The sequence below is a fragment of the Malus domestica genome, chromosome 14 (assembly GCF_042453785.1).
Source record: "Malus domestica chromosome 14, GDT2T_hap1".
Classification (NCBI taxonomy): Eukaryota; Viridiplantae; Streptophyta; class Magnoliopsida; order Rosales; family Rosaceae; genus Malus; species Malus domestica.
The window spans coordinates 4,871,507-4,991,426 of NC_091674.1; the positions used below are offsets into that span (position 1 = coordinate 4,871,507).

General features: G+C 38.3%; 14 protein-coding genes and 1 non-coding gene across 19 annotated transcripts in view; 10 read left to right on the forward strand and 5 right to left on the reverse strand.

Annotated features, from left to right (window-relative positions):
• LOC103414809 (uncharacterized) overlaps nt 1–5,686 on the forward strand; it is an 8,481-nt gene extending 2,795 nt beyond the window's left edge. The window contains exons 2-3 of the mRNA XM_029092934.2: nt 5,049–5,167; nt 5,432–5,686. Of these exons, the coding sequence (XP_028948767.1) occupies nt 5,049–5,167; nt 5,432–5,525 (213 nt within the window). The 3' untranslated portion in view covers nt 5,526–5,686. The remainder of the gene's footprint in view (nt 1–5,048; nt 5,168–5,431) is intronic.
• Nucleotides 5,687–15,585: 9,899 nt separating this feature from the next.
• Nucleotides 15,586–15,984, forward strand: LOC139191114 (secreted RxLR effector protein 161-like). Its single transcript, XM_070811664.1, has one exon. The coding sequence runs from the start codon at nt 15,586–15,588 to the stop codon at nt 15,982–15,984; it is 399 nt and encodes a 132-aa protein (XP_070667765.1).
• A 562-nt stretch (nt 15,985–16,546) lies between these two features.
• Nucleotides 16,547–18,509, reverse strand: LOC103453751 (uncharacterized). Its single transcript, XM_070811665.1, has 5 exons — nt 18,363–18,509; nt 17,692–17,792; nt 17,417–17,571; nt 17,080–17,221; nt 16,547–16,997 (listed from the first exon to the last, which is right to left on the reverse strand). The coding sequence occupies exons 1-5, from the start codon at nt 18,507–18,509 to the stop codon at nt 16,793–16,795; spliced, it is 750 nt and encodes a 249-aa protein (XP_070667766.1). The 3' UTR covers nt 16,547–16,792.
• Nucleotides 18,510–22,797: 4,288 nt separating this feature from the next.
• On the forward strand, nt 22,798–24,454 carry LOC103453752 (small ribosomal subunit protein eS28-like). The gene is made up of 2 exons (XM_008393320.4): nt 22,798–23,001; nt 23,999–24,454. The coding sequence occupies exon 2, from the start codon at nt 24,000–24,002 to the stop codon at nt 24,195–24,197; it is 198 nt and encodes a 65-aa protein (XP_008391542.1). The 5' UTR covers nt 22,798–23,001; nt 23,999; the 3' UTR covers nt 24,198–24,454.
• A 14,664-nt stretch (nt 24,455–39,118) lies between these two features.
• Nucleotides 39,119–41,920, reverse strand: LOC103453802 (rhomboid-like protein 15). Of its 2 annotated transcripts, none has more exons than XM_070812232.1 (10): nt 41,797–41,920; nt 41,110–41,201; nt 40,943–41,016; nt 40,718–40,812; nt 40,527–40,596; nt 40,148–40,326; nt 39,860–39,908; nt 39,715–39,771; nt 39,415–39,486; nt 39,119–39,328 (listed from the first exon to the last, which is right to left on the reverse strand). In XM_070812232.1, the coding sequence occupies exons 2-10, from the start codon at nt 41,162–41,164 to the stop codon at nt 39,323–39,325; spliced, it is 657 nt and encodes a 218-aa protein (XP_070668333.1). In that variant the 5' UTR covers nt 41,165–41,201; nt 41,797–41,920; the 3' UTR covers nt 39,119–39,322. The 2 variants fall into 2 exon arrangements, with proteins under 2 accessions (XP_070668333.1, XP_017192204.1); XM_017336715.3 differs by having other exon boundaries at nt 39,715–39,777.
• Nucleotides 41,921–43,715: 1,795 nt separating this feature from the next.
• Nucleotides 43,716–47,342, forward strand: LOC103453753 (BTB/POZ domain-containing protein At3g05675-like). 2 transcript variants are annotated; one of them, XM_008393322.4, is made up of 4 exons: nt 43,718–44,057; nt 45,529–45,586; nt 45,704–45,937; nt 46,028–47,342. In XM_008393322.4, the coding sequence occupies exons 2-4, from the start codon at nt 45,575–45,577 to the stop codon at nt 47,009–47,011; spliced, it is 1,230 nt and encodes a 409-aa protein (XP_008391544.1). In that variant the 5' UTR covers nt 43,718–44,057; nt 45,529–45,574; the 3' UTR covers nt 47,012–47,342. The 2 variants fall into 2 exon arrangements, with proteins under 2 accessions (XP_008391543.1, XP_008391544.1); XM_008393321.4 differs by having other exon boundaries at nt 43,716–44,057; nt 45,704–47,342.
• Nucleotides 47,343–47,768: 426 nt separating this feature from the next.
• Nucleotides 47,769–50,165, reverse strand: LOC103453754 (uncharacterized). Its single transcript, XM_008393323.4, has 5 exons — nt 49,656–50,165; nt 49,278–49,436; nt 48,749–48,830; nt 48,386–48,568; nt 47,769–48,090 (listed from the first exon to the last, which is right to left on the reverse strand). The coding sequence occupies exons 1-4, from the start codon at nt 49,992–49,994 to the stop codon at nt 48,417–48,419; spliced, it is 732 nt and encodes a 243-aa protein (XP_008391545.1). The 5' UTR covers nt 49,995–50,165; the 3' UTR covers nt 47,769–48,090; nt 48,386–48,416.
• A 10,604-nt stretch (nt 50,166–60,769) lies between these two features.
• On the forward strand, nt 60,770–62,247 carry LOC103453755 (small ribosomal subunit protein eS28-like). Its single transcript, XM_008393324.4, has 2 exons — nt 60,770–60,910; nt 61,846–62,247. The coding sequence occupies exon 2, from the start codon at nt 61,847–61,849 to the stop codon at nt 62,042–62,044; it is 198 nt and encodes a 65-aa protein (XP_008391546.1). The 5' UTR covers nt 60,770–60,910; nt 61,846; the 3' UTR covers nt 62,045–62,247.
• A 954-nt stretch (nt 62,248–63,201) lies between these two features.
• On the forward strand, nt 63,202–64,962 carry LOC103453756 (small ribosomal subunit protein uS7). The gene is made up of 5 exons (XM_008393325.4): nt 63,202–63,364; nt 63,754–63,854; nt 64,001–64,272; nt 64,397–64,600; nt 64,751–64,962. Exons 2-5 carry the CDS (start codon nt 63,759–63,761, stop codon nt 64,803–64,805), a joined length of 627 nt encoding a protein of 208 aa, XP_008391547.1. The 5' UTR covers nt 63,202–63,364; nt 63,754–63,758; the 3' UTR covers nt 64,806–64,962.
• Nucleotides 64,963–66,154: 1,192 nt separating this feature from the next.
• Nucleotides 66,155–68,932, forward strand: LOC103453757 (small ribosomal subunit protein uS7). The gene is made up of 5 exons (XM_008393326.4): nt 66,155–66,420; nt 66,872–66,971; nt 67,779–68,050; nt 68,301–68,504; nt 68,632–68,932. Exons 2-5 carry the CDS (start codon nt 66,876–66,878, stop codon nt 68,684–68,686), a joined length of 627 nt encoding a protein of 208 aa, XP_008391548.1. The 5' UTR covers nt 66,155–66,420; nt 66,872–66,875; the 3' UTR covers nt 68,687–68,932.
• A 1,167-nt stretch (nt 68,933–70,099) lies between these two features.
• On the forward strand, nt 70,100–70,172 carry TRNAA-UGC (transfer RNA alanine (anticodon UGC)). Its single transcript has one exon. It is a non-coding gene; the product is annotated as a tRNA-Ala (tRNA).
• Nucleotides 70,173–70,216: 44 nt separating this feature from the next.
• Nucleotides 70,217–75,215, forward strand: LOC103453758 (homogentisate solanesyltransferase, chloroplastic). The gene is made up of 10 exons (XM_008393327.4): nt 70,217–70,502; nt 71,155–71,276; nt 71,384–71,530; nt 71,937–72,162; nt 72,929–73,002; nt 73,693–73,785; nt 74,167–74,284; nt 74,441–74,503; nt 74,648–74,680; nt 74,862–75,215. Exons 1-10 carry the CDS (start codon nt 70,284–70,286, stop codon nt 74,934–74,936), a joined length of 1,170 nt encoding a protein of 389 aa, XP_008391549.1. The 5' UTR covers nt 70,217–70,283; the 3' UTR covers nt 74,937–75,215.
• Nucleotides 75,216–79,814: 4,599 nt separating this feature from the next.
• LOC103453760 (IQ domain-containing protein IQM6) lies at nt 79,815–83,979 on the forward strand. The gene is made up of 9 exons (XM_070812234.1): nt 79,815–80,280; nt 81,008–81,525; nt 81,662–81,776; nt 81,859–81,924; nt 82,004–82,092; nt 82,185–82,272; nt 82,393–82,629; nt 82,722–82,823; nt 82,964–83,979. Exons 2-9 carry the CDS (start codon nt 81,089–81,091, stop codon nt 83,672–83,674), a joined length of 1,845 nt encoding a protein of 614 aa, XP_070668335.1. The 5' UTR covers nt 79,815–80,280; nt 81,008–81,088; the 3' UTR covers nt 83,675–83,979.
• A 460-nt stretch (nt 83,980–84,439) lies between these two features.
• LOC103414810 (ubiquitin-NEDD8-like protein RUB2) lies at nt 84,440–87,086 on the reverse strand. Its single transcript, XM_029092068.2, has 3 exons — nt 86,784–87,086; nt 85,524–85,783; nt 84,440–84,709 (listed from the first exon to the last, which is right to left on the reverse strand). Exons 1-3 carry the CDS (start codon nt 86,874–86,876, stop codon nt 84,598–84,600), a joined length of 465 nt encoding a protein of 154 aa, XP_028947901.1. The 5' UTR covers nt 86,877–87,086; the 3' UTR covers nt 84,440–84,597.
• Nucleotides 87,087–95,727: 8,641 nt separating this feature from the next.
• LOC103453761 (putative disease resistance RPP13-like protein 1) lies at nt 95,728–103,101 on the reverse strand. Of its 3 annotated transcripts, none has more exons than XM_029092066.2 (3): nt 101,426–103,101; nt 97,912–98,058; nt 95,728–96,202 (listed from the first exon to the last, which is right to left on the reverse strand). In XM_029092066.2, the coding sequence occupies exons 1-3, from the start codon at nt 102,887–102,889 to the stop codon at nt 96,182–96,184; spliced, it is 1,632 nt and encodes a 543-aa protein (XP_028947899.1). In that variant the 5' UTR covers nt 102,890–103,101; the 3' UTR covers nt 95,728–96,181. The 3 variants fall into 3 exon arrangements, with proteins under 3 accessions (XP_028947899.1, XP_028947897.1, XP_028947898.1); XM_029092064.2 differs by having other exon boundaries at nt 96,447–98,058; nt 101,426–103,088; XM_029092065.2 differs by having other exon boundaries at nt 97,850–98,058; nt 101,426–103,057.
• Nucleotides 103,102–119,920: the final 16,819 nt, after the last annotated feature.

Below are 119,920 nucleotides of genomic sequence, written 5' to 3' on the forward strand. Positions count from 1 at the left end.
GCATCAGAGGTTGATCATTTGGAGCTTCATTACGCGGTACAGCCCCAGAAGACGAAGGCAATAAATGCCTTTGGAACAAACCCACAAATCTATGATGATCAAGTAAAACCTGACCATCAGTTTCCTTCATCTGGTCAAGCTTCCTCTTCATGTTTGTAGCATAGTCATGTGCGAGCCGGTGCAACTGTTTATTCTCATGCTTGAGCCCTCTAATCTCCTGTTTGAGACTCATCACTTCAGCCGCCAATGATTCAACTTGGCGGGTTCGAGCAAATAGGCGTTGGGCCATATTAGACACAGAACCTGCACACTGAACACTGAGAGCCAGCGAATCCTTAACAGCTAACTCATCAGACCGTTTGGAAAGTAGTCTGTTATCTTTGGGAGTGAGAAGGTTCCTGGCCACCACCGCAGCGGTCATATCATTCTTCATCACGGAATCCCCAACGGTAAGAGGACCAGTTGAGGAGACGAAGGATGGGCGCCATATGTTGTCTGGAGAAGGCGGGGCTGCCTCTTCAACAAGGTTCAAGTCAAAACGACGGTCGGAGGGGCCAGACATTTTCAAAGGTGTTGAAGAGAGAAGAGGTCGGACAAATCAAGATCTTAGAAGTGCAAGAATGAAGCTTCTACTGGTGGAGATTCAAGTGTGCTTTGGAACTTAATGCCAGCCTCTATAAAAATCTGCACTCGACGGAGCTTCAGAAATCAAAGAGGCGCCTGCTCAGAAATCGAAGAGGCGTTTGCTTTCTCAAAAGTTGGGCTGCTTAGAGATCACGAGGGTTGATCTCAGAAATCGAAGAGCCGTTTGCTTTCTCAAAAGTTGGGCTGCTCAAAGACCACGAAGGCTGATCTCAGAAATCGAAGAGGCGCTCACTTTCTCAAAAGCTGGGCTCCCTAGAGACCACGAGGGCCGATCTCAGAAATCGAAGAGGCACCTACTTTTCCAGCCTTGTCAGCACCTGTCACACGCACACTCAGCTTTGCGGAAATTATGGGCATTCTGTCAAAGACTTCTGGGGAAGTAGAAAACACATGAATCTTACTGTTCAATCACCCACTTCCCACACGCAACAATAGCTCATGGGTACCACAGATAACTTTGCCAAAGTTCTCTGCCAAAGTTGAGCACGTGAAGCTTGCAGCTCCCACTACATCGCTCTGACCAAGAAGGGTAAAAGAATAGCAAAGAAACAGCACTAACAAAGTTTAGACCCATAAATTTTGAAGGTCTAGCTACCATATTATTACCCACAAGGGTAAAGGAACAGTACCACTGCTGGATAATTGGAAAGTCCATGTATGTCAACCTCTGTGCTTCGTGGCAAGGTAGACTAGCAAACATGCCCAACCTTTACTCACATTCGAGAAAACACTCCCAATAAGATTGCTTGCTCCAAAATCGAAGAGGCACCGTCCTCCGAATCTAAAGAGCCAGACTCCCAACATGACTACTTTCTTAAAAATCGAAGAGAGGGTAAAGGAACAGTACCATTGCTGGATAATTGGAAAGTCCCTGTGTGTCAACCTCTGTGCTTCGTGGCAAGGTAGACTAGCAAACATGCCCAACCTTTACTCACATTCGAGAAAACACTCCCAACAAGATTGCTTGCTCCAAAATCGAAGAGGCACCGCCCTCCGAATCTCGAGAGCTACTCTCCCAACATGATTACTTTCTCAAAAATCGAAGAGACACTGCTCCTCGAATCTCGAGAGCCAGACCTCCAGCATGATTGCTTTCTCAAAAATCGGTGAGGCACCGTTCTCCGAATCAATCGAAGAGGCGCTCGCTTTCTCAAAAGCTGGGCTGCTCAGATACCACGAGGGCCGATCTCAGAAATCGAAGAGGCATCTACTTTTCTAGCCTTGTCAGCACCTGTCACACGCACACTCAGCTTTGCAGAAATTATGGGCATTCTGTCGAAGACTTCTGGTGAAGTAGAAAGCACATGAATCTTACTGTTCAATCACCCACTTCCCACACGCAACAATAACTCATGGGTACCACAGATCACTTTGCCAAAGTTCTCTGCCAAAGTTGAGCACGTGAAGCTTGCAGCTCCCACTACATCGCTCTGACCAAGAAAGGTAAAAGAATAGCAAAGAAACATCACTAACAAAGTTTAGACACATAAATTTTGAAGGTCTAGCTACCATATTATTACCCACAAGGGTAAAGGAACAGTACCACTGCTGGATAATTGGAAAGTCCCTGTGTGTCAACCTCTGTGCTTCGTGGCAAGGTAGACTAGCAAACATGCCCAACCTTTACTCACATTCGAGAAAACAGTCCCAACAAGATTGCTTGCTCCAAAATCGAAGAGGCACCGTCCTCCGAATCTCGAGAGCCAGACTCCCAACATGACTACTTTCTCAAAATCGAAGAGAGGGTAAAGGAACAGTACCATTGCTGGATAATTGGAAAGTCCCTGTGTGTCAACCTTTGTGCTTCGTGGCAAGGTAGACTAGCAAACATGTCTAACCTTTACTCACATTCGAGACAACACTCCCAACAAGATTGCTTGCTCCAAAATCGAAGAGGCACCGCCTTCCGAATCTCGAGAGCCAGACTCCCAACATGATTACTTCCTCAAAAATCGAAGAGACACTGCTCTCCGAATCTCGAGAGTCAGACCCCCAGCATGATTGCTTTCTCAAAAATCGAAGAGGCATCGTTCTCCGAATCTCGAGAGCCAGATACCACAGACCACTTTTTCAAAGTGCTCTGACAGAGTTAAAACATGTGAAACTGGCAGCTCCCACTACCGTGCTATGACCAAGCAGGGTAAAGGAATAGCATTACTACTTGTTGTTAGGGAGACTCCTATATATGTCGACCTCCATCCCAACGGACAGGCAGACCTGCAAAAATGCTCAACCCTTCATCATATCTGAGAGGGCACTCCCAACAAAGCCTTTCGAAATATTCAGCTTTCTTTCCCCCCGATAATACCTCTGCAAACAAGCTATACTAGAGCAAGAATATCTCATATCATCAGGGTTAAAAGCAAGAGTATCCCATATCATGCTTTTTCCCTGTTTTTTCTTTTGGCCTTGTTTTTACCTGCAAGACAAGGAGAAAGAGAGCAATATGTCAGCACTTGGAATCAAGCTTCCAGCCAGGAACTGACTGCCTGGAACCCCTTACCTGATTACTTACCTGGCATTGCTCTCGAGTACTCATCTTCATCATCTTATGTTTCCAGGGAAGATTCCGCATCTGCTTGAGGAACAGATAGGGCAAGTGCGAAGGATACAAGGAAGCATGTGGAGACAAGCGTAACAGCACACGTGCCGATACATCCATTACTCTGTCAAAAGCAAAAGTATCCCATATCAGCAGGGTGGAACGTACTCTAGATTTGATGGACTTGTTTTGACCCTCAAATTCTTCAGTCGGCCTTATACTCTGGAGGAAACCAGAAAACCCTCCAGCTCAGTTCAAGAATAAGCCTGTGGAAAGTTACTTCTTCAAAAGCAAAAGTATCTCATATCATCTCTTCTCATTTTTCTTCTCTTTATCCTTCATGCTGCTGCAAGATGGGGAGAAGGTGAACAATCAGTCGGAGCTCTGATTGCTTACCTTGTCTGTCACCTCTTTCAGCAGACCCCCTAGCTCGGCGACTTGGGGGACTCCTACTACATGGTTTGTATCGCGCTTGACCAAGCCTGAAACTACAAGTAAGCTTCAAGTGAAATTGATACATTACCTTGTGCATCTCCACCAGTTAAAGATACCACCCCTGGATGGAGGAAGAGTACTTCCAGAGAAGATGCCACATCTACCTATGAGACAGATAAGGCAAGTCAAGACGACACCACACTCCGATACTTAGAAGTTTCGTGATTACGAGATCATTCTCCCACAATATTTCCTAATGTCATTTGTACTAAATCATTCACTCGTACTCACTAAAGGAGAGCTTGAACCTATGTACTTGTGTAAACCCTTCACAATTAATGAGAACTCTTCTATTCCGTGGACGTAGCCAATCTGGGTGAACCACGTACATCTTGTGTTTGCTTTCCTATCTCTATCCATTTATATACTTATCCACACTAATGACCGGAGCAATCTAGCGAAGATCACAAAAAGCGACCGTTTTCGTTACCTAGGATCTATCTTGCAAGAGAACGGAGAATTAGATGGAGATCTCAACCATAGAATACGAGCTGGATGGAAAGAGTGCATCCGGCGTGTTGTGTGACCGTCGTAGGCCACTGAAGCTCAAGGAAAAATTTTATAGGACGGCAATAAGGCCAGCGATGTTGTATGGCAGAGAATGTTGGGTGGTGAAGCATCAACACGTACACAAAATGGGTGTAGCGGAGATGAGGATGCTTCGTGGGATGTGTGGGCACACGAGAAAGGATAAGATTGGGAATGAGGATATCCGAGGTAAAGTAGGAGTAGCCGAAATTGTAGGAAAGATGAGAGAAAATCGGCTCTGGTGATTTGGACATGTGCAAAGAAGGCCGACTGACGCTCCGGTTCGAAGATGTGACTACGGGACAGAGGTTCAGGGCCGAAGGGGTAGAGGAAGACCTAGGAAAACTTTGGAAGAGACTCTAAGAAAAGACTTAGAGTACTTGGATCTAACGGAGGGCATGACACAAAACCGAGCGCAATGGCGTTCTAGGATTCATATAGCCGACCCCACTTAGTGGGAAAAGGCTTTGTTGTTGTTGTTGTTGTTGTAAATGTGCAACTGTTTAGTGGCTATTGTAAGATGTGATCTGAAAATCAACAAGTTACTAGGATCACAGATAAAATCAAAATAATTACAATAAACCAATCAAACAATTAAAGGGAAAATCAACAAGCCTCTAGGTTAATTGCAAGGGACAAGACTCCATAATCCTTATTATGTTAGGACTATCGGATCACTTTGGTTGCTAACAACTTGATAGACAAGTGGCTTACAACAAAATGATCCATTACAACATTCATTGTCATTCACAATCTTACAGCTATTGCATATCTTTCTGATGCATTTGTGGTATTAGATTTAGTTAATAAACGGGTATCGTAATTATATGTCGTGCAGATCAAAGCAGAAACTCTAATTCTAGGTGGGGATCCCAAGGACATGATTTGCCAGGCCGCAGAGCAGATGCATGTAGATCTTCTTGTCGTAGGTAGTCGTGGCCTTGGCATGGTCAAAAGGTGAGCACACATAATTTCATTAACAATCACCAGAAAACGGTACAAATCAATTTGGGAAATAATTTCCGCAGCATCATCGTTATCTCCTTCCCCACATCTTTGTTTGTTCTTGCCATTGGGTTGAATAGTAAAAGAAGAATCAAATAACCAAAGAGAAAAGGTGTGCAGAATGAGAAAAAGGCGTATGGAAATCATTTTCCGTCAATCTTGGATTATCATTAGAGCTATTTATGTGACTTGTATAATTTATTTTGGTGGGTGCAGGGCGTTCTTAGGAAGTGTGAGTGACTATTGTGCACATCATGCAACATGCCCAGTTATGATCGTGAAACCACCAAAGGAGTCTGCAGGAAAATAACCCTTTTAACTATTGTTCAGCTGCTTTGATTTCTATGTAAGATTGCGGAGAATAAGAACAAGTGACGAAAAATCAAATAAGAACAAGTGAGGAAAGGGTGTATTTTGTACTCCTTTTATCACGATAAAAAGAAATAAAATTTGCTATCGAGTTTAAGGTGAATCTCTTAGAGCAACTCGTAAATTTGTTAATGAGCGAAACAATTGAGCGGCTCATTCAAATATTGGTGGACTCGCCTGACACGCCCCAACTTCATTCCCAACTATCTAGGTAGGCACGTGTTGGTCAACATTCGAAGGTCATAGGCACGGGTCGACATTCGAAGGTCATAGGCACGGGTCGACATTCGAAGGTGAAGGTGACGAAGTTATTAAAAATATACATATCGATAAAATATGTGATTAGAAAAAGATATACAAATGTAGAATCGTGTTTAGAGCATACAATTAATTAAGAATAATATGAAAGAATTATTATGGAAAGGTAGGAACCGAGGAATGGGACATACAAAGAGGAGGCTCGAAGATGCCTAAGCGGGGGTGTCTTGACGTCAGGATCGTGTGCTTCGATTCTAACTCCTGAGAGGGCATAAAATCAAAAGAGTGAGTGGACCAAGTTAATAATAATAATATGAATAATAGGAAACCATTTTTATTTTTAAACATACTAATCCCCTGTTTTGAAAACACATACATATATATACACACACTACGAAGTAAGTTTTTCGAAAACTCTAATATGCCATAAAAACATTCGTAAAACAAGTACGAGTAAAACCATGCTCAATAAGGATGCTATCGCCGTCCAAAGGCAAAATCGTAAGTCTCCTCAATATTGTACTTTCTAGGGGTATCATAGTCGCCCGAAGGCAGTACCTATCCATCACCCGAAGGTGAAGCTGTACGACACTGGGTTACGCTAGTGAAGAAACCTTGGTTCATCATCCAAAAATGAAGTTATACGACTCTAGGTTACGCCGAAGTATAGGATATATAACATCACACACTGACACTAGCCCTAGGCTAGTGAAGCTAGGGGTATATCATCAACATCATCAACTCATCATTCACCCGAAAGTAATGCCTATCCATCACCTGAAGGTGAAGCTGTACGACACTAGGTTACGCCAGTGAAGAAACTATGGTCCATCACCCGAAGGTGAAGCTGTATGACTTCGGGTTATGCCGGAGAATAGGTATATACATGAATATCCTCAACTGGGTCTTATGGCCATAGACGTCTACATACCCATGTTGTGTGGATGTGTTGTACGATAACCCGCTAGATACGTACCGAAAACATACCTCAAAATCTCATCTCGTAAATCCATATTCATAAATTCGTAATATAAATCATATTCGGAACCATAGAATTTCATATATGAAAATCTATTAACTCATAACCTTTCGTAAGATGTAAACTCAATAAATCATAAATATCTCGTAACCCATAAACGTAGAAATCAGGAAAATATAATATAAAACATATTCGATGCATGAAATATGAATTGCATGCAAACCTATCATTTTATAAAACCATGCAAGTTTAGAAAGGGTCCACTCACAGATATTCCATTGCCCGAGAGCCGCTCGAACTCTCAAGGATGGACTCATTTTCCACCAATCCACCTAACCACAATTAGGGACCATTTAGTATAACTATACTTAAATGGTAGAATTTGGGAAAACGGACTGGGAATTCGGATTCAACGCGTCGAAAAACCTAAGGAGGAAACCCAATGTGCCGCTACACGAGCCACCACGAGGCGACCGCCCAAAAGCCCACGCACCTCCTCACGTGGCGAACAGCAGCCTCGACTAGGCTGAAAATTCAACAACTTCAAAAATTCCCAAATTTTACAAGAATGGAGATCTCAATGAGAGGAACAACTTTCATACCTAGGCCAAAGTCCAATTCGAAGTGGCCTGAAAATGCCTTGATCCGCCAGAAACCCTAAAAATGAGTGCTCTCCAATTCGTCATCAAATCGAACTTCAACCTCCCCAATCAAGAGAAGTCTTTTGGTGGTGGTCATTGATGGTGAAGCTTGTCGGAGAGGCGAATCGCCGCCGTGAACCCTTTGAGCCTACCAACTCGGTTCCTCACGAAACTGGGGCTATACCTAGTCAAGTTTGGGTCGAAATTGAAGAGGGAAGATCAGTGAGTCTAGTGGTGGTGATAGATGGCTTCAACTCACTAGAAATCAGATGAAAAAAAAAGACAGAAAATGGGTCAAAACTGGGTCATGTGTGGGTCCAGGTTGGGTAGCTCACCCTCTTTCATTTCCCACCCTTAGTTTTCCAGTTTTATTGTGAACCGTTGGATCATAGTCCAAATAAGCAGCTGAGATGTAATCTTAGAGTTAGTGATTTGTCTTGAAACTTGTAGCTATCTTGTAGGGTAGATTACATGAATGGTTGGATTTGGTTTGTAATAGAAAGAGAGAATCTCTCTCTCTCTCTAACGATATTATTCTCTCACACATGCTTGGTGTGATGAGAGAGTGAATGAATACAAGCTTTTCATTGAAGAACATTCTCTCTGCAACTTCTGTGATTTTTCGAAAACCTTCATCACCATTTTTCATTACGCTTTCATAAAACAGAGATCATAGTCTCTGAGTGACACACCCCTACCTGGGAAGATCGAAGCATACTGGCCATCACCGTGAGGTGACGTAACCATAAGGGTAAGTGATGTAAAAAGTGAATAAATTTAAAAATAATTATACTAAATAGTGAAAGAGTGCGCAATCGTGGGAAAACCCACTACAATTATTCAGAGCATAATAGACAGTGAGACTACAGAAGAGTAATCAAAGTAACTAAGTACACTTATTACATAACAGTGATAAGTTCGTATGTCTAAACAAAAGAGAATGTTAGAATTGTCGAGGTTCCTCGAGTGCCACGAAGAGTACAGCTATCTAGGTCCTGGAGGGGTGAAAAACAAAGTTGAGTGGGTCAGCAAAACAATGCTTATACGAAATTCTTAATTTTCAAATATACTAAACCCTCGCTGTAAAACAAGTATAGTTTCCTTAAAACATACTATGTAAGTATGTAAACGATAAAACATAACCAGAAAATATGCCAAGTCATGATGTATCAAATGCCACAATAATATAATCATGTGATAATCAAGTATAGCTAAGTGCTCATCCATCTAAGCTGACACACAAGTTCGAACAGATAATTTCTGACACGAACAAGATTTGGTGTAATCAATATGCTCTAGTACTATGATCACGTGAAGACTGGTGTAAAAACATGTCACATACAAGTCAGATTGCCTAATGCAATCTACCCGACAGGATTGACACCTAACCTGGATCCAAGACGATCGAATAGTGCGATATGAACATACACGTGGCCCTGGGGCGAGTACTAACACTGGGATGCAGCAAGATGAGCTTGTGCAAATATGTATGAATGCCATGATAGTAACATCTCAACCATATAGCAGCATTTATCACAATTTTATTGCAGTTGTCAATGATTTGGCAATATATACGCAAAGTGATGCATTTATGAAATTTTGGAAACTATGAATACGTATAGATATAAAAATAAACTGCCCACTCACAAGTATGTCCCCAGCCTAGCTTGGCCTCGAACCTCCTCGGGATACGTTTCCCCTATATGTGAAATAACTAAAATAGAATTAATTAAAGCACATATACGGAAACCTAAATAAAACCCCCATAGTTTGCTCACATGCCCCCACACGCAGGCAAAGGCATGGCCAGATGCGCCCCCATGCGCAGGCCAATGTCGTCAGTTGACGCCGTCAGGAATATTCCACAAAATATTCCGTTAAAAGCTAACAGAAGCTAACGCGTTACCTAACACCGTCAGGAATATTCCGTCAACTCTAACGTAATATTCCGTCTCCTTTTCTGGTTGCCCTCACCATCGCCGCCGTCTACAACTCGACTTTGCCGAATTTCTGGAAAATTTTCAAACTTACTATTGTCATTCATTTCTCAACCATTTTTGACATACTTTATATGGATTTGAAGCTCGTGAAGAGTAGAATCGCGTTATACCTGTTTGGAGTCCAAAAAGTGGACGGATGTCGCCGGAAAAAGCCTCAAAAGTTCTGGCCAAAAGTGAACTCTTCGAAACTTGATCTTTTCACTTCCAAACTTCTTCCAAATTGTTGTAAGAGCCTCGAGGAGTTGTGTAGAAGCTACCCCAAGCTTCAAAACTCCCTAACTCGTTCGAAAACACGTCGAACTCAGTTTCCCCGAGTTCGGACCTCACGAGTTCGACGTTGAAAACTCGTCCATTTCAGGTTTCAAGAACATGGTTGTGTTCGTAAAGATAAGAGAAGTACAATGGTATGGTTTTTGGGTTCGCTTCGTGAGCTTAGCAGCTCATTTGAGGGTTTTGTAAAGAAGATAGCATATGGGAGAGAGAGAGAGAAAAAAAAAAGAAAAAAAAAGTTCCTTTTTCTGATTGGGTGACAGAAATGAGGGAATGGATGGGATTGGTGAGAGTGTGAAATAATGGAGGAGGGTGCACGGGATGGGCTAAGAAAAAGCTAGGGATAGGGTTTAGATTTTTGCACAAAAAAGAGTAGCGAAATCTATCCAGAATAGTGTTTTCACACTGATAAAATTTACGTACACTCGTAACAACTGTACAATTTAAATGCGATACGAGAAATGAAATGAAAGCAATAAGAATACGTCCACGTTACTTGCCAATAAGGGCATAACCGTCAATACACATACTCAAGAAAAATTAGATAGGAAAATTAAGGACGGATCGTCACACTGAGAATCTAACATGGCCTCATAGCCAGGTTTGATCACTTAATACTGGGCGTTTAAATATGTGAAGAAAACAGTCTGAAACTCGAAGAAATTTCTTGTGTGATTTGTGTCTAACATGGCAAGATCTGGAGGTGGTGAACTAATAGCGCTGATCTTCAACGGCGAGAATTATGAATTCTAGAGTATAAGGATAAAGACTATCTTCAAATCTCATTGGTTATGGGAGTTTGTTGAAAAAGGGTTAAAGTGCACAGATTCGAAGGGAGATGATGAATCTGATGAAAAAAAGAAGGAGAATAAAGTATCTAGCGATGCTATGATGGTGACTTTCACGAAAAAGCTTATAAAGGATGTCAAAGCTTTGGGGCTGATTCAGGGAGCTGTTTCTGATGAGATATTTCCTTGGATCTCTCATGAAGAAACTTCAAAATGAGCATGAGATGTCTTAATGCAAGAATTCCATGGTGATAAACAGGTTTAAAGTGTTAAATTACAAGGTCTTTGTAGAGAATTTGAATATACACTACTACAAAAATGGCTTATTGTGTCGGTGGTTGGTGTCGGTTTTATATAATACACTGGTGGATAACACATTTCTGACACCCTCTTTACATGGTGTTGGAATTACTGTCGGGTATAACCAACATAAGCTGTCTATGTCACTTATAACTGACATAAACTGTTAATGTCACTTATAACCAACACAGCTTTTAATCTTTTTAAATGGTGGTGTAGTATAAAAAGAAAACTGTGTCGCTTTCAACCGACATAAAGTTAGTGTCGGTTGTAGCCGACACTAATAATTATTTTTAAATATTTTAAAACCCGATGTCGGTTGTAGCTGACATGTTGGTTCATCGTCATAAAAAAAATCAAAACCATTCCCTTATTTGAAACCAATTCAATTGGCCACCCCAAAAGCACTTGGATCGCCTACATAGCAAACCCCACTAGATTGTAACAACCCGTTTTTTTAATTTAGATGTGGGACCCACCATTGTGTGGTGTTTGTAAACCGACCCATTGTTTTTCTTCCCACTCCCGTGATCTCTCTCTAGATCACTCTCTCTCTAACTCTCTTCTTAACAATACTCTATAATTTTCTCTCTAGTAACCGAGAGCATCATCATCACAATTCACTACTCTCGAACCCAACAAAATTAGAACCCCAAACCACGAATTTATCACCAAAGTAACCTGGGAATCTGCTCGAGAGCCTTGCATGCATGATCCATGGTCTGGAACATATCAAACTTGAGCTTCTGTGCTCTATGGGCTCTCTAGTGTGTTTATTGAGAAATCTTATGAACTTACTGTCAATCAAGCTAGCGCTTAACTCCTTCTAATCTGAGATAGAGTTTCCTCCCTCTGCATGTTGGATTTGAGGTTAGAATTTGAGGTGTAAACCTCTGTAACTTTTATGTTTTTTTTCGAGGTCTTTGATGTGTGTGTCTTCAGCAGCCCCGATGAAATCCGAGAGGAACCCCAATCATCAATCTCCAACCCTAGGTAAGGTGTTAAATGTTAACCTCTGCAACCTCTTCAGTTCTGGTGAAAGATTCTGGCAAGGTCTCCTCAAACTCGAGCTAGTTTCAGCTTAAAATTGTCTATTATGGTGTTCTTGGTAAGCTTATAAGCTTTTAGTAGAGAAAATTACTAAAAATGAGAGAGATTTGAAGGATTAAGCTTATACATGTAATGGTGTTATTAGTCCCAAAAACCAGCAAGGAAATCCAACGAAGTCATGTCGCATCGAAATGAATAACACCACTCAACAAACCACTCCAAACCAAAATTCAAATCCGAGCACATCTCAATTCCCAACAATTCGTTTTCCCTCCTAAATGAATCGTTTTCATTCCCCAAAAACTAAGACAAATTTTATTTTTTTATTATTATTAATAGTCTGTGGTATCGCTTATGGGCGACAATATATCGGTTATTTTATTTATCAAATTGTTAGGTGGTGTTGGTTAAGACCGACACCAGTCTGCACCATCCAACACTCTTTGTCAGTACTTAGTGTCACATGTAACCAACATGAGCCTCGATGTCACTTTTAACCGACGCTACTATCCTTTTCTATTTTATATTGATTTCCTTCTTCGTGGCAGATTAAGAGGACTAACCGACATCAAAAGCCTTTTCGTGACGCTAGCATTGGTGCTGGTTCCATTATCTGACATTACATGAGTTTATGTCAAATTTTTACCAAATATGCAACAGAAATTATGTTTTCTTGTCGATTTTTGAACCGCCAATTATAGGTCATTTTGCAATAGTGTTACCAGAATGAGAGATGATGAGTCCTTGTCTGTTTATCTTACAAAACTGTTTGATCTGGTTAATCAAATGAGAAGTTATGGAGAGGAATTGTCTAGGGAGAGAATTATGCAGAAAATATTAATTAGTTTGCCCTTTGAATATGATCCTATATGCTATGTGATTAAGCATTCAAAGGATATAGATGTGATTGAGGTTTAAGAAGTTGTTGCTTCATTGAAGAGTTTTGCACACATGTTGAAGAGGCATAGTGAGAACAAAACTGAAAAAGCCTTTGCTAGTCTCAGTGTGAACCCTCAAACATACCAATTCTTCTGGAAATCAAAACAATCGATACAAGAAAAATTGGAAACCAAAATTCAAAAAGTGGGATCAAAAGCCTACTTATCGAACTGGGAAGCAATTTGCAACTGCAAAAGGTGGTATAAATCCTTGTAGGCATTGTGATAAGTACCATTATGGTGAATCTTTTCTTAAAGGCAAACCTAAATGTCACAGTTGTGGGAAAATTGGTCACATTGCAAGGGACTGCAATAACAAGAAAAATGTTCAGCAGCTAAATTATGCAACTCAGGTTCTCTCCACACCAACTATGTTTTATGCCAATAATGCAATTGATATGAAGTCCATTGAAGATGTGTGGTATGTGGATAGTGGTTGTAGTAACCATATGACTGTCAGAGAAGATGTGCTAGTTGACATTGACTGAAGCATAACTGCAAAGGTGGAAATAGGTACAGGATAACTAGTTGATGTTGTTGGAAAAGGGACTTTGGTGGTTAACACTAAAATGGGAATAAGATACATCATAGAAGTGATGCTAGTCTCTAATTTAAAGGAGAATCTATTTAGTGTAGGGCAGATGATGGAGCATGGATATTTTCTGATTTTTTTAGACAACAAGGCTGAGATTTATGATGACTGCACACTCTCTCCAATCTGGTTGCCAAAGTACCAATGAAAGGAAACAAAAGTTTTCCTTTGAAACTTCAAACAGACTTACATATTGCTTTAAGGGCAAATGTGAGTAAGTCAACATTGATTTGGCATAGGAGAATGGGACACTTGAATGTAAATAGTTTGAAGTTGCTTCAGGAGCAAGAAATGGTGCTTAGACTACCAGAGATCAAGAACACCAAAGAAGTGTGTGAGGGCTGCATTCTTAGGAAACATTGCAGAGATTCTTTTCCAAGAGAGACAACAACTAGGGCTATTATTCCACTAGATTTGGTACACACTGATGTTTGTGGACCAATGCAAACTGTTACAAAAGCTGGAAATAAGTAATTCCTCACTTTCATATATGATTGTACTTGGATGTGTTGGGTTTATTTTCTAATATACAAATCTGAAGTGTTCAATGTATGTAAGAAGTTAGAGTTACTGTTGAATATCAAAGTGGCTATAAGTTGAAGAAACTAAGAAGTGATAGAGGATGAGAGTATACATCCATGGAGTTCAACAGGTTTTGTGAAAAAATGGGAATGGAGAGACAACTCACAATGGCATGCTCACCACACAAGAATGGTGTAGCTGAAAGAAAAAACAGGATCATTGTAGAGATGGCTAAGTGCATGATGTTTGAAAAGAATATACCACTGGAGTTTTAGGCTGAAGCATTTAACACCGCAGTGTATGTTTTAAACAGATGTCCAACTAAAGCCTTGGACAAGAAAACCCCTTTTAAAGCCTATAGTGGAAGAAAGCCAGGGATTAAGCACTTAAAGGTGTTTGGTTCTCTGTGCTATGCACATGTTCCAGAACAACAGAGGCAGAAGCTTGACTTGTTTAGCACAAGATGTGTGTTTTTGAGAAATGGAAGTTGTGAGAAAGGCTACATATTGTATAACATTGAATCTGGAAAAGTGATCATCTCCAGAAATGTAGTGTTCAATGAAGAAGCGTGTTGGGATTGGAGTGCACAAGAAGAAATAAGTATTTCAGTTCCACTTACTGAAATGTCCACTAAGGGAGAAATGAAGATTTGTGAATCAAGCTTAGTTCATGCTGAGATATCATTGATGGATGGTGAAACACTAAGGAGTACTAAAGAATCACAAGTTGAAGCAGGTGCTACAAAACAAAGTGGAGGTCTAGGTTCACAAGACCTTGATCATACTTCACTTAAGTACAAAAGTATTGCAGAAATGTATGAGAAGTGCAACTTGTGCATTATTAAACCTAAAACTTTGAAGAAGCATCCAAGGATGAAGCATGGCAGAAAGCAATGGAAAATGAAATTACAATGATAGAGAAGAACAATACTTGGAAGTTGGTTAGTAGACCATCTGATAAACCAGTGATTGGTATCAAATGGGTTTACAAAACCAAGTTGAACCTTAATGGCTCAGTACAGAAGAACAAAGCAAGGTTGGTTGCAAAGGGCTATTCTCAGAAGCCAGGGGTAAATTTCAATGAAACTTTTGCCCCAATTGCTAAGCTAGATACAATTAGAACATTGGTTGTACTTGCTACACATATAGGGTGGAAACTGTTTCAATTGGATGTGAAGTCAGCATTTTTAAATGGAGTATTGCATGAAGAAGTGTATGTTGATCAACCTCCTGGTTTTGTGATTAAAAACAAGGAAGATAAGGTTTACCGACTCAAGAAGGCATTAATCTCTTCATCTACACAGGCAAGAATTTATGATGGAGTTCAAAACGGAGATGATGAGACAGTATGAAATGACTGATCTTGGGTTGCTGCATCACTTTCTGGGATTAGGTATGTTACAATCTAATTTTTGCATTTCTTGCATCAAAAGAAATATGTAAAGACACTACTGGATAAATTTGGCTTCAAAGATTGCAAATTAGCTACAACTCTTCTTGCTGTGAATGAAAAATTGTCTAAGATTGATGGAAGTGAACCAGCTGATGAGAGTTTATAAAGACAGATTGTTGGGAGTCTTTTATATTTGACTGCTACAAGGCCGAATATCATGTTTGCAGCAAGTCTGTTAGCTAGATTCATGCATAACCCCACCAGAAAACACATGGAAACTACCACAAGAGTACTTAGGTACATTCAAGGCACACTTGACTATGGGATAGCCCATGAGAAAGGGAAAGAAGCAATGCTAAGTGGCTACTATGATATTGATTGGTCAGGGAGTGAAGATGATACGAAGAGCATATCTGGATATGCATTTAATCTTGGCTCAGGTGTATTTTCTTGGGCATCAATCAAGCAGAGTAGTGTTGCGCTCTCCACAGCCGAAGCGGAGTATGTTAGTGCAGCAAAAGCCACTGCACAAGCAATCTGGCTGAGATTTGTACTCTCAGTTTTTGGTGAGGAACATGTTGAATCTACACCAATTCTATGTGACAATACTTCAGCTATAGCCATAACCAAGATTCTTGTGCATCATCACAAGACATGGCATATAAATTGAAGATTTCACTTCATTCGAGATGCATTGCAAGATAGAGAAATTGATATGTTGTATTGCAAGACTGAGGAACAAATTGCAAATATTTTTACCAAGGCATTGGCTAGAGATCGATTTGAATATCTAAGGAAGGCGCTTGGAGTAATCTCAGCACAACACTTAGAAGGGAGTGTTGAAATATAAGTGTTTGTGCAAGAGATATATTTGTTTTAGCCTTAGTTTTCCAATTTTATTGTGAGTCGTTGGATCACAGTCCAAATGAGTAGCTGAGATGTAATCTTAGAGTTAGTGATTTGTGTTGACACTTGTAGCTATCTTATAGGGTAGATTACATGAATGGTTGGATTTGGTTTGTAATAGAAAGAGAGAATCTCTCTCTCTCTCACACACGCTTGGTGTGATGAGAGAGTGAATCAATGCAAGCTTTTCGTTGAAGAACATTACCTCTGCAACTTCTATGATTTTTCCTCTCTCTCTCCCTCTCTCTCTCTCATGCTTGGTGTGATGAGAGAGTGAATCAATGCAAGCTTTTCGTTGAAGAACATTCTCTCAGCAACTTCTATGATTTTTCCAGAAAACCTTCATCACCATTTTTCATTAACAGAGATCATAGTCTCTGAGAATCTAACATGAGTATGCCCAAAACTATAAGCAGAGTCCCACTTATTTTGCCCAAAACTATAATTCGATTTTCTTTAAAACTATAAGACAAAAGTGGGAGAAAAGTGATAAAAAATAGAGTCCCATAGTGAAGGGATGCTTGCATGTAGTTTCGGCAGAACGCCCAAACAGGCAACCTCAAGAAATTTCTCTACCCTCCCCTTCCTTTTCGAAATATCTCTGAGTATATACTCTGTTCCATATGTCTAATCTTTAGCTGTATCGTTTTACACTTGAATACGAAACATATAACCTTTTGATAGAGTTTGAAACCACCGCCAATGAGCTGCCTCGAGATAAAATTTATAAGGGATGGCGGGACAAAATCCATCTTTATATCCATACTTGCTATTGTCCTACAATAATAAACATTGTTCAAGGCTTTAATTACAAACCACAAAACAAAGTCAACAGATATTACATTCAAGTAGCCATAGCGTACCGTAACTTCTTTCGTTGGTAACCTTCTGCAAAGCAAAGCCACCCACCAAATCTATCATTACAGCATCCTTTGCTCCAGCAGTAGCCTCATTGGTGGGACAATGAGTACCATCAATGCTTTCCTTTCCAAGTCGGAGATCTGAGACGACATTTGTGATAAATCAGTTTATTCAGGTTTCCATTTTGGAATTGCAGGAGTATTGGGAATATGAATAAAGGTCGTACCCAGTGCACAAGGGTCCCGCTTTACGCAGGGTATGGGAGAGGTGAATGTCGGCTAGCCTTACCCCCATTTATGGAGAGGCTGCTCCCAAGTCTCGAACCCGAGACCTACCGCTCATGGGCGAAGGCACAACAATTGAAGCCAAAAGACTATTTCGGTTACCTACCGATTTCAAGAGCACAACAATCAGATCATCTTGGAAGTACTCAAACATAAAATAGTGTAGAGCAGCCTCCCTAGGTGAAAGTGGCCATGGAATTTTCATCCTTTCTTCCAAAAATATAACAAAAGTCAGCATTTCATATGGAAATATTCTCGAAAGTGAAAGAAATCAAATAAGAAATTTTTAACACATGATATAGTTTTATGTTTTGTCTTAGACAAACCTCACTAAAGATATCTGTTCACCAATCCGGACCTTCTGCAAACATTTGGTAGAGAGGACTTTGAAAGTTGAAACTGTAGACAGAGGGCCACCTGGAGGAAGTTAAAATAAACCCATTTATTGTCCAAGCTGAGTTAAATCCCTTCAGTACATAGTCATTTAGCTCCTTAACGACACCCTTGATGCGAACTTGCAGCCCACTTCTCTCAGATAGAAGCACTATAAATTATTGATGAAAGACGTGTAGGACAAAACAGAAAAGAACTTTTTCGATATATACTCCATCAAGAAGACCATATCTCATTACAAAATATATGCATAAATCAAGGGCGCATGCAGTAACTGAAATGACTTTACCATTTCTTGTAAATGTCTGATTTCCATTTTCTCCAATATTACTTATAAAGAAGAAAAAAGGTTCGTTACCAACAACATAAAATATCAGGGTAAAGATGTTGTACTCTAAGAAACGTTATGTTGTATGAACTCAATTACTTTTTTAGATCGTGATCGATAGTTGCAACAGTGAATTAGGTCAATTGATCGCTCTTTACACTATTAAAAAAATCTTTCCGCCCTAGTGCTGCATATTGTGTGATAAGGTACTCATAATCCTGTGTCTTTTCTCTAGCATTGCCAATGCCTTTTTCACATTTGGTGCTTTCGTATAACCATTTGCTGCATTGACATAACTATCCCAATCCCATAATCCCACTCTGCCATAACCTTGTCAATTCCCTCAAGATCAGAAGCAGCTGCACATGCATTGAGCTGGATACCGTAGGTGTATTTGTCACGACCAATGCCCCTCTCTTCCATTTCACTCGTTAAAACATTGAATCTGTTAGTGTTTCCATCTGATAATACAAATTGAGCAAAATGTTGTAGGACAACGGTGTCCTAGCAAACCCCAAATCCCTCATCTTCTGCATAACGTCCTCGGCCTTTTCCACATTGATATCTGAGAACAAATAAACAAAAGCACTCTTTCAGAAGCAGGGTTGTTACTTGTTAGAAATCCAAGTACCAAGAAGATGAAAAAGATGAAAGCTGCACTACTTGGGCTGCTCTTATTTTGAATCTAATCATGGCTCTCAGAATGAACAGTATAAACAAATATGAGCTCCTTCTAAGAGCGATCCGCCTCCATTTTTGGAACGAGATAGGACAATACCCTCATTTGAGCCATCTAGCGTGACCATGTATTGACAATATAACGACCTATAGAGTAGGGCCAAAAAGGGAAAAAATACTGAACTTTAAATGGTCACTACATGGTTCAATACATGGCCTTGAAATGGTCGATAAAAGGGTACAATTCTATCCCTCTCCAATAGCGGGATCCCCGATCCCCTCTTATGGGATTCTCATATATGTTCTATAGACGAAATCAGCCCTATAGGTCTGTATGCATTCAAACTCTGATTAGGAACACAATAAGCTACCTTATTATCACATTTTTAATAAATTGACAATTCAGTTTAACCGAATTTAATATTTGATTAATTAAGTAAAAATGTGACAGCCCGTTCCGGACGTATATATTATTTATTCTCGAGAGCGTGGGAATTTCTATTATACCCTTGTTATTATTGAGTTGTGTGTGTGTGTATTAACTAAGGTTTTAGACCAATGGGTTCTATCCTTTGCATTCCAACTCACTGCAAACTGGACCACACACACATACCCTCCTCTTATCCCGTTGATTCTCTCTCCTCCCTCTCGCATTTCCTTCCATGTCCATACAATTGTACGAACAAACCTTGAACCCTACATTGAACGCACGGATCAAGCTCATGGTTAGCATCATCATCTTCATCATATCGTCACGCACTCATCTATACCATTTTTAGAACGCGAAGACCTCATTTTCCCGAGAACCCTGTTTTGGGTCACTGTTCATGCACTCGTGTTATCGAAGTTTTTAAGAGATTTTAAGCTACTAGTGAGCTTTAGGACATCTTTACGAAGCTTGGAGAAGAAAAACAAAGCGAATTGGACGTCAGGAAGTCGAGTTTGGCGAGTTTCAAGTTTGGCCGGATTATCGAGGTTCCTCCTGTGAAATCCCGTGGATTTCAAGGCTTGAAAGTGGTAAGGTTTTGTTCCTCTCGTCCTAAGCTTCATTTTGGTACAAATTTCATGAAATTTGGTTGAGAAATGAGCGGGAAATGACGATTTAAAATTTTCCAGTTTTCCGGCGATGACGTCGGTCACCGGAGTTCGAAGGTTGAAGACGACGGAATATTCCATCAAACTTGACGGAATATTCTAACGGCGTCAGGTTAGTTTTAACAGAATATGATGCTTTTTTACGGAATATTCCATAACACCGTTAAAGATTCTGTTAGGTGTGCCAGGCACGTGGCCGCGTGTGGGGGCACGTCTGGGCGTGCCCTTGCAGGCACGTGGCTACGCGTGGGGCATCGAAAATTTTTTCTAAAAATATGGGGGTGTTCCTAAGGTTGAGTAGGTCATTGTGGTATATTCAAATACCCCATTTGAGCATTGTATGAGAAGTTATTTCCTAGTTTTGTGTATGTGCTTTAAATATCGTTTATTCAGTTATTTCGCATATAGGTGAGACCTATTCTGAGGACGAGCGCCATCAATCGAGGCTCAGGGGCTACGACCCTTCGACATACCAGTGAGTGAGCTTTTGGTTTTCCATATATACCTATATAATTGAGACTTTTCCCAGAAAATGAATTTGAATTATTATACGTTTTGAAATGTTATGCAAAGTATCTACCTATTTTATTTATGCATTAGTAGTTGCATATATTTATGATTGGTGCTGTGGACGCACAGATAAGTGCATAAATTAAAGATATGAGATTGCTTCGGTTATGCGAGATATGGTGTGATTATGATGTGATGTATTGAGAGCTCATAAACCTGCAACCCGGTGTTAGTGCTCCCGCCCAGAGTTAAGGCACAGTCCTTCACATGATGTTCACCTCCCGCACCATATGCTCACATTGTATCCAAGTTAGGTGCACAAGCTTGTCGTATAGACCACTTTAGGTGGTTCCGACTTGTACGTGACCCGCCGTCATTCGCACAGCCTTCACGTGATCGTAGCACTAGAGCATATTTATTTTACACCTAGTCTTGTCCAAGGTCTAAAATATCGATGATATCGGAAATATCGGTAATTCAAAAATACGGAAATTTCGATAGAAATATAGGGATATTATCGATATCGATAAAAATTGAATAAAAACCATGGAAATTGTAAGAAAAACTTGGAAATTTTTATTGAAACTTTGCAGGATGTTTATTTAGTCAATTATCTATTAGTTTATCACAAAAAAATTGGAAAAAAATGCATTGCATGATGGATTTAACTGATTTAAGTTGATTATATAACAAGCTGGCAAACATTGTGAGTGTAGAAAATATGTAGTAATTAATGAAAAAAGTTTAAACACACCATTATCATTTATATATAATGAATTAGTACAATATTTTACACTTTATAGATTGCATAGTAAGATATATGAGTGACTTAGTACCACATAGAGTTCCTATCAAGGTCTAAAATATCAATGATATCGGAAATATCGGTAGTCCAAAAACACGGAAATTTCGATGGAAATATTAGGATAATATCGATATTTTAGACCTTGGTCTTGTCGTACAGACCACTTTAGGTGGTTCCGACTCGTGTGCAGGATTTGATTTGATATGATTGAGATTGGTTATGAGCTATATACTCAGCCATGTAGATTCAGTTAGAGGGATTTAACTGACGCGATATTTGTCATTGATATATTTTGCCTAGAATACTTATAATTGCATTGAGATACTTTAGCATGGTATACTGCTATGGATTTTCATCTTGAGTATGATTTCCAATATAGCTTATTATTTGTTTTTCTGGGAAATTATACAGGTTTTACTGCGAGGGATTAGAACTTTTGAGAAATGAAATTATTTTGAAAAGCTTTGTTTTTGCCCACTCACACTTTCTGTTTTACGCCCCTCCAGGTTTTAAGTAGAAGTGCTTTGGTGGATCACAAGGGATCTGAAGGGGGCTCTGACAGAACATCACCATGTAGGATCACCATCGGGAGTTGTATTATTAGTACTTGTCCTGCTTGACTGCATTTAGACTATTTATGATTTGGTTGTGTATTTCACTATTAATCTCGTTCTAGCACCTTATCTTAGCTAGTACTGCTAGTAATTTGGTTTTCATTCCTTCGTATTTCCTTTATATCTTTATTATTTCCGCACTGTGTATATGGTTACGTCACTCCCACGTGACGGCCAGCACGTCCTGACTAGGTCGGGGTGTGTCAAAAAATATGAATGATAACCCTAATTTATTGACCTCCTACTTCCTTTAATCCGTGGAGGTCAAATTTAGATTGCTGCTCAATTATTTTAGTGTAATTTTGACCTCTCGCAATTAACAAGAACACAACCCTAATTTATTAGACCATAACGCTATATTTTGGGGCCAAAACAGGGCAAAGACACTGAACTATAAACAGTCACAATATGATCAATACATGGCCATGAAACGGCCAATACGAGGTGACTTTCCTATTCCTCTCCAAGGACCCTTTTACGAATACACACACACACACACACAAGGACGGAGCTAGAAATATTTTTGACTGGGGGCGTCCTAAAACAACAAAGTAAAATAATGGGTGTTAAATTGTTGAGGGTCAAGTACAATGAAAAATCTCTAAATTAAAAAGTTAAATTTTAAATTGTAATGCCACAAACGAATGGATGAAGTAAATTCATATAAAATACTTTGCAGAGTAAAATTTTTATATCAAGTTATGATACTTCATCGGTTGAATCCAATCTATTTATGAAACCCCCAGTTCAATTGGGTTTGATTTAGGTTAGAAAACGTGGAATATTAGGAACCAAAATCAAAAATTTAATTGTTGTTTTAATTGTCATGACAATTTTTTTCATCGTCCAAAAATCTGAGTAGAGGCGGATGCCCCCTCTGGGCCCTAGTAGCTCCGCCCTTGCGCGCACACACACAAGAGAAACTCTTTATGCATTCAAATGCTGATAGGAAAACAACTAAGCTACTATAAGAACGACGTCGTGTGGACCCCGTGAACTTTGAAGAATCGGTGGATGTGAAATAAATACAATAAGAAGGGCAAAACAGTAAACCTAACCCAAACCCTAGTCGACTAAACTATATTTCCTCTCTTCCCACTCATTTTGTCCTACGCCGTTCCTACGTCTCCTGCGATTCAGCACACTCCTCTGCGACGCCATTTAATCGTCTTCTTCAAGCTCTCGCAGTCTCTTCTGAATCTCCAACCTCCAGGTCAGTGCTCGTATCTTATCTCTCTCGCTCCATCTGCTATCTTGTTTTATATTTTTTTCTGAATTCTTCATTTACTTTATTATTTTAATCAGTACTAGGTTTGAGTTTTTGGTTCACAATTTTTGGTTTAGGCTGATTAATATCTTTTTTTCCTTCTTTTCATGATTTCTGCTAATTTTATTTGTCTAATTTTTGTTTATTTGTAGAAAAATATGGTTAGATTTGGTTCGATTTATATATATTTTTATCATCGCAATATTTGAGGCAATGTTAAATAGTGATCTTTTTTTCTGTAATCTGATTGACTGGTTTTAATATTACCGGAGGAAGTTCGATCATCAGAAAGTTTACTTTGCAGCTCGGTTCTTAATGGGATCTACCAAATACCACTAGTTTTGGGTACCCATTTGATTTTTATTGCTCCTTTTTCTGGTGGTTCTTGAATTTTAACTTGTGTTTTTTACGCTAATTGTAACGCTTTGTATAAATGTTAATAACTTAATATATATTCCTTTTCGATGTTCCATCATCGGAATGTTACTTTGCAGCTGGTTCTTAGTTGCAGCTCTTACCAAATGCCATGAATTTGTTATCCCTATTGAGTTTTCTTGCTGTGTTTTGTGATGGTTCTTGAGTCTTAACATGTGGTTGACTTATTATCGTAAATTCATAATGCTTTTTAAAGCGGTCCTTTAGCTTCTGTTTCTTGGCAGTTGTACTATTGGGTTTCGCTTTCCTTTTTTCCTCTTTGGCAGTTGTACTAGTTGATTTGTTCTGTTTCTTGCTTTACAAACTAAGATAAATTGTTGGTCTCCCTAATCAAGAGGCATAATTTTGCATTGTTGCTTTCCTTTAGCTTCTGTCTTTTTGCATGTGTTTTGTATTCAAATGGTTCTTGTACAATTCAGCTATCTCGGGTTACTAGATTGTAGGGTTTGAAGTAAATTGACGATTTGTGTTTTCTGAATATTTCTTGTCTATTTTGTCTTCTGTGAAGAATGGAAAACACGATCAAGCATGCTATTGTGATCAAGGTTATGGGACGGACTGGATCTCGTGGGCAGGTGACTCAAGTGAGAGTCAAGTTTCTGGATGACCAGAACCGTTTCATCATGAGGAATGTCAAGGGACCAGTCAGAGAGGGGGATATCCTTACCTTGCTCGAGTCAGAGAGGGAGGCAAGAAGGTTGCGGTAATCATCGGAGATGGTCTTGTTTGTCGATGCTCCTATGTCTGAGTTTAGGTTCGTTGCAAGCAACAGTTATTTTGTGTCAGTGAATGGCTGTTGGGTTGCCGGTTCTGGGAATTACTAGCATTATAAACATTATTTTTGTGATGAGATTTTGTTATGGAATGTTTCTAAACTAAATTGTCTGAAAAAGTCCTAGGTTTTGTTTGAACAAGTGACAATTTTCCTTCTTGCTATGTCAAATGTTTGCTTTCCTTCTTACCATTTACCAGGATTGTTGCTTAATTGTTAAGTCATTATGTTGTCTTAAAATCAGTACAAGATGTTGACGTGGTTTAATCGTAACCGTTTAAATTGAAGGGAGTGAAGGGATGAGAGATTAGGAGGAAAGAGAATTTAACATTTTTAATAATTTTCAATTTCTCCGTCCATACTTGGAGCCTAAATTTTGTAATAGAAAGCAATTCAAGCAACAAAGGAGTCAAAATTTTGTTAAAATTCATGTTTGTCATAAAAAATTCTTGGAAGTATGGCAGTTATCAGTTACCCCATAAAATTCTGGAGTTTTTGCACTATTCTTACGGCTTATTTGTATTCATATTCATTCGTAGACGGGAAGTTTTAGGTTTGAATCTGTACAGATGGAAGTTTTGATACCAATTTATTAGGTTTTCTCAATGTATGGCTTAGTGCAAATCCTTCAACTTTTTTTGGATATAATAGTGGTATATGGGAAACATAATGATTAAAGGCAATGGTTATCCAATCGAACATAAAAAGGGCCTTCTAGAAGTGGAGAGAATAAATTAGTATTGAATTTGCCACTCAGTATTATGGTCAGATCGTATTCTTTTTCATCTGTAAGTGAGAGGTATTAGGTTCGAATCTTGTGGATGTTAAATTCGATACATGTGAATGCAAATTTCCACATTCTTTTTCTTAGACGAAAATGTACCTGCAAAACAATTAACACCTAAGGTTGTTTATACCATATTCAGGACCTCATATTTAGACCTCATATAAATACTCGGGGGACTTAAATGTAATTATGTAATAAAAGAATGGGTAAATATGTAATTAGGGGAGGAGCCCTTATTCTATAAAAGGGCCTCCTCACCCTCACAAACCCTAAGCCTCCTCACACCCCCTAAGCTCTAAGCTCTCTCTCTCCCTCTTCAACAGAGAAATATAATACAATCAGTGTGGAAATAGCCCAAATCTTGAGGTGAACCACGATACATCTTGTGTTATTTACATTTCATGCAGATTCACTGCCGGATTTACTTTGTTCCAAGATCTCCGGTTTTGTGCATCAACATTTAGCGCCGTTTGTGTAAATCGACATGAAAAACTATGTCGGTTCTCTTTCATTTTTTCATAAAATCTCACCACCGTGAGTCTGCAGAAACCAATAGCTCAAGACTTTTCCAGAAAACCCAACTTTTCAATCTTTTCAATTAACGTCCCTTCATTTTAGCGGATCAGCTCTTTATTATATCTCAGTATTTTCCAATTTAATCCCACAACTCAAAAACTTAGTCTGTTTCTTTCAGCTATCTCTCTCTTTATGCACTTTCTGTTGGCCAAATTCACGGAAGGGGCTGCTGCTTCAGAGTTTTCACTCCTCCATCACAATTTTCCCCAGAAGAGCCATTGGTGAAAGCTTGAATTTCCCAAGACTTATTGTTCTTGATCTGAAAGCAGCAATCATTATTGAGATGCTCCCTTGAGAATGCGATATCTTTGTCCCCAAATGGGTCGCCGGAGCTCCAAGAGTTGAGACGATGGTGTGCGTTTTGGGCACGGAGGTATCCGTCACTAGAAGTTATCGGCGTTCCAGTGAAGCTCGGCGCCGTTGCCGGAGCATCAAGGAGCCATCTGGCGCCACTGACCAAGTGAAAGCAGGTCAAAGCAAAGTCGCCAGTCGTACGGCCCAAACTCCATAGCTGTTAAGCGCATGTGAGACAAAGGGAAGAAGAGAGATCGCTACGTATATAAACCACCTCCAACAACATCCAAGTGATTGTGTTTCGTCGTGTACCTTCGAGTCCCCACCCATCCAATCAGAGTATTTAACCAAGAGCTCAAGACGTCAGCGAGGGGACGGTGAGGGGGGAGATGGAGGGGTTCGGGGAGGTGAGGTGGGTGCAGATGAATAGGGCGTGCGACGGGATCGTGACCGTCCACTTCTACGATCTCAGGCATGCAGAGAAGGCGTTGGATAAACCGTTTAACATAGTGGGTGAAGGGATAGTTGGACGAGCTGCATTTACGGGGAACCATCAATGGATTTTATCAGGCAATTACAGAAAAGATACCCATCCACCAGAGCCGGGTAATTGTTTTTTTTTTTTCAGCCGGGAAAATGTCTTGGTCCTCATCGATTCTGTCGCTGCTGTCCTCACCAAATCAGGAGGGGTAATCTGCTGTGGACGACCTCATCTCCCAAGTTCCTTGGGCATAAACACATCAGAACTTCCTCTTCACATTGTCGTTGAAATGCCAGCTTTATCACCGACAATGAGTCAGGAAAACATTTTTAAGTGGAGAAAGAAAGAAGGAGATAAGATAGAAGTGGGGGATATAATATGTGATATAATATGTGAGATAGAGACAGACAAAGCAACCATTGAATATGAATTTCTTAAAAAGGGGTGCATGCAAGCATATGTGGGTTGATGACCTCCAAAGAAAGTGGTCGCGGGGCTGATAAGTGATGACCTCCAAAGATGCTCTTTACAAATAGACAGCAGCGTAGAGACAGAGACAGAGAGATATGCGGTGGAAAAGAGAAAACAGAAACAAAAGCAAAAGAGAAAGCAAAAACAAAGAATAAACACCTCACCAGAATGATGTGATTTACCTTTTTGACAAATGTATGATGTAATTTATTTTTTTTATCTCTCGGAGACATCTGTATAAACCCCATCAGAGGGTAATAATAGTAAAAAAAAAACGGCAAAGCCCAAAATAAATGGGCTGGAATGTTGTGTGGAGGGCAAAGGCCTATAAACCCAAAATAGCTCCAACCAAGCGATCAAAAGTACGCTCAGTACTCAATAATTATTCGGCAACCTGCCACTATTATCACCAACCAGGTGACCAAAAGTACGCGCCCAGTACTCCACAATTTTTTGGCAACCCGCCACTATTATCACCAACCAGGTGATGAGATGTACAACCCGTACTCTAATTTGGCAACTAGTCATTCATGCCACCAACCAGGTGATGAAATGTACAACTCGTACTCTCCTTCATGCCACCAATCAGGTGATTAAAAATACGCCTAATACTCCAAATTATACATGAGCACTACTCATGTCATTCATACATAAACATTCATGAGCATCACTCATGACAATCATACATAAACATTCATGACCATCATTCATGTCCACATTCATGAGCATCACTCATGTTAACATTCATGAGCATCACTCATGACAACATCCATGAGCATCACTCATATCAATCAACATAAACATTCATGAGCATTACTCATGTCAAACAGCTTCAAAAGCTTCATTTACAGAGCTCTAGCTTCAAAAGCTTCATTTACAAAAGCTCCAACTTCGAAAGCTTCATTTACAGAGCTCTAACTTCAAAGCTTCACTTGCAAAGCTTCACCTACAAAGCTTCAATGCAGGGTATACAAATACCGCCTCCGAACAACCGCCACTTCGGCCCATACATGGATTCAATTTGAAGTCTCCAACCAACAGACTCTATTGACCGAAGACTTGGGGGACTACATTATGTACCATATATTGGGCCTCAACTGGGCCTCATGAAAAATACTTGGGGGACGTAGCCCATTACTTATGTATTGAGGAGCGAGCCCTTATTCTATAAAACGGACTCCCTCACTTTCATTAAAGAGCACTCATTATTCATGTATTGAGGAGCAAACCCTTATTTTATAAAAGGGACTCCTTCACCATCATTAAAGAGCAACACCGCTAACTGAGCAACCGCCTCATCGCGAGCATCACTCCTAACCCATCACTTATGTATTGAGGAGCGAGCCATTATTCTATAAAAGAGACTCCCTCACCACCATTAGAGAGCATCGCCGCCTACTAAGCAACCGCATCGCCGCGAGCATTAACTCTAGCCCATCATTCATGTATTGAGGAGCGAGCCCTTATTCTATAAAAAGGACTCCCTCACCACCATTAGAGAGCATCGCCACCTACTGAGCAACCGCCTCGCCGCAAGCATCAACTCTAGCCCATTATTTATGAATTGAGGAACGAGCCGTTATTCTATAAAAGGGACTCCCTCACCATCATTAGAGAGCATTAACTCTAGCCCATTATTCATGTATTGAGGAGCGAGCCCTTATTCTATAAAAGGGACTCTCTCACCTTCAAACGCCGCAAGCCAAGCCAACCAAGGCAACATAAGCCACGAGCCGAGCAGCCTCACACCGTGTGCTACTTCTAGTTAAGCGTCATTTCAGATTGAGCACTGCCTCATATCGAGCATCAGTTCAAGATAGCATCTAGTTACTTCGGCCCACACATGGACTAAATTTCAAGTCTCCAGCCAAAAAGACTCTCTTGACTGACGACTTGGGGGACTACTATTTATACCATATTTAGGGCCTCGTATTTAGACCTCGTATAAATACTCGGGGAAATTAAATGTAATTATGTAATAAAGGAAGGGGCAAATATGTAATTAGGGGAGGAGCCCTTATTCTATAAAAGGGTCTCCTCACCCTTACAAACCCTAAGCCTCCTCACACCCCCTAAGCTCTAAGCTCTCTCTATCCCTCTTCAACAGAGAAATATAATACAATCAGTGTGGACGTAGCCCAAACCTTGGGGTGAACCATGATACATCTTGTGTTATTTACATTTCATGCAGATTCACGGCCGGATTTACGTTGTTCCAAGACCTCCGGTTTTGTGCATCAACAAAGGTCAAGGCCAAGAGCCTCACGCGTTCACGATGAATGGGGGGCTTTGGCCGAAGAACCTCCGATGCCAAAGTTAGAATTTGAGAGAGAAAGTGTTCAAAGAATTTTAGGAGAATAATGGACTTTCAATGACGAACATGAAATAAGTACTTCTTTGGGGGGAGTTAAGTAACTCAGAAGAGTGTAGAAACTACTTCTTTAACCGTCAAATTAGGAAGGAATAAGTGGTTGTAACATTGAAAAAGATTAAGCATAGAAAAGCAATGGGCCCAGATGATATATCGATCGAAGTGTGGAAAATCTTAGGAGAGACAGGTATATTATGGCTCACAGACCTTTTCAATAGGATTTTGAAAACGAAGAAGATGCGAAATGAGTGGTGAAAGAGCACTTAGGTGCCTATCTACAAGAATAAGGGCAACATACAAAATTGTATGAACTATAGGGGTATCAAGTTAATGAGTCATACAATGAAGCTCTGGGAGAGAGTAATTGAGCATAGACTAAGGCAAGAGACACGGGTCTCGAACAACCAATTCGGGTTCATGCCAGGGCGCTCAACCATGGAGGCAATCTATCTCTTATGAAGATCGATGGAAAGATATAAAGATATGAAAAATGATTTGCACATGGTCTTTATAGATTTGGAAAAAGCGTATGATAGGGTTCCAAGAGACATTCTTTGGAGGATTTTAGAGAAGAAAGAAGTATGAGTAGCATATATCCAAACTATAAATGATATGTATGATGGAACAAGGACTGCCATAAGAACTCATGAATGACAAATTGAAAGCTTCCCCATAATTGTAGGGTTACATCAAGGCTCATCTTTAAGTCCTTACCTTTTTGCATTGGTAATGGATGAGTTAATAGGACATATTCAAGATAATATTCCTTGGTGTATGCTTTTCGCAGACGATGTAGTGTTAATAGATAAAACTCAGGAATGAGTAAATGCGAAGCTTAACCTTTGGAGAGAAGTGTTGGAATCTAAAAGTCTTCACCTAAGTCGGTCAAAGACAAAGTATATGGAGTGCAAGTTCAGTGCAAACGAAGGCTCAAATGAGTTAGGAGTGAGGGTTGGAGATCAGGAAATACCAAAGAGCGATCGTTTTCGCTACGTATGATCTATCTTGCATAAGAACGGAGAGTTGGATGGAGACCTCAACCATAAAATACAAGCTGGATGGATGAAGTGGAAGAGTGCATCCAGTGTGTTGTGTAACCATCATATGCCACTAAAGCTTAAGGCAAAATTTTATAGGATGACAATAAAGCTAGCAATGCTTTATGGCACGAAATGTTAGACGGTGAAGTATGAACACGTACATAAAATGGGTGTAGTGAAGATGAGAATGCTTCGTTGGATATGTGGGCACACAAGAAAGGATAAGATTAGGAATGAGGATATTTGAGATAAAGTAGAAGTAGCCGAAATTGAAGGAAAGATGAGAGAAAATCATTTACGGTGGTTTGGACATGTGAAACAAGGGCCTACTGACTCTCCGGTTAGAAGATGCGATTACAGGACAGAAGTTCAGGGCCGAAGGAGTAGAGGAAGACCTAGAAAACTTTGGAAAAGACTGTAAGAAAGATTTAGAGTACTTTGATCTAACGGAAGACGTGACTCAGAACCGAGCTCAATGGCGTTCTATAATTCATATAGCCAACCCCACTTAGCGGAAAAAAGCTTTGTCGTTGTTGTTGTTGTTATATAATTTGTGGGTGTGGCTTCAATGCTACATATCATTTATTGTTTGGAGTATTTTAACTGTTAGATTTGATTACAAATCTGTTTAGATTTTCAATTTTCAATTTTTGTTATTTATCTCCATATCAATCAATGCTAAGTAGTAGTGAAGAAATTTTATTGATTTGTTTATCAAATACCATACATATGGACTAGGGAATCTGTGAGTTGTTTGCGAAGAGTCAACAGTGTATATGTCGGTGCCTTTCAAAGAGAGAAATGTATGTCTTCGATAATAACTAGAGATAGGAGAGTATGGATTAGAGGAGTATTACAACAAGACACCTTTCATCTCTTTTTTAAAACGCGAATTTATTTCTTGACTTTAAATTTTGAGTCTTTTTTCTAATTTTGATAAACCATATCTATTCCATATCTTCTTTCTTTTTTCCAACTTATCATTTTTTTTCTTTGAACAAAAGATATTATTTACACTAAAAGGGAGGGGTAGATTTAATCTCACAATGGTTGGCAATAATATGGTCCAAATTCGTCTTTGGAGATAATCGAACCTAAAACCTTTAACTTACAAGTGAAAAAAAATATCACTAGATCGTAGTACTAATTGGCGTCACCCGCATGTTTTCAATCTCAATCATCATTATTTCCTGTATTATTCAATGTTCTTACAATAGTGAAGGAAAATCCAAATTAGTAGGTAAAATATTATGGGCCAAGTTGATAGGCCTCATCCATGAGCAACCAGTTAATGGACCTCAATCATAAGCAACTTGAAAAAGGTTATTATTGTAATATAGTCATCAAGTAAAAGTCCTAATTCGTTTTTCTTGTAAGTTGCTCTCCGAATCTACCCTAACCCTGCCTTGTCTTTGCACGTCTTGCTCATGGTTTCGTCGCCACGACCTAGACTTGCAGAGCCCTTTCGAGAAATTGTGGTATACCCATTCTACCCGCAGTTTCCCTCTCTAATTGTTTTCTTAATGTTTTTGCTTTAAGGTTCATCTTCTTCTCTTTAGCTTCTTGTTTTGTTGTAGCAAGTAGCAACACAAAGAAAGCTACGAAATCCTGATAAATTTGGCCTTTTTAGTTGATATTTGATTGAATTTGCATGTGTGTGGATCATGATATTTCTCACTTATTTTATTTTTGGAAAATACCATTAATTTATGATGCCCTGGCCATTTTTCTCTGATGATGGCCGATAAAAAACTATGGAAAGGATAATTTTTAAGACCTGGGAACCTTTTTGTAGCAGAGAAAAAAAATTAGTTACCTTGGTAGCCTTGGTACAACGGAAAAGTTGCTCCTTTATGATCAAAATGTCACAAATTTGATTTGTGAAAATAGTCTCTTTGCAAAGTAAGGGTAAAACTGTGTACACTAGACGTTCCCTCACCCTCATAAAGCGGGGAGCCTTTGTTTGGTAGTTGTAGTTGGATTTTTGTAGATAGATTTGGCCTTTTTTTTTTTGGATAAATTTTTTTGTTGAATTTGTAGCATTTTTAAGATGCTTCTATGCAATTTTCATGCATCATAATATTTTTCAATGATTTTATTTTTTTGGGGGTTTAATGTTTGTTTTATGTAATTTTCATGCATCATGATATTGTTCTATGATTTATATGGTTTTTAGTATAATGGTGCATGAAAATTAAACATAGAACAAACATTCAACACCAGAAAAATAAAATCATTGAAAAATATCATGATGCATGAAAATTGCATAGAAGCAACTTAAAATGCTACAACACACAAATTCAACACAAAAAAATTGGGAGTTTTAACGAAAAGCCCGCGGTATTGTTCACTTTAACGAAAACCCACATTTTTAGACTAAAAAATCAATCATATTACTATTCACTTTACTATTTATTTTGTCCTTATCGTTAAAACTCAAAGTTAAAAAAAAAAGCAACCCCAAGACAACAAGGCTCCTCGCTTTGCAAGGGTAGGAATGTCTAGTGTACACAACTTTATCCTTTCCATAACTTTTTATTGACCATATTCAGATAAAAGTGGGCAGGGCATCATAAATTAACAGTATTTTACAAAAATAAAATCATTGAGAAGTATCATGATCCATTAAAATTTCACAACATATGCAAATTCAATAAAATATAAACTAAAAAGGCCAAATTTATCAGGATTCCATAGTTTTCTTTGTGTTGCTACTTGCTACAACAAACCAAGAAGCTAAAGAGAGGAAGGTGAACCTTAAAGCAAAAACACTGATAAAACAATTAGAGAGGGAGACTGGGGATAGAATGGGGGTATACCTCAATTTCTCGAAAGGGCTCTGCAATTCTTGGCCGCGGCAACGAAACGGTGAGAGAGACGCGCAGAGACAAGGCAAAGTTAGGGTAGACTCGGAGAGCAACTTATATGATGAACGAATTTGAGCTTTTACTTGATGACTATATTACGATAGTACCCTTTTTCGGGTTGTTTATGATTGAGGTCCATTAACTGGTTGCTCATGGATGAGGCCTATTAACTTGGCCCATAATATTTTACTTACTAATTTGGGTTTTCCTTCGCTATTATAAGAACATTGAATAATACAGGAAACAATGATGATTGAGATTGAAAACATGCGGGTGACGCCAATTAGTACTACGGTTTAATGGTATTTTTCTTCACTTGTAAGTTAGAAGTTTTAGGTTTGATTCTCACCAAATGCGAATTTGAACCATATTATAATTATTGTTTACCTATTGTGAGACCAAAGCTACTCTCTCATTTTTAGTGTAAATAATATCTTTTGTTGAAAGAAAAAAAAAACGATAAGTTGGAAAAAAAATAGGGAATAGATAAAATTAGAAAAAGACTCAAAATTTAAAGTCAAGAAATAAATTCGCGTTTTAGAAAAGAGATGAAAAGTCTCTTGTTGTATTACTTCTCTATTCCTATCTCTTGTTATTATTGAAGACATACATTTCTCTCTTTGAAAAGACTAACAGATTGTTTGTTTTCAATTTTCATTTTCTAGACAGCTTGATAACTTAGGGCTTATTTGGCAAGTGCTTTTAAACTACTGAAAGCGTTTTTAGAAAAAATATTTTTAGGTTCCAAAAACATTTTTTCTAAGGATTGGTTTCAAAACATTTTTTCTAAAGCGTTTTCAATCTAAGATTTGTTATTTTTCTATTCCAATGCTCAAGTAAACCTTAGTTCCCATTGTTGAAGCATATGTTGCAAAACATTTGTTTGATATCATTTTAACAGATGTTAGACACGACACGAATTCCTTTTAACTTGCATGCATTAAACTTGCACATAATTCCCAATGTACATGTGCCTCGGTATTATTTTTCCACGAAACACGATAAAACAGGAGACATGAAATGAGTGAAAAAGAAAAAGACTAACATGAAACATGGTATATAGGTTGCGAACGGCCAAAATGACAGCGTATATATATCTACATCTTCATGTAAGTTTTCTTATTAAATGAGGTGATCATTTTCGCACTCCAACTTTCCACAACAGCACTCCTCTCGTTTTTGAAGCGATTTAACATAAAATTATATGAGTCTTGCTAAGGAGACTAAATTTGTAAATTAAATGACATGAAATTTGATAATTGGATTATTACTTAAACGTTGATAAACGTGTTCATTTTCTATTGGTGACACATCATTTAGTTCGCAAATTTAACCTATGTAGCATTACTCAAAATCATATATTAGTTCTAACAAAAATGAAAAGTCACATTTGTCATTCAGCAACATGAAATTCAATTTGATTTAACCATCTAATCATTACACAATTGTAATTAAATAAAGTGTTTAAAAACAATATTCTACTAACTAAAAGCATCCCTAAATCGATCATCAATAGAGTGACAAAACATTTATCTCTCCTATGTGTAAAAGCGATCTCTAAATCGATCATCATTACCTTGATAAATATCAATCTCTTGCGCACACTGCGATTGAACTCACTTAGGTGTGTATGCGGCATTCCAACTCACTCCACCCTTTGGTTTGACAATGTTTCTACTATATCTTTGGCCTCCAATCCAGTTTTCCATGCTTGCACAAAGCACGTGGAAATTGATTACCACTACATTCGTGAACTTATTCTTGCCAAACTGCTCAAAGTGCAATATATCAATACTCAGCAACAAGTTGCTGATATACATACCAAGTCTCTCTCCAAAGCTCGGTTTCAATATCTACAATCCAAGCTTTCACTCGGCCCTCTTCCATTCAGCTTGAGGGGGTGTAAAGAGATACACAATAGTTAATTGTAATATTGTTACAAGTTTGTTACAACTGTTCATGTAACTAATACTAGTTTAATGAGTTAACTAGATTTAATTAGTTACTAAGCTATTTTCCAAGTTGTATATAAACCTGATTGTAATTCCTTATTCATTAAGAAATGAAATACTATTAGTTGAATATCAGAGTGCGCAACGAACAAAACTAACAAGAATAATAAGAATATTATTAAACAAACTGAGAATGCCGAAACGGCTACAAAACCCTAAGAGACTACATTGTGAATGACTTGATTTCTAATGAATAACAAAACACTCTATTTATAATAAACTAACCCTAAACCCTAATGCTAACGGGCTAAGCCCAGAAAACCAAACATTAAAGTAAACCTAAATACTAATATTTTCCAACACCCCCCGTCAAACTCATGGCGGTATACAACATGAGTTTGCAAACAAGCAGATGTGGATGCAAGCTCCATTAGGCGGACAAGACAAGACAAAGCGAACAAGCGAGCAAACAAACGAACGAACAAACGAGCAAACAAACGAACGAACAAACGAGTAAGCAATTTCCATACTACCAACTCCAATCCTCGCGGGCATCTTCTTCAAACGTTGAAGAAGCGGGTGGATGCAATTCAACAAATTCCAGTGCTAATGCCAATGCCGATTCTGATGCCGAACAAACAAACAAAAAATTCAACCAAATATACCATATTTCTTTCTTTCTTCTCTTTTCTTCTGGGCGAAACCGATTGCAGCAAACAAGGCTTGCAAAACCAATTGCAGCAAGCTTCAAAACTTCTAGTGCAAAGTCAACTTGCAGAAGGGGACTTCATTGGGTTGTGACAGATCCGACTGGTAGGAGTCGGTGCGGGTACCGTGAACAGGTGGTAGCAGCGGAGATGGTGGTGCGGGTTATCTGGACATATTGCAGTGCGGTGGTGGTGACAAGAACGGCTTCGACTACGGATGAGCGGAAGACGACGGACGAAACTAATACCCAGTAAACTGACAAACAAAACTGATACAAACAAATTGACACTAATCAAGAACAGATTAAATCCCAAAGGATCAAACCTGCTCTGATACCAAGTTGAATATCAGAGTGCGCAACGAACAAAACTAACAAGAATAATAAGAATATTATTAAACAAACTGAGAATGCCGAAACGGCTACAAAACCCTAAGAGACTACATTGTGAATGACTTGATTTCTAATGAATAACAAAACACTCTATTTATAATAAACTAACCCTAAACCCTAATGCTAACGGGCTAAGCCCAGAAAACCAAACATTAAAGTAAACCTAAATACTAATATTTTCCAACACTATTTACATGTGTTGTTAGCCTCGTACATTTTAATCATCTGGAAATGTGCAACTGTTTAGTGGCTATTGCATCTTTCTGATGCATAGGTGGTATTAGATTTAGTTAATTAATTAACGGGTATCGTAATTATGTGTCGTGCCGATCAAAGCAGAAACTCTAATTCTAGGTGGGGATCCCAAGGACATGACTTGCGAGGCCGCAGAGCAGATGCATGTAGATCTTCTTGTCGTAGGTAGTCGTGGCCTTGGCGCACACATAATTGGGAACTTTAATGTAAAGTTCTTGGTATTGTTTATTTTAACGAAAAATTACATTTTTATACTAAAAAGTTAATATTGGAACTATTCACCTTACCCTTTATTTTGTCCTTATCGTTAAAACTCAAAGTTTTCAAATCATTTTTATTAATTTTCCTCACATAATTTCATTAACAATCACCTGAAAACGGTACAAATCAATTTGGAAAATAATTTCCGCAGCATCATCGTTGTCTCCCTCCCCACACCTTTGTTCTTGCCATTGGGTTGAATAGTAAAAGAAGAATCAAATAACCAAAGAGAATAGGTGTGCAGAATGAGAAAAAAGATGTTTGGAAATCATTTTCCATCAGTCTTGGATTATCATCAGAGCTATTTATGTGACTTGTATAGTTTCTTTTGGTGGGTGCAGGGCGTTCTTAGGAAGTGTGAGTGACTATTGTGCGCATTATTAACCATAAGAATGTCAGGTGGCATAATCTCTGCTATGACATGTGTAATGATTCTATAGTCTTGATTGTTTTAGTTAGTTACAAGTATCCTTGATGGCCAAGTATCCTAGTCACTATAGATAGTGAGCTAAGTCATTTTCCAATGTAATGAAACTGCTATTGCTGTAATAACAAAGTCTTCTTTCTCTCTTCTTGACTTTTCGCATTTCTTCTATCTTTTCATTTCTATGTGTTAAGACACATCATGCAACATGCCCAGTTGTGATCGTGAAACCACCAAAGGAGTCTGCAGGAAAATAACCCTTTTAACTATTGTTCAGCTGCTTTGATTTCTATGTAAGATTGCAGAGAATAAGAACAAGTGAGGAAAAATCAAATAAGAACAAGTGAGGAAATGGTGTATTTTGTACTCCCTTTTATCACGATAAAAAGAAATACAATGCGAGGTTTATGTATGTTGAAGACAATTAAAAACTATATTGAAGATAATTTATAGAAAGAAAAAAAATATATATATATATCGATAACATAGGTGAATGATATTTTATTTTGAGATTTTAGAAGAAAGAAAATTTGTATCTTGCTATCGAGTTTAAGGTGAATCTCTTAGAGCAACTCTTAAATTTGTTAATGAGCGAAACAATTGAGTGGCTCACTCAAATATTGGCGAACTCGCCCTGTCCAGTAGAGATCAAGTTTTAAAAGATGTTAGGCGCTAGTCGGGCGGCGAGCTGAGGCCTAACGCCTAGGCGGACTAGGTGGATTTAAGTAAATCTATTATATTTCATGTAAATAAGTGTCTGTTTGTACTTAAAATATTATAATTTCATCATAAACTACAAAATAGAATAACATATATATTATGAAGGATTGGAACATAATGAAAACATAGGGAACAAGCCTATAATGTGTGTTCATTTAAGTATTCAACAAGTCTCTTACAATTAAATGAAAAAAAATAAAATTCAAAATGAAAGTTATCTATTTTCTATCTAAGTAAGTTGCAACCTAGGCGGATGCCTAGGCATTCTAGGCGGGAGCCTTAGCAGGTTTAGGCGCCCTTTCTTAATTTTCAAAGGCATTAATTGATGCGGTGACCAGCCGCCTAGTACCTAGCCGGGGCCTAGACAGCGCTAGGCAAGGATTTTTAAAACAATGGCAGACACTCCCATTTTAGTAGCTATCGAGGTGCCAATCATTGGTGAAGGGGACTTCTACGTGAAGAGAGTCATGCTCAGATATTGGGTGGAATCTCTCGTATGATATGTCCGGTGGTATGAGGAAGCCTGTTGTGATTTTACTTTACTTTTGGAACAACTATTAGATAGGAAGCCTGTTGTGATTTCGCTTTACCTTTGGAACAACTATTAGATCCACATGTGATTTGTCTACGTCCTGGTTGGAAAGGCCTTTTAAGTAAGTCTCACAATGATAACGCGGTTATTTTCAACAAGGGGATTCTCCAATGGGAATGGAGGAACTCACAATTCACAAAAATCGAACCTAAGAAATAAAAATTCATTTGTGAAAAAATATCACCCCGTAAGTGGAAATCATTCCTTTACCATTAAAGTGGATAATAAAATATGTTCAAACTTGTTAATTTTTCGTCATTGATTTCTTTCAATTCAATGATTCAACTATCTAACCAATTCAACTATTCAATGATCCGACTGCTGTTAACCTTTGACCATTGAATCTTCTATTAATCTTTGACCATTGAATCTTCTTTTAACTTATAGCCACGAAATTCTCATTTCTCTCTGTTAGTTTGATTTGATCAGCTTTCAGGGGAACATTACAAGCAGAATGATTTATTATTGCAATCCAGTGAGTTAAGAACCTAATGCATCACCTAGAGGAGTGCTAAGGACAGTCGCCTAAAAATTGCTAAAGGGCTGTCGCCAGCCGATTGACTGTTGGACGTGGATCATTGTGGAGCGCAGAAGAACGCGCACATCAACAGCTAACAGTAACAGTCCACGCACGGCTGAAGCATGCAGAAGGAAGAAACTACAGCATTGTAAACCATTTCAATGCTTTCATTTTAACAGATGTTATGTCAGTGCTGTAGTCATATACCATATTCACAATCTTTTCTCCCCGAATCAAATATTCACGGTACGGGTCTAAAACAATATACAGTAGGCAGACATGGAAATTTACATAAACGTGATCCTTTGTCTTTGGGAAGTCAATGAGTTAGCTTGCTTGCTTGCTTGCATTTAGCCCTGCAATAAACCCCAATCCCCATAATTAAAGCACGAAATCTCAACTCTCAACACCCGTGGGAAACGAACAAGTTCGAAAGACAGACCTGTTGGCTCAGAATTTCCGCTGCCACGTTAAGATCCCCATCTGCAGCTGCTAGGGCAACTTCTACCTGTGTCTGTAGCCCATTACCAAGACGTTTTTAGAAGATGTTCATAACAGAAAGCATGAACTATAATGCTAACCATCAACTAAACTCGTTAATGATGCGCGGTAACGTATGTCATAGCAAACTTCCGCGTCCTCTAACTTTACCAATATGAATCAAGGTAGCTAATAAAATGCATACTATGGGATAGTTAACTCATTTGATTAAGGAGAAATACAGCACGGTTTAACATTTTACCCTCTCAAAACCCATTGATACAAGCTTTTTGATTTCTTCTTCAGAAGCAACATAATCCTGCATCTGAAAGACAAGTTAAAGACTTATCCAGAAGGACCGGAAGAACCGTCAGGGAAAACCCAAATGATTATTTAAAGAGACAAACCTGGTGGTGTACAGGAATTTCTGCTGCTGCACTATTTAGTGTTGCCCGCCTGAAAATAAGAGGAACCGAGGTAGTACCATTTCCAGCCAAATGCATACTGCTTAGGATTTGCTTTAGATTTACGTCGTTTACTAGAACTTTGAGAACATTCTTACTAGTGAAGCAAACTATTTATAAAAAAGAAAACAAGGCAGTAGATGTAAACATCTAGGGAATGCATAATGCAATGCTAGTGAAAGATGCCCAAAACTCGTTAAGCTATAAGTATGCATTAAGTTTTTTTAGTACCTTCCATCAGATAACTGCTGTCCTGTACCAATAACTGCCACATCTGATGGACGTTCTGAGTTGCTATTGTCCAAGAGTCTAGCCTGTAAATTTGATTCTGAATCCACATCAGAAACAGTACTTCGACCAGATGCAAGTGTTCTTCCCCTCCCAGGAAACCTGTGACCGTCTTGTGCTGACTGCATTATTGCAATAGGAAGTCATCAAATTTAGTCACTGAATTTATACCAAACAAAGTGCATACTTCAAAGTTTGAATTAAGGGCACAACACTCTTAACATACAAGTGACATTTTGATGTTAGAACATGGATCCTAAAGGGGGTCGGTAAGTAAAGGGTTTCCAACATTTACATCCTCAAAAGGTGAAAGACACAATACCTGTACAGATGTTTCCCTACGTGGGATCCACGGAGACAAGTTTCTCCAGATACTTCCAGCAGAGAATCCACTGGTAAATAAAATATATCATTTTACAACTCTTATAACACTGATAACTGTAGTCTTTCAAGAAATCGAATTACCAAAATTCATCAGTCAAGGAAAAGTAAAGGGAACAGAAATATACTTACCTACATGGTGTACCTTGGGTTGAATATGTAGGGATGAAGGCTGAAGGATTCCCACCAGTGCACACAATAAATTTAGGCCGCCTTACACAACTTGACTGGAAGCATAAAGTTTTAAAGAGAATAAGATTAGGAATGCATGCAAATTATAAACGCATAAGTTGAATTAGATAAGACGAACAATAGTTGATTTCCAAATTGATGAATCATCAAAAGCAGTTTACTTACAAACAATGAGGAGGCCTCAATTTTAGAATAGAAGGATGTTCCCGGAATGAGGAAATTTAATAAGCTGTAAGTATCTGTATTGCAAAGCCAACACAAAACATTATCACCGACTTCCTTGTGTGACACAACAAAATAGAAAACGGGAGATTAGAATGAGAGAAACATACAAGCAAAGCCTGACAAAATGCCACATAGGTGTCCCAGTAAAGAAACATTTGGCATAACAACTTGGAACACTACCAGCAAGATCCATGCATACCTGAAACAGATTTAAATGTCAAATAATTAAGAAAATATATGGCAATGTAAAAGAATAAGATTAAACACGACATAAGCATTTTACTGCCATTACCATTTAGCAGGCACATTAAAGAGTCCAAACACACAAATAGTTAGCAGGCACATAAGCATTTGACGACCATGAGATGAAATCAGTTTGCACTTTGCATACAAAAAAAATAAGGCATATTACTTTTTCTACTAACAGAGCAAATCCCCCCACAAATAGTTTATACAGACAATTTAACTTAAACAAGATTAAGCTTTTGTGTGGAGAAACAAAAATATAAATAAAAATGAGTAGAAATTCTCCATTAGAGTTCAAAATGGGCAAGGCAGGCGACCGAAAGATCTGTGACATAGCCTGACATTAGAGGCTCTAAATTACGGATTGTTAAGGTAGGCTCAATATTTAGGTTTCCAATGATTGTAGTTAAGAAAGGCTCAATATTTAGGTTTACAATGATCGTGATATAACGAAATACTGTTTTGAAGAGACTACGGGAAAGAGGGTGGCGAAATTCCACTTCTTTCTAATAACTACAGATTTCCACACTGACAATGAAAAAATTTACCTTGGAATTTGGATACAACATCAGAGGGCGAAGCAAAGCTCGATTTTGGGTTGGCGAAGGAGATGAGTCGAGACGAGAGAGACACAGAGTGAGACTGTGAGAGTGAGGTGACTCAGGTGAGGTTGAGTGAGTTAGGTAATGTATGAACTGTTGTGATTAAGTTTCAACCAAATCCAACGGTCCACGTAATTCTTAAACATAATTTAATATTACATATATATAAAGTATGTTTCGGTTCGGTTTAAGATTACAGAACAAAGGCATATGGATCCCGGATCACATACTGAACTTTTCGGTTTCAGGTACAAAATGATTCAAAATTCTTGGTTCGGGACGTTTTCAATTCGGTTTTGCAAAGTTTTCGGTTTGATTCGGTTCTGCAAATTTCTTTTCAAAAAAACAAAAAAAAAAACACAAAACGTGTAGGTATATGCTAGTAATAATAAAGACAAGCCAATATGCTAGTAATAGTTAAGGGTGTGCTCGGTTTCATTCGGTTCAGTATTTTGTCAAAATCGAAACCGAACCAAAACTTCGTTTCAGTTCGATTTTTTTTAGTTCAATTTTTCTAGGTTTGGTTTTGTTCGATTCGATTTTGATTTTTTTATTTATTTATAAAACTCAATTTTTTTTTAATATGGAATTTAATATAGAGGCTTACATTGGTAGACTAATAATAAGAAAATTGGAAAAGTGGGAAGATTGTTATACATATACAATTATATATTCTATCAACAACCTTAATTGTAAAGAAAAATGATCACTGTATCCATTCCAAAAGTAAAAAAATAGAGAAGCTTTTTCAAGTTCCAAAGACTTCCAAAAAATTTCTCTATAACCAATTGAATATCCTCCCTAATTGAACCAAGTATGTTCCTTGCAAAAGCCTAGGGTTAGTTTCAAACTTGTCAACAAAATTTCACAAAAGAAACATCATGGCCATAAATTCATAGTGTAAAGGGATTCGGTTTGGTTCAGTTCGATTCAATTTTTGAACCTCTAAAATTGAAACCGAACCAATAAAGTTCGGTTTGGTTCAGTTTTTCCTTCTTCGATTCGGTTTTTTTTTTTTCAATTTTTAGGTTTTGGTTAGGTGTTCGGTCTGATTTTTTTTTTTTTTAACCCACCCCTAATAAGACCATCTCCAACATTTGGCCTAAAACCTAAAATTTTTAACCCAGAAAATTTAGGTTTTAACCTAGAAACAGTTTTTCTGTTCTAACCCTTTTGGCCTAAAAATTTAGCCCTAGATTAACAAATGAATTTAGGCTAATTTTTTTTTAAATTAACTTTAAAAATATATATATAGACTATCCTAAATTAATTTTATGAACATTTTAACCTAAAAATATTTAAATTCCGATAAACATTGAAAAATCACTAAACCGACACATGAAACTCATGAAACACTATAGAAAAATATGAAACACATGATATAGATGTATAAACACAAGACACATGAGCAAACACATGGTTTTGGAAGATGGTAGAAAGAAAAATTGGAAGAATTATAGGAGAAAAGTGAGTTTTATATGGATGTTTGAACAAATATATAGGTATTTATAGAGTTTTTTGGGGGAATTTTGAGTTAAATAATTTTTTATAATTATTTTAACCGTTGAATTTAAATCTAAGCCGTTAGAAAAAAAAAATTTTACCGTTAGATTTGATCATATTCGATCGCAGTTATTGGATTCAATAAATTTATAAATGTAAAACAAAAATATTAACTAAATTAAATGTGAACCGTTGGATAACCAACAACCCATTTGAATGTGAACCGTTGATCAACCAAAAGAGCCGTTTGGCTCAATTTTATTGGCAAACAAGTGGAAGAGACACCCATGTGAATGGGGCTCCACCACTAATATTGGCCTAAATCTAGCTTTTTTTTAGGTTTTAGATCCAAATTAAAACTTGGATTTGAATGAATTGGGGAAATAAAAGGGAAATTACAGGTTTTAGGCATTGGTTTGGAGTTGGCCTAATATTAAAGACAAGCCAATGAGTATTACATTTTAATAAATTGTTTTCATTATTGAAATCTAAAAAAATACGAGTTTCGCAGCCGAAAAATAAATTAAAAATACTTAAAATATTTATAAAAAAAAAAAAAAAAAAAAAAAAACCAAGTTGATTACAGGCTCTCTGTCTCTCTCCCCTTTGCCCTGCGCCGTTCCGTTGTGTTCAGCGATTCAGCACACCCTTCCCGGCGCCAGTTTCCTGTCCTCTTAACTCTCCTCCGCAACTCTAACATCCAGGTCAGTATTCACTTCTCTCACCCATATCTGCACTTCCTGTGGCCGATACCTTATCATTCTCACTGCATCTGCTACTTACTATCAAACTCATTTTTTTGTAAATTTCACTTCTTAATTATTCCTTATGTTGTTCCTTTAATCAGAATTAGGCTTAAATTTTAGTTAGGTTTGTGAATTGAAATAACAATTCCTAATCACAAGCTTTGGTATAAAGGCCATTAATTTAGTATTTTATATTTTTTTCTCCCTTTATTTTTCTTGCTATATTTTTTATCTCATTTTTGTAAATTTATGTTGTTGAAACATACGGGTTTAGTCCCAATACTTACATTAATTTCCACGCACGTATTTTTACCTCTCACACGCCCAGTTCAGTTGTCGCCTGTATGAATTGAAGAAGATTAATGGACAAAAATTAATGAGAAATAAAAAATGTATGTGAATAGCGCTACCCTAATTTATGTAATACAGCAATCACAACAACAACCAAGCCTTATCCCACTAAGTAAGATCGGTAATATGAATCCTAGAACGCCATTGCGCTCATTTTTGTGCCATGTCTACCCTATTGTATGTAATATTGGGAAGAAAAAAAATTAAGGTACTGTCAAATAAAGATCAAATTTGTAATCTAATTTGTAGTTATATATCAATATATTTCATCCTCAAAAGTAAGTTATGTATGCATTAGTTTCTGTAAAAATGTGTTCCCGGTTCCTGTTACGACCTCGTTTGCTGAGTTATGTTTACCTTAGTTTTCATCTTCTTGTTCTTCTGTTCTTCTTTTTAAATTTGATGACGTATTAGTTTATGTTCGATTTTGATAGAATGTTGGTTGTTGGAAAGTGAAAACAAGGAAGCTAATTATGCTTGAAGTAGAATTTGCCTCGCAAAGATACTTTAAATGTTTTCTTTCTGTTTCTGTTTGTTTAATTACTTGACGTGTTTTCGGATCAGTTGGAGTTCTAGATTATGTTTGGGAGAGTTTGATCTGCAGATCTTACTTTGATACGATACGAGCACATAGATTGTAAGAAGTATCTACATCAACTAGTTGAGAATTGGACTTAAGTTGGTTAGTTAGAAGTACATGGATTGTTCGCTCGATGAACCATCGGTTGGATTTTGTCTTGCTTTCCTGTGAACTGGTATATAGTTGAAATGTAACAAGAACTCGTGCAATCAACTGTTTTATTGCACCTGGCAATAATGAAATGGTTTGGTTATTCGGGGAAGTGTCCCAGAATATCACAATTCAACTCTTTTGGGTCGCATAATGTTTCTCATTTGGTGTGATTTCATTTCTTTTATGACCCAATTTGCAATAATCAGCTCAATATGTTGATAATTGTTACTATTTCAAGCCAAACTAAAAAGGAAAACGATCAAAGTAATTTTGTAAAATATCGAGTTTGTATGGAAATTAATGATGGAATTCGCTAACATTGTTGCTAATCATGTTTATGTACAGATCGCGACATGTGTTCAAGGTATATTCGTTAGTGCTTAATGCTTCAATGGAGTATCTTGTAAGTTTCCCAACAATGTCAACTCTAAATGTTCTTGTGATTGTTATCCTTATTTCTGTTTTCGTATGGTTAGTATGTTATTTTTTTTCTATTCGTTTAACGTTCTTTTTCTTTCAGGGTTCTGAAACAAGTACTCCTAGTCAGATTGGGGACCGATCAACCAGTGATGTTGTTGTGAGGATACGCACAGAGGATGGGCGGGATGATCGGCTATATTGTCATTCCCAGATCCTCATAGAAAAGAGCAAGTATTTCGCTGATCGCCTCTCTGAAAATTGGCCGACATGTCAGATTCTTGACTCACGCAACTGCGTTGACGTATACTGCCAAGAGTCAGAATTTGACCACCATGTCAGTGTTCTCCGCCTTTTTTACATCATAGTAGATGGCTTAGTTGATGACTTGTGGCATGGTGTAAAAAACGCCATTGGAATTCTCCAGGTGGCTGTCAAGCTTGGATGCCCACAAATCATAACTGCTTGTGTGAACTACTTGGAAGCAGTTCCCTGGGAAGAGTCCGAGGAGGAGGAGATTTTAAAGATCATACCACGCTTGGGATCACAAGTGGAGCCAATTCTTGCCCGTCTTCTTCCAGTCAATCACTCATCAATCATGGCGATATTTTTGTCAACCATCCGATTTGCCACATCGTCCCCTCTTCCAATCATGAATGATCTCAAGTCTTCTGCCCAGGAGCAGCTTGAGTACATGCTAACTGAAGACGATGATGCCCCTCTCCTAACAGCCGATGATGAGATTAAATCCGAGGTGAAAGAATGTGTGAAGAGACTATATGGAAGATTTAATAATCTATTAGAAGCTTTGTTAAGTGAAGTAGAATTATCTTCTGATGGAGGGAAGATGCAATCATTTCAAAGGCTTTTATCAGATCTGTCGTGGGCGTGCCAGATTTTAACTAAGTTGGAAATTATGAGGGAACTTGTCTGCAATTGGATGGATGCATCGGATAAAATAGTTAAGGCTGTAAAGCAAGCAAGGCCGACAACTGAACTGATTGAGACAAAGCTTAGGGTTGTTGAGGTTGCAGCAAAGATTCTAGAGGCAATAGGTTACGGCACTGTCATTTTGCCAACTGCAAAACGGCTTCATATGGTAAAGGTATGGCTTCCTTTTGTGAGGGTTGCGAAACCAGTGATTGATTCCGCCACAACTACCGGTGATGATGCTCCTACGCTGAAGATGGATAGTGAGCTGTGGCAATCGTTGGAATCGACATTTGTTTCCATAATTCTTGCACTTCCATCTGTTGAACAGGCAGAGATATTGACCGAATGGTTGGAGAACGAACATATTCAATATCCTGACCTGACTGAGGCATTTGAGGTATGGTGTTACAGATCCAAGGTTTCCAAAAGAAGACTATCGTTTATATCGGTGAACCATGACAAAATCGATACACATTAAGTCGTTAACCTCTTCTCTTGACCCTTTTCAACCGTTTTAGTAGCTACTGGTTTCTCGGACACCCTTTCTTAACCAATGTGTTTTGCAAAAACTTGGGGAGAAGGGGTTAATGATCGCGGAAGTAGATGGAATATTTGAACTAGTAGCTCTGTTGTGAACTTGTTCTGTATAGACTGAATCTCGCTAGGTTGTCATGTCATTTAATTTCGGGTCTCGTAACTCCGGCTCATATGTAAAAAATTGTAATTGTTGGGGTTCTTCATGAAACAAGGCTACCCAACTCAAATCTCCTAGTTAATTTTGTAAGTATGAATACCGTATTTGAAGAGTATCAGTGAGAGTTGCTTCCATTTTGCGTACAGAAATATATTCACAAGAATTCGTTATGCTCTGGTGGGTGCTCTTTAGGTTGGGCTGACTCATCTAGAAAAATAGAGGGCAATTGGCAGGAACGATCACTTTGTGACATTTTGTTGCAGAAACGGTAGCGGTCAGTTGTTATGTTGTCATTAGATCATTGTTCGTAATTATTATGTCATTGTTGAATTAGTAATATATGATCAATATGTTATCGTTAATAAAAGATGATCATTTATGTAACAAATCTTAAAAAGTGCTAATTACTCAAAAAACGAAGAAAAAGAAAATTTGAGTAAACTTTGAGACTGACTCCAATATGGCAGTGCTTTTAGAACGACAGCTAATATTGGATTACAAAAGCACTTTTCGGTATTTACCAAAGACAAAGGTGCTTCAATTCATGAGCAAGGTGGAGTTTTATAAAATTTTAACGCACTGGAATTTTATCCTCAAAGATACAAGAAGCAAGAAATCCTCCAGAAATGTATGTGCACAATGCTGCAATCAAAACTAGCAAATAAAAGTTCGGCTGAAAAGTTGGGTGGGGGCGTTGAAGAAAACATGAAGAGATAAAAACACAGCCTGGAGGAGTAGCAAAAAAAATACTGCTCTGCTTTAGCTTGTCTTGAATTTTGATGCAATATGAGAGCTTCCGCCAACATCTTTCTAGTATCCGTCTATGCCTTGCAGGCAGTAAAGTTTGATGCCGAGTTGTGAATCTGCACCCATCGAAACACGGTCACGTTTCAGATTTGGTTAATGTGACCTAACTACACATTAATAGAATTGCCTCTCCCCAATGATCGTAAAAAGCACAATAGTGTTCAGATTTCACAACAAACTCAATCAGAATTAAGCATGCATATCTTAACTGCGTTCTTAGCATATGCTAATTTAAAGCGGGAGCCTTGTGCACTGGGTACGACCTTTTTTTATAATACAGCAAATGTAGACTTCCCATTACATATTATTGTGAAGGAAGAAAGAAATTTTCACCGGCCAACCGTCACTTACCAGTTTATGGTCACAAGAGAATACAGAGCTCCTACTTCTCTACCTCCCACCCTTCTAATCTCGTCTCAGGATCATAGTTTGTGAACAGCCGAAACTCGTTTCCTAGTTTGCTAGAGTGTTGAGGCCTAAAACCACACGGATGCAATCCCATGAGTTCAGCTGCTCTCTCTTTCTGCACAGCTCCTGCAAGTAAGTCATCATATAACAATTTAGTTGGATGCACTCAGCTGAAATGTGCAAGAAACAACATTGTTTAATTTAAAATGTATTATTCTTGTCTTCTAGAAGTAATTACCGTTTAGCCTGTGTAGGAATGACAATACTCTTATTGCGTTTTACAAAATTATACATGCTAATGTTTACCTGTGAGGAGAAGCAAGTGAGATTTTTCTGATCGTGCTAGAAATGAAATTGTTTGAGCAACTTTCTCCAAACACTCCTGACTCTGAAAACACCAGTTATACTACATAAGCAATATGTTCACAACCATCAAAACATCCAAAATACCACAAGTTCACAGCTACATTTGTCTGAAGAACCGTATTCCCCAATCTAACTAGTCTGAATCCAACGAAAAAGAGGAAGTGGATGAAACTACATGCCCCACCTATGCAACTGGACTCAGCGTCTGTACAACAGATGTAGAAAAGCAATGCGGTAACTAAACGCGGTACATACAATCATCAAAATGTATTTCGACTTCTTACGGAGTGTGTGAAGATTCATATTCTTTTGTACATAACACACACAGCATATCCCATAGTGAGAACGCACATATGGCCAAACATGAATCGGTGATACAAATTGAACTCGCTGAACCGAAGCAACAAAAGATTAACTAACACTATCGGAACAAAAGACATAAAAGAATCATAATTTCGCAATTGCTCACCAGGTAAGGAGGATCAGCAACCACAATGTCAAAAGCATTCTTCAGCTCCAATGGCAAATCTTCAGGCCGGTTGTAATCGTAGAACGAGAAATCACTGCCGTACTGCTCAAACCGCTTGTCATACTCGAGCAGTTGTACAGACACATCGGAATCAGCATTCTGAAAATCCAAAAATCAGTGAAAAAAATAAAGAAACCAAAATCATTAGCACTACGGTCTAGTCACAAGTGTTCAACTCTCGTGAATGGCGAGTTCAATATGAAATTACTGCAGGCCCATTGTGTGGCTTAACTCAAATCCGCTCTTTCCCAATACAGTCGTATCAAACAAAAGATTTAAAATTTGATAAAAACCCAGATATTGAAAAGATGAAAGGACCTTGAGATAGGCGTAGAGTGAGGGGCAAGCCACGCAGGCGACCCGAGCGGAGGCGGTGGCGGAGTTGCAGAGAGTGAGGACCTCTTGGGCTAGGGTTTGGGCGGTGCGGGGGTCGTACCAGAACTGACTCAGTCTCCAGTCTTCGGAGATCAGAGCCGGACCGGTCGAATCGGTTGCTTGGCTCTCGGCGGCGGTGTCGGGTGATGACTGGCTTTGCTCGGCTAGGAACTCCTTCAGAGCTTCTAGGGCTTGAAGGCTTAGGGTCGGTGCGTCGTCGTCGTCGTTTGAGGCGACGCTCCGGTGGTTGGGGAGGGTTTGGGCGGAGAGGTTTTGTTCCATTTTTTGCGGTGTTTTGGACAGAAGCTTGGTTGTTGTGATGACACTAGTGCGTCGGCTGCGGGCGGGTATTTATACCCGTTTATTCAGTTTTCAGGTTTTAGTTGTTTGTATTTGTTTTCGGTTATTATTATTTTTATTTTATTTTGGATGAAGTACGAAGGAAAACGTACAATCAAATAGGATAGGATGCTAATAATGAGCCTTGTTAAAAACCTTGTCGGAGATTTCAACTCGACCAAAGGAAAAAGAGTATTTCGCACCTCTAAATTAAATAGTAATACTATCTTAATAAAAAAATAAGCCCAATCTCGCAAGCCGATGTGCAATCTTGTTCGTCTCCCGTCGACCAAATGTGACCTTCCAATTCAGAATAGACTTCAACAATTGACTAGCATCATTCAAAAAATATTCCCAAAGGTACCATTGCATGGAGTTGCCGCATCCTTTTGAAGAGCATTGATAACCATCATTGCGTCCCCATACACTGCCAAATGAGTTACTCCCAGGTCGTGAGCAAAAAGTATTGTTGCCCGAGCATCCATGATCTCAACCAGCATTGCCGAGCAGACCCCTCGAATTTTCATTGATGTACCTGCCACAAAAGCACCATTCTCATCTCGATCACCACGCCAATACCCCCTAGCTCACCTAATTCATCCCACGCACAACCAAATTTGCATTTAAGCCAACCCACATCAGGTTTCTCCCATTTTTTGAGGGATTGACGGTATGCTGCATTTCTTGAAACCGTGCCACTTCCTAAATTCCTACAACCAAGCTTGGGATTTGCCGTTGATATCCACCTGATTCAAAGCTAAGTCAAAGCTTTGACGGGCAAGTAATCCCGCCACCTCAACCAGCCACATACGAAAACCACCACATGGATATGCCTTTCCATCCTCAAACATAATGGGCTAGAGAACCAGATAGACGCTGATCTTGGGCATTCCAACAACGTATGTTCAACACCTTCCGGGTCTCCATCGCAGGAAAGACAATTTTCAGTAGTGATGATCTTCCTTCTCTTCAAATTTGCTCTAGTTGGTAGGGTGTTTAGACAGCACCGCCTGTAAAACTTTAAAGACTCGATTTGGGCCAACCACAGTGGGTAGTTGCTCCTATCAAGCTTGATGTGGACCATGGTAGTCATGGAGGAAAAGGGATGGGTGGGAGTGTTTGAAGTGACGGTAGTGGAGGGTTGAGAGGAAGTACCATTGTTGTCAGCTATTGGAAGCGAGGAAAAAAAGAAGATCTTTTGTCGTTAGACAGTAAGGCTCTGATACCATGTAAAACTTTAAAGACTCAGTTTCTTTCACTTCAATTGCATACCCAGTTAATGATGGGATGCATGTATTTATATTGACTTGAGGATTACATAAAGGGTTTGAAAACCCCGAGATACAAGGACTATTCAAAAATTACAAATCTGATAAAATTGCATGCGCAACTTTAGTTACAACAAACATTTGAAAAAGTCAACAATCCTATAAACGAGGAACAGCTAAAGAGAAGAGGTTGAACTGATGAAGACTCCTCAAGTTGCAGGAATGTCGGTGTGGGCTTGACTTAGTCTAACACCGCCATGCGCATATTTTAACCTTCTATGGTACACAAGTTCTCCACAAAGTCTTCCACGTATATTTTAACTCCCCATTCATTTCAGAGCCAGTTGATTCATCCCCACCTATATTTCTACAAGACCGAGCTACAAAGTAAGCATTTTTTTGTTGAAAATACTCCGTTCCTCTCCACAACCCAAATTAAATTATCTGGTGGCTTGAAAAAACTCAAGGGGATACTCAAAATCAACTTTGTCTCTTCCTTAGAGAATATGCACTTAATTAAATCCACATTCCATTTGAGACACCCCTCATCCACCATCAGACTATTCATTGTAGTATCATGCTCCACTCCAACAGGAATAAGACTTAAAACCTTAAAGAAACTCTCTCTGGGCAGCCAACTATCCCCCCAGATTTTAATCTGTGTACCGTCCTTTACCCACCACCTAGAACCCCTTCGAATAATCACTTGAGCCTCCGCCATACTTCTTCAGCAATACGACGCATTTGTCTTCACCGGGGCTTGCAAAAAGTCTAGCTTTAGAGAGTATCGAGCTTTGAAAACATGTGCAGCAAGAGAATCTAGTTGTTGGATGAAACGCCATCCTTGCTTGGCAAGTAATGCAAGGTTGAATGCGTAGAGGTCTTTAAACCCTAAACCCCCCCCCCCTTCACTTTTAGGCTTGCACATTATACTCCACTTCATCCAATGAAGTCAACGTTTGCCCAATTCGTAAAGGTCTTTAAACCCTAAACCCCCCCTCACTTTCAGTTATTAATTTTTCAAGTTATGAAAAAAAATTAATTAATTTTAAAGAAATAAAAATAATAATTGAAAACAAAATGTTATCAAAAGAGCTCTATTAGTGCCTAGCGTTTAAAAATTAAGAAATGATGCCTAAACCTGCTGAGACGTCCGCCTAGACCCCCTAGCCCGTCCAGACCTGTCTAGACACAGCCTAGGTTGTGGCTCACTAAGATAAAAAATATATAACTTTCATTTTGCATTTTATTTTTTTCAATAAATTGTAATAGATTTGTTGAATACTTAAATGAGCACACATTACATGCTTGTTCGCCATGTTTTCATTATGTTCCAATACTTCATAAATATATGTCATTCTATTTTGTAGTTTATGATGAAATTATATATATTTTAAGTATAAACAGACATTTATGAACATGAAACAAAATGGATTTACTTAAATCCGCCTAGGCGCTCGCCTTGACCTCATCTAGGCGCTAGACCCCAACCCGACTAGTGCTTAATGTCTTTTAAAACCTTAATTATATATGAATTATTGTCCCTATGCATGTGGTCCAATATCCTAGTAGATATGGTGTTGAATTTTCACCCATGTGTCTAGGGTTCAAAACACTTCTCTCTCCTAAATTATGTAATAGTTTTGAACCTCTCCTAAATTATTTAAATAAAAAAAATTGTCCCAACTTTTTATTTATTCTTACCCCCTTAAAGTTTCAATTCATGTCAACTGAAGGTTTAGAGGACTTGAAACCAAATTGAAACATTACGGTGTATAACTAAAGTTTTATCGATAAAAATGGAAAACGCAATTAACTTGCTGCTCAATTGGTTAAGAATATTTACAATATAAGCATATTTGTCAACTAGGCCCTTTCCAGTATAAGCATTGATCAAAAAATTTGGGATACAAATATCTGGAGTAAAATTCTACGATTCCCATTCGTCATAGATCTTCTCATCACTTTCAATGTCGCCAATCTTCAAGATCGAGGTTATTACACTTATATACATCCATCTGCATGACATTTAGAACACAGAAAAAACAAATTCTCCTTCTACAATCCCAAAACTTCTTACTGAGAAAACCACAAAGATATTCACCAAAAGTCTAGTTTTCCGGTGCTGAAATCTCGACTTATATCGTTGAATCCTGGTGAAGCAGACGTCCATTGAATTACAAGTACAGACTAAGGACGAAATTCTGTTTTTGTTTCAAGAACATTACAGTACCCAAGCCTCGATCTTCAGTTCGTCTGTTTAATATTATTTCGTTTTGTTCATACTCTGTTAGATTATTTTTTTGCATTTATTATTTAATAGCATATATAAATTTATCATTGATTGTTGATATTTATCCAACATACGCTCCCCTGTCTTTTAGAACTTGGTTATCAGTTTCTCAACCTTCACTAGCATTGCCAATGCCTTATTCACATTTTGTGCTTTCGTATAACCATTTGCTCCATTGACATAACAATCCCAACTAGACCTGGCATTTTGGACCCAACCCATTAACCCGACCCGACCCGTTAATATTAGTATTTGGACGGATGTTTAACGGGTTGGGTCGCTAACGAGTGAACCCGTTAAATAACGGGTCACTTTGAGTCAACCAGTTGGATCCGTTAGCACTCATTAGTTAAGGATATTTTAGTAATTTTAGTAAAGTCTTAACAACAAAAAATAAACTCTATGCAAAAAATAATTATTATTATTATTAACGGATGAAATAGGTGACCCGTTAGCTTAACGGGTTGGGTTCGGGTGATCCGTTAGCTTAACGGATCAGGTTCGGATGACCCATTAACTTAACGAGTCGAATTGAACCCGATCCAAATCCGATAAACCCGACTTGTTTATAGATCTAATCCCAACCCATAGGAACCACGGGATTGGATTCCCACTCTGCCATAACCTTGTCAATTCCCTCAAGATCAGAAGCAGCTGCACATGCATTGCGTTGGATACTATGTGTATTTGTCACAACAATGTCCCTCTTTTCCATTTCACTTATTAGAACATTGAATTTGTCCAGTCTGATAATACAAATTGAGCAAAATGTTGTAGGATTCCCTCTCTTCCATTTCACTTATTAGAACATTGAATTTGTCAGTGTTTCCAGTCTGATAATACAAATTGAGCAAAATGTTGTAGGATTGAGCAAAATGTTGTAGGAGTCCTACAACATTTTGCTCAATTTGTATTATCAGACTGGAAACACTGACAAATTTAATGTTCTAATAAGTGAAATGGAAGAGAGGGACATTGTTTTGGATAAGCAAAGCCGTTCAGTAGAGCACAGTAAACCTCGAGAGTTTTCAATTGTTTTGGAATGTTGTTAAAATAATCCTCAACTTGTTCTATTCCATGAATGTTTGCAATCAATTCGAGTCGGTTAACAACATCAGAGCTCATAAGCCGAAAGTAGCTTATGTTAGTCATCCACATTGATATCTGAGAACAAATGAACGAAAGCATACTTTCAGAAGCAGGGTTGCTAGAAATCTAAGTATCAAGAAGATGAAAAAGATGGAAAGCTTGACTACTTGGCTGGTCTTATTTTGAATTCTAATCATGGCTATCAGAATTAACAGTCTAAACAAATATGAGCTTCTTCTAAGAGGGATCCCTCACCATTCTTGGAGCGAGATAGAACAGTACCCTCATTTGAGCCATCTCGCAACCATGTATTTGACAATATAGCGACCCACAGAGTAGGGCCAAAAAGGGCAAAAACATTGAATTTAAATGGCCACTACATGGTCAATGCATGGCCTCGAAATGGTCGATAAAAGGGTACAATCCTATCATGTTCCAATAGCGGGATCCCCGATAGGTCTATATGCATTCAAACTCTGATAGGAACACAATTAAGCTACCCTATTAGCACAATTTTAATCTATTGATAGTTCAGTTTCACCGAGTTCAATATTTGTTTAATTAAGTAGTAACCTGAATGACAACCCTAATTTATTAACCATAAAGCTATAGTTTGGGGCCAAAACATGACAAAGACACTGAACTATAAACAATCACAGTATGATCAATACCTGGCCACAAAATAGTCAATACGAGGTCACTTTCCCATTCCTCTTCAAGGATCCTTTTATGAATACATATATACACACATATAAGAGTTAAACTCGTTATGCATTCAAATGATGTTAGGAAAACAATTATATTACTACAATTAGCATAATTTCAATCCATTGGTAATCCAATGTCACCGAGTCGTCGAGAATCGACGTAACGAGGAGCGTCGGATGTCCGGAGCGAGAAATCAAATTGTAGAGGTCGTTCAGTGTGCCTCTCGAGGACTCTTTGTAAGGCCAGGGATTCGTCTTTGTCCAGTACAAATTGAACAACGAGGTCAGGCGAGAGTGCTTCATTTTGGAAAGAGAGCCCAGGGGAGGAGTATTGATCAAATATAGCAAAAAATTAACTCTTAATTTTAAAAATGTCACTTTTTATAAAAACTTTCAAATATATCCAAAATTTCACTTAAATAAACACAAATACCCTCAAATTTTACAATTAAATAAATTAAAGGCTTTTTAGCTACTGTCGCCTCAAGCTCCGGTCCAACATCACCTTCGCTTCTACACTCCACCACCACAACCCTATCCACTTCGACCCCTTCATCACCGACATTGAGCGTCACCACGGTTACTACAAGTGGGAGCAGTAGAATTTCAATCATGCCTTAAACGCCTTTTTTCTTACTAATATCATTTTTAGTTTTAAATATAAAAATAGTTTTTAAAGTTAATCCACATGTCGTTATATGATTGTATTTGTGATATCCACGTGGTGCCACATTTTCACATTGTTGAGCAAAAAATTGTACACAACATGTAAACAAATAATTCACTCGACACAATTTCACCCTTGTTCATTTTTTTGAAGAAGGTTTTATTAATTTGAGTTCGACCAATTCTAGACTAATTACAATCATTCGTTAAAAAGGAAAAACCCTTTAATTCCAGTATGAATAAATCGTAACTTGGGGATTTGGGTGTTTATTTGATTTTGCGACTGCACCTAGGTCGAGCCCTAGATTGCCTACCTACCATCGTTGAGGGATAAGTCGCTCGTAGTTCTTTTTGTATTTGTTGGGGTTTGATGCCTTGTGCTGTTTAGGCTCTTGCAGGCGAGGACTTTGAGTCATTTGGAGCTTTTGATGCCTTATGCAGTTTTAGCTCGTGCGGGCGAGGACTTTGAACCATTGGAGCAGGACGAGGCTTTGTGCCATTTGTGACTTGATGTGGCTTTGTGCCATTTGAAATTTGACGTGGCTTTATGCCATTTGATATTTGACGTGACTTCGTGTCATTTGAGACTTGTCGTGGCTTTGTGCCATTTGATATTTGATGTGGCTTCGTGCCATTTGAGACTTGTCGCGGCTTCGTGCCATTTGTATCGACTTCGTGCCATTTGTAGTGGCTTTGTGCCATTTGGGCTTTGATGCAGTTTCGTGCCCTTTGACATTCGATGTGGCTTTGTGCCATTTGAGGCAGCCTAAGTGAATTAATCCACTAATATTTTGGCATTTGACCTTTGCTTAGTGTCGTATCTTTTGTCTCCGCATTTCAGGCTTCATGAATAATTTCAACTTGATGGAGGCCATATTCATAAAGCCCATGTGTGTATCATGGAGGTTCATCCATCCTTCTTTTATTTCTTAGACAGAAGACATAGAAGCAGCAATTACATCTTCATTTCAGAGGATTTTGTCTTATTTCTTTGTGGGGCCATGTTTAAATAGCCTTTTTATAGGATTGGAACCTTATAGGAACATCATTTTAAATATGCTTTTGATGGGACCTTCCTAATTGTAGGAAGTCATCATTTTCTTTTTTGATTTCACCACCGAAGCTTGTTGCAACACCCATTTTAGTGGGTTCTTTACGAAAGGCATACAATAACCCAGCGGTTATGGTCCTTAAAACCGCAATGGAGATTGCTTTGTTCATCTTCATTACTTTTTCACTTCCCATATTTGCATGAGAAGAAAATAAATGAACGACGGTGAGTAGAAGTCGCCCTCCTTTCATTTGCTGTAGTCATCAGATTCGGTGGTTTCTTTCCCCAAGTGTGTACTTAAAACAAAAGGGCAGGATGACTCTTTTTTCTGATATTTGTAAAGAACTCGTAGTTGCTGGGCTTTCTCCAGGACTTGTCACCAAGGAAGGAGCATACCGTTCTTCGCTGCAATAGTAGAGGAATGTTGTTGTCATCGCTGTTTGGCAGCTGCGGTGTTACTCTACACGAGACTGTTGCATCTCCGTTGCTTTCAGCTTTTGCTTTCTTTAGACTCGTGCTATTTGTGGGAGTTTGGTTGTGGTGAAAACGGATGACTGCACGTGTCTTCCTTCTCGGGATGGAGTATGGACGATGAGGAGCATCGATCAATCCTTGGAAATTCAAGGAGCCAGCAATGATGGCGGACGTCTAGCCGTGGAACATCCTCTCGAACTTCGTTGAGTGGTCTAAACCACTTAGAAATTCATGGCAGCGAAAGCTCGGTGGAAGCTTGGAGGACTCTATCAGTGACCACCTTGAGAACATGCTGCGGTTCCTGGGCTTGCGGATCGGAGAACGGTGTGGTTGTTGTGGTCGTTGGTGTTGTTGAAGTGGTGGTGTTTGACGGCTGCACGTGGGCTTTGATCTTGATCCGGAGAAGGCTCGGTAGTGAGGAAAAAAAGTTATTTTTGCTTCTTAGGAAGTGGTTTCCATCATCTTCGTTTCTGTAGGTGCGAAGCTTGTTGATGACGGTGGATGTGTCACAGCTGAACCCTTCACAGGCGTGGTGGAGGCTGGTTCCGTCGTCCTTGGGGAGGTTAGCATCGACGGTAGTGATTACCGCAGTCGCCGTGTTCGTAGATCGGGAGACGTCGCATGAGGATATGAACAGGGAAATAGGAGAGTTTCGTAGTTCTGCTATATGCGTGGGCTTTGGTGGAGGATCCAAGAGAGGAGCTGTGTAGCCTTGGAAATTTGAAGTGGAAATATGAGGTTTATCCTTCTGATGGCCATGATGGTGGAAGTTTCACCATTTTCTTTGCTTAGGTGAAAATAAGAAGAGCCAAGTCTTCTTTCTTTTCCTTTGCAAAAAACTGAACCAACACCAAGACAAAGAACAAAATATAAACAATAAATTCATACCTAATATTTTTGCTCCCTTTGTCGTGTCTTCCTTGCTTTCCCTATTTTCTTTTGTCGTGAACCCCTCTGTACCCATCTCTGCCCTTTTTGTTGGTTTTTCCTTGTGCTTTTATGTCGATCTCCCCTTTTATAGACTTAGGGTGACAAGGAAAAGTGGGGGGGGGGGGGGGGGGGGGTGAGAAAATGAGTAGTTTTTCACTAACTTCCTTTTGCACGTTGGAGGAAATAGGCAACTCCTCATATGTTCCAGCAACATGGCTCTTATTTTTCTAATTTAATTCATTTTTTTATTTGTTTAAAAAAAAAGAATGGTGTAGATTTTCTTGGTTAATCTTCACCGTGGATTTTAATTGCCACCATCATCTCCACTTTCGTTGTATTGAGGAACCTTTTTTTTGTTTTTTACCCCCAACACACACTAATAGAGCAATTGACAGATTTTTCACAAAAAAACTAAAATGATTATGATGGAAAAATTCAAAGAAAGACTAAAATGATTCATGATAAACAAATTCAAGAACACTACTATTGATTATTATTAATTATTAAGGATCAAATTAAGGAATTATGTCAATGTCACGAATCATTTTGGCTAAAAAACCTTTTATTTATTTGATTGTTAAATTTGAGGGTATTTGTGTCTATTTAGGTGGAATTTTAGATATATTTGAAATATGGGTAAAAGACTGTTTACACCCTCATGTTTTGTGGTTTTCAACATTTAGTACATCAAGTTTTTTTCGTCTCAGATTCATACCTAAAGTGTAAATTTTGGGACAATCTTATACATCTGTTGGTCAAACTGTTAAATCTGCCGTTAATTATGACGTGGCGCCATGATTGGGCGTCACATGTCATCCACGTTTTTTTTTTCTTTCTTCTTCTTCCTTCTTCTGCAACTTTTTTTTTCTTCCTCCTTCTCCTTCTTCCTTCCTTCTTCTTCCTTCCCCTTCTTCTCCTTCTTCCTTCTTCTTCCTTCTTCCTCCGAGTCTAGGGAAGATGAAGGTTTTTTTTTTTCTTCCTCCTTCTTCCTCCTTCTTCTCCTTCTTCTCCTTCTTCTCCTTCTTCTTCTTCTTCCCCCCCCTTCTTCTTCTTCCTCCTCCTTCCTCCTTTTTCTTCCTTTTTCTTCTTCTTCCTCTGACTGCAACTTTTTTTTTTCCTTCTTCTTCTTCCTCCTTCTCCCTCCTTCTTCTTCCTTCTTCCTTCCTCCTTCTTCCTTCCCCTTCTTCTCCTTCTTCCTTCTTCCTTCTTCCTTCTTCCTTCTTCCTTCTTCCTTCTTCTTCATCTTCCTCAAAAAAAAAAAAAAAAAAAACAACCTTCATCTTCCCCAGATTTGAGGAAGAAGAAGAAGAAGAAAAAGGAAGAAAGAGAAGAAGGGGAAGGAAGAAGGAGGAAGAAAAAAAAAAGGTTGCAGTCGGAGGAAGAAAAAGAAGAAGAAGAAGAAGAAGAAAGAAGAAGAAGAAGAAGAAGAAAGAAGAAGAATGAGGAAAAAGGAGGAAGAAGAAAAAAAAAAAAAAAAACTTCCCCAGATTCGGAGGAAGAAGAAGAAGGAGAAGGAGAAGGAAGAAGAAGGAAGAAGGAGAAGAAGGGGAAGGAAGAAGGAGGAAGGAGGAAGGAAGAAGGAGAAGGAGGAAGAAAAAAAAAATTGCAGAAGAAAAAAGAAAAGAAGAAAGAAGAACAGAAAAAAAAAGAAAAAAAAACGAAAAAAAAACGTGGATAATACGTGGCGCCCAGTCATGGTGCCACGTCACAATTAACTGTAAATTTAATAATTTGATTAACAGATGTATGAGACTGTCCCAAAATTTACACTTTAGGTATGAATCTGAGACGAAAAAAACTTGATGTACTAAATGTTGAAAACCACAAAACATGAGGGTAGTAAACAGTCTTTTACCCTTGAAATATTTATAAAAAGTGACATTTTTGAAATTAAAGGTTAATTTTTTAGGAGCTTTAATGAAAAGCTTCTGGTACTATTTACTTTAACGAAAAATCACATTTTTACACTAAAAAGTCAATCCTGGTACTATTTACCTTACCCTCTATTTTATCGTTATCGTTAAAATTCAAAATTTTTAAACTCTTTTCATTATTTTTCCTTAATTTTTTACTATATTTGATAAATACACGAGAGGTGGGGTTTAACAGGGCAAAAGAGGCGTGATATGAAGAATGCATAAAAACGACGTCGTACCGGCCCTGCGAACTTTGAATAATCGGTGGACGTGAAATTAATAGAATTAGAAGGGTAAAACAGTAAACCTAACCCGAACCCTAGTCGACTAAATTATATTTCCTCTCTTCCCACCTTTTGCACTGCGCCGTTCCCTCGTCTCTTGCGATTCAGCACGCCCTTCTGCGACGCTGTTTCTTCTTCTTCTCCAAGCTCTCGCAGTATCTTCTGAAACTCCAACCAGTAGGTCAGTGTTCATATCTTATCTCTCTCACTGCATCTGCTATCGCGTTTTATGTTTTGTTCTTTGTTCTTCGTTTATGTTATTCTTATAATTAGAATTTGGTTTGAATTATTAGTTCACAATTTTTTGTTTAAGCTGATTAAGTTACTGATTTATATCTTTTTTTCGTTCTTTTCATATATTCTGCTAATTTTATTTATCTAATTTTTGTTTATTTGTAGAAAAATATGGTTGGATTTGGTTCCTTTAATCGATTTATATATATTTTTATCATCGCAATATTTGAGGCAATGTTAAATAGTGATATTTTTTTCTGTAATCTGATTTACTGGTTTTAATATTACCGGGGGAAGTTCGATCATCAGAAAGTTTACTTTGCAGCTCTGTTCTTAATGGGATCTACCAAATACCACTAGTTTTGGGTGCCCATTTAATTTTTATTGCTCCTTTTTCTGGTGGTTCTTGAATTTTAACTTGTGTTTTTTACGCTAATTGTAACGCTTTGTATAAATGTTAATAACTTAATATATATTCCTTTCGATGTTCCATCATCGGAATGTTACTTTGTAGCTGGTTCTTAGTGGCAGCTCTTACCAAATGCCATGAATTTGTTATCCCTACTGAGTTTTCTTGCTGTGTTTTGTAACGCTTTCTAATACTGGCGGGGTTTCGCTTTCCTTTTTACCTCTTTGGTAGTTGTACCAGTTGATTTGTTCTGTTTCTTGCTTTACAAACTAAGATAAATTGTTGATCTCCCTAATCAAGAGGCATAATTTTGCATTGTTGCTTTCCTTTAGCTGCTGTCTTTTTGCATGTGTTTTGTATTCAAATAGTTCTCGTACAATTCAGCTATCTCGGGTTACTAGATTGTAGGGTTTGAAGTAAATTGACGATTTGTGTTTTCTGAAATTTTCTTTTCTATTTTGTCTTCTGTGAAGAATGGAAAACACGATCAAGCATGCTATTGTGATCAAGGTTATGGGACGGACTGGATCTCGTGGGCAGGTGACTCAAGTGAGAGTCAAGTTTCTGGATGACCAGAACCGTTTCATCATGAGGAATGTCAAGGGACCGGTCAGGGAGGGGGATATCCTTACCTTGCTCGAGTCCGAGCGGGAGGCAAGAAGGTTGCGGTAATCATCAGAGATGGTTTTGTTTGTCGATGCTCCTATGTCTGAGTTTAGGTTCGTTGCAAGCAACAGTTATTTTGTGTCGGTGAATGGCTGTTGTGTTGCCCTGGGAATTACTAGCATTACAGACATTATTTTTGTGATGAGATTTTGTTATGGAATGTTTCTAAACTAAATTGTCTGAAAAAATCCTAGGTTTTGTTTGAGCAAGTGACTGTTCCTTCTTGCTATGTCAAATGTTTGCTTTCCTTCTTACCATTTACCAGGAGTGTTGCTTAATTGCTAGTCATTCTGTTGTCTTAAAATCAATACAAGATGTTGACGTGGTTTAATCGTAACTGTTTAAATAGGAAGGGATGAGAGATTAGGAGGGAAGATAATTTAACGATTTTTAAGAATTTGCAATTTCTTCGTCCATACTTGAAGCCTAAATTTTGTAATAGAAAGCAATTCAAGCAACAAGGGAGTCAAAATATTGATTAAATTCATGTTTGTCATTAACATTCTTAAAAGTATGGCAATAATCAGTTACCCCTTAAAATTCAGGAGTATTTTTCACTGTTCTTACGCCCTATTTGTATTAATATTCATTTATAGGCGAGAAGTTTTAGATTTGAATCTGTATGGATGAAAGTTTTGATTTTCTCCACGTGGCTTAGTGCAAATCCTTCAACTTTTTTGGATATAATATAGTGGTTTATAGGAAACATAAAGATTAAAGGCAATGGTTTTACAATCGAACAAAAAAAAGGCCTTCTTGAAGTGGAGAGAATAAATTGGTATTGAATTTGTCATTCAATACTACGATCTGATCGTATTTCTCTTCATTTGTAAGTAAGAGGTATTAAGTTCAAATCTTGTGGATGTTGAATTCGATATCTAATTAGATTGCTTATTGTATAATTTAGTCAAACTTTCTCTTCTCTTAGTATAATATATCGTTGTACCATAAAATAAATTAAGCATCATCATTCACGAAATTTGAATTTACAAGCTCTCGCATACGTAAAAGATAAATATTATCAAAGCAAGGGACAAACTCAAGGTTCTGACAGTTTGAAACTTTTTAATAATTAAAAAAAAAAAAAAAACTTCAGCAAAACAGAATTTGGAAATAAATTAATAGAAAATCAGCCGATGATGTGAAAAAAACAAATAATACAATAACAAAGGGTAAAATAGTAAACCCAACCCAAACCCTAGTACATAAACACTTCTCTTCTGCGCCGCTCCCTCGTCGTCTCGAGCGATTCAGCACACCCCTCGCAGCGCCATTTTCTTGCTTTCTCCAAGCTCTCCCACCGTCTTCTGAAACTCCAACCTCCAGGTCGGTGCTCGCCTCTCTCACTTCCTGTCGTCGATAGCTTGTCGTTCTCGTTGCATCTGCTACTTTTTATTTTTTGTTAATTTTTTATTCTTAATGCTTCGTGTTTATTGAGAATTAGGCTTGAATGTTTACTTGCGGATTTCAATTGTAATAAGAAATTAAGAGTCACAAATTTTGGTCTTAATGTGATTAAAGGTTCAGTAATTTTCTTGCTAGTTTTATTTATCTAATTTTTATACGTGATTTGTTGAATAAATGTATTTAGCTTCCATAATCAATTAATTAGTTCAAAATTCGGACCATTTGAGGCCGGCACTGTCAAACAGTGATCAACTAGGGCTTAGAGCATTGATTTTCTAACTTTTGTAGCTTGAATTCTGGTTATACAGACACCATGGCCGCTGCTGATGTCGCTGCTCCTGTGCTGGAACCAACGCAGGCGCACTATGACGTGAAGCTGTTCAACCGCTGGAGCTTCGATGATGTCCAGGTTTCTGGATTTTTTTGTTAAATTTTGTACTCTGGTTATCCGAAATATGGACTGTAATTCCTTGATCGTATATGTTTAGAGTGGACCGAAAGTGAATTTGTTATACTCAAATCTACTATTTGTGCTATGTGATTTGCAACATATAGGTCAGTGACATTTCACTGGCGGATTACGTTGGAGTTGCACCTTCCAAGCATGCAACATATGTACCTCACACTGCTGGGAGATACTCGGTCAAACGATTCAGGAAAGCTCAGTGCCCTATTGTGGAGAGGCTTACTAACTCACTCATGATGCACGGCAGAAACAACGGAAAGAAACTCATGGCTGTCAGGATTGTTAGGCACGCGATGGAAATTATTCATTTGCTAACTGATCTGAACCCAATCCAAGTTATTGTTGATGCCGTTGTTAACAGGTACGTGAACATGAATATACGTATATCTTTCACATAGTAACGACACATGGTTGCTTGTAATTTCTCATATTTGTGAAACCGTTTTTTTAATTTTCATGTTGTATGTCTTCTTCGTGCCAATCAGTGGTCCACGTGAAGATGCAACTCGCATTGGATCTGCTGGAGTTGTTAGGCGTCAGGCTGTGGATATCTCACCTTTGAGACGTGTGAATCAGGCTATCTATCTCCTCACAACCGGTGCTCGTGAGTCTGCTTTCAGGAACGTCAAAACTATTGCAGAGTGTTTGGCTGATGAACTTATTAATGCTGCCAAGGGTTCCTCTAACAGGTACCGATGTCTTGTTCAATATGCACATATTTGCCTTGTACTTGTTATTTACTCCCTATTTACTCCCTCAACTCTTATCTCTGCTGATTTCATTTCTTTCCCTTGATTCATTGGTTCCATTTCTGAGTATTGGCGGTCCTTTCTGTGCAGTTACGCAATCAAGAAGAAGGATGAGATCGAAAGAGTTGCCAAGGCTAACCGTTAAGGAGCTGCCGGAAATTTTGACGGAGCGAGGAGGGTTTTGTATGCATTTTGTTTATTCACTCATTACTTTGAGGTTGTCGGATTTACCGTAGAGCATGAGAATTGTCAGTCCTTTGTTTTGTTACGGAAATCTCAGTTATTCTTGTTCTTGAGTTGAATTTTGTTAGAATTATGTTACATTTGAGTGGTAGAGTTTCAAAACCAAATAACCCAATGAATTAGTCGTATGAAAACTTGGGTAACCAAGTTGCAAAACCAACCCAGAAATTTGACAAAACAATAACATAATTACACAGAGACCCTCTAGGCAACTAGAACCAACAGGCAAGGAGCGATCCCCATATCGCAGGAGCAACAGAAGAACGGCGCAAAAAGCTAACGCATCCGCCACTAAGTTAGCTTTCGATAAGTCATGACAAAACGATATGCATTATAATTTACTCGCCGACTTCTGCACACTATGGATAATAGTGAGAAGCTGCCGAGTGACAAAGGATCCACCACCGAATATAGCATCGATGAGGATCTTAGAGTCTCCTTCCACCTGCCTCCGCTCGGACTCTTTATCACTCACCAGTCTCCTTCCACCTTCCTCCGCTCGGACTCTCTTTCACTCACCAAATCCTTTCGACTTAAAGAATTAAAGATTAATGCTAGTTTAACCATTTTTTTTTATCATATTTGTAAACTATGTTACGCATCATCAATAAAAAATTAGCATATGCCGGGAAGGAGAGAGGGAGAGAGGTTTTTTTTTTTTTTTTTTTTTTTTTTAGTATTGAATATATGTTGGGATCACATGTGGATGAGGCTTTTAAAAAAATAGCAAAATTTGATTTGTGCGAAATTATATTACTGCCTATGATTTTATTTTGTGATTGTCTTTTCACTTTCTTTTGGTTGACAAAGAGGGTTTTGTTGAGAGTAATGTTATTTTTACTTCTCACTCATCCCTCACAATTTTTTATCATCGAGTCGGAATTGAAGAAGATTGATGGCAAAAAATTAACAAGAGTTTGAGGAAGGTAAAAATTAGTGTGTGAATATCACTATCTTTTTGTTAATAGGCAATTTAGATAAGCACGTTAATTAACACTCAAGTAATAATTTAATTATCAACAATTACGTCATATAATTTATAAAATATGATTCAAATATATGATAGCATAACTCAAAATAAAAAATTGGAAATTCATAAAATATTTGAGTAAATTTATTTAAACATTGGGTTTCAAACTTTCAATATAGGCACTTTAAAAAATATAAATAAATAAATAAATTAGGCCAAATTTTACTTTTGTTTCATGCGGTTCTGTTGTATAAATTTTAGTCCCCGTAGTTTTGCAAAACCATTTAATTCAAGGAGCATGTATCACTCACATACATGAGCATTTTAGTAATTTCAGAACAAATGACCGTAAATTAGACCCGAATCGAAACCCCAACTCGAGTCCGGAAACCGAAACCCGAATCCCGAAACCCAAAACCCTAGCCGATTAAAATACCCTCTACCTCTCGCCCTGCGCCATTTCCTTCAGCGATTCAGCAACCCCTCCGCGGCGCCGTCGTCTTGTGTTCCTCAACCTCTCCCTCTCGTCGAAAAATCCAACCTCCGGGTCAGTCTTCTTCTCTCTCACTACCTCCGCCGCTTCCCGTCGTTGGTGACGTAACTTTCGCATAACATCTGCTACTTACTGTGAAACTGGATTCAATTATAATTAAGCTATTCCGTTAATTAGAATTAGGTTTGAAATTTTAGATCACAATTTTTGGGTACGAAGGTGATTAAGTTAGTGAATTGCAAATTTATATCCTTTTTCCCCTTTTGTTTTTGTTGGCATTTTAATTTAAATCATTTAAATTACTTGATTTGTAGAAACATATGGGTTAGGGTTCCATAATTTGTTTTTAATTCGTTCAATATTGGGAGCATTTGAGGCAGGCACTGTCAAATACTGATAATTTTTGAGAAGTTTGATTGTCAGAATTATACTTTGCAGCTTTGTTTTACCGGAAGCTATTACCAAATATGCTCTAATGTTTGTAGCTTCAATTGTGTTTATACAGAACCATGGCTGCTGATGCTGTAGCTCTTCCTGTAGCCGAACCAACGCTGGCTCACTATGACGTGAAGCTGTTCAACAAGTGGAGCTTTGATGATGTCCAGGTTTCTGGATTTTATTATTCGACTTAGTTAATTATAATTTTTCTCATATCTGTGATGATTTTCGATGAAATGAGGTTTTCTTCGACGTGTAGGTTTACGGATATGATGGGGTTTAATGTGGGTAGGCTTGAGCTATCAGATTTTGTTTGAGAGTATACTGATGTGATGGTTGGATAACAACGGAGGCAACTTTTATGTTCGTTTCTTTGTTGGGTAGTTGACATGACGGATTTGTGCCATAAACTCAATATATGTATTGGATTTACTCTTTTAAATGTTTAGAATTCTGTGTGACCTCCTTGTGGCGTATTGTGTTAGATTCACTGTAGGCCAACTTGTGTTCATTTCCTTGTTGAGTAGTTGTCTGTAACATGACTGATTTGTGCCTCAACTTCAATATACCTATTAGATATGCTCTGCTAAATGTTTAGAAATTTGTGTGTCCTCCTTGTGGCCGTCTTTTGTGAGATTTACTGTATGTCTACAAAGTAGGCTAAAGTTTATTGTTAGTATTATTATTGTTTATTGCACTCATTTGTTGACGTGTATTTTGTGTTGTCCTGATTATGCTGAGTCTGTTTTTACTGTGATTTCAAATTTATACTGGTAAATTCAGCATTTATGTAAAGTCAGCTATTAAGTGATTCTATTGGTTGATTGGCATTTACACCTCAGTTTTTTTTCGGTTTAGACGTTGAAAATTATTGTGTTGACAAAAACTTGTTAATTTTGTCTTCTTGCATCTTCTAATGTATGGACTGTTTCCCATATGTTTGTGAAATGATAATGTACAATTTTAACATGTAGGTCAGTGACATTTCACTGGCGGATTACATTGGAGTTGCACCTTCCAAGCATGCAACTTATGTACCTCACACTGCTGGGAGATACTCGGTCAAACGATTCAGGAAAGCTCAGTGCCCTATTGTGGAGAGGCTTACAAACTCACTCATGATGCACGGCAGAAACAATGGAAAGAAACTCATGGCTGTCAGGATTGTTAGGCACGCGATGGAAATTATCCATTTGCTAACTGATCTGAACCCAATCCAAGTTATTGTTGATGCTGTCGTTAACAGGTACATTCACATATATGTTAAAATCTTTCTCACAGCAATCATATGCGTTGACCTCTGCTTCGTCACATGTTTGATGCTTGAGGGGATGCTCATGTGCCCTTTAGTATTCATTTCCTGATTACATGTTGATTTTTATACCTGTTGGGATTACGATGGTTATAAACATTCTTCTTCGTGCAATTCCGTATGGTTATATGTAACTTGTTTTTTTTTTTTCCCTCATGTTGTATGTCTTCTTTGTGCCAATCAGTGGTCCACGTGAAGATGCAACTCGTATTGGATCTGCTGGAGTTGTTAGGCGTCAGGCTGTGGATATCTCACCTTTGAGGCGTGTGAATCAGGCTATCTATCTCCTCACCACCGGTGCTCGTGAATCTGCTTTCAGGAACGTCAAAACTATTGCCGAGTGTTTGGCTGATGAACTTATTAATGCTGCCAAGGGTTCATCTAACAGGTAGTGCGTTTATTTTGCCTATTGCACCATATTTTCTCCAAAGCTCTTTTATCTGAGTTTTTTAAGTTACGTTGTTCCTGTTGATTCATTGTTTCTTTGCTGACGATTAGTGGTGTTTTATGTGCAGTTATGCAATCAAGAAGAAGGATGAGATCGAAAGAGTTGCCAAGGCCAACCGTTAAGAGGTTGCAATAAAAATGTTATATTTAGTAAGGAGAATTCGGTGTGCGTTTTGTTTATTCCGTCATTATGTAGAAGTTGTCGGATTGAGCTCGAATGTGAGACATGTCTTTGTCATTTGTGTTATGAAACCAGTCATCCTTTAGTTTGGGTTGTGTAATTTTATACCGTTGGATGCGGTTGATTTGAATTTTATTTAGATTGTGTTACATTTAAGGTACACATGCATTTTGAAATTTTGATAATAATTTTGCACTTGTAATGGTAAACCTCTCAAGGACATCATTTCTTTGAGACTCACCTGATGCTTTTCGAAGGGCTGCCATGGTGGAAGTACACTTACCACCTTCCCATCTTCCTTTCGGAGGATGGCCGCGTTGGCGGTGTCGGAGGTAGAAGGTGATTTTTTTCCAGTTTTCTTAGGTCTTGTGATTAACACAACTTGATTTTGTACGTAACGTGTTAAAAATTGAAAATGAATAACCGATGCCCCTCATTGATTGTAAATTTCATCGTAAACCTGGCTTCCGAGCAAGCTCAAGAGGACAAGATTTCATAGAAAATGCCTGAAGTATTCGTCCTGGGTTTCAAAAGTACAAGAAAACACAGGTAAAGCGAAAGGAAAATAAACTCCACGGGAAAGAATCACAAGAAGAAATTGCATTTGTCGACATGCACCCTAAACGAATATTACCTTCAATGGGAAAGTCTCTAGCACAAACCCTAAATTTGAGGAATCTGTAATTGAAACCATTGATTTTCAACGGTAAAAAAACATAAGAGCTTGCCTAGCATGAATATGGACCTTTGATTTTCCAACCGTTAATGAAAACAACATGTGTGCTGCGAGATGCAACTGTTGATCAAAAAGTAATAATTGCACAAAGCAATTACGTGGGTGGACCAAGTTTCTCACTCAAAACAACATATGTGTTTGCGAGACGCATCTGTTGATTGAAAAGTAATTATTGCACAAAGCAATCACGTGGGTGGACCAAGTTTCCCACTGGGCGCCATCACTTCCGTCTTTATATTGTCCTTATATGCAGGAACCTGTCTTATGTATATGGTGAGTCACTATACTTTAAGAACTCAATTTTTAGTGGATTGGAGAGCCTTGTTCCTCATTTATCGGGTCTATACGGTGATGAGGACAACTTTGAGGACAACTTTGAGGACTCTCATTGGAGATGCTCTGAATAAGGCATATATATATAATTAAAATCCTCTAGTTCATACAAGAATCCGCTGTAGCAATGGAAAATCAATATTGATGATATTCCGGGTTCGAATCCCGGCAGCGGAAAATAATTTTTTATATTTTCACACAATTCAAAGCTCTGTTGAGCTTTGCGAAGAACGCTCAGGATCTTGCTTAATTAAAATTTTAAATTTTTGGAAGTGAATATTAGGTTGGGGATGTAGCTCACATGGTAGAGCGCTCGCTTTGCATGCGAGAGGTACGGGGTTCGATACCCCGCATCTCCATTATTCATTTTTTACATATTGTTTGTTCCTTAAACGACATGTCGTTCATCCTCTGTTTTTCGTGTGTCTCAGTTTCCCAGTCCTATCGTCTCTCTCTCTCACCCTCCAGACATGGATCTCTCATTCGCTCCCTCCTCTTCTCCGCGGTTCCCAGCTATAAGCCCTCACTGCAGCACCTCCTCCTATATTCCTCCAATTTCTGCTAATCCCACCACTGCAAAATCAGCTGCTTTTCTCTCAAGCTGCAGGACAAACTTGTACTCAATTGGGCTGTCCAGAAGCTGCTCCAAATCTTTGCTCAGCTGCCGGAAGAAGCGAAATTCCATCTGGGTATGCCGTATTTCTTCACCCCTAAGTTTTAACTGCTCCAATGGGGTTGTTTCTGACTTTCTGTTAGCAATGGCTGTTAAACAATGCCAATGTCAAATTTTGACGAGAAAGATTTCATCTTTTCTTTCTTTTTTTAGTTGGATTCGTTTAGTTTTGTTCCAATTTGTGAGAGAGATAGAGAGATTTGAAATTTTAATCCATGTTTCAGTGAGTGTTAGTAGAACTGGAAGTTTTGACTTGTTTGTTATTCTCGAGTAATGTTGAACTCAGATGTTAGCTAGTGTACTCTGCCCGTCGTACCCAAGTTTGTATTCCCCTCCCGTAAATTTGTTTTGAATCGCATTGTCAAAACGAGAAACAAGTGTTAATATTGAACATGTCAAAGCAGCAAAAACTGGTTAGAAGTTTGGGATAGTTATGAACCCATTTTCTTATTCTAGAAGATGCAAATACAGAAAAGGGAATTTTGGTGATTCTTTGTATGTTATACTCCTAGTCCCTGGTTAGTGAGATTATTTTCATTGGGAATGTTTTTAGTAATTCGTTTAGTTCCACGTGCACGGTTGCTTCCAAATTTTGTACATATAGTCTATCATTTTATGAGGCTCGAGCGTTTTCTTATGGCATTAAAGTGAAAGTGAATGCTGGCCAGGCCTGCAGTCAAGTTGGAGCTGCTGAATCTAATCCAGTATTGACCAAAGTCTCAGATTTTAAAGATGCTTGTTGGCGATTCCTCAGGCCCCATACCATACGTGGGACAGTTCTCGGGTCTACGTAAGTAAATTACCATGGAGAACACTGGCTAGTAAACTAGTTTAAATTCCAACTCAGTGCTGCTGCAGTTGACCGAGTTTTTTTGTTTTTTTTTGTTTTGTCCGCAGTGCTTTGGTGACAAGAGCTTTGATTGAGAACTCCAATTTGATAAAGTGGTCTCTGCTGTTTAAGGCATTCTCTGGTCTTTTTGCGCTACTATGTGGGAATGGTTATATAGTTGGCATCAATCAGATTTACGATATCAAAATTGACAAGTACGCCGCACACATTTATACACATCTTCCTGTTAATTTACAGTCATAGAGATAGATAAATATTATACACGCCGCACACAGTTATGCAGCCTTAAATTCAAAATATTAGTTCTGAACAACCACAAAAGCGTTATGCTCATTATTATTGTTATTTTTTTTTGTTTAAGATCCTGCACAAGTTGGCCCTTATCAGAATGTTATAGATTCATAGTTGATGCATATCAATCATTGGACTTAGAGACTCTTGTTAAAAATGTGTTGTTTACTCCTTGAAAAATATAGACCCAGGTGATCTTGACCTTTTGCTAAACTGTCATATGTTCTGTTGTTTTCCTGTTGTGTGACATATTGACCATCAAAGTTTTTTCATGTTAAACTTATTCTGCCCTTTTACCTTGTGTTTCAGGGTAAACAAACCTTATTTACCTATCGCTGCAGGGGATCTTTCAGTTAAATCAGCATGGCTCTTGGTGGTATTTTTTGCGGTGACTGGCTTGTTGATTGTTGGACTGAACTTTGGGGCATTCATTACTTCTCTCTACTGTCTTGGTCTTTTCCTTGGCACCATATATTCTGTTCCTCCGCTTAGAATGAAGAGATTTCCTGTTGCAGCTTTTCTTATAATTGCCACGGTATTGCTAATTTTCTCCCCTTCTCTATTTCTAACAATAGAATGATGTATTCTTTTTTTATGTTTTTGGATCCATTCTAAAGTTAGTAGCTACTTAGAATTCAATCGTTTGATATGGTATTTCGTGGAATTTGAAATTCATGGGCTATCTTCAAAATCTCCAAATAAAGAATAAAGCTAATATTAAGTTTTCATTTTTAATTTCTGGGTACTATTAAACAGATAACAGTAAACAAATATATGCTGATCACAAGAAAAGGGCATCTGAAAGCAATAGAGGAACTAAGTAGGAATTTACAAGTTTACAACTCATACTCATGAAGACACATCGTAGAAATGGGGTGAATTTAAATTGACCGTTTTCAACTAAGTTGTGGAAAAGGAGGGGAGGGTAGTAGGCCCATGATGAGGACAGAAAAGGAAGTCATTTATTTTCGAAGCCACATGAAACAAAACCGTTAGGCTCAAAACAGTAGTTAGACATTATTATTTGGCTGAAGCATCTAATGCTTACAATAGTCTAACACTCTCTCTTACTGAATTAGTATAGCTTGATCTAATATGACTGTCTGAAAATTGGACAACTTACTAGAAAGGAGCCTGAAAAGTAAAGAGTTTTAAAAGGATTAGGATGTTTGTGATTGCTATTATGGCGTTGTGGAAATAGCTACCATGATCTTTTGTATAAATGTGCGTAAAACATTATTTTTTCATATGTTTCGCCAGCAGTAGGATGTCACAAGAGATTAACAAAATAACTATTGCAGGTAAGGGGTTTCCTTCTCAATTTTGGTGTATATTATGCCACTAGAGCTGCCCTTGCGCTTCAATTTGAGTGGAGGTGTGTTACTTGCCCTATTCTGTTTTGTCATGTAGATAGATAAAACCATAGCATCGTATATGGTGTAAAAACATGGGTGTTCCTGGTCTTCTCTATGGGTGTCCGTATCGTCAGATTTTAGATATTTGTCCTTTTCTTATATTTGGCTTGATTGGACAGCTGCTATTAGTTAGCTCTTTGAGTTTTCTTAGTTTTGATTTCTCTATTCGTATCGCTTTCTGCTTTTGATTTTTGTGGACTGCTTGTTCACTTTGCGTATTTTATTGTCTATTTTGCCATAACATATCGTAACTTTCTTTAGAAAAAACATGGGTGTTCCTTTAGTCTTGTCAAAAATGACATTGGTAGCTTTCGGAAGACCATCCAAATGAATTCATAAACATAATTGTTGAATACTCCTCCCTAAAACTTATAATGGAAAAGAAATAATTGTATTATCTAATCATATTTCACTATTATTTAAGTAATGACCAAGAGGGCTTTAATCAGAAAATCTGGACTCATTAGTACAGGTATGATTCCAAAATTAGATTGGACTAATACAGGATTGTAAAGTAACGACCAAGCGAGCTTTCTCTAACAACTGAAGATATTTACTTATAATCTTGCATTTTCTTGTGAATCGTGCTATATGCTTCTATTATTTTAGCTATGTACATACTAATGCTGAAATTCACATTCTATCTGCAGCTCGGCCGTTGCTTTTATCACCACTTTTGTAACATTGTTTGCTTTGGTTATTGCGATAACAAAAGACCTTCCGGATGTAGAGGGGGACCGCAAGTGAGTTGTAGGGCTAATTACTTCTTGGCTGCTGATATCTCATTTGATTCTTTCTCTGCATACTTTTTTTTACTCATATAATTTACTTTTCAATGGTTAAAAACAGTTTCAAATTTTTGCTATTAGTTTTAATGTTACTCCTTTTTTCTTTTGTTTTTTCTCTGTCGGATTAATTTTACACACAAACCACACATTAAATCTTGGATAGGTGCCATTTTGCGGAAAGGCATTAGCATACTTGATGTTAGTCACTGAATTCGTGAATTCACAATTAATACTTTTCTTGCTTAAAATTGTAGATTTGAATACGCCACTATTTTCTGTTTGAAACCTTATATTATAGATGCCATCAAATATCCATTTGAATTAGTATGATTGCAGGTTTGAAATATCAACATTTGCAACAAAACTCGGAGTTAGAAACATTGCGTTTCTTGGTTCTGGGCTTCTGCTACTAAATTATGTTGGTTCCATATTCGCAGCAAGTTTAATGCCGGAGGTGAGTATGCATCCCTTTGAAGTTTACCCTTAGATGATTGCTCTGTCCTTGCGCTTGGACAGAAAGTTATTAGCTTTGACTAATTATGTTTGTGAAATTCCTGTATTTTTCCTTCGACCCAAAAATTTTCAAGTCCTGGAATTGCTTGTGCTGCAGGCATTCAGACGTAGCTTAATGATACCCATGCATGCAATCTTGGCACTGAGTTTAGTTTTCCAGGTTCGTATCTTAGGGTTCATCTCTGATTACCACTGTATCTTAGGCATTTATGGAAGCTTGTGCGCCTTTCGTAGATAAACAAACATTTAATGAAATTATGGTTAATGTTAAACTCTTACATACCATATTCGTATGTTCTTTCAGACTTGGGTGCTCGAGCAAGCAAATTACACCAAGGTAAATACTAAACCGTGTGTTGCATGCGTAGCACATTTTACTGGTCTAATGATCAAGTGCTACAAATTGGAGTACGCCAATTCAGCATGACTATTTTGTAATGATGCCTTCATATTCCAAGAACTTGACAGAGAGTGTTTAATTCGTCATCTGATTATATGTTCGAATGCATATTCTGCAGGAAGCAATTGCCAGCTACTACAGATTTATATGGAATCTCTTCTATGCCGAGTATCTCCTTTTCCCCTTCATCTAGCAACTCGGGTCAGTATTTTCTGAATTGTATTCCTGTCGAATTGTAAATATTGGCACAAGAAGCTAGTCTATGTTATATAAATCCGTATGCGATAAAATTTTCTTGTATCAAATTCTTATCTCATAGGTAAGGAAAAGTAACAGATAAATTGAGCTGTGAGAATTCTGTTATTAACGCTGTACTATTTGACATGCCAAATTTGGTAATGGGCATATAGCTATGCATTGCCGGACATACGTACATCAATGGTTCATATAAATCACGTGCACGTGAACAACTGATGCTGGTGTAATTTTAAATACATTTGAGTACATTTTGAATGCTGTAAACTAGAGAATTGGTGCACCGAACCATTTTATCGGATGTCCTTGAGGTTTGGCGTGATGTCTTCGAGGGGACGGACACCAAACCGAACTAAAAGAACTGAACTAAGAGACGCCGCAAGATTTAGGGCGTTCGTTGAGCGTTGTGGTTTATGGTCTTCCACATGAAAAAAACTGAACTAAAAGTTTGCTTTCTGGGCAATCAACAACATTATATGTAATCACTAAACTGGCTAACTCCTTGTGGAAAATGCGTGTATGCATTAATATCCTGGATGAATAGATAAATATATAAAAGTTGTATGATGTGCAACAAAGAATATATTGATCAAGCAGTTAAGAGTACTTAATTCTGAACTTATAGATATAGGAAAAACAACAGCAGTGCCACTATTTTGGACTAAAATTGAGTGCAGTAAAGTTACATTGTACTATGGTCCGATTTTTTTTTTCTCCGCTTGTAAACATAAGATTTTAAGTTCGAATCATGTAAACTGCGAGTTCGATATCTAATTTATTATGGTTGGCCTTTTGTGTGGCTTAGTCCAAATTTGACACTCTTTAGCGTAAAATTTTACAAACAATCAAATGACGAGAAAAAATACCATTGAATAACATTTTACAAGTTTTCTCTTGAAATTTTCCAAGACTATATAATTTGTGAGTGTGGCTTCAATGCTATATATTATTTAATGTTACGCGTATTTTAGCTGTTAAATTTGATTACACAACCGTTTAGATTTTCTATTTTTAATTTTACTTATTTATCTCTGTATCAATCAATGCTAAGTAATATTGAAGAAATTTTCTTGATTTGTTTATCAAATACTATACATACGGGCTAGGGAATGTGTGAGTTGTTTGCGAAGAGTGTATATTGTCGGTGCTTTACAAATACAAAACGCGTTGGACAACTTGATCCAAACAAAAACTTGTCGGAGATTCTTCGGTGGTCATTCGATTCAGTCGGAATCTGGAAAGCACTTTCGCAGAAAGCTACAGAGCGCGCAGCGATAGCTGTTGGTCGTACAATCGAATCTAATCTTAATCTAAACAAATCCTACTCATCTAGTAGGCCGTACGGTGATGGTGCAAAATATGTAAATGCGACGTGATTTCACACTCACTAAATTAAATATTTAGAGATGATAACTTCTTAGTTGAATTTTCTAATCCGAGTATTTGTAAATCTGCTCACATGTGAAAAAAGTTGAGGTTTTATCATAAAATCAATTGACAATATGAAATATAGCACGACTTACTTTTAAGCCATTGCATGGTTTGTCCATCACCGATCTGGGATTTGTCCTCACATTTTTACATGTCCAAATCACCTTAATCGAACTTTTCTCATATTTTCTTCAATTGAGGTCACTCTTACTTTACCTCGAATATCATCGTTCTTAATCTTGTCATTTCTCGTATGCCTACACATCTAACAAAGCATTTTCATTTCCGCACACTCATCTTTTGCACGTGTTGATGTTTGATCGCCCAACATTTTGTGTCATAATGCATTGGTGATCTTACTGCAATCCTATAAAATTTTCATTTAAACTTTAGTGGCATACGTCGGCTGCACTACATATCCGATGCACTCTTCCATTTCATTCATCCAACTTTTATTCTATGGTTGAAATTTCCATTCAATCATCCGTTCTTTTGCTAGATAGATCCAAAATAATGAAAGTGCTCCCTTTTTAGTACCTCTTGATCTCCAATCATCACTCTTATCTCATGTAGACCTTCATTCCCACTGGACTTGAACTCGCACTCCGTTGTGCGGCTTAACACAAATTAAATGTAAATATATTATTGTATTAGTGAAAAAATAAAATCAATTGTACGGAGAAAAGAAATAGAGAATAATACTCAAGTGAAGGGTAGTTACAACCACACTGTCAAAACAGTTGCGGTGACCCATTTTTCATTTATGAAGTGAGCCAAAAAACAATGGCACAATTTATTGCTAAAACTTAACTTTTGCCGGAAAATTAAATGCACTTTAACGTGTTCTTCTGCAGTCTCGTACGTTTTACTTACAGTGAGAAATGTAACAACGTTTCACATGTTGGATCGACCACTCCACAACCAAATCTTGAATCAAATGACCTACATTTAGGTGCATCTTTAAGTATTTGCTACTCGGATCAGAAATATTTTGCTAATGTAGGTCATGTATGAATGTGTGGTATCTGCGTGATTGACAATATTTTTTAGGTTACGATAGATGGGAATTGAATCATTGACCCGCTTAATTCTAACTTATTTCGTTATATGCACTCACCACTTGAATAGATTCTTTCATGTTGTTGTTTCACTACGTAGTCTCCATTTTTCATATGATGTAGTGCACTTTTTGAACACGTATCAAATATTTATTGAACAATAACGCTACTAAAATTAAAACTTAGTTACATGAGCAAATCAATCTCCGTCACTTGGACTAAATTTATACTCACTTAAACTCAGTTACATGAGCAAATCCATCTACTCACTCAAGATGATGTCGGCTTGGCTGCGGAGGGGGTTTATGTTGAGACAATTCGGCCTTTGCTACTGGCTAATCAGGTGGTGGTGCAGCATGTGCCTCGGGATGCAAACAATGTCGCTCATTGATTAGCTCGTTTTAATTTGCATCCTGAGGCACACGTTGCACCAAACATTGTCGGGTTTTATCATTATGGGTAGACACGGGTCCTCCGTGGTTAATGCAATGAATTGAGGATGAGTCTGGGATTGGGGTATGATGTAATTGGCAGGTTGGCTTCTTGTTCCTTGGTCGGGGTTTGTCCCACTGGGTTTACTCGGTTGAGGTCCTTTTAGAAGCCTTCTTCACCTGCTATAATTTTTATGTTTTGGTTTGTTATGAAATGAATTCCCTTTTACCGTAAAAAAAAAAAAATTGCATGGTATAAAATCCAACATTATATTTGACATGTTGGATTTCTCGACATATTCTTTTACATATAATTATTAAGCAAAGGACTTCCCATAGAGCTTCTTGCGTCCGATTAACTACTTTACACACTATCACTACCCTTATTATATTATATTACCAAAGAAGTTTCCATGCATATGTGCATGCATGACTTACGTAGATAATTAATTAATGAAAGGGTATTTTCTTTTTAATTTATTTCAAGTTAGATTTAAATCTAAAACATAGTAGTTTGTACATAATTACCATAATCACCAGAGCAATTCACTGTTGTATAAAAAAAAACAATAAACTTTAGAATTCAGAATTGGATCACATCAATAATCTATCTCAACCACTCGAATTTTGTGAGTAAAGAAAAAGATGGGACAAAGGTTTGGACGGTTAATGTGTCAAACTAGTTAATTCGAAAGGTTAATTTGTATTAGGTGTAAAAGTATCTATATACAATTCAAAAGGAATTGCATGAATCATGTGGATCGTGTTTGCAGCTTGATTAGATTTGGTTAAAGTGACCAAAAGAAGATTAGAGTGGTTAATTAGCATGCAGCGGAGAAAGTAAACTAAAATTATTCGCGAATGTTTGACTTACATGAATGAGATAAATGATTACAGTGGTTTGTTATGGAAAATTTGATCCACTCTGTACAAAAATAAATTAAATTCCAAAAGAATGTGCTGGTCAACTCGACAGATCATTTTAGAGAGTGGGAGCAGCTTTTGCATATCGGGAAGGATAATATATTTGTTGAGTCAAACATCTCATATTCCGGCTCAAAATCCAGCAGAGACTTTTGTCGAATAAGAAGTACCGCCAGAGAAGCTTCCCTCCAACAAAAAGTGACCCCAAATATTTAGCCAAATTCAGAGATATTCATTATTACTAAATTACTATAATATAATGATATTCTTTTTTACATGTGATTTATTTTAGCTTCAACTGCAAGATCATTGTATTGAAAAATTACACAACCCCATAATTTTTATATTTTATCAATCTCTAATTCTAATCTTCTGCCAGTATAGACTAAAATTCCCTTAATATTAACAATAAAATCAAAATCCACACATGCAAAATCAAATAAAAGAAATGTGGAAATTTTTAACATCCACAACTAATTGCATTACTAAACTGAGATTAGTTAGCTTTTGGTAAATGATAACTCATATCATAACAGAATTTAGTTTTAGTTATTAATAACAAAAGGTTTCAAACCCTAAACAAGAAAGTTACTTAATTATCCTCTAAAACGTGTGGCGTGTGCACCTTTCCGTTTTACCAAAGAAGCAGAGGGGGATGTGGTTAGCAGTGGTACACCAATCGTCCCTATGAAATCTTGAAACTAATCTAATTAAATTACTGAAAATAGATTTGAATTTGAATGCATAGAAAAAACACATGTGCTCTAGCCAATCTAGTTATGTGAAGGCGTGCTTAAACATGGGACAATACTTGCATCCACCCTATGTGGTGCACCACCTTGTTAGTCCCTTGCATTTAATGCATTTTCACCGTACAAATTTAATAATTGGAACCATTCATTTTCTTGATCAAATCCAATTGTGAATATGTTTTTTGCCTTAAATATATCATAAGTAGGTGAGCTTTCTCATGTGGCCAATACCATGTGTGTGGATAACATACTTCAATTGTTACTGACTCCCTCTATCTCTCTCTCTCTCTCTCTCTCTCTCTCTCTCTCTCTCTCTATCTCCATGCTTTCTATATATAAAGGTTGCATTGCAAGAATAGCATGTAGCCAACGTATAGGTGCTGTGTTAAGCCAGAAACATAGAAGAAAAACTAGGTAAATTAAGCTCTGAATTAGCTTAATAAAATAGAAACCCTATCAACTTTCTTCAACTACCCACATTGCCCGCTCTCTCTTTCATCATTACCTGCCAATCCCCCCATTTGCATGCCCATTTCTTCTGTCTCCCTCCCTCTCTCTCTCTCTCTCTCTCTCTCTCTCTCTCTCTCTCTCTCTCTCTCTCTCTCTCTACCCTTCTTTGTTTATCTCACCTCAATCTTTGTCTTAAACCAGTGCCATCTCTCCTTTTGATTCTGTCTCTGATTAAGGTAAACACTTATTGTGTACCCTTCATTTAATCTTTTTCAGTTGTTTCCCCCCCCCCCCTATTTTTGTGTTTAATTTGCCACCAATTATCAGACTTTTGTTTTTATGAATGTATCAAAATGCTCTCTTGAGTAATTCTTAATTTGTTTTTTGAAAATTGCAATGGGAGTGATATATTTTAGTACTTGCATTTAAGGCATTTGAGGAATTGGTTGTTTTTGTTGGATTTAAAGCCTGCTTTTTGCTATTTGCATGGAGGTTGCAAAAACAGCTTTTGAGGAACAATGTTTAGATTTCTTGTAGAAAAGCAGGAATGGGGAGGACATGGATTTCTCCATCCATGTATGTATAGAATGGTAGAACTCCATTCCTAAATGTTTGAACAGTAAGGGCTCATTTGGTGCTCATTGAGCTGTATAACTCGCTATATTCAAGGTATGTTGAAGGACGGAACAAGAAGGTAGAAGATTAATTACTCATAAAGGACACTTATATTTTCTAATCACCACAAATAGAAAGAAGCGATGAGTTTCATTTATTTCTAGTCCCTTCTAATTCCGTCAAAATGAAAATCATTCGCCTCTGCCTTCACAATATCTCGAATTATTTGAGTTATCCAATCTAATTTTGGAAACAAAACGAGCCATAATATTACTAATTATGATGTCTTTCGTGAATACTATGAACATTTTCATAACTAATTTTGTACATTTTGTTCATTTTTTGCAGTTATAGAGACCCCATAGATCTTGTTGTTACAGATCTTGGTTATTTGTGGTAAATTTATTTATTTAAATTCCTTGGTGGTCAATGGGGTTTCCAGTATCCTGCCCACTTGCAGATTTTGATGATTTGGATAGCCATTGTGGGGCTGTTCTTGTAAGTCCAGTTAGTCATAGGAAAGAAGAAGAGAGGAAGCCATTGCAGTCATTGAGCTCCAACACCTGCTGTGATTTGGCACCAACCGCTACAATGAAGTCACCTGGTTCAGGAAATATGAACTTTGAAGAAACAATTAGCTTTAAAGAGATGGAATTAGATGCCGTTTCAGCAGACTCACCTTCCGGGGATGTGGAAAACAATGTGTCTGCTAGAGCAGAAAGCGGTATTGGAGAGAAACAGCGGACATCTGAGAACTCGTTCAAGGAGCCCAGATACCAGGCTGCATTGAGGCTGCAGAAAGTTTATAAGAGTTTTCGCACGAGAAGACAACTTGCGGATTGTGCAATTCTTGTGGAGCAGAGATGGTATGCATTGATTCGTGTGTGCTTGCAATTTGAAGAACCGTGCCATCCATTTTTTTCAGCATGAAAGGAAATGGAAATTTTTTTTATGCCTACTTCATGTGCGGTTAGATTTATATTTTGGTGGCTCACTTTGTAGGTGGAAGGTGCTCGATTTTGCTGAACTAAAGCGGAGCTCTATATCATTTTTCGACATTCAGAAACCTGAGACAGCTGTTTCTCGCTGGTCTCGGGCAAGAACTAAAGCTGCAAAGGTAAGCCTGTTCTAAAGCTGTGTGACCATGCATTGTGTACTGCTAAGTTATGGTTCTAATTTCTGCTGCAACTCTTTTGAAGGTGGGAAAAGGTTTGTCGAAGGATAAAAAAGCACGTAAACTTGCTTTGCAGCATTGGCTTGAGGCAGTAAGTTCCATACTTGGAGTCAATGTACTAAGTTTTCTTTACAGATTGAATTCTCACTCGTATTCCTTCCTCCTAACAGATTGATCCTCGACATCGCTATGGCCACAATCTTCACTTTTACTATGCCAGATGGCTCCATTGCGAAAGTAAAGAACCCTTCTTCTATTGGTAAGTAAATTTGGGACATCATACAATGATTACAGCCAAGAACATTGTATAGCACCTATTTCGTGATTACGAAAGTTTATTTCTTAATGCAGGCTCGATATAGGAGATGGAAGAGAAGTCAGCCATGAAGTATGCCCTAGGTCGAAGCTTCAAACACAATGCATCAAGTATCTTGGCCCGGTGAGCCTCAACTTTCATCATGATTTTTCGTTCATGTTCTCGGTGTTCACCAAAGTTTCAATCTAACCCTAAACTTTCATAGGGAACCAAATTACTGATAACGGTTGCTTCATTTTGCAGATCGAACGAGAGACTTACGAAATTGTAGTGCAGGATGGGAAGTTCGTGTACAAGCAGAGTGGAAACTTTCTTGACACATCAGAACCTAAAGGCACAAAGTGGATATTTGTGCTTAGCACAACCAAGACATTGTATGTTGGACAGAAGAGCAAGGGGACGTTTCAACATTCGAGTTTCTTGGCAGGCGGAGCAACACTTTCTGCTGGAAGATTAGTAGTGGAACAAGGAATTCTTAAGGTATATAGAAGATCGATCCTTTATGTACTGCTATGACGATGTTTAACACAATACTCGTCGTTTCCTTTTCCTTTTTTGGTTTATATCAACAGTCAGTTTGGCCTCACAGCGGGCATTATCTCCCCACAGAAGAAAACTTTCAGGAATTTATGATGTTCCTTTTGGAACACGACGTAGATCTCACAAATGTTCAGGTATATACACCCAGCAAACTTTCTTTGTTTTAGTTCAAGAAATTACCTTCTACAATTTGTCAATTTCAGAAGATGATGTTTTATGTAGCAGTATATGACATTCACTAAAGAATAAAGAAGTTTTCTCTTTCAATTTACAGCAAACTCCAGCTGATGAAGAAGATGGAGGCTTCACCAAAAAGATCAGCAACATCCGAATTAGCCCACGAAAACCAAAAGAAACCGCAACAACAAAAACCGAAGGCACAGGGCAACATAACAATGAATCAAGAAATGAGGAGTCTAATTCTGCGGAAAATCCCAACCCTATTCTGTCTAGATTACCCGAAAGATTCTGCTCAAAGATAGGCAAACTCGATATACCACAAAGGAACGATGCGTTTGACATTTTGAAGGACGGAATACCAATCACGTGTCGCGAATATTTCATAGATTCTGCCTCGGATGACGATGGTTATGAAACAGCTGAAGAATCAATCTTAACAGAAGAAGACTTCATGGTCCCTAAACTGAACTTGTTCGAAGAAGACCAATTCGAAGAAGATGAAAAGCCAGTGCCAAAGGAGAAGATCATGCAGAGGATTGATTCACACAAGGGAATGAAGTCATACCAGTTGGCTCAGCATTTAACAAGCAGGTGGACAACAGGAGCTGGACCGCGAATTGGTTGCATGAGGGACTATCCTTTGGAGCTTCAGTCCCGGGTTCTGGAGCAAGCCAATTTTTCTCCAAGAACAACGGCAAGAAGTCCCGGGCTATTGATTCCGTCTCCTTTGAGTAGAGAGGGAACCTCCTCCAAAAGTCCCCTTGGACACCCGTCGAGGAGCAAGCGACACAACACCATAGGCTGAAGTACATTTTAGATGAAAAGATCATCTGCAAGGATTATTACATGTTGGGATAGAGAAGATGCTAAGATTATAGGAATTGTTACGCATTCTTTTTAGAGCCGTTTCTTTTTTTTTTTTTTTTTTTTTTGTAGGGTTTGGACTCAACAGCTCTTCAGAAAGAGATCCTTCCAACGCCTAAGAGTGCTTTGCCTAAAAGTGCTTCTACTTACTCTGATGTCCTAAAAGAGTTGCTTGAGGTTTACCTTTCAAAGGTTTACCTCAATAATTCTATTTGAACACACAAAGCACTTTATTATTGCCAACTATTCTTGAGTGTGTGATCAAGGTTGAACACACAAGGCGCACTATTATTAGTTCCCCCAAAAAAGAAAGGACTATTCGCTATTGTGGGAGCTTATTGTACTCAAGGGAGAATTATTGAACGCTCTAAATCTAGTGGACGAGTTCAATATTCATGAAAAGCCAGGTTTGAATCAATTGATGTCACGGAACCCAGACAACCATGTTACTAGTAAAAGAACAAGGTTAAGGGTCTGCATACGCCTATAAATTGAAGCTTCTTTCGATCTCTCTTAGGGAGAGGGAACATAGAAGCCTATAAGACTAGGAAAAGAAAATAGAATCATCACATTCCAAATTTTCCAAAAAAATTATGTGAATAGAATCTAAAGTTCTAAACCCTAAACTAAGAATGTCAAATTCAGACAGAGAGAGAGAGAGAGAGAGAGAGAGAGAGAGAGAGAGAGAGAGAGAGAGAGGCAGATATATGTAACATAAATACTTATGTCCAGAGTAACCAACTTAGAACAGGCTTTCTGCCCTGTATTTGCATTTATCAACAAATAACATGCAACTCATTTATTAAGGCATCAAGACTCGATAATGCCTGAACAAAAGAGTTTTCCCAAACCGAAAACTACTATTTATAGGCTACCACCTCGTAGTGCAAGCACCAGATGAAGAACAGAGCCCCCTTCAATGTTGTAGTCTTTAGCTGTCTTGTCGTCCCCGAGCTGCTTGCCAGCATAGATAAGCCTACCACAAAAAAAAAAAAAAATGGCCAGTACTACATGTGAAAGAAACTAAAGAACTTAAAAAATGACCAAATATCCAAAAACGCATTAAAATGAAAAACATTTCCTGAATTGTTTAGTAAGCATACCACTCAACCTGTGCTGAAACAATATGTTAACTGGAGTGCAATGAACAGATCTAAAATAATGCGGCAGATGCTGCTTAATAAGATTATTCCCATTAGCTAAGAGCTATACAAGACTTCAAAACTAGAAAGCAATCCAATTCAAATCCAAATTTTATTTTGAAGTTTTCAGATGTATATATACAGAACAATAATTATTGGGTACCATCTGTCGTCAAAACACCAGTCCAATCCCACCGACAAACAACCAGTTCAAATAAAATGCAGAAGCAGCCAAAACATCCCAAATAGGAATAGAAACAAAAGTCAACAATAACATGACGAACCTATTATTCTGAACAATCTCAGAAGATGATCAACTGTAAGTGCTATGGAACACTGAAATCATGAACGAGAGCATTTTAAAGTGAATAGTGAACCAGCACAACTTCCAACATTGTTACAGGACAAAAATGAGGCTAGAACGGACATTACTTGCTGCCCAATTTGAGAGCAAGAGCAGATAGGACAAGGGAAGAAAATCAAAATGTTAATTATATTTATGAGAAACAATGCATGAGAAAAAAAGAATTCAAACGATTAGCGTTTGATAATATTGATGCAGATATACATAATCAATCAGAAGTAACTTGAGTTACAATAACGTATTGTTTTAGTTGGATTGAATATTATAACAAGAAGAAAATATACCTTTGTTGCACTGGAGGAATTCCCTCTTTCTCCTCAACCCTTTCCTTGATCCGGTCAATGGTATCAGTTGGTTCAATATCAATCTCAATTTCTTTCCCGGTAAGAGTCTTCACCTTTATCATAGTTCCTCCTCTCAGCCTCAAAACCAGGTGAAGCGTTGACTCCTTCTGGATGTTATAATCTGCAAGAGTTCGACCATCTTCCAATTGTTTACCGGCAAAAATCAATCTCTGTTGATCAGGAGGGATGCCTTCCTTATCCTGAAAACAAACATATCCAAGTTACCATGCAATCCCATAGCAAAAAATGTAACTACCGTGATGCGCACAAATGAAATGTATTAAGGACAGAAACATCATGACTCTAACATTTGAATTGCCTTCAAAATTGCCACTGATCTGTCTATGTGACCAAGGTATTTTTCCACAATTCCGTGAAAACAAATAATTAATAATCTAAAACTTGTCATGATGAAAAGGTTTTTTGATAGATAATAATATTTTCTTTGTAGCATCGGTAAATTAAATTTCACTGCCCTGCTCCAGTCATAATATTCTTTTTTCACTAACCCTACATAAACAATCTCATAAACGGCTTAATCATACAATTGGGATAAATTTTATGACACAAAATTAAAAGAAAAGCAACAAAAAGAAGCCTGGAAAACTGAAATTCATTTTTCCCCAACCCAACTCACCAATCAATGAGTAGAAATATGGGGGGGGGGGGGGGGGGGGAGGAGGAGGGGGGTGGCGGAAGAGCAAGCACAAATAAATAAGAACTCCTCAACCCATTGGATGGAATTGATTGCCAGTCTGCCACAGAAATTAGTTTACACAGTTATTTCCCAAAAGGGCCGGCATGGAGAAATTTTCGATTGTAAATTTCCCTTCTAATAAGGATAAAGCTGAAAAAACTGAGGTAAGATCAATAAATTTTAACCCCCAAAAAAACCCAGTGCATCAGTAGCTGAAATCAGAAACCCTAACCCTAGCTACAAAATTATTCCAACACAGTACAGCTCCTAAATGCTCCTCTTTTCATAAAACAAAATCAGAAATCCTAAACCTTGAAGCACATATGTATACTAATACAATCACAAACACTGATACAAAATACTAATCCAAGCAAATTACAAAATCTTAACAAACAAAACCCCAATTGACCAGAAATCGAAACCCTAAAATTATGGACGTTCCTTAATAGGGCAAATAAATATACAAGATTAAAACTGAAATTAGAGAGAGTGAGATAGAGTACCTGGATCTTGGCTTTAACATTGTCGATGGTGTCGCTGCTCTCAACCTCGAGTGTGATGGTCTTCCCGGTTAGGGTTTTCACAAAAATCTGCATGATTTCGATTTCGATTCACCGAGAGAGAGATTGATATTTCTGACTTTAGATATCAAATGGTGATAAGAAATATTATATATTTTTTTGTGGAAAATAAATCGGATCTATGAAAAGAAAAAACTCGGGACTATTTTTTTTTCTTTTTTGTCAATAAATTCAGAAATGAGAAAATGTGGCCCCACGTTTGATATTCCCCAATATGTATTGAATGGCTCTATCTTAAAGTTGGATATCAAATAAAAGAAATAGAAAAATAGTAAAACTTTTCGTGGATTCTTTATCATTTTATGTACATAATATTTAATAGTATTGACACGTGAATTAATATTAAATTGTAAAGTGACAGAAAGCTCACTTTGAGAAAGTCTTTTTAGCATTTCTCAACAAAAGAAAAAAATTGCAATCTTGGTTAGACAAGTTGTTTGTGGATATTTGTAATTCAAGCTAAGTATGAATCTCCAATGTCTTGTTTGTTTGGCGGATTGTTTTGAATTTGCATGAACTAAAGGAGGTGTAATTAAATTAAGATTTTAAAGGATTTAAAAGTATTTAGAACATGGTGTAGTCAATTAGGATTTAAAAAAAAAAAAACGATTTTAGAAGCTTCAAAATAATGGTGTAGTCAAGGTAGGATTTAACAGGATTTAAAAGAATGCATCTAAATCCAGGCAATCAATTAGGATTTTAAGAGTATCTCCAAGTGAGGTGTCAAATTTTAAACATTAAAATGATATTTGATGACTTATGTGGTAATTTGACATTTTGTACAATATTGTGCTCCACTCGATATGTTAAATAATAATGTCATTTAATATTTTTTTTATCTTTTTGTAGGGTCCAATAATTGAGACAAATAATCAAATACTTGAAAAACAAAATAATATTTATTATATAATATATTAATCTATTAAAAAATTATATAATAAATTTGACATATGCGGTCAAATTTGATAACAAAAAACTTTCCCTTCAATTGACTTAGCTCTACTTAAGAAATTGAAAGCTCAGTTGGAGAGAGTTTGCTGCCATTTTTATTGTTGTATGTCTACGTGGTAGTTTTGATATCTCATTTGGAGATGATCTAAAGAGTGCATACAAATATGTAGATATTCAAAATGTCAAGATTTTGAAAGATTTCATTAAGTAAGAGATTTTGTAGGATTTGAGAGTGAATTTTATGCATAACAAAGGTTATAAAGAACCTCATATCCGCCCCTTAAAGTTCTATTCAATCTTTTCTCACAATTTAATTTCTCTGTTTCATGGCACCCTACTTGTTCCTTTCCTTTCTATGCTATGCATGATGCATAGCAGACATGGGCCATGGCTGCTGTTGACCTTACCCTCCATATTCTTTCTAATCGGATGGTTATTTTTCCACAAAAATTGCGGTGTCCTTTGTTCACAGACAAAGTTTTGATCAGATAAATTACTTCCAAGAATGTAAATTCAGAAACTATACAACCATGAGGAAGACTAATTATAATGGTTTTACAAGGCAAATCCTATCGTTATCCAACACTAGCAAACTGAGAGTCCTTGTATTTGCAAATTATTTTGCTTTCCGTGATTTATACCAGCAGCTTGATTGCATAGTTGTGCCAATGGTTGAAGCTGCAAAAGCCCTTATGCTCATGGACCAACTGATGGAAAGGTTGTGCACAGTGTCATATGTTTCCTATCAATCATGACCAACAAAAGATTTTTTTTTAAATCACGTATTGAAATTTCGTTGCCATAAAACGTATATGTTGAAGTAATTTTGAGCCAATAAAATTCTTCTCTATTATCATTTTCTTCAATGTTTTCATCAGCCATTTTTCTCTGACATGCTTATGGTCTGTTCTTTGCTGGTCGTAATTGTCTCAACTGCCACTCAAACTAAAGTACTTCATACGAGTAATGGTTAATCTCACAAAACAAGATCCTCTCCTCACTAATGAACTAAATATTAACGGACCAAGGCTGCATCATTCGAGTTAAGCCCTAGTTCGGTTGAAATAAGCCCACATGAACACAAAATTATACCTCAATTCAAATGAGAAATCCATAAAAGAACATAGAAATCCATGAAAAAGTTCGTACAAATCCATAGGAATCTATCACAGAAATCCATATAAATAGGCCAAAATTTATATAAGATTGTAGAGTCTATTAAAATGTTTTGAAATCTGCCACTTACAAAAAGTCTATTAAAATCCTCCAAAATCCAAATTGGCTACACCCCTTTAAATCTTGTAAATAATAATAAAAAACATCTAATACAATGCCAAACTAATAAGATAGATAACAAAAACAACAAACAATTTTAAAAACATCACCAATATTCAAGCAACATTCAAGCATTTGATATTGGGCCATTATAGAATGGGTTGTATCCATTTGGGTTGCGATCGTTTTATAGTTTTTCTATCCACTATCATTATATGCATGCCCATGCAAAAGCGCGCAGGCACGCACGCACGCACGCACGCACGCACATAGGGTGTTAGTTTTCTCCAATTCTTCTACATGTGCGCGTGCGCGTTTTCATATAAGCAGACACTCTATTATATGTTGCTAATAAATTGCCTGCTTGTTTTCACATCAATGTATAGCCTCTTTATCAATTAAAGATAGTTGAAAATGACGATTATAGCCTTGAAATGCTAAGGGGTTTTGGTATTTGTTTCAAAAGTCTTGGGTATTTTAATAATTTCATTTTAATTTTATCCCACATTCACTCTCCTACTTTCTACTTTTTCTCTTTATTGTTTACTACAATAAGTCCCTCTAAAAACTCCATTTGAAAAAATTAAAAAAAAAATCCTCCTAAGCACATGCATAGCATGAGTGGAAATTAATAGTATACTTAAGTGTAATGTCATTGCTTAACTTGCCATATTGGTTAGAGCAGACGTAATTTCCCTATCCATTATAGTTCGTATTCTCCTTCTTCAGGGGTGTAAAAATAACATTTATCAACACTTTTTTTTTGTTACAAACGATATTATTGTTTACGACTCTAAACTATGCTAAAGAGAGGGAAAGGGGTTAACTCAAGTCAAAGTCGAAAAAAGAGCAATATTTTATCCACCATGGTAGTCCACCATTTGCTGCCTATCAACAATACATTTTTTTTCCTTCAACAAAATGGTGCTTTAAATATATTTAACATGAAAAAGAGTTAGAGAGACTTATTTGTGAATTGTCTAAGGCAAATGTTGGGATGAGGAATTTTCAAATCCCAAGGGATTGAAGCCAAGTGAGCATGGAATTAATGGATCACAAATAATTAGGTTATGAATGTTCTTCATGAGCATTATAAAGGCATGCGATAAGTTTTAAATAAAAAGAGAGAATTTTGAATAGAGAAAGTCTTGCAAGCCAAGAAAGAACAAACTTGCACCCCAAGTAATAAACTTTCCCATAGAAAGCGTGTTACATCATAAAATAAAAAAGGGTAATCATTCTCTTACTTGAACAAAGCTTGACTGCTGCACAATTAGCAACATCTCATGCTAATAGCCTATGTAGCTCCTTCTTAGTTTGACACCTGTCAATAATTACTTAGTTTAACAAGCCAATTGGAAGTGAGAGGTCTTAGGTTCGAATCTCGCTTAGAACTACGGTCTCGTGGTGTTCTTCTTCGCTTAGAAGTGAGAGGTCTTAGGTTCGAATCTAGTGGATGGTGAATTCGATACCAAATTAAGCTGCCTATTGTGTGGCTTAGCCGAACTCTCCTCCCATAGTGTAAAAATATCGTTGTACTAAAAAAAGCCAATTGGACAAATGTCAAACAAAGGAGGAGCCACATTGGTTTTTTAGCAAGAGCTGCTGCTAATTGTGCATAAGCCAAGCTTTGTTAGAACATAAAGTATCAAGGGTCAGACAACAGTTCATCTACAAGGGGGCCTCAGATGGTTACTTCTATTTGGGTTTATATTTAACATTGGGCTTGTTGATAATGGAAGCCCAGAGATGCAAAAACAAATGAAGACTTGCCCAAGCCTAGTCGATAGGCCCGAGATGAATGCAAGCTATTTTCAATAAGGGTATAGGCTATATGCCAATGATTGAAGTGATGGGCAACAAAGAACACCTCACCACCAACCAAAAAACACTTTTTAAGGGCATGAAAAGTAAATTAGTGATGACTCATTGCCTTCCGAAAGTTACTAGCTGAAGGCAAGGCTTGAAGAGTCAAGCCAAATTGTTTATAAAAGCAGAAAGGGACATCAGAGACAAGGACACTCAACCAATTAATCAAAAGATATCCAAACTTTGTTTTTAAACAAGTTTGTAATCAGTGTTGTAGTATCGATTCCCTCTAGTAAAACCCATTTACTTTTCACCCCTCTCAGTAAACAAACCTCTATAAACACAAAAGAGAAGTGGTTGCAAGAAGTTCGACCTTGCCCGAATCTCATTTGTTTGTATTTATTTGTAGTAGATATGTTGCTTAATGCATTTTCCTTCATGTAAGAGTTTCATCTGCATTTGAATCTGATTAAGTTAATAAGCCTGTTTTCATTAAAGTAAACTTTGATCAAGGAAATGAACAAAAGGGCCCTGAACTCCCTTTGTTTGTACCATACTTGACCAATCTCGAAACTACTGAGCACCTGTCAACATTATACCGTCAAGGACCCAGAAGAGTTTCCCTCCAACCAGGAGGCCAATCACAGCGTGACACGTGTCCACATCAGAAGCCAATCCTAGCGCGACGTGTCAACATCAGAAGCCAATCACAACACGACACGTGTCAATGTTATAATGAAACTAGAAACTCTCTTCTATAAATAGAGATCATTCTCTCACAATATTTCTGAATGTCATTTGTACTAAATCATTCACTTGTACTCACTAAAGGAGAGCTTGAACCTATGTACTTGTGTAAACCCTTCACAATTAATGAGAACTCCTGTACTCCGTGGACGTAGCCAATCTGGGTGAACCACATACATCTTGTGTTTGCTTCCTTGTCTCTATCCATTTACATACTTATCCACACTAGTAATTGGAGCAATCTAGCGAAGGTTACAAACTTAACACTTTCTATTGTACCAAAGTCCTCACTGATTTTGTGCATCAACATTTGGCGCCGTCTGTGGGAAACGACACTTATTCCCACTCTTTTCAGCTTTGTCAAGGTGGTTTCCATCATTCGTACACTCTATTTTGACCAGGCATCTCTCTCCAACATGGGGAACGAAGGAAGCCACAGCACACATAATGACACCCCTCTTGCACCTAGTGCGAAACAACGAAAGAATGAAGGAAAAAATGTTGCTCTTCAAGCTAAAGTCGATGAGCTAGAAGCTCAGAACAACAAGATAGCAATGAAGAATGAGGTCCTCTAGGAGCAGTATGAGAAGCTCTTTGAGACACTCCACGAAACTAGGCGTACTAAAACACACGAGTTCGTTGCCTCTGTGGACATCAACCATCATCTGGGTGCCCCCCAACACGGAGGGTCACCTCCCTTCGACATAGGCATCCCTGATGAGGAGCGAGCTAATTATCAAAACATTGATTAACATGAGACTTCTCTCAACCCAGATGCTTTGACCCGAAATATGAGAAGTGGAGGAAGACACCTTCTTGCAGAAGGGTTGGAAGGATCGAAAGCTGTTTATCGTGACTGCCGAGGCTTCCTAAAGCAACGTCGAGAGAATCCCCTCCACATATGCTCGAAGATCAATGACCTAAGGGTTTATGAAAGACTTAGTCTCATCCAACGACCCAAGCCAGCTGCCAATCTAGAGAAGGAACGACAGGTCCCAGAGGAACATGAAGGTACAAGGGACTCTGAGGTATTCCGACAGACTCGCCCTAGAAGTCAGTACGACGAGTCTAAGGAAAAACCACATGCTCTTGCTCAAACTTTCCTACTTCCAAGAGGCGATGGAGACTTACGAAAGAAAATTCCAATGGTACATGACTCCACTCAGGACTCCATTGTCCTACAGCTCATTGAGGAAGTAAACAAGTTAAAGGCCGAACGTCAGGCCGAGATACCTAACTGGAACCAACCTAGGCCTGGCCCTCTCACAAGGAGGATCCTCGACACCCCCCTTTAAGCGAAGACAAAACAAAAGCTTGGTTTACAACTCTATACTGGAAGGGAGAACCCAATTGAACACCTTAACCTTTTTTAGTCCACCATGGCATATCAGATGCATACCGACGAAGATCGATGTCTTCTCTTCCCATCCACCCTCTCTGGCGAAGCTCTAAACTGGTATTGCCGTCTTTCACCTGAAACAGTAGACTCATTTGGGGAACTGAGGAAACCGTTTGTCTCTCAACACATCTTCCAGACCGATCACTTGCATTCTGCAGATGACTTGTACACTATTCGCCAGAAGCCGGACGAGTCACTACGAGAGTATGCCAATCGCTTCAACCATGAGTATTCTCGCTACGCTGAGGTAGATGACAAGACCACCCTCAAGGCCTTCACAGTAGGTCTACGTGATTGTTTCTTCAAGTACATGATCAATGCCAACACTTAGAAGACTTACTCTGAGGTGATGACACATGTTTACAACCACGTCTCCGCTGAAGCAAGGACATACCAATGGAACCCCTATATGGTTAACCCTTATCAACAAGTGGGAAGTGGAAGTCATGTTCTACCAAGTGAGGAGATCTTGACCATTCAGACACCCATTGCATCATCTTCTGCCTCATTTAGCTACTCGCTAAGTCACCAAACGTATCTGTCTCTTGGTAAGAGGAAGGATTTTTACTCTCAGTAAGCCCATTACAACAAGAGGGATAAAAGTTCGTATCAAAACAACCAGGGGTGAACGTACCGTCGACTATTATGACTATTGGGCCAAGCTTCACTCTTTCAAAGTGGAGGACTAGGTACTGAAGGAAATGCTATTATAAGAAGGCATACACATTACAAATGTTTTGACTCTCAACCGTTTGAGATCTTTTGTCACACAAGCCATTCGACAAATATTTAAAGAAAAGGGAATCCGACAACTTCTTCTAAGTCTTTTGCGTTCCTAGCACTGGAACATTTGGTCTACGCTGACCTACCCTTATACTCCAACTCAGAGCTTCAACATGCGTACTTTGACACAAAGTATATGATACTAAGTGTTACAACCAACATGGTTCACATATCAAAAGCATGGATCCCTTCATGCATAGAAAAACATTCATAAGCATCACTCATATCAATCAACATAAACATCATACATTCAAACACATTCATACATAAACATCATACATTCTAACATATTCATACATAAACATCATACAATCCAACATATCCATACATAAGCCAACTGTGCTTCGAAAGGGTTCAACATACTTTGTGTCATTTGACACTTACTACAATGTGCCTAGACACCTTGCCCTTAATCTCACCAACCAGGTGATGAAATGTAAAGAAGGAACTCATCTTCATGCCACTAACCAGGTGATGAAATGTGTAACCCGTACTCTCCTTCATGCCACCAACCAGGTGATGAAATGTACAACTCGTACTCTAATATCATTTGACAACTTGTCACTCATGCCACCAACCAGGTGAAGAAGGAACTCATCTTCATGCCACCAACCAGGTGATGAAATGTACAACCCGCACTCTAGACTCAAATGGTGGATATGCAAGCATGATAACTTATATGTTGTTCTATATCTCCATGAAATATCATTTGGCAACTTGCCATTCATGCCACCAACCAGGTGATGAAATGTATAACCCGTACTCTAATATCATTTGGTAACTTGCCACTCATGCCACCAACCAGGTGAAGAAGAAACTCATCTTCATGTCACCAACCAGGTGATGAAATGTACAACGCGTACTCTCCTTCATGCCATCAACTAGGTGATGAAATGTACAACCCGTACTCTAATATCATTTGGCAACTTGCCATTCATGCCACCAACCAGGTGAAGAAGGAACTCATCCTCGTGCTACCAACCAGATGATGAAATGTGATGAAAGGTGATGAAGGAACTCACCTTCGTACCACCAACCAAGTGATGAAAACAACTCACCATTCATTCCACCTACCAGAAGACGAATGGTACAACTTGTACATGTGAACTCTTAGCATTCACTAATAATCGAAAACCCTCAACCTTGACAACTCAACTAGGGGAGCACTTATGCCCAACAAGAGTTATAGTCACCAACAAAGTCTTATTGCAAGCCAATAACAACTTCAGTGCATGGCATACGAAGATCAAGCTATTCAGCCTTCTTGCATCTGCTTCAGACATTTCCCCTCTGTAATAATGCAAACACTACAAACTCGTAGAAAGCTTCACACACTCTTGATCAAGACAGTGTGAAGCAAAATCAATTTATTATGCCAACAAGAGCTTCATCAATGGAGGGCAACCACAATTCTCAAAAAATTCACACACTCTTGATCAAGACAGTGTGAAGCAAAACCAATTTATGGTGCCAACAAGAGCTTCATCAAAGGAGGGCAACCACAATTCTCAAAAGCTTCACACACTCTTGATCAAGACAGTGTGAAACAAAACCAATTTATGGTGCCAACAAGAGCTTCATCAATAAAGGGCAACCACAATTCTCAAAAGCTTCACACACTCTTGATCAAGACAGTGTTGTAGTATCGATTCCTTATAGTAAAACCTATTTACTTTTCATCCCTCTCAATAAACAAACCTCTGTAAATACAAAAGAGAAATGGTTGCAAGAAGTTCGACCTTGCCCGACAAGGTTAAATCTTGCTCGAATCTCCTTTGTTTGTATTTATTTGTAGTAGATATGTCGTTTAATGCATTTTCCTTCATGTATTCAAGTCATTTTCAACTGCTTTTTACTTGAGAGTTTCATCTGTATTCGAATCTGATTAAGTTAATAAGCCTGTTTTCATTAAAGTAAACTTTGATTGAGGAAATGAACAAAAGGGCCCTAAACTCCCTTCATCTTGGACATACAATGTTATGAATTAAAAGTCCTTGTTTACAAGGCAAGAAAAGAACCTAATGTAGACTTAACCTATTTGCGACAATCCTTTGATAAACAAGAAGTATAAGTAACTTGAGGTGCAAGTAATCGACTTAATTCACACGCATTCAACAATCTATTATACAAAGATAACAGTGGCACGCTCAGATGCTTATTAGTTTTGATCATGAACCTCAAAGCCTACACTAAAGGCCCCACAAAGGCACCTTTCAAACTAACTATGAACTTGTTTGTAATACACCAAACTGCAAGATCTTGCCCGACAGGCAAGAAAGTGCCATTTCCCTAGGGAGCTGTGCGAATGACCAGATCCAGAAATCCTGCTCGAACAACTTCAACTCGTTTGGTCAATCTAGAGGGCTTCGTGTTCCACCTGCACAAAATATCAATCAATTAGTTTATCCTACATGTGTAAAATAAGTTTTTTACTCCGGTAACATAGTCAAGACGAAGAAAAAAAAGAAGAAGAATCACACAAATTGAAAAATTTGATATATGCAGACTAATTCATATGTAGTAGCAAGAAAGGAATTTATGGTGATTAACAAAGAGACGGTAGACAGCATAGAAGAAGATCAAATAACCAATCATCATAGTTCAAACATAGCATCAAATACCTTTTTATCAAGCTCAGAACCGCTCCATGTGTTGATGGAGATGCAACAAGATTCAATTTCCACGCCCATCCATTGGAATTTCATCACCATCAATCACTATCTCAAGGATCCATTTGATCTTGCTCCAATCGTCACCATCTCTTCCCTTGCACCACTTCTTTAAACTGTCACTGTCCGAGATGCTCAAGTGTGTGAGTGAGCGTGGCAGTCCTTTGCCTGGAATTGATGGAAGCTGAGGGCAATCGTTGATGTCTAACGTTTCAAGTGAAGTTAGGTGATGAACTGAAGGTAGGGAGACCAAATTTGGGCAAGAATCAATGCGAAGCTCTATAAGGCGAGGCATGTCAAGGTTATTTATTCCTGATCCAATACTCAACTCTGGCATGTCACAAAATGTTAGCGTCTCCAAGGATGGAAAAGAACCTGCCAACCGACAAAACTGACGATCCACGTTTGTCAGAGTACCCATCTTTCCAATGACAAGGTCTTTGAGAACTGGAAGTTGACCAAGAGAAGGAAGTCTTGTGCACAATTGGCTCGAAATGCTCAAGTGTTTGAGTGAGCGTGGTAGTGCTGCGCCTGGAATTGATAGAAGCTGAGGGCACCTGTCGATGTCTAAAGTTTCAAGTGAAGTTAGGTGACGAAGTGCAGGTAGTGAGTCCAAATTTGGGCAAGAATCAATGCGAAGCTCAGTAAGGCAAGAATCAAGCTTGCCAAACGATGATTGGCCTATCCAATCTGGAAATTTTGAACCCAAGTAACCTACTACTTTTAACCTTTTCAACCTATCATGAGGTTTAAGGCCCTCAAGAACTGCTTGTTCAACTGTTGCATCTCTAGTTCCATTGTTCCAGTGCAATCCCAAACTTTCAAGATATTGCTTGTTGTGTAGAATAGCACCCTTAGCCTCTGCAACATCTGCCACATTCTCAAGATTTTTTATGGAAATTGATCCACGAAGGCATGTCATGTTCTTAAGCGCCTCCAAATTTCCGTCTATTCCCACTTTAAATACAGGCAGAATTTCAAGAAGAGTTAATTTTCCAATTTCTTTTGGCAAGGAATTGATTTGTTCCGATCTATCAAAGTCAAGACGTCGCAACTTACTCAAGTTCTTTAAGTTCTTAGGCAAGTCAAGGAGCTCAGAACAGTTCTCGAGCTTGAGTACTTCTAACCCATGTATATTTGTTAACGTCTTTGGCAACTTTTTGATAGGGGTATTATTAAGGTTGAGGTATCGAAGGTGCATCAATGTTTCAATGGATTCGGTCAATTCAGTGATTTGACTACGACTCAAATTCAACACTCTTAAGCATGGCAACTTTTTAAAAAAACCCTCAGGAACTTTACTAAGACTAGTTGCATGTTCAGGATGCAATATAAATGTCCTCAACTTCTCGTACCTGTGAAACTCTTTTAGTGTGGATTCTTCAATGTTTTTACGAAGCAGAGACGAGTGACGTACATTTTTAGAGGGCAAGAAGGTTGACATGCTATCCTCCAGACGAAAGCATAAGTTGGCCGAAACCAGTCTCGCCATATCATGAATGAAGCCATGGATTTCATATTTTCGGCGGCAGTGGCGGGGCCATAAATCACTCTCAGGAGGGACCTTTAAGACATATAAAAAAAATTAGACCAAATATACCAATATAATTCATTTGTGAAAAAATAAAAAAAAATAAAATTCCCTTCCCTCTTTTTTTCAACTCCTTTAATTGAAACCTTATTCCTTTTCAATTTTTTATCAAGGTCCCTTGGTTTTAATAAACATCATTAATTATTTCAATAATAAAATATTTATTTCTAGATAATTAAACTTTATTTCTAAACATATTCATTTAGTGTTAGAAACATTACATTTGATATATTTATATTTATGGCTAAATTTTGTATCATATATTTTTATCTTTTGTTTGTACCCATTTTAATTTGCAACCCTTTTTTAAAATTGTACCAATTTTATTTTCAGTTTTAGTTTGTACCCATTTATTAAATTCTTTTTGTTTCCATATTTTTCAAACTTATATTTGTACTCATATTTTTAACCTTTTATTTGTACCCATAATTTATTAATAATGTACCCATTTATCTTTAAAAATGTACCACTTTGTTATATGTGAAATATACCAAATTTTTTTGTAAGTACAATTTCTTTTATGTAAAATGTACCCATTTTTTAATGTAAGACCTATTTATTTATTTTTAACTAAAATAAACGCATTGTTTTATATATATATATATATATAATGCACCCACTGTTTTTTTTAATATAAAATGTACCCATTGTTCTTTATATAAACTGTACCCATTTTTTTATATAAAACATATCACCTTTTTGTATGAAATGTACTAAATTTTTTTATGTAAAATGTACCGTATAAAAATTACTAATTTTTTGTATGTAAAACGTCATTAATATAAGTAATGACAAATCATGGGTTTTATTTAAGTATAATTTTTTTTAATATTTTCAACAAATTATGGATTTTATTTAAAAACTCATTAATATAAATAACTACAAATACAAAATTTTAATTTAAAAATTATAATAACTTACATATAATGCATTATTGCATTAATTTCAGAGACTTCAATAAAAAACCGAAAACTAACAAGATTTCAGTTAAAAAACGTTGATAAATAGGAAATGCTTCCAAAGTCCACTTTTTTATTATTTATTAATTAAAAAGATAAAATTTTAATATAATAATAAAAAAAAGAAATACTAAAATAGCTTACCCGTATTACCCCTCCCCCTCCCCCTCCCCCTCTCTCCCACCATCCCTCACTCGAAGTCCCCCCTCTTCACCCATCACCATCATCTCTTTCATCTTTCACCCATCACCATTATCTCTTTCTCCCTCTTTCTCCCATCACCATCATCTCTTTCTCCCTCTTTCACCTATCACTATCATCTATCTCTTCTCAGTCTCATGTCACTCCTTCCTGCCTCCCTTTTATTATTTTTATTATTATCAACAAATTTTTAATAACAATACTAACAAAATGTTATTAATAAAAAATATTGTTTCTTAAAAATAATAAATTTCTAAGCAAACTGATGGAAATTCAAGCCCTTTTCTTATTATATTAGTCAGATTCTTTTAGTTTTAGTTTTTTTTTTTTTAAGAAAGGGTGACACTATTTCTAGAAACAGTAACATTATTTCTAGAATTAGTGTCATTATTTCTGGAAATGATCACACTATTTCTAAAATCAATAACAATATTTATAAAATTGATGACACTATTTCTAGAATCAGTGCTACTAGATCTAGAAACGACGACACTATTTCTAGAATTGGTGCCACAGGGTGACACTATTTATAGAAATAAATGGTCACTATTTTTTATAAAAATAATTTGCAGATTATACTTTTTTTTAAAATCTTCGTATTACATCAATGTGTTCTTTTTCAGATAACTCCTCTATTCCGTGGACGTAGCCAATCTGGGTGAACCACGTACATCTTGTGTTTGCTTTCCTATCTCTATCCATTTATGTACTTATCCACACTAATGACCGGAGCAATCTAGCGAAGATCACAAAAAGTGACCGTTTTCGCTACCTAGGATCTATCTTGCAAGAGAACGGAGAATTAGATGGAGATCTCAACCATAGAATACAAGCTGGATGGATGAAGTGTAAGAGTGCATCCGGCGTGTTGTGTGACCGTCGTAGGCCACTGAAGCTCAAGGGAAAATTTTATAGGACGGCAATAAGGCCTGCGATGTTGTATGGCACAGAATGTTGGGCGGTGAAGCATCAACGTACACAAAATGGGTGTAGCGGAGATGAGGATGCTTCGTGGGATGTATGGGCACACGAGAAAGGATAAGATTGGGAATTAGGATATCCGAGGTAAAGTAGGAGTAGCCAAAATTGAAGGAAATATGAGAGAAAATCGGTTCCGGTGGTTTGGACATGTGCAAAGAAGGCCTACTGACGTTCCGGTTCGAAAATGTGACTACGGGACAGAGGTTCGGGGCCGAAGGAGTAGAGGAAGACCTAGGAAAACTTTGGAAGAGACCCTAAGAAAAGATTTGAGTACTTGGATTTAACGGAGGACATGACACAAATGAGCGCAATGGCGTTCTAGGATTCATATAGCCGACCCCACTTAGTGGGAAAAGGCTTTGTTGTTGTTGTGTATGTATGTATGTATGTATAAAGAGAAAAATGAACATGATGAGAGAAGAGAGAGAAATGAGGGGGTGTGGGGCCAGTTGAAAGGGAAGGACGGAAAAAAGAAAAAAAAAGGTAATTGGCCAAATTTGTTGGGTTGTTTAATATTGAGTTTTATCCTAACCATTAAATAAAATTATTAAATGATTTTTTATTAAAATTCAAAATTTTGAAGTTTTTTTTATTAGTTTTTTTTTTAAGAATTCTATGAAAAAATAGTGTTGGGATGATTATACCATAAAAATATAACTTGTTTACGTGATTTTAAAAAAAAAAGGAACATTCCACCAAAAATTTAAGATCATAACTCAAAACCATTACATGATATTTTACTTTCAACATAAATTGCATCTCCAAATTGTACAGACCTTATCTTATATGAAGAGTATAATTAATTGGGAAAGATAAAAGATTTTTTTTTTTAAATTTTTTATTATTGCCATGGACAATTTATTAACCAAGAGTGATGTAGATTTAAAATTTCTATGAAAAATATTAGTATTGAGATGATTATATCTTAAAATCAAAACTTCATTTGAACAAAAATTTAAGGTCATGGCTCAAACTATTATCATGAAGTTTTACTTTCAACATAATTGAATCTTCCTCTAAATTGTATAGACCTTGTTTTATACGAACGGCCCAAAAAAGGAATTAGCTTTTATATGATAGAATAGAAGCCAAAAGGAGTTGGCAAACTCCACTCACCAATTCACTACAAGCTCTTTATATGAAAACCTAGCAGACAATAAGTATATAAAATAAAATACCAGGATGGGCCTAAGGCTAACCTGTCCTCCATGTGGCTCTGCCTCTGTTTGGCGGTCTGCATCGTTTGGTGAAACTTGGAAAAGAGACCTCGAGAGCAAGAAATCAATGTACTCTCTTCCAATGCCTTGGACACTTCTTGTTCTTTGGGGTTGGATGAAGCCTTCTGCTGCCCATAGTTGGATTAAATCATCCTCTTCAAATTGAAACTTGTGAGGGAAAATCGAACAATAACCAAAACATCTTTTCAAATTCGACGGCAAGTGATCATAGCTCACTTTAAGTACAGGGTAGATTTGGCTCTTGTAATCTTCTGGAAAGTCCCAAAGCTCATAATTTAGAATGTGATCCCACTCCTTCGTTCCTAACTTGAATCGCAAGACACGTCCGATCACTTTGGCTGCCAGCGGGAGGCCTTTACACTTTTTTGCTATCTTCCATAAATCTCCATGTCCATCGAGATTCCCACCGAAGCTCTGTTTAATTATGTCCCGACAAGCTTCATCACCCGAGTCACCGGACAAAGTGTGCAAATCATACCGCTGACCAGTGCTTACAATCAACGAAACAATTTTGCTTCGAGTAGTTACAACAATGTTGCTCCCTGGGGCCGCAAATCTGAAGGGCAATTTCAACGCATCCCAGAAAGCCGGATTCTCATTCCACATTCCGTCGAGTACGAGCAAAAACTTCTTCCTCCGCATTTTCTCCTGCAGTGCGACCTGAACGGCATCCAAATTTGGCAACTCCAAAACCTCGTTGGTAGCAGACTCATAAATTGATTTAGTGACGGTAACCAGGTCAGTGTCTAGAGAAGAAAAACACACCCACATCCTCAACTTAAAATTTCGAACGACAGCTTGATCGTTGTACACAAGTTGAGCAAGTGTTGTTTTTCCGGTCCCGCCCATACCCCAAATCGGAATCACAGAAACATTCTCCGTCCGCTGCGCCAGCAGCATCTCAACCATCTTCTCCTTCTCGTTATCCCTGCCGAACACGGACAGCTTGTCAACCAACGAACTAGTGCGAGGATTAACATCCAAACTCTGAGGAGGACTGCGCTTCTTGTTAATTTCCGACAAGAGGTAACCCTCCATCTCTTTCACTAAATCTTCAACTCTTTCCAGCATCCGAATGACCGCAACCTCCCCTTCCGACTTCACACTCAATATGGCGGTTTTGAATTCCAGCTTTCCGAAATCGATCTTATCCAGCAGATCTTCAGCGTCGAAAAGGGCACTCTTGACATGTTCAATGAGCATCTCGCAGAAGTTGGAGTTGGTTTGCTTGTTCTCCATGTCGTCGACAAGAGACTCGATTTTCAGCAGCGTTCGTGCGAGCTTTTGGAGCTTGTCGGCGACGTCATCATTCTTGCCTATCTTCTCCAAAGTGAGATCTGCAAGTTTGTTGTACAAAACAGTAAAAAGTGAGGATGTGATGCCGGTTGAAACTACCAGAGTGGCAATAGCGACAGCGAGCACCATAGCAATTTGCGGACGAAAGAAAGAGCAGAGGGATTGGCTTGGTTTTGCGTTAGCTGGCAGCCTGGCAGAGAGGAGGAATGGCAATTTCGTGCTCTGGTCGCTCTGGAGACGGAGGCAAATGGCGTTGGAGATTTGAGTCTTGGTCCTTTTTTTATAATAGTTCTTCTCACCATCAAGTCGGGATGCTCACCAGGTCGGCATTTTTAATATATGTACCGCACACTAATTTTTTAGTATATAAATGTAACATAGTTGACAGGTATGTCCAACACACCAGCTCAAGGGCAGTCCATGTGTTTTGAAATATAGTGTGAATGCCCATAACAACTTAATCACCAAGCAACGTTATATTATTATTTACATGGTCTCGGCTTTTTTATTTTTAAAATTTTCAACTTGAATAATTATTTTCTTGTTATAGAATAAAAAATAGGAAACTTTAATGAAAATGGTTTGGACCAATAAATATTTAATAAAAAACTATGTCAAAATGTTATTTAACCAAAATGGCTCAAAATTTAATAAAAAATCATCCAAAACTATTGTTCACGGGTCAAACTTAGAAACCCAACCTGCTACAAATCTATAGTTCCATAAATACCCTTAAATGATTTGATATTGTCCTGACTCTTCACCAACCTCAACCCAGCATGAAACCACCATAATAACTCCCTGTCTTCCTATCAAATCGAATTCCCCCATTTCAAAAACAACCAAATCAAAGTTCAAATCAAAGTTGAAAAATGAAGCATTCATTGGAACAAAGCCGTCGAAACAAGTTCAAAGAAGTTTAATGGCAGAAACCGGCGAAAAAAGTGTCTGGAAAAAAAAAACCAAAATATAAAACTATTTCTGGAGAACACAAAATATAACACTGTTTCTAGACAAAAAATCAGATACAGTATTTGTTTTTTCAGGGCCTTGTCCCGTGTATTGTAGCCAACCCAAGTGAGCTGGGCTGCGTCTTTTTTTCAACCCAATGCCATATTTTGGCATCCCCCACTTATTAACCAACAACAACAACAACAACAACAAAGCCTTTTCCCACTAAGTGGGGTCGGCTATATGAATCCTAGAACGCCATTGCGCTCGGTTTTGTGTCATGTCCTCCGTTAGAACCAAGTACTCTAAATCTTTTCTTAGAGTCTCTTCCAAAGTTTTCCTAGGTCTTCCTCTACCCCTTTGGCCCTGAACCTCTGTCCCGTAGTCACATCTTCGAACCGGAGCATCAGTAGGCCTTCTTTGCACATGTCCAAATCACCGGAACCGATTTTCTCTCATCTTTCCTTCAATTTCGGCCACTCCTACTTTACCTCGAATATCCTCATTTCCAATCTTATCATTTCTTGTGTGCCCACACATCCCACGAAGCATCCTCGTCTCCGCCACACCCATTTTGTGTACGTGTTGATGCTTCACCGCCCAACATTCTGTGCCATACAACATCGCTGGCCTTATTGCCGTCCTATAAAATTTTCCCTTGAGCTTCAGTGGCCTACGACGGTTACACAACCCGCCGGATGCACTCTTACACTTCATCTATCCAACTTCTATTCTATGGTTGAGATCTCTCTAATTCTCCGTTCTCTTGCACGATATATCCTAGGTAGCGAAAACGGTCGCTTTTTGTGATCTTCGCTAGATTGCTCCGATCATTAGTGTGGATAAGTATATAAATGGATATAGATAGGAAAGCAAACACAAGATGTACGTGGTTCACCCAGATTGGCTACGTCCACGGAATAGAGGAGTTCTCATTAATTGTGAAGGGTTTACACAAGTACATAGGTTCAAGCTTTCCTTTAGTGAGTACAGGTGAATGATTTAGTACAAATGACATTAGGAAATATTGTGGGAGAATGATCTCGTAATCACGAAACTTCTAAGTATCGGAATGTGGTATCGTCTTGACTTGCCTTATCTGTCTCACAGGTAGATGTGGCATCTTCTCTGGAAGTACTCTTCCTCCATCCAGGGGTGGTATCTTTAACTGGTGGAGATGCACAAGGTAATGTATCAATTTCACTTGAAGCTTACTTGTAGTTTCAGGCTTGGTCAAGCGCGATACAAACCATGTAGTAGGAGTCCCTCAAGTTGCCGAGCTAGGGGATTTGCTGAAAGAGGTGACAGACAAGGTAAGCAATCAGAGCTCCGGCTGATTGTTCACATTCTCCCTATCTTGCAGGCAGCATGAAGGATAAAGAGAAGAAAAATGAGAAGAGATGATATGGGATACTTTTGCTTTTGAAGAAGTAACTTTCCACAGGCTTATTCTTGAACTGAGCTGGAGGGTTTTCTGGTTTCCTCCAGAGTATAAGGCCGACTGAAGAATTTGAGGGTCAAAACAAGTCCATCAAATCTAGAGTACGTTCGACCCTATTGATATGGGATACTTTTGCTTTGACAGAGTAATGGATGTATCGGCACGTGTGCTGTTACGCTTGTCTCCACATGCTTTCTTGTATCCTTCTCACTTGCCCTATCTGTTCCTCAGGCAGATGCGGTATCTTCCCTGGAAGCATAAGATGTTGAAGATGAGTACTCGAGAGCAATGCCAGGTAAGTAAGTTCCAGGCAGTCAGTTCCTGGCTGGAAGCTTGATTCCAAGTGCTGACTGATTGCTCTCTTTCTCCTTGTCTTGCAGGTAAGAACAAGGCCAAAGGAAAAGACAGGGAAAAAGCATGATATGGGATACTCTTGCTTTTAACCCTGATGATATGAGATATTCTTGCTCTAGTATAACTTGTTTGCAGAGGTATTATCGGGGGGAAAGAAAGCTGAATATTTCGAAAGGCTTCGTTGAGAGTGCCCTCTCATATATGAGGAAGGGTTGAGCATTTTTGCAGGTCTGTCTGTCCGTTGGGGATGGAGGTTGACATATATAGGAGTCTCCTTAACAACAAGTAGTAATGCTATTCCTTTACCCTGTCAGAGCACTTTGAAAAAGTGGTCTGTGGTATGTGGAAAGCTGATGTTGCGTGTGAAGATTACAGACAGCTTTATCCAAGGAGATCCGGCTCTTGTAGTTGGGAAAGTGTTGCCTCTTCGGTTTTCGAACAAGCAATCCTATCAGGGATCTGGCTCTCGAGATTCGGAGAACGATGTCTCTTCGATTTTTGAGAAAGCAATCCTGCTGGGGGTCTGGCTCTCGAGATTCGGAGAGCGGTGTCTCTTCGATTTTTGAGAAGGTAATCATGTTGGGAGTCTGGCTCTCGAGATTCGGAGGGCGGTGCCTCTTCGATTTTGGAGCAAGCAATCTTGTTGGGAGTGTTTTCTCGAATGTGAGTAAAGGTTGGGCATGTTTGCTAGTCTACCTTGCCACGAAGCACAGAGGTTGACACACAGGGACTTTCCAATTATCCAGCAATGGTACTGTTCCTTTACCCTCTCTTCGATTTTTGAGAAAGTAGTCATGTTGGGAGTCTGGCTCTCGAGATTCGGAGGACGGTGCCTCTTCGATTTTGGAGCAAGCAATCTTGTTGGGAGTGTTTTCTCGAATGTGAGTAAAGGTTGGGCATGTTTGCTAGTCTACCTTGCCACGAAACACAGAGGTTGACACACAGGGACTTTCCAATTATCCAGCAGTGATACTGTTCCTTTACCCTTGTGGGTAATAATATGGGGTAGCTAGACCTTCAAAATTTATGTGTCTAAACTTTGTTAGTGCTGTTTCTTTGCTATTCTTTGACCCGTCTTGGTCAGAGCGATGTAGTGGAAGCTGCAAGCTTCACGTGCTCAACTTTGGCAGAGAACTTTGGCAAAGTTATCTGTGATACACATGAGCTACTATTGCGTGTGGGAAGTGGGTGATTGAACAGTAAGACTCATGTGCTTTCTACTTCACCAGAAGTCTTCGACAGAATGCCCATAATTTCCGCAAAGCTGAGTGTGCGTGTGACAGGTGCTGCCAAGGCTGGAAAAGTAGGTGCCTCTTCGATTTCTGAGATCGGCCCTCGTGGTCTCTGAGCAGCCCAACTTTTGAGAAAGCAAGCGCCTCTTCGATTTCTGAGATCGGCCTTCGTGGTCTTTGAGCAGCCCAACTTTTGAGAAAGCAGACGCCTCTTCGATTTCTGAGATCGACCCTCGTGGTCTCTGAGCAGCCCAGCTTTTGAGAAAGCAAACGCCTCTTCGATTTCTGAGCAGGCGCCTCTTCGATTTCTGAAGCTCCGTCGAGTGCAGATTTTTATAGGGGTTGGCATTAAGTTCCAAAGCACACTTGAATCTCCCCCAGTAGAAGCTCCATTCTTACACTTCTAAGATCTTGATTTGTTCGACCTCTTCTCTCTTCAACACCTTTGAAAATGTCTGGCCCCTCCGACCGTCGTTTTGACTTGAACCTTGTTGAAGAGGCAGCCCCGCCTTCTCCAGACAACATATGGCGCCCATCCTTCGTCTCCCCTACTGGTCCTCTTACCGTTGGGGATTCCGTTATGAAGAATGATATGACCGCTGCGGTGGTGGCCAGGAACCTTCTCACTCCCAAAGATAACAGACTACTTTCCAAACGATCTGATGAGTTAGCTGTTAAGGATTCTCTGGCTCTCAGTGTTCAGTGTGCAGGTTCTGTGTCTAATATGGCCCAACGCCTATTTGCTCGAACCCGCCAAGTTGAATCATTGGCGGCTGAAGTGATGAGTCTCAAACAGGAGATTAGAGGGCTCAAGCATGAGAATAAACAGTTGCACCGTCTCGCACATGACTATGCTACAAACATGAAGAGGAAGCTGGACCAGATGAAGGAATCTGATGGTCAGGTTTTACTTGATCATCAGAGATTTGTGGGTTTGTTCCAAAGGCATTTATTGCCTTCGTCTTCTGGGGCTGTACCGCGTAATGAAGCTCCAAATGATCAACCTCTGATGCCTCCTCCTTCTAGGGTTCTGTCCAGTACTGAGGCTCCGAATGATCCCCCTCCGGTGCCTTCTCTTTCTGGGGCTCTACCGACTGCTGCGACTTCTCCTAAGCAACCTTTGTGAAGGCTCTCTCTTGTTTGTTTATTTTGACTCATGTATATGTACATATTTGTAGCTTATCGGGGATATCAATAAATAAGCTTTCCTTCATTTCAACGTATTGTGTTAAATACACCAAAGCCTTCTTCTCTAAGTTCTTTGAATTTTCTTTTGTTGGAGCTTTGTGAGTGGAGCATGTAGGTTGAGGTAGTGTTCCCTTAATTTCCTGAGTGAGGAAAACTTCTCGGTTGGAGACTTGGAAAATCCAAGTCACTGAGTGGGATCGGCTACATGAATCTTAGAACGCCATTGTGCTCGGTCCTGTGTCATGTCCTTCGTTAAATCCAAGTACTCTAAGTCTTTTCTTAGAGTCTCTTCCAAAGTTTTCTTAGGTCTTCCTCTACCCCTTCGGCCCTGAACCTCTGTCCCATAGTCGCATCTTCTAATCGGAGCGTCAGTAGGCCTTCTTTGCACATGTCCAAACCACCGTAACCGATTTTCTCTCATCTTTCCTTCAATTTCGGCTACTCCTACTTTACCCCGGATATCCTCATTCCTAATCTTATCCTTTCTCGTGTGCCCACACATCCAACGAAGCATCCTCATCTCCGCTACACCCATTTTGTGTACGTGTTGATGCTTCACCGCCCAACATTCTGTGCCATACAGCATCGCCGGCCTTATTGCCGTCCTATAAAATTTTCCCTTGAGCTTCAGTGGCATACGGCGGTCACACAACACGCCGGATGCACTCTTCCACTTCATCCATCCAGCTTGTATTCTATGGTTGAGATCTCCATCTAATTCTCCGTTCTTTTGCAAGATAGATCCTAGGTAACGAAAACGATCGCTCTTTGGTATTTCTTGATCACCGATCCTCACCCCTAACTCGTTTTGGCCTCCATTTGCACTGAACTTGCACTCCATATATTCTGTCTTTGATCGGCTTAGGCGAAGACCTTTAGATTCCAACACTTCTTTCCAAAGGTTAAGCTTTGCATTTACCCCTTCCTGAGTTTCATCTATCAACACTATATCGTCTGCGAAAAGCATACACCAAGGAATATCATCTTGAATATGTCCTGTTAACTCATCCATTACCAACGCAAAAAGGTAAGGACTTAAGGATGAGCCTTGATGTAATCCTACAGTTATGGGAAAGCTTTCAGTTTGTCCTTCATGAGTTCTTACGGCAGTCTTTGCTCCTTCATACATATCCTTTATAGCTTGGATATATGCTACTCGTACTCCTTTCTTCTCTAAAATCCTCCAAAGAATGTCTCTTGGGACCCTATCGTACGCTTTCTCCAAATCTATAAAGACCATGTGTAAATCCTTTTTCCCATCTCTATATCTTTCCATCAATCTTCGTAAGAGATAGATTGCCTCCATGGTTGAGCGCCCTGGCATGAACCCGAATTGGTTGTCCGAAACCCGTGTCTCTTGCCTCAATCTATGCTCAATGACTCTCTCCCAAAGCTTCATTGTATGACTCATTAGCTTAATACCCCTATAGTTCATGCAATTTTGTACGTCGCCCTTATTCTTGTAGATAGGCACTAAAGTGCTTGTTCGCCACTCATTTGGCATCTTCTTCGTTTTCAAAATCCTATTGAAAAGGTCAGTGAGCCATGTTATACCTGTCTCTCCCAAAACTTTCCACACTTCGATTGGTATCTCGTCTGGGCCTATTGCTTTTCTTTGCTTCATCTTCTTCAAAGCTACAACCACTTCTTCCTTCCGGATTCGACGATAAAAAGAGTAGTTTCTACACTCTTCTGAGTTACTCAACTCCCCTAAAGAAGCACTCCTTTCATGTCCTTCATTGAAAAGATTATGAAAATAACCTCTCCATCTGTCTTTAACCGCATTCTCTGTAGCAAGAACTTTTCCATCCTCATTCTTGATGCACCTCACTTGGTTTAGGTCCCTTGTCTTCTTTTCCCTTGCTCTAGCTAGTTTATAGATATCCAACTCTCCTTCTTTGGTATCTAGTCGTTTATACATATCGTCGTAAGCCGCTAACTTAGCTTCTCTCACAGCTTTCTTCGCCTCTTGCTTCGCTTTTCTATACCTTTCACCATTTTCATCAGTCCTATCCTTGTATAAGGCTTTACAACATTCCTTCTTAGCCTTCACCTTTGTTTGTACCTCCTCATTCCACCACCAAGATTCCTTTTGGTGTGGGGCAAAGCCCTTGGACTCTCCTAATACCTCTTTTGCTACTTTTCGGATACAACTAGCCATGGAATCCCACATTTGGCTAGCTTCCCCCTCTCTATCCCACACACACTGGGTGATTACTTTCTCTTTGAAAATGGCTTGTTTTTCTTCTTTTAGATTCCACCATCTAGTCCTTGGGCACTTCCAAGTCTTGTTCTTTTGTCTCACTCTTTTGATATGTACATCCATCACCAACAAGCGATGTTGATTAGCCACGCTCTCTCCTGGTATAACTTTGCAATCCTTACAAGTTATACGATCCCCTTTCCTCATTAGAAGAAAATCTATTTGTGTTTTTGACGACCCACTCTTGTAGGTGATCACATGTTCTTCTCTCTTCTTAAAGAAGGTGTTGGCTAAGAAGAGATCAAATGCCATTGCAAAATCCAAGATAGCTTCCCCATCCTCGTTTCTCTCCCCAAAACCATGGCCACCATGAAAACCTCCATAGTTGCCTGTCTCCCTGCCCACGTGTCCATTTAAATCTCCTCCTATAAATAACTTCTCCGTCTGAGCAATTCCTTGCACCAACTCTCCAAGATCTTCCCAAAATTTCTCCTTCGACCTCGTATCCAACCCTACTTGAGGTGCGTACGCACTAATCACATTGATAAGTTCTTGTCCTATTACAATCTTGATTGCCATGATTCTATCTCCTACCCTCTTGACATCTACAACATCTTGTACCAAGGTCTTGTCCACGATGATGCCAACACCGTTTCTCGTTCTATGTGTGCCCGAATACCAAAGTTTAAACCCTGAGTTTTCTAGATCCTTTGCCTTACTACCAACCCACTTAGTTTCTTGTAGGCACATAATATTTATCCTTCTCCTCACCATAACTTCCACTACTTCCATAGATTTTCCCGTTAAGGTTCCTATATTCCACGTTCCTAAACGCATTTTGCTCTCTTGAACTCTACCCTTCTGTCCTAGCTTCTTCACCCTCCCCCGTCTAATAGGATCAAAGTACTTCTTTTGTGTGTCCCGGGTAAAGTTGATAGGAGCATATGCTCCCAAACAACTTTGAGTGGAGTCGTTCGAAAAGAAGTTTCTATGGCCCCCTTGCTCATTTAACACTGCATCCGGGTGCCGATGGAGATACAGCGACCCTTGCTCACTTATCACTGTGCTCGGGCCGCACAGCGCGCCACTTACGGGTGACGCCCTAGCTTTAGCGCTATTTTGTTCTGGATTCATTTTCATAAGGATTCGACGTGATCATGGAGTGCCGGCTGTCGACTACCTGACGCCCTCCCCCTCCTCCTTTATCCGGGCTTGGGACCGGCCATGTAAGACATAGGCGGAGTTCCCCCACTTATTAACCATACCCAAATATTTTTGAGACGCTTTTGGTTAAAGCCGTTCTAGGCTATAATTCCATTATCGCTTGGCCCGAAGCTAATCGAAGTTAATATGACCCGAATGTCATTATTTCACTTCAACGATAAAACTTGAATGGTTACGATTTATTAAATTAATTAAAGTGACCAGCAGTCCATTAATCTGACAAGACATCCAAAATTACTGGCTCGAAGTCCCTTTGGTGGCATTAACTATTCAATAAATCATTTCTTTTCTTTGAACCGTGGACTTTCTTTAGTAGTCCCAAAGCACTCACACTTGGATTTTTGAAGTAAACCCCAATTCTCTACACTTAGTTATATATTATATTATGTGATGGAAATTCATACTAATCAAACCTGTAGTTTTGAATTTAGTACCCTTGAAACCCAAAGTTTTCATTCAAAACTTTCGTCATGAAACCCAAAGCTTTCATGTTTAAATTAAACCTATACATGTATATAGAACCCGAATGTTCTAAACTGTATGTCAATGGCTTTCCATATGACTAACCATGTTCTTGCTCCCTGTGTTTTACGGACATATCGAACTTGAACAAGCTCGATTTCACTACCCTGGAAGTATCCCGAGAAACTACCTAAAGGGGTTAGGACATAAAGCTCCATTTCACCTTTAGAAGTCTTTGAGCCACCATCAAAGAGGTTACAGAAGTTCTGGTTAACGAAGTTTACAAAGTTATCGGCATGATCTTCATCTGAATACTTATTCATGACGCACTGCAAATTGAATACCTCGCTAAAGAGGATCCATGCGCCTTCTGGTTCGCTCTAGCTGATCGCTTCGATTACCAGAAAGACATATACTTGCATGGAGCAGGACACGACTAGCAACACCCACGCTTTTAAGACTTTAAGTCTATGAATGAATACAACTATGAAGTTTGTAGAATCCAATCACTGCTCAAGTTCTATAAAAAGGACTTTACCGAACATGATCTCTTGGAAAAGCCCTATTCGACCTTTAATGCCACCAATATTGTTCTATAGCAACAATATATGGCACATAAGTTCACCAAATTTTTGGATTTGACCTCTGTTTTACTTCTTACTAAAAAAGTTGAACCAACCTTTGATGAAGAATCATCATACTCAATCCACTGGCTTGAATGCTACGTCTGAAGCACATGCAACCAATTCTAGTCACCAAAAACGACGGAAGAATTGTCATGACCGTGAAAATGGAAAGCAGTCCCAACCACAGGCCCAAGGTCAATAGAGAATAAGCTTTGCGAAGGGAGGAAATTTGACCCAGAAGTGCAATTCCTTGGACCCTAAGGCTCCTAACTTAAAGAACAAGGGAAAAGCTACCATTCAATCGGATTCCATTGAACTGGGCATGTGTTATTAATGTGGATCAAGGGAACATTGGTCACGTGTATGCCGACCTAATCATGAGACTATTGCCAAGTATCATTCCAGTCATGAGTATAACTTTGCACATATGAAAGATCACTAAGATTTGCCATTACCAAGGAGATTTCAGATTTTCAGGAGGCATTTGCTCCTATGGAAGAATAAGTTTATTTTTCTAAACATGTTTGGGAGGTTTTTACCCATAGTGGCCGATTCTTAGAGCCATGACTAAGCAGTAAACGATAAACAAGTAAGGATCGAGTATTTAGACAATATTAAAACACCAAGTGGGAGTGAGAGTAGGAGTAGGAGCAGGAGTCAAAGAAGTAAGCAGATAGCAAGAAAGTAAATTTTGATCAAAGATAGTAATGCCTCACCATGAGTATATAAAGATATAGATAGATAGATATAGCGTGCGTTAGCTGGCGGAGAGGAGGAATGGCAATTTCGTGCTCTGGTCGCTCTAGAGACGGAGGCAAATGGCGTTAGAGATTTGAGTCTTGGTCGTTTTTTTATAATACTTCTTCTCACCACTCACCATCAAGTCGGGATGCTCACCAGGTCGGCATTTTTAATATATGTACCGCACACTGATTTTTTAGTATATAAATGTAACATAGCTGACAGGTATGTCCAACACACCAGCTCAAGGGCAGTCCATGTGTTTTGAAATATAGTGTGAATGCCCATAACAACTTAGTCACCAAGCAACGTTATATTATTATTTACATGGTCTTGGCTTTTTTATTTTTTAAATTTTCAACTTGAATAATTATTTTCTTGTTATAGAATAAAAAATAGGAAACTTTAATGAAAATGGCTCGGGCCAACAAATATATAACAAAAAACGATCTCAAAATGTTATTTAACCAAAATGGCTCAAAATTTAATAAAAAATCATCCAAAATCATTATTCATGGGTCAAACTTTTAAGCCCAACCCGCTACAAATCTACGGTTCCATAAATACCCTTAAATGATTCGATATTGTCCTGACTCTTCATCAACCTCAACCCAGCACGAAACCACCATAATAACTCCACGTCTTGCTATCAAATCGAATTTCCCCATTTCAAAAACAACCAAATCAAAGTTCAAATCAAAGTTGAAAAAGGAAGCATTCATTCGAACAAAGCCGCCGAAACAAGTTCAAAGAAATTTAATGGTAGAAACCGGCGAAAAGTGTCTGGAAAAAAAAACCAAAATATAAAACGGTTTCTGAAGAACACAAAACATAACACTGTTTCTGGACAAAAAATCAGATACAATGTTTGTTTTGTCAGGGCCTTGTCCCGTGTATTGTAGCCAGCCCAAGTGAGCTGGGTTGCGTTTTTTTTTCAACCCAATGCCATATTTTGGCATCCCCCACTTATTAACCATACCCAAATATTTTTGGGACGCTTTTGGTTATAGCCATTCTAGGCTATAATTCCATTATCGCTTGGCCCGAAGCTAATCGAAGTTAATATGACCCGAATGTCATTATTTTGCTTCCACGATCAAATCTGAATGGTTACGATTTATTAAATTAATTAAAGTGACCAGTAGTCCATTAATCTGACAAGACATCCAAAATTACTGGCTCAAAGTCCATTTTTTGACATTAACGATTCAATAAATTATTTCTTTTCTTTAAAAGTGGACTTTCTTTAGTAGTCCCAAAATACTCACACTTAGGTTTTTAAAGCAAACCCCAATTCTCTACACTTAGTTATATATTATATTATGTGATCTAGGTATCCCTTTTATGAATCGGAAGTTCATACTAATCGAACCTGTAGTTTTGAATTTAGTACCTTTGAAACCCAAAGTTTTCATTCAAAACTTCGTCATGAAACCCAAAGCTTTCATGTTTAAATTAAACCTATATATGTATATAGAACCCAAATGTTCTAAACTGTATGTCAATGGCTTTCCATATGGCTAACCATGTTCTTGCTCCCTATGTTTTAGGGACATGTCAAACTTGAACAAGCTCGATTTCACTGCCCTGGAAGTATCCCGAGAAACTACCTAAAGGGGTTAGGACGTAAACCTCCATTTCACCTCCAGAAGTCTTTGAGCCACCATCAAAGAGGTTACGAAAGTCCCGGTTGACGAAGTTAACAAAGCTATCGGCATGATCTTCATCCGAAGACTCATTCATGACGCACTGCAAACTGAATACCTCGCTGAAAAGGATTCATGCGCCTTCTGGTTCGCTTTGGCTAATCGCTTTGATTACCAGAAAGACATATAATTGCATGGAGCAAGACAAGACTAACAACACCCACGCTTTTAAGACTTTAAGTATGTGAATGAATACAACTCTGAAGTTTGTAGAATCCAATCATTGCTCAAGTTTTATAACAAGGACTTTACCGAACATGATCTCTTGGAAAAGCCCTATTTGACCTTTAATGCCACCAATATTGTTATGTAGCAACAATATATGGCATATAAGTTGTCACATCCTAGCCTGGGGTTCACCACATCCCGGGCCCGCTCCACCACCGTAGCACGATATTGTCCGCTTTGGGCCCCAACCACGCTTTCACGGTTTTGTTTCTGGGAACTCATACGAGAACTTCCTAGTGGGTCACCCATCATGGGATTGCTCTCGCACGCTACTCGCTTAACTTCAGAGTTCCAGTAGAACTTAAAGCCAGTGAACTCCCAAAAGGCCTCGTGCTAGGTAGAGATAAGAATATACATATAAGGCTTACAAGATCCACTCCCCTGGGCGATGTGGGATCTTACAATCCACCCCCCTTAAGGGGCCCGATGACCTCGTCGGCACACCACGGCCAGGGTTAGGCTCTGATACCAATTTGTCACATCCTGGCCCGGGCCCTACCACATCCCGGGCTCGACTCTACCGTCGTAGCACGATATTGTCCGCTTTAGGCCCCGACCACGCCCGAAGCCAGTGAGCTCCCAAAAGGCCTCGTGTTAGGTAGAGATGAGAATATACATATAAGGCTTACAGGATCCACTCCCCTGGGCGATGTGGGATTTTACATAAGTTCACCAAATTTTTGGATTTGACCTCTGTTTTACCTCTTGCTAAAAAAGTTGAACCAACTTTTGATGAAAAATCATCAAACTCGACCCACTGGCTTGAACGCTACGCTTGAAGCGCATGCAACCAATTCTAGTCGCCACAAACGACGGAAGAATTGTTGTGGCCGTGGAAATGGGAAGCAGTCCCAACCACAGGCCCAAGGTCAACAGAGAATAAGCTCTGCGGAGGGAGGAAATTTGACCCAGAAGCGCAATTCCCAGGCCCCTAAAGCTCCTAACTTCAAGAACAAGGGAAAAACTACCATTCAATCGAATTCCATTGAACTGGGCATGTGTTATTAATGTGGATCAAGGGAACATTGGTCACGTGTATGCCAAGCTAATTACGAGGCTATTGTCAAGTATCATTCCAGTCGTGAGTATAACTTTGCACATATGAAAAATCCCTAAGATATTGCCATTACCAAGGAGATTTCAGATTTTCAGGAGGCATTTGCTCCTATGGAAGAATAAGTTTATTTTTCTAAACATGTTTAGGAGGTTTTTACCCACAGTGGCTGATTCTTAGAGCCATGACTAAGCAGTAAACAATAAACAAGTAAGGATCGAGTATTTAGACAATATTAAAACACCAAGTGGGAGTGGGAGTAGGAGTGAAAGAAGAAAGCAGATAGCAAGAAAGTAAATTTTGATCAAAGATAGTAATGCCTCACCATGAGTATATAAAGATATAGACAGATAGATATAGCGTGCGTTCTAAGTTTTTACTGCTCGAACTGAAAATGTTTTCCAAATCCAGTTGAAAAATGGTTTCCCAGAATCCGAATCCTTGTAGTATGATATCTATTTAGATTATTTTTACAGTTGAATTTTATTATTATTAACAAGGCCAAAGCGTACGCTTGCTTAATAATCGAATTCCAATTTTCTGGCATTATTTCGGCAATTTCACTACCACTTTTTCCGATAACCACCGCCTCCATCCTCTTGATCCTAAAGTACTCACCGGACAGCTTGACGGTGTCTCCACTTTTTTTTTCAGGCCTCGATTTCGGTACTTAAAGTAGTTAGATTCAATTGTAAGTGTCATACTTTGGGGGTTTAGTTGTACTTCTATTTTTTTTAAACGAGTAGTGGACTGAAGGTGGACATATGAGTTAAATTTCTTGTGCAAAATGGAAATATGGATGATAATAACATACAGGAAAATGAATTTGAAAGGCAATTACTTGTGAATTGCAGGATTTTGGATCCGCTTAGAAAATTGTCATTGTGTAAACTATAATTTCAAGTTACAAGTATAAGTCCTAATATGGCAAATGTTTGTCGCAACAGTGTCAAAACACACAAAACTAAAAAGGCAACTAAGTTTGCTCAAAGTGATAAAAAAAACTACTATAATCTACTGAGGTTGAGATTCAAACTTAAATGAAAAAGAGCGAGTGCGCTAACAAATCTAATTCACGTATGCATGAGAGCACTTAATAAGATCCCATACTTACATGGTCACAGTTAAAAGAAAGAAAAAAAAACACAAACTTCCACATTCTCAAAGTTGCAAAAGGTCCAAAACTTAAGCCTCAAGAAACAAATTCAAACGATCAAAATCAATAGCTTCTTAGTAAGCAACAAATTTTCAGTGTCAAGCACAAAACCCTCTGTTTTTAACAAACGATATTATCTACATTATGGAGAGGGGGTGCTAGCCTCACAATGGGAAACAATAATGTGGTTCAAATTCACATTTGACGATAATCGAACCTAAGACCTCTTAGTTATAGTAATATAAACACCCAATAAAAAAATTAAAAAAAATAAAGGGGGAGGGGAAAGGATAACACTTAGGGTGAGTTCCCTAGACACTTAACACATTTTATTATTTTAAACAATAATACACATTATAATTAATTTTCTAAGACTTTAAAAAATAAGGAATACATGACATCTTTTGATTGGGCTAAATCATTAGTGAGTACCTAAGTATTATCCAGGATAAATGATGACAAACACCTTTTTTTTTTTCCTTCTCCTATATAAATTTTAGAAAAAACTAATAAAAAAACTTTTTCTTTAACCAACAACACTTCATAAACTTTTACTAATGACGAGGAACAAAAAAAAAAATAGTGGAACTACTGCTAGAAGGTGTTGCGTCGTTGGATCGCTAGATGCTAAATGAGATCCCTTCCATCTGTAGGAGGACGACAAAGAGATTTTGGACCCCGAAGTTTCTTATCTAAGTGTGATAGGCGCTTTATTATACTTAGCTCACTACACTTGACCCGACATTTCTTTCGTTATCAATGTTTTGGCAAGATACAGTAATGCACCAACACCAGACACTGGACTGGTGTTAAAGACATCTTTTGCTACCATAAGGGCGCAACGGATTTAGGTTTGTTCTATCCTTACAAATCCTCGAGAGGTGCCACAATATCTTGGAGGTCAACCAAACAGACCTTAGTTGCCAGTTCTTATAACCATACTAAGATACTCGCCTTGCTAAGATACTCACCTTGCATGAAGCTACTTGGGAATGCTTCTGACTGAGAGCAGTTGTGGGACATATTCAAAGTACTTGTGATCTTTATCCCATCACTGACGTCCCTACAATGATCTATGTATTGCACAACTTAAGAATGGATACATCAAATGAGACAACACTAAGCACATTGCGCCGAAGTTCTTATTCTCACATCAACAACAAGAGTATTAGAAGATTGAAGTTACGCAAATCAGAGCACATTACACCGAAGTTCTTTTTCTCACATCATTAATAAGAGTATCAGAAGATTGAAGGTACGCCAATCAGTTCCCAAGACAACCTGACCAACCTCTTCACTAAATCACTGCAGAGAACGACGTTTCTTAAGCTTGTTCAAGGAATAGGTATGCGTAAACTTTCTGAATTGTAACATTGTTAGTTCTTTTCGGAATTATGTCAAACTCAGGGGGAGTATCCCGAAGTATACTTGCTTGATCTTAATGTACTCATTTTCCCTACGATTAGGAGCATTTTCCCTTTGGGGTTTTGCTACTTGATGAGGTTTTGACAAGGCACCGGTACCATCCTGGGTTAGTCATATCCTTGATGTACATCCCGTAGACGTTTCATTAGACTTTGCACTTTCTCACACATTTTTCCTTATACTATGCGTTTTCGTCCCTCCTCAGGTCTTACCATAGCCGTTGGATTTTTGTGAAACCTAGTTCCATATGCAAGTTCCTTTGTCTGAGACTAACATGTTCTCAAAATCAATGTCGACGAGTCAACTTCCTCAACTTTACCTGATGACAAATCTACTTGAGTATTTATACACTTAAGGGAAGTGTTATAGATATTATATTAAAGTGTGATTGCGTCAATCCTAGATAGATTTGATTACCAGTTATTCTTTCCCTCCTAAGATTGTATTTCCTTGGAGGATAAGGATAAGGATTCTTCTCCTCCTTACTACTATAAATAAAAGTACTGCATAAGGGAATAACACACCCTTATAACATCTCATATGTTCTCCACTCTCTCCTTATCAGATAAATTGGCCACAACAGTTTAATCAATAATAGTGGCCAATGATGCATTTAAATTAAAAGCCCCTTACAAGTGGCATTGTACCGTAATGGTGAAGTTGAGTACCCTTTGCATCATGGTTTGAGTTAGAATCTCGTCGACTCCTTGATTTAACATCTAATCTAACAATTCTATCATATGACCAAAAAAAAATAAAACTTAAAAGCCCTTTAACACGTACATACACAAAGGAAGAACAAAACCCCAAGTCATAATTAAGATGATGTTCCTTCAATTGATAAACTTATCTCGAAAGTGAATAGGATGGAAAGAAACAACACCTTCTGACTTCTGATCAATGAAAGATCCTTTAGATATTGAGTGACACTCCATTTCTTATAAACTAATACAATCCTGGTCATCCAGTAGAGTTGCTAAGACTCTGCCTAGTGCCCCAGAGCAGAGTGATGGTGACACCCTGCTCCATCCGATACAATTCCACTCGGAGCTGGTAAGTCCATGACCGAACTTCTGAGGTAACAACATTCAAATCAGACTTACTCCGACCCTAGAAAATCATAGTCCCCCGCATACCTTTTTCTCAAATGAGCAAGTTCCTTCTCACAA

Coding starts and splice junctions, on each gene's coding strand:
- LOC103453751 (XM_070811665.1), bottom strand. CDS start 18,509: ATGGAAGAGAGGGGCATTGGTCGTGACAAATACACCTACGGTATCCAG. Junction 17,793..18,362: donor TTATGTCAATGCAGCAAATG/GTTATACGAAAG, acceptor GGTTTATTTTAA/CTTCCTCCAGGTGGCCCTCT. Junction 17,572..17,691: donor GAACAGATATCTTTAGTGAG/GTTTGTCTAAGA, acceptor TTTGGAAGAAAG/GATGAAAATTCCATGGCCAC.
- LOC103453802 (XM_017336715.3), bottom strand. CDS start 41,164: ATGCCAAATGTTTCTTTACTGGGACACCTATGTGGCATTTTGTCAGGC. Junction 41,017..41,109: donor CATTTTGTCAGGCTTTGCTT/GTATGTTTCTCT, acceptor TTTGCAATACAG/ATACTTACAGCTTATTAAAT. Junction 40,597..40,717: donor ACCCAAGGTACACCATGTAG/GTAAGTATATTT, acceptor TTTATTTACCAG/TGGATTCTCTGCTGGAAGTA.
- LOC103453755 (XM_008393324.4), top strand. CDS start 61,847: ATGGAAAACACGATCAAGCATGCTATTGTGATCAAGGTTATGGGACGG.
- LOC103453758 (XM_008393327.4), top strand. CDS start 70,284: ATGGATCTCTCATTCGCTCCCTCCTCTTCTCCGCGGTTCCCAGCTATA. Junction 71,531..71,936: donor TACGATATCAAAATTGACAA/GTACGCCGCACA, acceptor CTTGTGTTTCAG/GGTAAACAAACCTTATTTAC. Junction 74,681..74,861: donor AGCAAGCAAATTACACCAAG/GTAAATACTAAA, acceptor CATATTCTGCAG/GAAGCAATTGCCAGCTACTA.
- LOC103453757 (XM_008393326.4), top strand. CDS start 66,876: ATGGCTGCTGATGCTGTAGCTCTTCCTGTAGCCGAACCAACGCTGGCT. Junction 66,972..67,778: donor GGAGCTTTGATGATGTCCAG/GTTTCTGGATTT, acceptor TTTAACATGTAG/GTCAGTGACATTTCACTGGC. Junction 68,051..68,300: donor GTTGATGCTGTCGTTAACAG/GTACATTCACAT, acceptor TGTGCCAATCAG/TGGTCCACGTGAAGATGCAA.
- LOC103414810 (XM_029092068.2), bottom strand. CDS start 86,876: ATGCAGATTTTTGTGAAAACCCTAACCGGGAAGACCATCACACTCGAG. Junction 85,784..86,783: donor ATGTTAAAGCCAAGATCCAG/GTACTCTATCTC, acceptor GTTTGTTTTCAG/GATAAGGAAGGCATCCCTCC. Junction 84,710..85,523: donor ATTCCTCCAGTGCAACAAAG/GTATATTTTCTT, acceptor TTTTTGTGGTAG/GCTTATCTATGCTGGCAAGC.
- LOC103453761 (XM_029092064.2), bottom strand. CDS start 102,889: ATGGTGCTCGCTGTCGCTATTGCCACTCTGGTAGTTTCAACCGGCATC. Junction 98,059..101,425: donor CAGAGCCACATGGAGGACAG/GTTAGCCTTAGG, acceptor TATGTCTTAAAG/GTCCCTCCTGAGAGTGATTT.
- LOC103453760 (XM_070812234.1), top strand. CDS start 81,089: ATGGGGTTTCCAGTATCCTGCCCACTTGCAGATTTTGATGATTTGGAT. Junction 81,777..81,858: donor CAAGAACTAAAGCTGCAAAG/GTAAGCCTGTTC, acceptor ACTCTTTTGAAG/GTGGGAAAAGGTTTGTCGAA. Junction 82,630..82,721: donor TGGAACAAGGAATTCTTAAG/GTATATAGAAGA, acceptor TTATATCAACAG/TCAGTTTGGCCTCACAGCGG.
- LOC139191114 (XM_070811664.1), top strand. CDS start 15,586: ATGGAAACTACCACAAGAGTACTTAGGTACATTCAAGGCACACTTGAC.
- LOC103453756 (XM_008393325.4), top strand. CDS start 63,759: ATGGCCGCTGCTGATGTCGCTGCTCCTGTGCTGGAACCAACGCAGGCG. Junction 63,855..64,000: donor GGAGCTTCGATGATGTCCAG/GTTTCTGGATTT, acceptor TGCAACATATAG/GTCAGTGACATTTCACTGGC. Junction 64,601..64,750: donor GCCAAGGGTTCCTCTAACAG/GTACCGATGTCT, acceptor CTTTCTGTGCAG/TTACGCAATCAAGAAGAAGG.
- LOC103453752 (XM_008393320.4), top strand. CDS start 24,000: ATGGAAAACACGATCAAGCATGCTATTGTGATCAAGGTTATGGGACGG.
- LOC103453754 (XM_008393323.4), bottom strand. CDS start 49,994: ATGGAACAAAACCTCTCCGCCCAAACCCTCCCCAACCACCGGAGCGTC. Junction 48,831..49,277: donor TTGCTGATCCTCCTTACCTG/GTGAGCAATTGC, acceptor TGGTGTTTTCAG/AGTCAGGAGTGTTTGGAGAA. Junction 48,569..48,748: donor TCACTTGCTTCTCCTCACAG/GTAAACATTAGC, acceptor ACTTACTTGCAG/GAGCTGTGCAGAAAGAGAGA.